The 144,179-nt window shown below is 40.5% G+C and overlaps 1 protein-coding gene across 1 annotated transcript; it reads right to left on the bottom strand.

The window, feature by feature from the left end:
- Window positions 1-33,691: 33,691 nt before the first annotated feature.
- On the bottom strand, window positions 33,692-132,385 carry PHEX (phosphate regulating endopeptidase X-linked). The gene is made up of 22 exons (XM_059466715.1): window positions 131,894-132,385; window positions 127,753-127,821; window positions 126,420-126,581; window positions 110,604-110,690; window positions 109,326-109,552; window positions 106,239-106,307; window positions 105,559-105,675; window positions 102,473-102,556; window positions 102,032-102,177; window positions 95,331-95,424; window positions 90,277-90,405; window positions 86,697-86,798; window positions 70,672-70,749; window positions 69,006-69,109; window positions 61,064-61,122; window positions 50,066-50,120; window positions 46,928-46,995; window positions 45,435-45,565; window positions 42,434-42,499; window positions 42,215-42,319; window positions 40,424-40,500; window positions 33,692-37,287 (listed from the first exon to the last, which is right to left on the bottom strand). The coding sequence occupies exons 1-22, from the start codon at window positions 132,003-132,005 to the stop codon at window positions 37,185-37,187; spliced, it is 2,244 nt and encodes a 747-aa protein (XP_059322698.1). The 5' UTR covers window positions 132,006-132,385; the 3' UTR covers window positions 33,692-37,184.
- Between the last annotated feature and the right edge of the window lie 11,794 nt (window positions 132,386-144,179).

Genomic DNA, 144,179 nt, shown 5'->3' with positions numbered 1-144,179 from the left:
GCACTTAAGCAGGAATGAGTAATCACTGTTTTACTACCTATGTGTCTATTATACAAAAAAAAATTGTTTATACATTTGAGGGACCATTTGTAGACATTACACTGAGAATACACTCAACAGTGATTAAAGAAAAGCAGGTCTGCCAAGAGACCTGGTATGTAAAAGCAATAAAACCTTGTGCTCTGCCCCATTCACTCCTGTTCTCCCCCCACCTCAGGCTCTGCTCTCATGAGGAGTTGAAGCTTGTTCTTTTTCCTCTTGCTGTTGTAGCTCCATTAATCTGCAAGCCAAAGCTAAAACCCAGAGTCCAGAGACTTGCAGGGTCTGAGTGCTACGTCTGCCATCTGGGGACACCAGTGTAGCATTGTGTGTTCTATACGGGTTTTATTGTAAAGTTGGTTATTCTTTATAAGTGAAGATTTTGGTTTGACCCTCGGTTCCCCTCATGTTCTCCCTCATAATGGTTTGTTCCTCCTGCCAGTTACCTGTCCATCATTGTAACCACCCCCCCCCTTTATTTCGAGAATTTTCTATGTCAATCATCCTTTACTTAAGATATAATTTGTCCCCTGACCCTTTTCCCTCCCCTGTGCCATTCTTATTGGTTTAGTTGTGTCCCTCGCTCCTCCCTTGTGCATCGTTCATTGGTCCCTCGTGTCTCCTCCCATCACACCCATCCCCTTTATCAGTGCCTCCCCTATGGTTATTTTTGATGCCATTACTGGCCCTGCCTGTGTGAATAAAGCGCCTTGGCACCCATACTTGTGTCTGCTCCTTCCTCCCTTCACCTCAGTGCTTCACAGTCCTGCTCTCGCCTGCGTCACCACGTCACAGACAGAGCCACTACTTGGGGTTCTGGCAGAGAACCTGGGAGTGGTGGGATTTGTGGTCTCCACCGGTCACTCCGGGAGCGGCTAGCCGGCACCCGTCAGCTCCAGTGGCCACGGGATGAGACTGCACACCGGGAGCAAAAGTCCTTCAGTCTGAGAGGGAAGTCACCAAGGGCTTGCCAGTGACAAACACACCCAGACCCTGACTGTAACAATGGGAGGCCAGGTTCCAGTTCAGCTCCCCAGCCTCACATCCTGGTGCCACTTTCTCGGGATTTCTGCTGGTGTCAGAGTGACTCCCAGATGCATTAGAAAGTCTCTTTTCGTAGCCCAGCCATCAAAGAAGGAGTTAGGATTCTTCTGTTCTCGTTCTCAAGGTTGTTTATTATTTCTAACTCTAAAATTCTTTCTCCTGCCCTGCTGAGGTCTGTCTGGCAGGTTGGGTTGAGGCACACTGCCCGCCTCAGAGATGGTGTTGTCTTTTTATACTAAAAACTGCGTGTCCATTATTTACCATAACTTCCCAATACCTATCACCTATGTTAGACAGTGAGCTTCTACCTTAAACCAATCCAAAAGTGTCACATCACCCAGAGCATGGAGGCTAGGAAGAAGAAAGAAGAAGGACGGGGCACAGCCAAATTCCTCCATCTTGGGACCCTGAGCCCCCATTCTAAAAACCCCAAAAATCTATTTTTCACCCTGTGACAAACTAACTATTATTCTGCTTAAACTCTTTTGATTTGTAAATCTTCATATAAAGGTGATAATTTGCTCCATGGGTCAAAATCAAAGTCACAGGTGTCTTGGGCTCTGTGCCACAGTCTCTGAGCCCCCTGGCAGGGTCTTGAGCCATCCAGGGCAGCCAGAGGGATGTCCTGAGTTCCGACACCACTTGAGACACCAAGGGCAGCCAAGACACCCACACAGGGCTGGCTGAGGGGATGTGGAGCTTAGGAAGACCTCAGCCTCCTGATGGGAGACAGGACAGACCACCAGAATCATTTAATAATGGTTTGCTGCACTTAAGTACCTGAATCTTGACTCTACTCATTCGAGTCAGCAAGAGGGTTCACCTGTAACAGACACCAACATTTGTCTGATCAAGAGCTCTCCTGGGACAATTGCCTATATCAACAGCATGGCTGTATTGAAATTATTAGGAGAAATTTCTACACTGATACAGTAGACCAGCATTGGAACAGGCTACCCTGGACAGTGGAGGAAAAATATCAAAAATGTGTAGATGTAGTGTTAGAGACATGGCTTAAGGGTGGACTTGGCAGAGCTGGGTTAATGGTTGGACTCAATGTCAATGATCTTAAAGGTGTTTTCCAACCTAAATGATTGGGTGAATTGCACTCTAAATGTGGTTGCACACCCAAATTGCTACCCACCTCAGTGTACCTGCCTCCATTCACATGGGAATAGAGCTGTTCACTTGGCAATTTGTTGTAGGTTGTAAAAATGCATCACTGGAACAGTGAGCAACTTCTGAATATTCTTCTCCTTGAGTGACTGACTGAGTAAATCACAGGGCTAGAGAGCTCAGTTCCCCCTTACCTGCCCTTACCCTGTGCCTTACCCTCATTTCATTATGTTGCAGCAGAAAAAGAAGTTTTGGATGTTACTCCTTACCTGGCCTCTCTGAAGCTTGGTCTCAGGTGTCTCACATTGACAATACACAGTGAGGAGGAAAAACTGAGAACTTTTTCTGCATAAGCATCCCTGTTGGAAGAGACTGCCTGGACAGAGAAGGCACATGTTTGCTGGTGGAGGAGTTCCCTGACCAAGAAGCACGAGCAGTGCCCTACAGCACAAGAGGACACAACTGTTGAGATACAGCATGACACACAAACTGGGTCCACAGGGCAATGTTACACCAAAATAATAACCCTGTGGGGGTATTATAGTTTTTAATCATTGTATTCTGAGAACCTCTCTGTAGGATCTGGAAAAGCTTCTTCTCTAAACAGAGAGACATTCTGGACCTGAAGTGTGCATCAAGTGTTGACAAATGGCACCACCCCCTCTGCAGTGGCTCAACAGCTTGGGCTTGTACCACCTCCAGACAGGACAGGTTGGTCTGAATTCCTTCCAGGACACCAAAAAGCTCTTACATTTCAGCAACAGTTCTTGTCTTCCACAACAGTTTGACCCATTGTCTTAGTGGGAATATTTTGATTACTATTCAATACCCATCACAATAAATCAGATTCTATATATTAACAGGAAACTCAGAGTAAGTTAAATATCAATGGATTAATTAAATGTGATGGATAATGATTGCCAGCTAACACAGGCATTTGCAGTGTTATTGCATGTTTTAATAAACAGTCCTCAAATTAATTTGTGAGGATGGTGCCTATTCTGAATCCATGCTTTGTGCCTTGCATGCCCTGCCCCACTTCAAAGAACATTATCTGCTGCTGTTGTGTGGTGGCAAGCTCCTCTGCATATGGAAGCAGGAGCTCCCCAGTTATCACAGACTGACATTCAGCACCTTCACTGATGTGTAGATAATGTCAGCCTGGAAAGGTGGCAGGCAGCATCTTGTCCAGCCTTCCCTGTGGTATGGGAAGATAAGCATCTCCAGCTGTCAAAATCCTTCTCCTTTCTTCTGTATGCGAAACTTACATCCCATTTGTGGCAGCTGAGGATGAGAGATATGCCCTTGGTTTAACATGCTTTGCAGTTAATCCTCTCCAAAGGGTATTTAAAGCCAACAGCAGTAACTCAGTATATTAAGGGATTTGGTCAGTGACCATATTTTAATGGCCATCACATTGACGGTGCCCCCTTTATATTTTAATTCTCTTGTGGTACTTATGCATGCATTGCATGTACAGGCTAAAGGGGATGAGGGAATTTTATAAATCCTGTGGCCTGAGAGAAATGCAACCCTGGCCAGGAACAAAATGTGTGGCATTTCATCAGGTTTTTGTATCATTACCTATCTCAATTTGCAGCAACAAGCTGCTTGTAATTGCAGTAAAGAGGCTGATGCCTTATGTTAGTCTTCTAAGCACTTCAAATAGCACATGATGATGAAATAAGCTGGAACTATTGTGCTTGCTCTAAACAGTGGCCTGTGATGACACATTGTGATGACACATTGTGATGACATGGACTGTTGCAAATCTAGCACAAACCACCTCTAGCCATACGTACTGGGCAATAGCAATATAGTATAGGTAACTAGTACTATAGCAGCATAAATAAACTATTTTGATACTACAAGGAAATAGTTTTAATCCTGTTTTCCTGATGTTTATGTGACTGCACTGTGACTGTATCTGTCTGAAAACTGTTGAGTCAGTAGCAGATTTCAATCAGCTGTGACAGAGCTTCAAAGGGTATTGTACTTTAGCCAGCTCTGTGAGCACTGGGTATCTGAATAGAGTTAAAAGAGACACATTTAACACCCTGATGAGAGAAGAGGGGGAGAAAACCAAAGAAAGATCAAAAAGAGAAAAGGAGAGAGAGAAAAGTTCTTGTCTTATTAGACATCTGCACATTTGCTGCCAGATGCAGACCTTGGTGTGTTCCCTGCTTGCCTTGTCCCTGCTCCTGGCATCAGGTGACCCAGCCTGCACACAGCAGCTCAAAAGCAGCACCTGGACTTTACACCCTGCCAAGCACAGTTACAATCAACAGCAAAGACAGCACAAAGACACCTGGACTTACTGCTCTGGGATTCCCTGTGCTTCACTCTGGTGCATGGACCTCCATGGGCTGGGGAGAAACAAATGCATGGAAAATCAGGAAGCTGGAGGAAAATGCATTTGACTTGTTCAGGTAGGAGCTGATTACTTTTAGCCAGCACAACAGCTTGTCACTGGTGTCTCCTGACTATTTGTGTGCAATTGGGCTTCAACCAGCAGGACTCTGAGCAGCCCTCAGTCATGCCCCATGGCTTTAAATGCCTGGGAGCAGAGGAAGGGACAGATCCAAATATGCCACAGCCTGGTGGAGAGCTTTAACTGGTGATTTATTGCACAGGAGGGCAAGCATCTGGCTGCTTTACTGATAGGAAGCTGCACAACTCCAGAGCATGTGTTGTGTCCCTCTTGGAGGCAGGCATCTGACAGCATGAAAACCAGAGAACCTCTGGTAACTCTGCTCTTGGCACCTCAGGTCCCACAGATCCATTCTGACATACCTTACCCTGTCTGTCACTGCATAGAGGATCCACTCCAATGGCTCCCATGGATTCCTCCAGCAAGCTGTGCCTGGAACCCACTGTCCTGTGCTGACACTGTTCTGTCCAGCAGCCGTAGAGCACAGAAAGGTTTGTGTTGGAAGGGACCTTAAAGGTGAAGGAAGTGACTCTGCAGCTGAGGAACAGCCCTCCCAGGCCTGCAGACAAGCTGAGGTGGGAGAACACCTCTAGAGATGGTCAAGTTCAACCCCATCAGTCCAGCTGTGTCTCACCAGGGCTGAGTCACTTTCTTGGATCTGCTGGTGACACTTTTCCTAGTGCAGCCCAGGGTGCTGTTGGCCTTTTTTACAAGGAGGGACATTGCTGGCACCTGTCAAAGCTGGTGTCCCCCAGGACCCCCTCATCCTTCTCTGCAAAGATGCCTGTGAGCCAGATGGTCCCTGGCCTGTTCTGGTGCCTGGGGTTTTCCTCCCCAGAACAGGACTTTACACTTTCCCTGGTTAAACTCCACCAGGTTCCTGGAAAGCCCCTTTTTTGTGCCTGGTAGTGTCCCTCTGCATGTCAGCACGACTTTCTGGTGCACCTGACACTCCTCCCTGGTTTGTACCAGCTCCAAGCCTGATGCTTTCCCACAACCAGAGCCTGCTGTGGAATGACACTGTGCCTTGGTGTGAGCTAACTGCAGCAGTGAGATTATTGCTTCAGCAGCTCCAGCCAGGGCTGAGCCTCCTGCTTGTGGTGCTGTGGGCACCAAGAGGCCAGGGCAGGAATCTGCTCTATTTACTATTCTACAGGTAAAATTACAGCTCAAGAAAATTTACAAATGTGTAAATTTTGTGATGTGCAAATAGAGGGACTGTGCCCTGAGCCTTCTAACTCACCTTAAATTGCCTTTAATATCTGCTTTGTAACTATTTGTCTGAAAATGTATTTCATCTGAACTAACTGCTGTGCAGGACTGAACCAGTGCTTTGTTGTGAGACATGCTAGATACAGCAAAAAACACATTTCTACCTCCAAAACAAATGCTTGACTCCCCCATCCTTATGTTTGCTCAGGCCCAACAAAAAGTCATGTTTCTCATTGCTTTTTCTAATCATAGCCACTAGAAATCAGTATAAAAGAAAAAAGAAATTGCGGAAAAAACTCAGAATCTGAAAATTTTAGTGCAATGCTACTAGACATATGGGTGTGTTTTTAAGTCCTTTTGATGAGTTTCATGCAATTGAAAAGGAAGTTAAATGAAAATGTAGGGGATTTTTAGTTTTTGTTTTGTATTTTGTTTTACCTTTCCACAAGTAATCACAGGGTTTAAAATGTTGGTTTTTTGTTTTTTTTTTTGTTTTTTTTTTGTCTGAACAGAGGAATTTACATGTATTTTTAATGCAGGTGGAATAAAAAGAAATACTGTCAAGGTAAACAAAATTGCAACTGTGTCTGGAGGACAGGTAGGGAAGATGACGAATCTATAATCATACCTCTGTCAGGCTGGCTGCTCTCAGCTCAGATGGCAGGATGGTGCTCTCTAGGTATAATGGAGATCTATAAATAGCTGCATCATTATATAAGCCAGCAGCAGTCTCATTCCCTTTCTAAATATAGGCTGTGCAGCAAAGGACAGTCTGGTGATGTGCTGCTCCTGATAGCGATTAATAGCATGACTCACACTGCCCAGCTAATAAAAATGAAATGTGTGCCTTGGAGGCACCACACTGCATAGGGGGAATGTGCACGAGGAAAAAAAAATGTATATTAGATTTGGTTTTGTGACCAGTGAAGGAGAAACCAAAATCTAAGCAATTTCATAATGCATAAGTCTCTAATCATAATGACTTCAAAGAAATGTAAAGCTGTCATTAATGAAATGTTTAATGTCTTGTGTTCTGTTCATAAAAAATAGTTTATTGCCTTTGAGTAATTACTGAAAACTCATTTGGGGGGCTATAGTAATCTCACATTTCCTAGGTCAACATGGCTGGCATGCTTGGCATGGCTGGCATGTTCAGAGGTGGGCTGTGTTCACTCAGGATCCATGTGCAGAGCTCCCTCCACCAATCAGGCTGCACATGCCAAAGGCAGGGAAAGTTTTCTGTAAAGAATCAATATTCCTTTTGTAAAGAGTTTTGAGATCAATGCAGCAAATTGCATCTAAGGCACACTTTGACCTTCAAATATTAATTATCATAAATAGTGAGGCATGTACACCCTTGTTCAGTCATGCTGGTGGTTTGCTCTCTCACATCCAGTCTGCAATCAGTATTGCCATTTCACACACAAGGGTTTTGCATCCACCTTTTTGTCTTTAAAGTTAGGGTGCTGTCTCTGCTGAAGCCCTTGCTGATGTCTTTATTTAATTACATGGCCAAGGTGAATGTCTAGCTCTAAATTGTGACTTTATCTTTGATGGAAAGTGCTGTAGTGGATTCTCCCTGTAGCTCAGGACTTTGGTCTTTTCTCAGGAGGGAAGGAGCCTTCTGCAGTGAATTGCAGCATCATTTTGTACCATCTTCACCAATTTGTCCAGGCCTTCATGTCTTTCATTAGAAACACTTTGGTGTTCTTCCAGGAGCCTGCTTATGCACTAAAGCAGTTCTCAGCAGGGCTAAAGGGCCCTTGGACAAGTGAGGCAGTTCTTGCTCACCTCTGAAATGGGTGCTGCTGTGTGAGGCTGAGGTTTCCTGCCTGGGAGGGCACACACAGCCATTAGATACCACAGTCTGAAACTTCAGCCTCCACTTCCTACCTAGATACATTCTGTCCACTGCTTCAGACTCCAGCCCTCTGGTTCAACAGTAAATTGACCATTTCCTCACCATAAAATAGCCTTGTGGTGTTTTGCTGAGGAAAATGTTAGGTTAACAACCTCCAGAGAAGAGGGAATATTATCCACAACTTCTTTTTGTACAATTTCTCTGACTTTTTCCAGACTCTTGTTTCAAGCAGTCAGATGTTCCATTTGCACCTCCAGCAGCCCCAGTGTCAGTAATTCTTAATTTAAACGATTTAGCTGAGTTTCCCATCAAAACAATATTTTTTCTTCTTTCCCCTCAGGATGTAGAGCTCTGCTCCAGCTGCTTGCCTTTGACAGATTTATGGTAATAAAAAATAAAGTAAGAAAACTGTTATTTTGCTTTCAAACACAAATCTTTTGTGACAGATTAGACATGGAGGGATAACCTACCTGGCTGGAGGAGTCAGGTATTTATCAGCAGGACTGCACAGCTATATTCAGCAAAGACATGGTACCAGCAGCTTGATCTTGGTCATGTGGATAACCTTAAAACCTTTTAAAACCCAGAGTAATGCTGAAGAGACACATAAAGGGAACTTGCACAGAAATGACAATCCTTATCAATCAGGAAAGTTCCTGCACTGAAAGCCTCAACTCTGCTACACAGCTGTAGTGGTCCCCATCATTTCCAAGGGTCTCCACTCATCTGAGGCTGAGGAACAAGGCACCAGCAGCCAGCCCACAGCTGCCTCATGCCACACAGGATATCTCAAATCCTAAAATGCAGCTCTTGGAGGCTTCCAAACCTGACAACTATCATGAATCGTAAACCTACTCTATTGTGGAGGGCCATACCTAAAGAGGAGAGCTACCATTTTGATGAAAAGTGACATACATAAAGATTTGTGTGTTCCTTGGTATTTCTGTTTGGCTTGAATAGACCTGAAGAGAGGCTGAAGATGGACAGTGAGGCAGAAGATGGCTCCCACCAGAGCCCCCTGTAAGTATTGACCTGTAAGGCATTTTTAGAGCAAATACAAACCTTATGGACACTTTTGTGTGTATGTTAAAGTGCTTCTTGCATTTAAAATTAAAAGAGGCAGAGGAACACATTTTAGATATGACAGTGAGCTTTCCAGGCAAAACCAGACTGCTTATTAAGAAGTGTGCAGACCCCATGGGAAGGCCCTGGGATAGGTATTCCCCAATGTATTGGCATATCAAACCCCATGCAGCAAGGAAATTCAGGGTAACGGGTCTGAAAGCACACACAAAATGTATTCTGATGGTAACACAGCAAAGTCCCCAGGCAAGTTCTGGAGGGCAGGGATGCTGTTCTCTGCTCTCTGCCAGAGCACTGGCAAGTTCTCTGGCACTGCACATGTGGTGAGGCCACAGCACTGCCCCAGGCAGGATTTAAAATTCACCTGGCTGGATTTCCCCAGGGTTCAGCTCTGCAGCACCCTGCCAGGGCTGCTCACTTGGTGCCCCTGAAGGCTCTTGGACTCACCTCCCCTGTCTGAACAGTTTCCAGCCATCAGCATCCAGACCTGCTCAGGGAATACGCTGAGATTAATTTACAGTTTCTTCCCTGATTGGTTAGTTTGGAATGAGAGGCAAATCATTAAACCCCAGGCCTTTTATTGATAATTTGCAAATGGGAAAAATGGTTCAATTCTTGGTATTGATCATTAGTTACATCCACTTTCCCACAATTACACAAAACATGGCTTTTGTTGCTTGAATTGAGCAGGTTAAAGGCACATCCAGGAAGAAAAAAAGCCTCCTTGTGGCTGACTGCAAAGCTTCTTGACTTCTACACAACAACTGCAAGAGTAGGAAAGAAAAAAAAGCAATGTGCTGTCTTAAAAAACGCTTATGGTCTTGTGGAGAACAGAAAGGTCTTCATTTATTTGCTGCAAGAAAAAAGGTAAAGGTCCAGAACAGCATGGTGATTCCAGCCTTACAAGCATAGACTGGAATTTGTTGAATCTTCCAAGTTAATGCGCAAAGAGCCAGGCCAAAGTAAAAAGATTTACAAAGCTAAAAGGCATTTCTTGCTTAATAAAAGTGAGTTAATAAAGTTAGGAAGTGAATATCCATCCTGCCCATCCCTCTGTCTGAAGGAACCACACAGGCCCTGTCTGTGCCCACGTGTGTCTCCAGGCCCCTCCAGATGGGAAAGCCTCTCCCATCTCCTCACTGCTCTTGGCATGATGTGCCATGACCCAAAACCCCAGCACCCTCCATGCTTTGCATATCCAAAATTAATGCAGCAGGGACCATATGCTAAAGCATCCTAACCAGGCAAGAAACCGTACAAAGGTAAAACTTGAAGATTTTACCCTTCATTAACAAAATGCTATCACAGTTCATTCAAAAGTTGGAAGTATTTAAAACCTGATGTATTTTAATCCAAAAGTAATTCTTAATGGATGGTTTGCTTAGCAGCTGTATTCTGGGATGAAGCCCTTGCTAAATCTAAAATAGCCTTTATTTTATTCTGGTAATAACAACCAAACCAGATGCTTTAGCCTACATTTCATATTTGAAGGTACTACTTATTTAAAAATAATACCCTGTAGGATCATCCTACATGGTGCAGTCCATGTCTTGAAGAGACAAGAAAAAAAGGAATAGCCTGGCAAAGAATTATCACCTTTATTATAGATATAGCTGAGGAACAGGAGCTCTGAGTGATTGGCTGTCTTGCTCATAATACCATTGGAAGGCCACAGCCAGACCTAATAGGGTCTGGTTGTGCCAGACAATATGTTCTCACTGCACTGCCATCTTTCTTCACTGATGGAAATGGCTTATTTTAAAAGTAGATTTTCATTGGCATCAGCTTGGTTAAAGACACCCAGTTTCTCATGGCTGAATCACACATTAAAGCTGAATAACACTTACTCTTCTGCTGCAGATGACTGCTGTGGACAGCTGTACTTATAGGCACTCAAATACTACCAAAAAAACCAGCATATTAATTGTAGTATTAAAAAAAGAATCACTGAAGTTTTAGAACCTGAAGAAAACATTAAGAAAAGGTCTTATTATCCTTACCTCTGTCTTATGCTGTCAGGTGACAGGTATGTGATTCTGTACAATATTGCCAGAAAAAGCCCAAGATTTAAAGCACCTGTAATATCTCTGACATACACTGGAGGTGTAATAACCTGGGGCACAATGTTCAAAGTCCATCTGATTCCAGGTGACAACAGCCAGAAGTGTGCACTGAGAGGCTGCTGTATGTTATATATATTGGTGCTTTCCCTTTGCTGAGGAATTTTTGTTCACTGATGTGGTCATTTCTCTCACTGCATGCTCAATTTAATGGAGCAAAATGCAAAACTACAACAGGGCAAATCTTCCTCTGGGCCAGCTGCTTTGTTTACATAACATGCTAACTTTCCTGGCACTGATGTGTTTTGTAAGAATGTGTAATTGGAAGTGTAACACTGGGTGCAGGGGTTGCAAATCAAGTAATGGTGTATTAATTACTTTCTTTTTGCACCAGGGCTTCTAAATTTTGATGTAACTAAATAGAGAGCAGGACAAGAAAATGTGAATCACTGGAGACTTCTGAGCAGCTGTTAAGGAAAAGAGTGATGGCTGGCTCTAAAAATAAAGCAGTGGAAGAGCAGACCTGATGCTCCAGGTGGTCTGTGCTCCGCAAAGCACCACAGAGGGTACAGCAGCCATGTGTCTGCAGCCCCCATTGGAGCTGATCTGGAAACACACAATCAGGCCTGATTGCCTGCTGCACACTGAGTTTCTCTGCCTGGAGAATGGCTCTCCAAGGGATTTCCAGCTCTCTAAAGCCCATCCACACAAGTCCATTAATTATTGTTGTTTTCCTGAGGGTTGAGACCCAAACCATTGGTGGCACCAAAGATAGTTTAAAGACACTGTTGCCTTTCCTTGGCACCCAGTTTTTCTCCTGTGTTTCTGCTTTTGTAATCAATGTGCTCATGAGCTGCAGGAACTGTATTTAGGGTTGATGTCTCCCTCCTTCTCCTGACTGGCAGCAGATGGGCACAGTAATGGTCTCCTCTCCTCTCCTCTCCTCTCCTCTCCTCTCCTCTCCTCTCCTCTCCTCTCCTCTCCTCTCCTCTCCTCTCCTCTCCTCTCCTCTCCTCTCCTCTCCTCTCCTCTCCTCTCCTCTCCTCTCCTCTCCTCTCCTCTCCTCTCCTCTCCTCTCCTCTCCTCTCCTCTCCTCTCCTCTCCTCTCCTCTCCTCTCCTCTCCTCTCCTCTCCTCTCCTCTCCTCTCCTCTCCTCTCCTCTCCTCTCCTCTCCTCTCCTCTCCTCTCCTCTCCTCTCCTCTCCTCTCCTCTCCTCTCCTCTCCTCTCCCTTTTACCCAACCTTTATTTTCTCACATTAGCAAGCCACTGTCTTCTTGAAATAAAATCAGTGGCCCAGGTGCAACCTCTTCCAAGCCTCTCCCAGAGAGTGAATTTTGGCAGCATTTAATCTGAATGTCAGGGGTTCTGCTGAGCAGTTTTCAGCTTCTAGTCCTCACCAGGAGGAGCTGAGCCACTGCTGTCACTGCTTCCATACTCACTGGAGAGCCCAGTCAAGCAAACAGGCACTTTATCCCAGAGAAGGCACACCTATGGATTCACCAGAAAGACACAAATGAGAGACAAAGCAAACGTGGAGAGGACAAAGACAAGGAAAGATGGCAGAGGAATTCATAATTTCTTCCATTTTCCAAGCAGCTCTGAGAGCCTCTTGGCAGCACTCATCCCACTGCAAACAGTGATGTGTTTTAAAATATTATTCAGGCAAGAAAGGGTGTTCTATTATTGCCCTAACTTTCCCAGCTCAATCTACCTTTTGCAGCAGACATCTATGCTTTCATAAAACTGCCTTGCTCTTCCTCTCTTACTAGTCATAATTGTGAATAAATCTTTATCACAGAAGTTTGCTACTCTAGTGAGACCACTTTCTGCAATTTAAAGAGCTGAGAAACACATTACATTGTTAGTCAAAAGGGCAGGAGATAAAAGCTTTGGGATTTCTAACTTAATTTGAGATATTCTGTGCTTGTGTTGTGTGATAATGTTAAAAGTAAAGTGTGGGTGGGCTCTGGTTTTATAGTGTCTGAACTTCTTAGGGCCTGTTCCCAACACCACTGCAATAATTCACTTACTACACAAACTGCCATGCAGAGAATGACATTATGTTCCAAACCTGTGGAAGAAAACCCTGACAGAACTAGTAAGGAAATAATTTCTTCTGAGTGTGTCAAGGACTGAAGGCCAGTTTATTTTTCAGAGAAGTCAAAATCAATATGTATCTCCTCAGCATCTTGAAATCCAGGTCCAATTATATTTTTTCTTTGTAACTGTGGCAAACAGGCTGCTTTCATGGTTTCCAGAACATTGTTCTCCTATTGCAAGTCAGGTTTCTTCATTATTTCCAGTGGAAAAAATATTTTGGGGAGTCAGGCATCTGGAGAAAGATCAGAGGGCAACATTTCTTTAAGTAGGTACAACACAAAAAACAACGTAAGTGTTCACATTTACAGCAGGCTGGATTTTTAGACTAATATCCACATTTGGAAAGGAACACAGTGATCTTGCAGTAGGAGGGTAGTGCAGCTTCTTGGAAGGTAATGAAGTAGAAACAAAAATTTCATCCTAAAGTTTCTCCTCTTCAGATTTAATTTGTGCTCTCCGTGGTACTCGAGTGGTTCCTTCTGTGATGCTCCACAGTGCTGGAGCCAAAGCCTTGGAGTCTGGATCTCTGCTGGGATAAAACTAGGCAGGTTTTCAAGGATAATCTAAGGCAGGTTTTCAAGCTGGAATTTCCTCCATGGGTGGTTTACCCTATGCCTTTGCTGCCTGGTGCCATTTTAGATCAGACTGAAAGGAGTGTATGTGAATTTCACTTGTAGCTAAACCAGGAAATCACCTTCTCACTCCTTCAGTGTCCAAGGGTGCTGGATGAGTGCACTCTGCATTTCAGTGCCTTGTCAAAGGGTGCAAGCTCAAGGTTATACTTTCTGTTATCCATTTCTTCTTTAAATATTCTCCTCTTTTCCAGCTAGGTGGCATGCCAGAGCCCAAAAACCTCTTAATATTCTGGCTTTACCACACAGCTTTTACAAACAAGGTCATAGAGAACAGAAGGAAAACATATAATTAATAATTATCAAGACTTACTGCTGTGTGGGCTGCAAGTCCCTGCTCAGAAATTAGAACCAAATTATTCCAGGCTTTTAAAAAGGTAGTTAAGATATCCAGCATACCTAAATTATCTCCTCTGAGAGACTACACCAGCTCCATTAGCTCCCTGCATGTCCTTTGCTCCATGCTAACATGTACCACGTGCTTTAAATCACAGCAGCCAGTTCCTTCCCACTGCACTTGCCTCACTCCCCACACTCCCTGAAATGCCTTTCCAGTTCCCTTGCCTTGTCTCCTTCATCCCAGCTCCCTGTTAATGCCAGCTGATCTGGAACAGCCACACAGATTATTTAGCAAAGGAGGGGAAAAGGAAAATATTTCAAATATTTTTGAAATAGCTGCAAGAATAAGTTGTACAACCCTAGTCCCTTTAGGAGGCCTCCAGGTTTGTTTCAGTCAGTGACATGAGAAGGAACTACCAAGCAAGGTAAACCCTTGTTCATGGTATTTCTAAGCAACCTGATTTAAACAGGAATTGGTGGCACTCCTTACCAAAATCTGAAAGTTATCCAGTGAATTATTAAGGATGTATAGGTTTTAAGACAAGGAGGCACAAGTATGTTGCCTAATCTGACTGCATAATCCTGGATATTGAATTTGCCTCATATTTCCCCAGGTTATCAAGCAGTTTATTATTATGTAAAGAATTATTTTCTAGGCAAAAGTATTTATGTAAAAATCTAGGACTTGTTCATTTACCAGTGAATTTCCAGAAGGAAATTTACTTTGGGTTTGGAAACTTGAGAAGTTGAGTATACATCCCCATAAAGGACATTTGTAAGGGGTGGGCCAATACTCTCCTGGAAAAGCTCTCCCTGAGAAGTCTGTCCTCTTCTTGGAAAGCAGCCCCTCTGTTTCATTTTTTATATATTCCCCCATCAAATGTTGTGCATGTCCTTTGCCCAGGCAGTGGGTCTGTGGTTAGTCAAACAGTACTTAAAAGGCATCTATTTTCTCCCAGTAAAATAATAAATTATTGACTCTTTGATTGTGATATAAACATATTCACCTAGAAAATAATTACTTATGTTCTTCTGGCACATAATAGAAGGAAATCAGATTAAGAGCATTTATTCAATAAATAAAAAGTAAGATTGTATCCAAACATCTGTCACCAAATGAAATGTTTCTGCAACCCAAATCCATTTCTTAATTGTCTTCTCTCTGCCTGGAATGCAGCTGTTTAGGTAATTTCTGGAGCAGCATCTATGTCACTGACAGACATCTGTGCAGAATTGGTGATGTGCAGAGAATGCTCTATTTATAGAGGGGCAATCATGCCTTTCTGCTCTCCCCTCCTCCCAGCCACAGCTCTGCAGTGATATCAGGGGAGCCCCAATCATGGCATTAATTTATTTCCAGCTGAAATGTACCCATAAAGTTTAGTCAAGAACAAATGAGTAAAGGAAAGTGAAGATCATTTCTCTTGTGCTGAAAAATACTTTTAGATACCAACCACAGTGATTTCTTAATATTAGAAAAGGGCAGGATTTGTTGAAACTGAAAGAACAGAAAAATAACATTTTACAAATAGTACAGCATCTATTATTTATCATGGCAGTCTTTGAGTAAAGGCCCACAGCAAAATTTTTGACTTTGAAGATGAAAGAAAAAGAGGTGGCAACTATTAAAAAACCTTTTTTATTTTTTTTATGAATAAATAAAAACTTTATGAAAACTTTTTGCTGTAATACAGTCTCTACCTAAAGCAAACTTGCTGGAGAAAAGGAATATAAAAGAGGTTTAGTTCTTTTCAAATGCTCATAGAAGAAAGGAGAAAGTTCTGTACAATGTTTCATAGACTAAAAACATTTTATGAAGAGATCAGTTCTATTTAATTTTCTGTGGCTTTCCATGGAGCAGGATGCTCCCATTCCACAGCAAGCACACTGCATCATAAACTTACCACAGTAGTTCTCATGTCCCAGCCCCAGAGTAACTTAATTTGATTGAATTCTCCTTAGGAAGAAGAATAGGAAGGTTCTTGAGACACTTTCTAATGAAACACATACTAATTATAGTATTATTTAAGAGTAAAACATTTCAAAATGTACTTTATTTTACAGTGTGAGGGGCTATTCAAATATTAAAGATCATATATTATTCACCTACAAAGAAAGTGAGTTATTACTCTAAAATGGAACATACACAGCAGGGCAGAAAACTCCAACATGACATTTTTCTGAATGTGAAGGCATTCTAGCTAGTAATTGTTATTTCCAGGAATCCTGTGCTTGAGAGCAGGCTTCAAATGGGCACAGTTTAAGTAAAAAAACAAACAAAACTTCTATGAAATGTCTTCAACATCAAAAAATTGCCTATACAGCTCCACTGTGAAGGGAATTTATAGATTTTGTGCTTACTTTTGTCTTCATAATTTTTTTTGCATAATTGTCTACATTACAGAAAATAAGAAGATTCCATATGTTGGCTTGTGCATCTCTGCTCTGAATAGCAAAGGATCTTATGATGACTTTGGGGAAGTCAGAGTAACTTGGGGTTCACATGGCTTTGCTGAGTCTCAGCAAAGGACATTGGAAAAAAATTAGCCAATTGTTTCAGTATTCAACAATTTAATTTATGTCAGTGTTGTTATTTATAAATTTTTCATAGTCACAATCTGTGCTAACAGCTCCAACTTTCATTAGCAATACTTCTAAATAAAATGAGGTGTTTGCAAAGACCAAGAGATGGAACAGTTATTTGTGAATACCTATTCTGCAAAATATCTTGGTTCAGTTCCTGTCAAGGTCAGAGTTGGCTGGAGGCATTGTAGAGCCTGCTAGATAGAAATGGGTTTTTGGAGAAGCTAATTGAGGATCCTCCACAATTAGCTGAAAGTTTTTCTGCAGCATGGGTGAGGTGATCTGTTGGGTTTTCCTGGCCTAAGAGAGATAACAAAACATTTTAAAATACTCTGCATTGCCATTCAAGCTCTGCTGAGAGGCACTACTGCAGCTGCCTGCTCTGTAGACTCACTTCATGTCATTCAGGTCAAACGTTTTGCATCTCATGCGGTCGGGCTGGGTTCTGCTTCTGCTTCTGAAGAGGGCTCTGGGCAGCCTGACCCAGTGCTGGCTCCCTGGGGAGGGGTGTGGAAATAAGGGATCTTTAAGGTCCCTTCCAACCCAAGCCAATCCATGATTCCATGATCGGCACAACTAAGCTCGCATTGCTGATCCCACCAAGGCCCTGCATAAACCCTCAAAAAGAGCAATCCATTTTTTCACACCTGATAAACCATCCAGCAGACTGATCTGTTTTCTCCCAAGCTGAACTATCCAAGAGCCCAATGTGACTTTGACAAGATGCAATCTATGTACTAAGACAAATTTAGGCACAAATTTTGAAGGTCTGAAGAGAAACCCTGGCAAGTGTTCACAACAACTGGTGCTCATGGGAGAGAAATCCAGAGTCTGACTAGACATCAGCTTATTTAAAAGCCCACATGGCACAGCACATCACAGACAGTCCTGAGTCTCAAAGCAGCACTGCCCCAGCAGAAAGAATGCCAGGAAAACATTTAGCAGAGAACAGCTTGAGGCTAAACTTTGTGTTAATTTGCTTGCCTACCTCAATATTATCCTTTTACTGAAGGCTTTTACAACCACTGCATTTGTCAATGTCAGACAGGGATAAAATGCACAGCAGTCAGGACAGAGATTAGTAGAAAACTGGCCAAGGGTTGCTCCCTCCCTTCAGTCAAGTCCTTGTGTCTTGAAGCATGACAGCTTAAATTTTTTAAAGCAGTTAGGTATAATTGAGACTGCATTTGTGTCCCCTGCAGCAGCAGGTCACTCTGCCCTCTGCCCTGGCCAGGGAGGCTCATCCTCCTGGCAGGGAGCAGAGAGAGCATCATTTAAATTAACTCCTTGGCTGCCCATGAGGAGCTGTTCCACAGCAGGCTGGGAAAGTGCCACACCACTCTGCAGCTGGCAAAGCCACCTGCTCCTGAGGAAGGACAAAAAGTCCAGTTTAATGCACTGTCCATGTGTGTGGTGCTCTCTGGGTTCCATGTCTTTCCTCCTAAATGATGAGGCCACAGGTATGCTTGAAAGCCAGGGGGCAGATAGATAAATTTGCTGTCATCCTTTTCTTTTTAGTTTGTGTCAATTTTACTTTATTTTGCCAACAACCCCAAGAAGGAGTTTACTTGCTGACCTTTCTTAGATGTGTTGTTACATGTCTGAAAATCAATTTCTAGAGTTATCTGTTGTCTTTTTTTTTTCTTCCCTTGCCTGTAGCACTTTGAAATGTGTAGGCTGGGGAGAGATAAGTGATATAGGTTGGCTGGAGTGACACAAGTGTAACAGGAACACAATTTATGACTCAGCTCATTCATGGTAGATTATATGCTCTTGAGATACCTGATGATTTATGGCCCATGTAAATTGTGATGCTTACTGTGCCATTAGCAAAGCCATTATCTCTGTCATGAAAACTCAGAATCAATATGTGTCAGCAGAGACAGAAACAGCATTGTGAGCTTGCTGCTAGAAGTGGGTTTGTGGAGAAGCATTCTAGGATTCCATTTGACACAGCCCTTTCAGAACTCTGAGAACACCAATTTTACTAATGAAAATCCTGAATTCAGGTAGTTATGTCCTTTGCAATTATTAGGTACGTGGTAATGGCCAGAGTGCATTAGCAGCCTCTCTCAAAAAAGAATTTTGCAAGTCACAACTAGAAAAAACTAGCCTGTAACATGAGGCTGCCAGCCATTCTCTAGATAATAACTAATAATATGTTGAAATATTACTTTTTATAATGAAAATTAATTCCCAGAATTAATTATTTTATTTTGTAGTTGAAGAAAATGCATTTTTTGAGAAATGCAATATTAATTAGAGCCTCTCACTGAAAAAGAGGATCAGCACTATGAATTTGGGACTCTGAGAACAGGCTGGGTGTCATGCTGCACATACAAGGCAAACATCTGAGCTAGAGCTAGAGTGAGCAAGCCACTGACTACAGTGAGTTCACAGTGAATAGTCACCCAGATTCTTTGTCCAAAGTCAGTTTAAAAATCATTGTTCTTCAAGTGACAGCTCTAAAGATTTATTTCCCTAAATAAGATATATTTTAAGATTTTTCACTTTGTGGTTTGTTTCAGAACAATTTGTACAGGAGAACAGCTGAAAGAGCCACCTGCCTTTTCTCAAAGGTATGGCTGGGGTCTCAGGTTGAACTGCTTTCAGAGCTCTGGAGCCTTGGATGTGGCACTCAGTCTAGCTCACTCTGGAAACAGTTTTCAGCCATGAAATGCTGATCTCTCTCACATTTCTCACTTGCAATTTGATATGAACAGCATTTACCATGCAACGAGTCAGGATTTTCCATCAGGCTCTTAATAGCTCCACAGTCATTATGTTTGGCCCCTACATCAGTTCCTTCCCCAGCTCTTGCAGGACTGTCTCACCACATCAGACAAATCCCAAAGTGCTCCTCTGTCTGCCCTGGCGTCTCAGATGTTCTCAACATCCCCATACCTAGACTGGGTAACCAAAATAGTTGCTTTTATCATGGTCTCTAATCCACCATCTTCTAGTTTCACACAGTGTTGCTGTTACAGGATTAACACTGCCAGAGAATTGCAGAGAATTCCAGGTTGGGGAGAACTCTGGCAGTCTCCAGTCCCCTTCCCACCAGAAGCAGGGCAGCCAGAGCAGGTTGCCTCGGGTGCCTCCTGTTGAGTTTGAGTGTTTCCTGGGATGGAGACTCCACAGTCTCCATTGCCATTTGTGTCACTGTTTGACCTTCCTCACACTGCAGATTTTTTCCTACTTCTTTCCATAATTTTTCTTATCCCTGTTTCTGTCTGTTTCCTCTTTTCACTACACCCCTATGAGCAGAGTTTGGATCTGTCTTCTCTACACCCTCCCGTTGAATAGTTGTGGACAACAATAAACTCTCCCCTTTGCCTTTCATTCTGCTGGAAAAACCAATCTCCATGGTCTTTCCTTTATATCATATACTCCATCCCCATGAACATCTTGGGGTTGTAGCTGAACTTGCCCCAGAAGATCTGTGTCTTTCTTGTAGTGGGGAGCCCAAAACTGGATGCAGAACATTCAGCACAACCTCATAAATGCCAAATACATGGGAATAGTCATTTCCTTGGACTCCCTGGGTATGGTTTTGCAAAAACTGTGCAGGATGGGATTGGCTGCCTTTGCCACAGAGATACACTGCTCGCTGATATTTAACTTGTAGCACCAAACTGATATCTCCCTTTCTGCAAGGTTGCCTGCTAATCGCTGAGTCCCTGGCCCAGATGGTCTCAGGACTCTCGCTGGTCAGAATGACCCTGAGATATTTTTAAAAGTCTCTTTTCCCAGCCTGGTGGTCGAAGATGGAGTCAGGGCTCTTCATTCCTTGGTCTCAAGGTTGTTTTTCTATCTTATCTATAAAATTCTTTCTCCTGTCCTGCCGAGGTCCCCTCAGCAGGGCAGTCGGAGGCACTCTGCCTGCCTCTGGGGCAGTGTTATCTATTTATACTAAAAACTACGTGTACAGTATTTACAGTTACTTTCCAATACCTATCACCTGTGTTAGACAGTGAGCTTCTACTCTAAACCAATCTAAAAGAACCAACATCACAGCAGAAGATGGAGGCATAGAAGAAGAAGGAGAAAGGCTGGACATGCCCAGATTCTTCCATCTTGCCTCCTGAACGAACCCCCATTCTAAAAGCCCAAAAATCTATTTTTTCACCCTATGATAAATTCACTATCATTCTACTTCAACTTTTGTGGCTTGTAATTCTTCGTATAAGGTTGGTAATTGTTTTTTTTCCAAGGGCTAATTTCAAGGCACAGGGGTACTGGGCTCTGTGCCAAGGTCTCTGAGCCCCCTGGGCAGGGGCTCGAACCCTCCAGGGCAGCCAGAGGAATTTCCTGTGTTCCCACAAGTTGATTGCAGGGATTCTCCTTTCCCAGATGCAGGATTTTGCTTCATGAAGGTCCAATCAATGCATTGCTCCAGTCTAGCAAGATCTCCCTCTGCACAACTTGGTATCAGCTGTGAATTTTCTGAGCAGTGCACACTGTGCTATCATCCAGGTAATTTAAAGACGTCAAACAGTCCTGTCCCAAATATGAGTCCCTGAAGACCATCACAGTGACCACCAAGTCGGTACACATTATACTATTGACTAAAATCCTTTAAGACACATAGTGCAGGCAATTATCCATTCACCTTATTGCTTATTGTCCACTGAGCCAAACATATCTCACCAATTTGGCTATCAAGATGCCATGGGAAACTACACCAAAGGCTTTGCTAAAGTCAGAATACACAGCATCCAGCACTCCCTCCTCACTGTGACTCATCTGTCTGGTCACAGAGGGCAGTCAGTCTCACCAGGCTCAAGGTGCTGCTGGTGACTCCATGCAGGCTGCTCCCAGTCACCTTCTGACATTCCAGCACCAGGACAGGACCTCCAAAAGCCTCGCTCCATAAACTTTGTCATGCCCATCAAAGCTGCCATGGAGCAGCCACATGGTGATGCTGGCCCACCTCTGTGGTGCTCCCAGAGACATCCCTTCTGGGCCATCTGGCTTCCATGTGCCCAGCTTGCCTGAGTGCTCCCTTACTGTGTCTTCCTGTCCCCTGGGCATTGCTGCAGAGGAGAATGCAGCCAGGCTCAGGAGCAGCAGAGCCTCAAGGCAATCTGGCACAGCAAAAGAGGCAAAAAGGCACTGACCTCCTCCACCTTTTCCATGTCCTTTGTCCCTCAATCTCTAGCTGTTCTTAGCAGCAGGCTCACAATTTCTTTAGTTCTCCTTTTCCAGTTCTGCTATAGAAGCCCTTCTTCTTGTCCTTCACCTCCCTTGCAAATTTAAGCTCCAGCTGCTTTTCTGGTATCTCTCTGTTTTCTTATATTAGAGTAAATTAGATAAATTCATCCCATTGGTAGTAAGAAAAACTCTGAGGAAGAACTCACTGGAGCCATTCACACAAGGGAAATAGCCAAATGCATCTAAATCTTTCAAGACTTGGGAACAGCAACCAGATGGAAAGGGACAATTTCCAGATGCCAACCCTCCATGGAAGATTTCAAATCCTCAAAGAAAACAGCTCATAGAAAATTCATCTTATAAGAAACATCAGAGAAAGAAAAACCATTGTTCTCTTCTGTTACTGTGCAGCTCAAATCCTTTCCCAAATTCTGACTCTTGCTCTATAATTTTAACTCTCAGTGCACGCTAATTACCAATTGTATTTTAACATTCTGTCAGCACATTATATCTATTTCCACTAAGACAACTTTTGGGTTTTTTTCCCATGGCACATTAAGATAAGCACTTAATTAATTAAGCTGCCCAGAATTGAATGCAGATGATTGGGTGCGCTACCACTTCTGTCAAGTATGAAACATTGTTTGGAAAAATGTCAGGCAGCTCCAAAAAAAAAAAAATTCCATGGTTCAGTACATACTCGAGGGACAAATCACTGTGTCCTTCACATCCTTGCTCTCTCAGGACTTCCTAGGAGAATCTTGGTGCAAATAAAATTTTGGAAAACAATAAGAGTGTCCTCTTAGTCTTCACAATGAAAGACTACAGTATTTTCAACATGCAAATATAAAAACTCTAGAAGACGAAATGTGTTTTCAATCTTTTCTTTGGAGATTTTAGTTTGCTGCCAGGTATTAATTTTCATATTTCTTGTGAACTACACTGTTACTCATAGAGGGTTCAACACATTCACTGTCTTTGCTATGAGAAATTTTTGACATTATCTCATTAAGCATATCAAGTATGAAAATAGCAGAAAGAGAAAACAGTAACTATCAAAGGAGGACTGGACTCTTGCCTTTTTTTCAAGTAACTTTCCAGACTGAGGCTGTCACTGTAGAGCTAAGAGTAGAGTTCATATCCGCTGCCCTGCCAAAATTATCTCCTCTTCCTTTTGATGGTAAATGTTTTATCTCTTTTTCGTTTGAACTTTTTGCCCCGATGCAGAAGGAAAGTGTTCCAGTTTCACTTCATTTTCCACAAAACAAAGCACCAGGACAGGATGCGACACCTAGTCACACATCTGCTGCTTGGTAATGCCCAGAGCCATCCTGGCTCCTCCTTTGGTCCCTGCCTTCAGGCACATTTCTATTTCTGTGGCACGGAACTGAGGCAACAGGTTTTCAACTCTGTTACAGCTTAAAATGGCAAATGGGGCATTGCTTTGAAGCTGTCCATTTATCCATCCCCTCTTGCACTGATGTACTTTGCTCCTCTGGGATAATGGGACTATGACCTCCTTGATTTCCTACATCATGCATGTTTTTCCAGCTCCTGAAGCCTCTTCCCACACCAGCTTGAGAATCAACTTTCTGTTTCTCATTTCATGTGGTATTTTGGCTTGTGCCCTCTTGCATTCAAATATTGAAGATCTCTATCACAGTTTCACATCTCTGTTTTATCACACTTGAATCTTACTTCATATATGTTGTCTGGACACAGGGAGCAGGGCTTTTCCAGATCCTGCACTACATAATTATGGTTAGTTAATTGCTGCAAGAATTATCTGGAACTTATTTCTATATTCACAAATACCAAAGCTAGCTCTTTGGGGAGTAAATGTTCCTTCTAAATAATTGTATTTGTTGGTGATATCCACCTCTGCACCAGCAGGACCAAGCAAATACTAGGCATTCTTCCTGTGTCCTTTGATATCCTGGGAAATTTAACTCTGATGAGGAGACATTCAGTGGTTTTGTTCTTTCTTTTCCCTCACTGTCCTCTTGACACCAAGGACATTTCACTCAATCACCCCAAGAGAAGGACCTGTCACCTTCAATTCTGCCTGATCTGTCTTTGTTTCCTGAGCTGTCACCTAATATAACATGAGCCCAACAAACTGATCTGGAAATGCCTTAAAATGAACGTTTTCCACAGCAAGCATCAACCCACATCAGCCATTATGGAAACCAATATCTTCACGTGTGAAATCATCTCTCTCCAGCTAAAGCATCCCTTGGCTCTCCTTTGTCCTGGAATTGGTCAGGACTTAGGTGCTGCCACATCAGCTGCTGGTGACCTGGACGTGGCACAGGGCTGAGGGAAGGGGAACAGTCTCAGGTTTCTGTGGTAGAGATGACCCTGAGGTATTAAAAAGTCTTTTGTTTCCCATCCCCGCCATCGAAGAAGAAGTTGAGATTTGTTGGTTCTGCTTTTCAAGGTTTTTTATTTTTTCTCATCTATCACATTCTTTCTCTGACCTGCTGAGATCTGTCCAGCAGGTCGGGTTGTGGTCCACTGACTGCCCTTGGGGTGGTGTTAACTTTTTATACTAAGAACTACGTGTACTTTATTTACAATAATCTTAGACAGTCTTTCTCTACTCTAAACCCATCCAGAAGTGTCACCATCCCAGCAGAAGATGGAGGACAAGAAGATGGAGAAGGATGACAGGACACGCCCAGATTCCTCCATCTTGCTTCTTGACCCCCCATTCTAAAACCCAAAAATTCTACTTTTTCACCCTGTTTCAAATTAACTATCATTCTACTCAAACTCTTGTGACTTGTAAATCTTCACACAAAGTTGGTAATTGTTTTACTGGACTAAAATTGAAGGCACAGGTGTTTTTGACTCTGTGCCAAGGTCTCTGAGCCCCTTGCTAGGGTCTGGAATCACCCAGGGCAGCCAAAGGAATATCCTGGGTCCCAACAGAACAGTGTGCCTGTGGTCTCTGCTGATGCAGGTCTCCCCCCACCTAAGCTAAGCATTCCTCTCTTGGAACTCCCTTGCTTTTGGCAACATAAACACTTGACTAACTTTGCAAACACCAGTCAACTAAAAGTAAGGCTCTGAAAAGTTTTGGCATTGGGGGAGGGTTGGAAAGACTAGTTAGGGAACCATTATTATTAACAGAAAAGACAAAGCTAAATTTTGACCTAAATTTCTCCATCTAACACGTAACAGAGCAAAAATGGTGTGTGCAGGAACAGCTGTGGGCTCTGGACAAAAGGCACCAAATATTCTTTCACCTATAAAAGGAGACAGAGAGCAAAGCTGCCCATGAAGTCCCACATCTTTCAAGGTTTCTGTGGTTGTTTGCTCACAGGGGTGCCTGAAGGCCCTTTGGTGACCATGGGGAAGCCACTCAGTGTCTGCTCCGTGGTGAGAGGCTGGCCTGGCCTGTGGGAAGTGCTGTGTGAGCTGGGTGAGGGTCAGAGAGCAGCCAAGCCTCAGCCCTCCAGCTGGGATATGCAGAATACCCTGCTGGGGCAGGGAAAATATCACCAGTGCTTTGCTTGAGGGTCCTTGTCACAGACACATTTTATGAAAAATCGTTTCCTTTGGATTTTTTCTCCTTAGAAGCTGAGGGGCCTCAGGAACAAAATGTAAACAATGATTATCTGCTGCTGTGAGATGCAACAGGTGGGTCTGTGATTGGTTTCATGTGGTTGTTTGTAATTAATGGCCAATCACAGTCAGCTGGCTTGGACCCTCTGTCCGAGACACACACTTTTGTTTTCATTCTTTCTTTTTCTATTCTTAGCTAGCCTTCTGATGACATCCTTTCTTCTATTCTTTAGCACGGTTTTAATATAATATATATAATAAAATAATAAATCAAGCCTTCTAAAACATGGAGTCAACATTCTTGTCTCTTCCCTCATCCTGAGACCCCTGTGAACACCACCACAGGTCCTGACATGCACAGCACTGGGGAGAGGCTGTAGGTAGGAGGAGGTTGTTGGAAAAATCTATCCAAAACCCTTCGGGAGTGACAAGTGGCAAATTCCCACTACACACCTACAGTTCTCTTTTGTGAGGAGTGCAACTCCACACTCCTTCCTCGGCTGTGCCTGTACAGCTCAACTCTCAAGATGGCACTGGAGGGGGTTGCTTTGCAGCCCTAAATACAGAAGGAGCAAGAAAAGAACATGAGACCCTCAAATTTAGGGGAAGACTGCAGCAGAGCAGCTAAGGATGGGCTTGAAAGGATGGGCTCATGTCCAATTACACATTTTTTTTTCCCAATCCACTGGGAAAGCCATTATACTGATGGCAGTCAGATTGGTGCAGCCACAGCAATCTTGAAAGCATTTAGGGTATCTTTGATTAAATGATCTAGTGGACAAAGACTGAAATTGCTTCTCTAGGAAAACCCTAGCATGGATAGGTTTTTTTTTAATTAAAATGAGCTAATACGTGATTTTTGCTTGTAAAATCACATGAAAGGGAGAAAACAAAAGTGAGTGATACAAGAAAGGGAAAATGCCCCTTTGTTTTCTCTTCTGACCATCACCATACTGTTTTTAAAATCCCTTTGCTTCCCTGTGTAATCAGGTTGATTAAAATCCTCTAAAGAAATAAAACAACTGCAGAGACCTCCAAAATCACATTCTTCTCTACTGCATTGTATTATTTTCAACAGCTTTGTTTCCAAATTATTCTTTTCCCTTCATTGCCTCTGAAAGTCTATTAGTGGATGTATTAAAAGAAAGCTGAATAAGCGTGCTGGATACAGCCACAGTGACTGTCTCAACACATGTTGTTCGTGCGAGCAGGTTTGAGCTGCCGGCTGTCACTGAACTGAGGCAGAACAAAGGAAAACCCAGCTGAAGGAATGAAACTGTTCACTAAAGAAAGGTTCCATAGTTTGCCCTTCTGTCATACACTGGAGAGCTAAAATAATTATTAAGCTGAAGTCATACCACGACATTTTACTTCAGCCCATGCTAGAAGGAGAAATGTTCCTGTCTTGTCTCTGAAATGACCTGACACCTTTCCACTGTCTGGGGTTGTGCTGCTGCTACAAGCTGTGCCTCCCAGGGAATCGGCTCATCTGGGGTGCCTTGGGAAGGGGACACCCTGCTTGCTTCCCACTCCTGCTTGGTGGGGATTTGCCGGGCTGGAGGAGGAGCAGGAATAAGGAGAAGATGGTGCACAGAGCACACCTCACACATTAACTCACTGTGTGTACAGCACACACGGGCATTTGCACCCATGCATGGGAGGGAGGGAGTGCATGAGCCTTGGCAGAAGCCCTGCATGAATGCATGAGCCCTGCACGAGTGCATGAGCCCTGCATGAATGCATGAGCCCTGCATGAGTGCATGAGCCCTGCATGAATGCATGAGCCCTGGCAGCTGGGGAGGTGGCACACTGTTGTGGTGTTGTGAGGGTCCCCAGGATGGGGTGAGAGATGAGAATTGACTTCAAATTCTCAGAAGGCTGATTATATTATAGTATAATATAGTATAGTATAGTATAGTATACACCATATCATATCATATCATAATCATATCATATCCTAAAACTATACTAAAGAAGGAGAAAGGAGACATCAGAAGGCTAGGCAAGAATGAATCATAAAAACCCATGACTGACCAGAGAGTCAGACACAGCTGGACTGGGATTGGTCATTAATTAAAAACAATTCTCATGGAACCAATTAAAGATGCACCTGTTGGTAAGCAACCTCCAGACCACATTTCAAGCTACCAGATAATTATTGTTCACATTTCTTTTCTGAGGATTTTCAGCTTCTCAGGAGAAAAATCCTGGCGAAGGGATTTTTCATGAAATATCATGGTGACAACACAGCAGTCCTGCCACCCCATCAGTGCTGCTGCAAACCAAGGTGTGCCCAGTGCTTAGACAGACCTCTCTGGGCCAAGTCCCTTCCTCCTGCCCATTCCATCAGGTTTTCCACAGGTGGGCTTCCCTAAGGAGGCAGGAGGTTTGTCTGGGTGGGGTGTACTGTAAGAAGGTGTGTTTTATAGGGGTGGCACTGTAAGAAGGTGTGTTTTACAGGGGTGACACTGTAAGAAGGTGTGTTTTACAGGGGGGACACTGTAAGAAGGTGTGTTTTATAGGGGTGGCACTGTAAGAAGGTGTGTTTTGCAGGGGGGACACTGTAAAAAGGGGCATTGTACCCACTGCTATGGTGGGAACTGGTGGTGGAACTACTGGTGGCTCCCCAGGGAAGGGGTTGAGTCACTGTTGGAGAATTTTGCTCAGACATGGCTTGAAGGAAAAAAAGCCATGAACATATACAGCTGGTTAAAAAGTAAAAGGCAGCTGTAAGCAGCAAGTTCTCAGGCTTTTTCTTAACAACAGTAAACACCACGTCCTTGAGGAAGTGGTGAGAAAGAAAGGCATGGTTGAAAACATGGAGGCCTTGAGAATGATAAATAAGTCAGGATGAGAAAAACAAGTGTTATTCTCAACAAGAAAACCACAGGTTTCGGCAACAAAGTAGGGCTTGGTGTGTAATCTGTGGCCAATGATGAGCTTGGGTTTTGTAATATGTATGAGCTTGATTAACACCACTATAAAAGTGTGTAAGTTGAATCAATAAATCAGAGTTCGATGCTGATCAATTAGGATGGGTCGAATCCCTTTGCTTCCTCAAGTCACCATCACTGGAGGCATTTAAAGGACCTCTGGATGTACCATTTAAGAACATGGCTTAGTGGTGGACTTGGCAGTGTAGTTTAACCATCTTTTGCAGCCTGAAGGATTCTGTGATTCCTCTCTGGGCAGCAGGGAGTGCCCTGTTCCCACAAGCCCTCCTTCCATGCTGCACTCCCATAGCAGTGAGTTTTGTTCCTTGCTCAGCCCACCCAGCAATCTGAGTCATCTCCAAGCAAGGGGAAGGACACAGCTGCAAGCAGAGGCAGCTCTGCAGGGCTGTAACATTGCTGGAGTTTGCACAAGCAAGATGCAAGTGCTTTTATTGCCTCAGTCAGCGTGAGGGCTCAAGTCTTCCCACCTTTTTGAAAGTACTTTAATTTCTTGCTCAGGACAACAGATTTGTTTGTTTTTTCAGACAGTACCATTTTAATGCAAGTTACACAGACAAGCACAGACTTTTTCTTGCTGAGCAGCTTTATGTGCCCATGGTGAATCACCCATCTCCTCCCCAGCCACCCTGCAGCCCAAGAGCACTGACCTTGCCATGGGCACCAACAGCTTCCCCTGCCACTCCAGTGACACTAAACTTTTCTGCCTCATCATGGAGACCAAGACACTTAGGAGAGACTAAAAAACATTTATGGAGACAAAAATATTTATGATCTCAGTGTCATAAATAAGCCTACACTTAGTTTGATAGAGCATAGCAAGTTTATTTCAATGATTAATACAACCATATCTGGAAAGGGCAAGTTGAAAAAGCTACTTTGCAATTCTGAAACAGTGACAAATTCACTCTTGAAATGTTTAAAAATATGAAAATGGAGTATCTGCTAAACAAGAGCAAATAGAGTAAGTCCTATGCAAATGACTGAGGACAGGGCAGATGCTGAAAATACCAGAGGCAGGAAATTTTGTTCTGCCTAGAAGAAAATGTGTGTCCCAAATAGTTTTAAATCAGTAAACTTTATGTGCTATTATCCAGATGGAATAAAATGCTGGCCCCACAGACATTAATCACTCAATGAACTCACTGAGGTCAGAGTTTTACCCCGAGACTCAATTTTTTAAAAAATAATTCATATTTCTGACACTTTTATATGCACTCACATAGCACAGACTTATAGACTTCCCACACTCTGCCCATATACATATATATATAATCATTTATAGCAGTAATTGTAGTAATGCTTTTGTACTAATGCAATCTTTTACTGCTTTACAACACTAAAGACTTCCTAATTTCTCTTTGTCATCCTATTCAGACATTACTCCCTGTTTTGCTCTCTTCTCTCCAGTGCAAGCCACCCAATGCCCTCTCTAGCAGAATGACATGGAAGCACGTGTGTTGTCTGGTGAAGAGCAGCCCCACTCCACAAAACACACAGATGTTTTTGAGATGCAGCAGCACTGCTTTGTTTTGCAGCACAGACCTACAAAAGCTCCTCTTTATTCATTTCAAATGCCATGATGTGGAGAGTGGCTGATTCATATGATGTGTTCCTTGGTGAAAAGAACAAAAAATACATATAAAACCGGAAACCAGTGGCAGAATTACAGCCTTTTTAGGTGCTGTAAACACACAAGGGAAAGCAAAGAGAAGCATCCCTCAAGCCCCAAGGCTGGTTGGGGTGAACTCTCAGGAGACAGCACTGTGACCCCCACCAAAGGACAGAGCTCCAACACACACGTGCCCCAGGATTTTACAAAGGCAGATAAATCTCCTGCACTCAGGTTTTTCTCCCAGCAAGAATAATCTGTCAAGTTATAAACCATTCCCCTGACCCAGTCTGGCAACTTCATATCCTACAATAGCTTTTTATTTCTCATTGCATATCATGGCGTAGACTCACATGTTTGTGTTTCTCTAATTGTTGTATTGGAGAATGCAATTTTTCTTTTTTCTTGGTTCTACCCAAATACTGTCTTAGTGTCAAGAGGATGTGACATCATATTTTTTTCAGATTTCTATACTTAAATATCTGCTGCTCACATTTTAGAAGAGGACTATGCATCATCCACATAAAACAACCTAAGTGGTCATTGCTCACAGCAGCACTGGTATGTTAAATAAACTCTGTGGTAGAAAAAGTTTAAGATCCCTTTTGAAGCCTTTCCCCTAGCTTTGTTTACCAGTTTGGACAGTAGATATGGATGTGATAAAATGTTTAGAGACATGTATAATAATGTGCATCTCAGTTCACAAGCACAGTTAATATATTCAGCTGTGTACGTGTCTAACCTCATACATAGAGTGTCCCAGCTTTGGTTGTTTATGGATTATTACAATTATATCATTATATCTCTTTCTTTGATCACAATTTAGTGTAACACATTATCTTGATTCTCAGTAACTTCCAACTTTGATGTTATATTTAATAAAATATAATGCTGTGCTGAAGAATCCCTGGGGTATCTTTAATTTCTTTTCCTTTTTATTAATATCTATTACACTGTAAATGGGATTAAATTGTCTGATTAGTGAAGCAGGCTCTTGCTGCAGCAGTTAAACTCTGAATTCCTCAGGGTGTTCTATAGACATTGTTAAAGCATCTTGCCAAGGTGCTGATGACCCATGAGAATTAAGCCTAACATTCCCCTAGTGCTGAGGCTGGTTTCACGCTCTGACCCCAACCTTTGCTTTGTTAATTCATCTTCTTGCACAAAAACCTTTGCTTTTGCCCTTAGAAATGTTGAAAGGCTGCACTGTAAAGCAGGAGAGAGAGCTGATGCAGGTTTTGGGAGACATCCTGCCACCCCAAACCCAAGAGCTGTGCGTAGAGTGGCCTGCAAGGGGCTGCATCACCACAGAGCATCATCCAAAATCTGCAGCAAGACCAACATCACCCATTGTCCCCACCAGCAGAAACTGCTCCTTGATGCTCACAGGCACGGTGCTGCCTTGAAGGGGGCCAGCACCGCTGCTGGTGTGTGGGGAACCTTGGCCAGGGCAGAGCCCAGGGAAGGGAGCACAAAGCCCAGAAAAGCCCAGCTGGGGATGGACGAGGCCCAGCACAGCCCCTGTGCCCAAACAGCCCTTGGCAGTGCTCAGCCATGCTCATGAGGGACATGGTCTGCTGAGCTGGAGCTCAAACCCAGGCACAGAACAAGGACTACTGTGGGATTCACGTTCTCTGAACCTGAGAGAAGCTGTGAGAGAAGCAGAGAAAAGAATGATCAAAACAATTCTTATCTCATTTGCTGTGCCTGTGTTGTGCCAAGGTGGAATGCAATATGGAGGTTGTTTACCCAGAATGATGGTGGTGTTTTTTTCCTTGGCCTATCAGGGCCAAGAGTGTGCGTTAGGACTGTTGGGTGACAATCAGGAGATTCTGTGCAGTTGAGTTGAGTGCTTTGTGCAGATTCAGTTTAGATGTAATGTAATATAGTGTAATATAGTATAGAAGAATATAGCATAATAAAGTAATTAATTAGCCTTCTGATATCAATGGAGTCAGATGCATTCTCCCCCATCATTGGGGTTGACCTGATTACAACAGACTGTCTTATCAAAAACTCCTCTGGAAAATGCTTTAAAGCAGCTGCAAAGCAGAGTGGGCTGAGAGAGGCAGGGACTTGGGGAAGAGGAGAAGAGGGAGGCTGATAGGCAGGCAGATCTTTTCTCACTCTTGTGCTCCACTGGCTTTTGGTTGAGACAGCTCTGCCCTTCTGCAGCTTTTACAGCATCCAGCCCTCATCCACAATAGCTCATCAGAAGTTCATTTTAATTACCTCCAGCAGGGTAATGAGGGTAAGTGGGCCCTAAACTCTGGCTGATGATGCCTACACAATTCTCTAACAGAGAGAGGAGGTCCTTCTTAGCCTGTCAAGCAGTAAAAGTAGTCTTGAGAACCTAAGGCCACATCATTATGCTCTTTATTACATCTCATTAAGACTATATATTATAGAAATAATATTATAGAGTTGGACAGTGCCAAACCAAGCAGGTTTTACCATACTGCAAGCATAGGAAAATTCTTCATCACTTCAGCTTTAGTTGCTAACACAATTTTAAAACAGTCAACCAATGTACTATGCAAGTAGAAAAATTCAAATGTACAATAGACTGACCAGTAAATAAAAATCAGATTAAAAAGACGTAAAGACAAAAGACATTTTAAATCACTATAGTTCTGTCTCCTGAGTTCTCAGGCTTTTAACATTTCACTGACAGATACATGTGTATATATATATATATATATACATATAACATATAACATTGTTATGAGATATACTTCCAAGTTTTTAATTGAATAATACTCAATGAAAAGTTATATGCAGACCCACCTGATTATTTTATACATTATTCAACCAATTAGTGACATGATAATGTTCCTGCCTAAAGAATAGTGAAGTCCAGCTGCACAGGGCATGAGGCAGAGTTTTATAATTCAGCTGAGTTTTTTTGGTCCTTTGGTGGCCAGACCCAGCTTGGACATCATTTATGCACCTGAGCAGTTTATACAGGTGAATAGCACAGCTGCCTTTTCAGAGAGCTTAGTCTTCCACAATATGATCAGCAGAAATATTCACAGTGTATAAACTGGTGTTCTAATATTTCAGGCTTACACAAAATAAAAACAAAACAAAAATCTAGACTAGATTAACTAGAAGAGAATAGGTTCCCATATTTTTATGACATGAAGAAGGAGACATGGGACAGGAGTAGAGGTTGTTTCTTTATGTCTACACAGTAGAAAAATATCTCTTCAGATTTACAAAGGTAAAAATGTTTCATTCATAGGTGACCCCTCCTGGTCACTGCAGAAGTAGATTACTGAGCCAACAGGAAGAAACATTTCCCAATATTACTGATATATTATTTGACAATTAAGCAAAATAACAATTTTAAAGCTCTGGGAAAAGGATATATGTGGTGAAGGATTTTTTGCATAGATGTAATAAGGGAACCTGAGAGCAATGCAGGAAGGCACTGCTGGCACAGACCCAGGAGGCACAATGCAAAAACAAAGCACAGCCAGGTGCTCTGATAAAACAGAGGCAATGGGCAGAGCCCTCACAAACCATCACACGTCTTGGCTGTCTTTGATGACAAAAGTTTTAAGAACTTGTTTAATTACCTTCTGCTTTGCTTTCCAAATGGTACCTAAGCAGCTTATCCAAAGTGAACTGTAAATTGTATGATGAACTCTTTGGTTTGAGGTAAAAAGCAGCAGGTGAGGCAGGCCAGGGTCCTTGTGTGGACACAGGCAAGACCTAAACCCCAACAATGAGAACCTGAGTCAACAGCAAGAATTTCCTGAATTAGGATACAACTGATGAACGTACCAGTCAGCAGCAAGGACTTCTGGCTTCCCCCAGCAGAGGGTGGGTACCCTCTCAGCTGCCAAAATCAGGATACAAAATCAGGTCATGCTCTCTCTTCCTTTATCCCAGTGCATTGCCCCCAAAACACCCAGCTCCCTACTGTCCCCCCCAGCCCAGACCTGTCCCCTGCCTGCTGCAGGAGATGGCCCAGCAAGGATGAAAGAGTTGGCAGTGGTTCCTGTGCCAGTGGGAATACACACACTACCGTGCAGAAATCCCTGGTATTAAACATGAAAGACCTGAGCCTAACAGGGAGCAGGAAGAGTGACATTTAAGGCAAGAAACATCAGACATTTTAGAAAAAAAAATCCAATCCAGTACAGAGAAACAACTTCATAAATCACAAAATTACAGAATCTGTCCCACTGGAAAATAACCATGAGAGAGGAATTCTTGCAAATACATCTCTGATTTGAGAGATGAAATTAGAAAACACAGAGTTGTCTGTTGTGAAACTGTCTTTGCACATTCCAGTAATTTATAAAATCCAGATAAGTGCCTGAGTTGATGTCCTGATTTTTCTGAGGACAACAACCATATTGGTAGTACCTTTAATTGGGCCAGGACATCAACCCTGAACTTTGTGCTGTTGATCCAAAGCAGCCAACATCAAGTCATGTCAGTGCTCATATGAGCACAAAAATGTAGTCAGTACATACTCATTTTGCTAAGGAACTTTCCTATTAGGCAGCAAACAGTTTGCTAAAGACCCATACCTGCTTGTTTGAGGAAAAGCTCCATGAAAATACTGCCACCATTATTTATGGGCAAAATACTTCCAGGAAAAATATTTAGTGGCAATTCAAATGATAAATTGTAATCCGTGGAACTCAGGAACTGAGCTGGAATGCAGGAAGAGAAAATGCTTTCCTCGTAAGAAATCTTTGAATTTTTCAGGGAAAAAAGAGAAAAGAATGTTCTGGTCCCAAATTACAATATTTTGTTTCTAAAAAGAGGCAACATAGCCTTAAGGACAGGAACGTCTGCTTCCTTCACTCTGGAAGATAGTTTGAGATCCTGTACTTTTCCATAAATTATGCTTCCATTATGACTCCCTTCTTTCTAGAGACACACAGGAAAATAACCCAACTTTTTTCAGTTAGCTTCAGTAAACCTTCCTCCACCATGACTGTTGGACAATCACAGATTCATAGAATGATTTGGGTTGTAAGGGGCCTTAAAGACCATCTAATTCCAGCCCCCTGCCATGGGCAAGGTCACCTCCTTGCACTTCCACCAGGTTGCTCAGAGCCCCATCCAACATGGCCTCGAACATTTCCAGGGATGAGGCACCCACAACTTCTCTGAGCCATCTGCTCCAGTGCCTCAGCACCCTCACAGTAAAGAACTTCCTCCTGGCATCTAATCCAAAGCTACTCTCAGTTTACAGCCATTGCCCCTCGTCCTGTCACTACATGCGCCTGTGAAAATCCCTCTCCACCTTTCTTTGAACTTCCCTTCAGGTACTGAAGGCTGAAATTTAGGTTACACCGAAGCCTTCCCTTCTCCAGGCTGACCAATCCCAGTTCTCACAACCTTTCCTCATAGGAGGAGTGCTCCATCCCTCTAATCATCTTGGTGGCCTCCTCTCCCTTCCCTTGACCTGCTGCCCTCAGTGCTTTGGATGCAGCCCAGGACAGTGTTGGTTTTCTGGGCTGCACCTGCCTGTTGCTGGGTCATGTCCAGCCTCTCACCCACCAGCACCCCAGGTCCTGCTGGGCAGGGCTGCTCTTGATCTGTTCATCCCCAGACTTTGTTGGTACCAGGAGTTGCCCAGACCTGGGTGCAGCCCCTTGCACTTGGTCTTGTTAAACCTCATGAGATTCCCACGAGCCACTTCTCATTGTCCAAGTCCCATTGGATGCCATCCCATCCTTCAGGTGTGACAACCACTCCACTCTGCTTGGCACCGTCTGCAAACTTGCTGTGGGTGCACTTGATCCCGTTATCTGTCATTAATGAAGATATTAAATGGCACTGGTGCCAGTATGAACCTCTGAGGAGTACCACTTGTCACTGGTGTCCCTTGGAATTCTGAGCCATCACCCTCTGGACCATCCAACCAAGTCCTTATCCAACAGTATTTGACCAATCCTTGTAAGAAAAAGTTTCTCTTACTAACATTTCTATACTGATAAAATAAAATAAAAGCATATAATACTTATATTTTGCATATATGTATATACACATGTATATTACTCCAGATATATTTGCAGTAATTAAATCAGTCTAAAGAAACTGCTTTTGAAATAATTCCACCATGTAAAAATTAAATAATGCGCAAAGTATAAACATATACCACTCATATAGGTACCTCTCTGATAGGAAAAAAGAGCTGTGTGTACATCCTCCCTCACCCTGCATCTCATCCCCCCAGCAATAGTTATGGGTTAAATATAATAATAAAATATCTTTTCATGAATATTCTTAAAAATCAAATTGAAAACTCAGCTGGTCTATATTTTTACTGTATTTTAAGTCCTCTACTCCTCAATTGCTTTTTTTATCTAGACAAGTCAAATAATGCTGGTGGTCTGTTTTTCTGTCACAAACTCTTACCTTAAAATCACAAGTCATCCTGCCCCATCCAGAATATGAGGACAAACACACACACTACTTAAAATGCCATGTAAGACTCAGAAACAATAAAATCCATCATTTAAAACTGGTATAGTATTTCTGGCTTAGAAAAAATAAATATAGATGAAGCTATCTTCAGCACAAGGTGCTGGGAAAAAAACTGCCTACACTGTAAACCAGAATAAATGCTGCAATATTTATGAGTATCATGGTGCTGGGAATCCCCTCTGAGATTTTCACCATACATTGATTTTTATCATAAGCTGTTCTAAAATTAGAAGAGGCCATGATCTGACAAGCATCCTTTATGTTTTAGTCCTACTGATGAATACCATGAGGTGCTTTCTCAGCTTGAAACTGTTCCAAAACCAGAGGCACTAATCTGACATATTAAACTGAACTAATATAAAGTCTTGTGTCTTTACATCATGCAACATCATTTATGGCATGCTGGGCAGTGACAGCTTAAGTTATGAAAATGCAGTATCACGCAGCAGATCAGAGCTGGCTTTATAGCAGGTCTCATGAATTTCTTCATCCAGAAAGAATAAATTTTACTGTGGGAGCATTCTGCATAGAACCCCTGCAGAGCAATAGATTAAAACTGGATTTTAGCATTTACATCTTGCTCAACTATAAATCAGGAATTAGAACTGATAATGGCAGTTATCCATCAACGGCAGTGATACTGCAGATGAGCCGGAGTAGTTTTATGGTTAAAAGGAGTTACTTTTTATTATTATACTTAAAGAAAAGCTCTTCTATTTGGAATGTTTCTAGGCTCTAAGTAAGGAATGATCGGATCCATGCAGATCGTCAACACGGGTGAGGAAGACGCATCTGAAGTAACGCCTCTCCATATTTCAGAGCATCATTCTGAAGCTCTGGCAATGGGTTTGAGCAGTTCAGTTGCAGGTTCCTGAGAGAAGGGCTGGCAGGAACAGCTACCAGGGCTGGCAGGGACAGCTACCAGGGCTGGCAGGGACAGCTACCAGAGCCGGCAGGACTGCGCCCCGCGGTTCATCGTCGTGTTCGCCGCGCAGTTGAATGCCTTGCGGAACTCCTCAAAGTTGCTCATGGATCCGATCACTCTGCAAAGAGAAAGGTGATTGACATGCAGGCTGCCTTTTGTCAAACACTACAGGTCTGAAAGTGTTTCAGTGTTTTCACTTCAGGCTGAATTTTCAGGCTTTCATATAATTTTCCCCGCAAATAAAAGCAAAAGGTTCAGGAGAAAGGCTCCCAGTTAAAGTTAATATGAAGCAAATATAGTTTCATGCTTTGAGAAACATCTTGCTTTGCTAGAAACTTTAGGAAAACCAAATTCATTTTGTGATACTGTATCCTTTAGAACAATTTTCTAGTGTAACCCTTGCAGCACAGGTGGGAGATCAGCAGTAGCTGTGCAGGGTGGAATTGTTCTTCCAGCCCTGCCAGGCAGCTGCAGTGCAGCAGGCAGGAGGATGTCAGCACACACTGGGCTTGTGCTGGCAGTGGTTTCATGAGGCTCCAGATTCTCCTAGCAGCATGCTCTGCCCGCCCACACACACTGGCTCCCTGGGACTTTACAGCTCTTTTTGGGCTGCTCAGCCTTGCACCTGTGAGCATCCTGACTCCTCTGATATTTTGGAAATATATTTTCTGAGCCTGCTGCCCTGAACAGCTCCCATGCTCTCTTGCTTCTACCACAGGTGGTGTGATATTGAAAGAGCAGCACCTCCCTGCCTGACACAAGCTGGACAATGTGCCTGCGTTCCAGACTGGCACCTTTGGGCATAGGGGAAGAGCTGGTCCTTGCATGCAATCATCCTTTGGCTCCTGCTTTCATGTCCGCATTATTTGGTGCAGTCAGAAACTATTATTTTACCTTTGCTAGATTGCAGTTGTGTTGTTTGCTGTTTTTTTCCTATACTTTCAACCATCTTGGGATTTACTAACCTGAAACTTGTAATGGTTGTAAAGAGTTTTCTGAGTTAAAAGCAGAAAAAACATCTCCTGTGATAGCAGTTGTATACCTTGCCTCTGTTATGCAGTGAGGAGGCATTTTTCTATATTGCAGAAAATTTGCTTCTCAGTGTAGCTCAGCATGGTAGAAAATATTCTTATTACATTGATTAGACTTTCTGTGAGTAAAAAAATTTGCAGTCATCTGGCACAAAAATACCTAAAGGTCAGTTTTGTAGCAAAGATTACCAAATTATGTTAGGCTTCAAATAAGATATGCAGCTTTACTGTAAAAAAAAAAAAAATTGCAGATACATATTCAGGGGCAGAAACAGCAAGAGTTGGTCATGCAGAGCTGCTGCTGATGTTAGTGGGAGTTCTGCCTGCCATGCCAGGGATTTCAATCTGAAATTGGCATTCAAAAATAGCAAAGACACATACTAATACTGAAAATCTGCCAATTAAAAACAAGTAAACCTGGAATTTATCCAGTGAAAAAATCTTTATGTGTGCATGCACACCACTTTTCTACCCATGGTTTGATTTTGCCACTCATTAACTGAAGTCAGAGTGGAGTGTCTGGATTTCATCCCATTGAATTATAGCAGAGACACCTTTCCTTGAGCAGGTCACACTGGCCTCCCTTGGTAATCAATAGAAAGATGTACTTGCAGAGTCTAAGTAATTTAAACTTATTACCTGCTGAAAGATTATTTATATATATATTAACTTCTAAAATGACATTTCCTTTTTGACTTTGAAGAGAAACTGGTGTGAGTAGTTCAGATGTATACATCTGTGCTCAAGACATGTGTTGTTCATTTCTATAATTTTTATTGTTACCTTTTATGATTACTTTTAAAAGGGCTGTTTGAGCTTTTTGGACAGAAAGGGTTGTCAGTGTTGGAGGTAGCTGTATTGCAGTTATGCTTATAATGGGCTTGGGACATAAATGAAACCAAGCTGAGGGAAATAGATATTTTTTTTAGCCCAGTTGATATGATTTGCAAGGAGACAAGCACCACTGCTTTTTTTCAGTTGTGAAACAGAAGCCAGTTCTCAGTATCTTGCACAAAAACTAAGTTTTGTCTATATTTTCTAGATCTCAAATTAACCTAAGCTCTGATGTTTTCTTTCATAGCCTGATGCCTTCAGGAGTTTTCCCAATAAATACTCTATCCCTAGAGTTCCATGTGTATCACCATCTCATGGGAATGTAGCTATGAAACTATTCAGAATATAAATATATGTATAGATAAATAAACCTGAGGATTTTAAAAGACAACAGATGGTTATTTTACCAAAATATCAACATGGGTAGGAATTATGAAAATAATATCTCTGTAGGCTGAAGGTCAGCCTGATGCTCCTCATTGTCATGATGTATTTTCAATGTCAAAAGGCATACAGATTTGCATACTGCACCACTCACTAGCTGGTATAACACTCTTTCAGTCAACAGAAAGTGGTGAGATTCTCTAGAAGGCAAATAATCCACTGTATTGTGTGAATTTTGTTGTGGATATAACATCCTTTGTCCAAATAAAGAGGTAATGTAGTACTTGACCAAGGGCAAACACAGAATTCTTAGTTAAGTAAATGTAACCAACATAAATCCCAACAAATCCAACATGTTCTTGATGAAGAAGCAGAAAAATAAACTCAGGCTTCCTAATTCCTATGTGGTCTCTAAAATTTCCCCCTTCCCATGGCAGGGAGTTCATGAGTGTCTGTGGCCAGAGGAGCCTTTTGGCCAGGACAGGCTCCCTCTGTTATGCTGGACCACCACAGCTCCTTCAAACAGTGTCACTGGAAGGCCAATGGAAGAGTCAGGGCTTGAACTGAACTCACAGGGCACCTTTTGCTTTGCATTATCAATGTAATTCAAGGTCGAGACGAAAGAGCTTTTAATGAACTCAGATGGATTAAATCGAGGCCCCTCCTTATATTCACTGTTTTCTAAGCTGGAATTGCTTAGGGAAAGAAAGTGATAGATGAGGCATTTCAGGTACTCAGGCCATGATTACAGGACATCACATGGATCAGAGTGTGTTCTGGTTCAAATGCTTTTGAAGGTAGATGCAAGCTCCTCAGTTTTACAGAAGAGCATTTATAATAGTGAGAGATAAGCTAATAAAAGCAGTTCAATGTCCATCTAAACCAAGAGCACAATCCAATTTTGTGCTTGCTCTTAAACCCCTCTTAAAATGCTATATTTCTGCACTTCTGTTCTGCAGTGATTGATTCTGTGTGTACACTGAGGAAATACCATATTTGCACTACCTGAACTGAGGAGGGCTGTGAGCTCCAGTATATATTTGCTCCCTCGCAGATTCCGGTCTAAAGGCATTGCATCTTACCTAATAAAATAAAAATTTAAAAAAAAAAAGAAAAAAAAAGAAAGAGAAACAGGCACATTATCTGGGATCACTTTTTATGCACAGCAAAATGTAATGTCACTGTTCTTAAGATGTCCATTACTTATAAAATACATGAAATGGAAAGGCACCATAAACTCCTACTTTGTTTCACCTTTGCCAATCTGAAGTTTTCTCTTGTTTTTCAAATCCCCTAATGGATCCAGTGTCCACCCACTGTTTTTCTCTACACACTCTTTCACATCATCTAATCACAGTCACTTTACTAGTTTTTTTTTTTTTTTTGCAGTTCTCTATAATGGCAGCTTGTCTTTCAGCTTGTTTTGCAGCATCTCACACCTTAATAATTACCAAATATACTTCTTGGTCTCAAAACTATATAATGTGTATAAAAGGTACACATAATAATGCTTATCATCTCTAGAACTGCTGCTATAGTACCTGATATATTTATGCCATGTTGGAATGTCAGTTTCTTTTGAAATTACACATATTCCACATTTCCATCAGTGGTCTCCAGTTCCCTGCTCCTGATAAGATGCTTAATTCAATCATAACTGACCAAAAAAGAGGGTAGATAGAATATTTGCACAACTGAATAACTACTCTTATGCTGCATCCATTGCATGAGAAATCTCCTTTAAACTGCCCCTACCTTACCTAAGCCTCTACATTAAATGTTCCTATCAACAAAATCCTTTAAGCCAGATTGCCCATAGGATTTCAGTGGACTTCAGTGCAATTTTTTCTGGCTGAACACAGTCCAGACATTTTATAAAAGTCCGTTGAGTCTCTTGAGCTTTGTGAAAATAGACTGAGCTCGAGGGCACCTTGCACACACTGCTCTCACTGTGAGTGTGCCCTCCCTGTGAGGGACCATTGGAAATATGATTTCTGCAGTGGTCCTGTAAGAGCCCCAGATGTTCCCTACAGTGTGAAAATTTTCTTGGAGAAAAACTGACATAAGGTGAAAGTTTATTCAGCATAAACAATGAAAATTAAATATTTTCTTTGTCCAATATGGTCAAACTGAAACAGCCACAGGCCCACAGACTGCTACACTGACTCTCAGCAGAGAAATTATTTTTAGCCAGGACTGGTTGCGTTGGGTCCTGTTTTTTCAGTTTGGGATGATTCATTCCTTCTACTGGAGACAAAGTTTTATAGCCTTTTACTTCTCATGTAGGGAGTTTGCCCCAATTTGTTTACCCAAATAAATAATTTCTGATCCTCCCTCACTCTGTGTTTTTTTTCTAAAAATCTCACAGCCTTATCAAAGTTTTGTCACAGCATATTTAGTGTACAGATGGGAAAAAATAAACTAAGACTTTCTTCACTGCTGCTCAGTTCCCTTGAACAATGTACACAGTAACAAATGGTGTGAGTTAAAATTGAAGAAGGCTGAGGAGTCAACACATGCAGGAAGACCCTTTTAGTGCAGAGAAGTAGAAAAAAGAAAGAAAGTTGCTGTGACAACACTGCAAAACCAAGAATCATTTCAGTAGTTCTGGCACCATGGGTAGTTGAGGACAAAGAGGGAAAGAGAAAGAAATAATAATTGTGGGAGAAGTCTCTCCTTATACTCTCAAAATCTGTGTTTGGGTGGTGCAGATTGCTGAAAACAACCAAGCTCATCTCTGCACTGCACATTGTTCAAGTTAATAGATGGGGTTTGGGACACATTTGTTCTACTCACATGGGCATAACTCAGAAAGAAAAGCTGGTTGTGTGTGAACTCAAGGCCTGGCAGTAAAGGCTCTTCTTCTCCTCCCCTCTTTTCTGTAATCCATTTCCTGTATGCCTGATAAGAAAGAGATACTAAGTGCCTTTCAGCAGCATGACGATAACCACAGGTTTTTTTTTTTATTATTATTTTTAAGTAACATGATGTTTCAGATATTTTCCATCTACTTACCCTGAAAGCTTCTCGCAGACCTCCATTATCTGCAATGTTCTCTGCCAAAGTTCTCTTCCCTTTCACCTTGGCAGAATGAAAGAACATCAATGATTTGACCCATTTCTGAACTTCCTACTTGATCAACTTCAAAAAGAGGGGGAAAAGTAAAACAAGGCAAGAACAACTCAGTCAATTTGAACAAACTTTGGTTAGGAAAACTGGGTTTCCATGTGAAAACTGCCAGTAAACTGTTTTCTGTGATGAGTTATCCTGGCTCTGGTCATGGATCTCTGTAGCACAAAATGTAGTAGATAGAATGCACTTAAGAGTCCAGTTCCTGATCTTTGAGCTCAGTGTCAGTAATTTGCCCCTAAGGACTGTTTATATCTGGTGACATGTGACATCCAGTAGCCTCTTAAACTTTTATCTAAAAGGCTATATTTATTTCTCTACAAAACTCTTAATATGCTACTGGGATGCAAAAATAACTCCTAAGTCATAACATAAATAAGCTTAATTAAAAATAGCTGTCAGAATCAAAATTGGTAGTATATTCAGTGCTCTAAAAATATCTGCAAAGGAGATTCTTATTGCTTGTCCTGGGTATTGATTCCAAGAGCAGGAGCAATAGCAACAAGAATGTGTTGTGGGAAACTGCACAATATAAACTTTGTGAGGAAACTGGTCTCCTGGCATTACCAAGTTCAATATCATTACAAAGAAATCCTAATTTCTGCTGAAGTGGCATTATCTCTACTCACCCAGCCTACTAAGGTCCTTGTGTTACCAACTGTATTTGTAATTAAGCAGTTTTACTCTCTCCTGTGTCTCAAATAAACAAGATAATTGAGCACAGTTTTGAGCAGGGCTCTGAAGGTCAATGCTGGCTGCAGCCATCAGCCCTCCCCTGCCACAGGGATCAGTGCAGTGGGGTTGGCATCAGGACTCAATTCAGGATGGAAAATGAGGGGAAAACTCAAGGGAATGGCCAGGAACTTGTGCACAGCCCCACACTCAGCACAGATGAGCACTCAGATTGGACTGGAACACTTGGATGCCTTGGGTACAACATACAGGAAAAATGGGAGCCACAGAGGAAAGTGCAGCCCTTTCCTGTCAGCTCTCCCCTGCTCTCGGGAGGGTGGAGATGGGGTGGGAGAGAAGCTTTTAGGAGAAAAGGTGCTGGGACACCAGGGACAGACAGCACACAGCTGCCTTTTCCTCTGGCCTTCCTGCTCACACATTTCACTGGCACTGGGCTTGTGAGGAGACTGACTTGGAGCACAAGATCAGAGTAACCTAACAGGGCCACAGGCCAGCTAAAAAGCGGAAGAATTCTTTCTGCTGATCTCAGGCAGCTGGGGATCAAGTATTTGAGACTACTCTGCACAGGGAGGTTGTGGCAGGGATCATGGACCATGATAAGCCCTTTATTTGATGAGATGACTTTATGTGATTATTGCGCTCTGAAGCTATTTCTATATCACTTTTTCTTTCATTAGGTTTCTTTTCTGGACACATTTTATTGCATACCAGATGAGAAGGAAGAAGAATAAATAGGTTTCTTAATCCATTAAAAATATTGATACAAGGGTAAAAAGCCTGCAGAGTACTGATGCAAATGACAGGCCAAAATTATAATAATAAAAGGTCTTTGCTGGCATAGCTCTTCCTACAAAAGCTATAAAATATGTCAGAAAATTGGAAAAATCTTCTATCATCTAAAAAGTGCTTTTGGTTATCCTGTGGATAAAGAAGGAATGGGATGACAAGGCTGTGGGTAACTGTGGTCTCTCTAGTAAGCCCATGGACTTCAAAGGCAGTTTCTACACAGGGAGCAAATTCAGACCTACCTCATCTCAAGAGACAGTGCAAAAGTTAAAGGGGATGGCCAAGCCAATGGCAGAGCAGGAGAAGAGGTCAGCCACATCTTTGGGGAAGGTTTTAAGGATCTTTTTTGAGTAGCATTTTTGTAATGACAGTTTTTACCCTACAAATATTCAGGAATGAGCCTGAGAATTTTTATTTGCAAATTAGATTGCTATGAATTATTTCAAGTCTGAGTTGCTGGACTTCAGACTGGACCACAATATGGCTTTGTTATCTCTGAGATCAGCACAAACAAGCCTCGGAAAAGTTCTAGAATTGTTGATAAGAATTTAATGGGTCCTCACTATTGTTAAAAGGCAAAGATGTACTAGTATCTGTAAAATATAGGTAGAGGTGATAGAGTTGAGTGGGGACTGGAGTATTTGTTTTATCCTGAAAACTAAGATTAAAATCACGTCCCAGACAACATCACTGGAATTTCAGCTATTTATTTCTGAAGGTCTGGGACATATCCTGCTTATCCTCATTTTGGACACATATATGAATGCACACATCTTCAGGGAAGCCCATTCCTTTGATAGACAACAAAACAGAAACAATTCCCTTGCACTTTCTCAATCCTTTTCTAGGAGCTACTGCTGTCATATTCCCTTGATTAAACATACAAATGGAGTCTCTGTGCACACATGGAAGAAATAGCAAGAGTTGAATGTGAAATAAAGTAGGGCTCATGCATCCATTTTATAGCTGCAATAAATAACAGGCAGAATTGTTAGAGGAATCTATAAAACATGCTATTATATTCTTTCTAAAAGAGTGACTGCTCAGTTTTCATTACAGACTTCATCTTCAGAAGACATTTAACATGCTGACAATAATTAGACCAGCCCTGCTGAGTGACTTCATCCTCTTCCTCTGATTCCAAAATGATGTGATGGAGAGAAATGGTTTAACCCTGTCACCAGGGTGTGGGTAGTGGTATTTGACTGGACTAATCAAACGTGACAGACAATTTTTAACAGAATTATTCACCTCAAAAAATCATTTGTTGTGAGAAATGAAGTTGGTAGTTTAATATTCTAATGTGTTGGGATTTATAAAAAGAGAACTTCAAAAAACAAAAAGAAAAAAAGCACAATGACCCAAACTCCTTATGTACACTGTTTTCAGTCACTGGTGATTTACATACATGTAAGCCAGCTTGTTTCCAGTAGTAATTGTTGTATTGATTAATCATGCATTTTGTTTTCTCTTTAAATTTTTCTTCAGAGTCAGTCGTCCACCAAGGGTCTAAATTTCCATTTTTGTCATATTTCCGACCTCAAAAAGGAAAGAAAGAAAACAAATGTTTTTGCAGGAAAAAGCTTTTAAAGTTTAGGAATCTATCACCTTGACAGAAATGAGAGGTGAATGTTCTCATGTGAGTGTGTGTACAGAATGGACAGGATCAGTGAGCAAAATCTTGGCCCCACTCAAATCAGCAGTGAAAAGCTGGCATTCTATTTATTGTCGTAATTTCCATTTGCAGAAAAATATAGTAATAACTAATGAATTCTACAGTACATTTTATAATTACATAGTGTAAGAGGCACTTAGCTTTTTTGCAAGTATAATTGCATTTTTCATCTCATACCATATGTCTTTCATTCTGACAATGTGATGATAACTAATTTATTATTAATTCTTCACCTGAGCAGGAAACAAATCCATTCCATGAAAACTTCTAAAATTTCCACAAGGTGAAAAATTCCCTAGAGATGTATTTATTTCTGTATTTGGAAGGTAAGACCCTGGCAAGGAGGAAATCAAACTTTAGGTTCCTTTCTAACTGGCAGGAAACAAGGTGCAGATTAGGTGCTCACCTACACAAAGTGGGAGTTTATGAAGAAAAATGCCTCCATTTTGGAGTGCTTGCTGACACAAAGTGTTGTAGAGCAGTGCAAACAGGATATGTGGGGGTTTTTGGGTTTGTTGTTGGTTTTTTTTTTTTAAGGTATTCTATATTGCACATCATAAGCAAACTCAAAATTACTTCCTAGAGGAGGAGATTTGAGTTTCTTTCTGCCTGCATCTCCCTCCTCTCCCCTAACTTTCTCTCAGGAGCCCAATTTTTAAAAGCACTTTGCTGAGACAGCGAAACCTAGGTAGTGTCAATGCCCCACTCCATCCAGTTTGCCAGGACAATTGCATTGACATTTTATGACTATTTTTTTTCCATCTCTCTTTTTTTTAAATTTAATTTTAATATTTTGCACACCATTTCTGTTCTACTTTTGTTCCAGTATTGTATTTTAAAACTTTTGCAATTATCTTTTTTAAAATGTCAAACCTGAAATGAAAGGTTTCCTTAGTAATTTTTATCAATCAGAAATTATCCCTTTGTCCTTCCCACTCTCCCCTCCCCCTGTTAGGACTTTCAGAATCTGTTGCTGCTTTAGTTTTCATTTAAGACAAATATAAAGAATCAAACTTGTGGCATTTCTTTTACCAAATAAAATCCAATTCAGAAAAGCAAGATTCCATGTAAATAAATCCAATAAATACAATTTTATCATTTTTTCACACAACTCTGCACCATTAAAAAAACCAAAACAATAAAAATGCTACAGCATGTACAAGTCAGCTTTCTAATCTGTCAACTCTGTAAATAAAAAAGTTATCAAAGTGCAGTCAAATACTCACCATTGCTATCAAATCCATGAGTAAACTCATGGCCAACAATCACTCCTATGGCACCATAACTTAATGACCTGGAACACAAAGAAGCAGTTTCCTCAGAAAGTGTTCACAGTCATGAACATTAAAGGACAAAAGACATCAGGAAAGATCATTATTGATTTAAAAAGAAGGCACAGGATATGTGTCTAAAATTCAGACCTACACAATTTTGACTTAAAGATGTTGAAAGTCTTAATGTTAAACTCTTGTTTAAAAGTAATATTTAATCTAAAACTTTGAAAGCGTTGTGATGGTTCACTCTTCCAACCAAATCCCTTATCAGCATCATATGGGCTCCACTCTCCTTCAGCTGACTGAATTCTGATTGTTCTGACTGGGAACAGGACAAAGTTACAGCTGTACCTACTCTGAAACAAAAACTATCTTTTGTAAAGCATTAACAGATCTCCATTCAGTTCTAAAAAGAAAGGTCATATAATTCCCTTGCACCTGCCCTGGAAGAGGATGTGATACACAGTCAGATCTAAGGCACCTGGGAAACAGAGTAAAAAGAAATACTTTGTATTTCTGAGTGACAATTAATTATATCTTCTTTATTATATCCCAATAAGCATGCTTTTAGGAGAAATAGGGATGAAAGAGGGAAAAGCTTAGGGCTTTATTACACCAAAAGCAGTGGGTATCATGGGGTAGGTGATTTACTCAATGTATCTTTCATTTGTGGAGCCACTTTTTGTGATTTTAATTATTTCAGTTATTGAGATGCTATACTTCAAAGTAGCTTATAGTATTTCTAAGACATTTTATTGAAATAGAAGAAAGGCAGAGGGTATTGAAATAACATTATTGGACCTAATGATCCATAGTGAACTAATTGCTCATCTCAGTCATGCCCAAAAACTATTACATCGTTTAATTCCCTCTGCTCCCATGAAAATCCTTCACTTTGTTTTTTTCTTTCCTGAATGGTACTTTGCATGTGTTAAAATCTCCCCTACTGCTTTTTAGCCCAAGTACTGTTACAAACCATCTCCAAAACATGCAGGTTAAAATTATATGTTTAAGCAATGGAAATATCATCCTTTTGTGTGACAAGTTTGTAATCTTGTGTAGCACACAGTGATAATTACCCCTAATAAATGCATGATGTAAGACTTGTTTTCCATATCTGAACTAAAGGGGTTATACAGGATCTTTTGCAGCTGGAGAAGTATAAAAATAATGGCACAAAACATGTAAAGAGATCTAGAAGAAACAAGCCCTATTACTAAATACATCTTATTTTTCCTCTAAGGTTCTTTGTCACCATGAGGGGTAGGGACAAAGAACAGGCTGGTGTTCTGCCAGTCTGGCTCCTTGGAGCTTTCCTTGGCTCCAAAAGATGGGGTTAAGGTTGCAGTGAATTTTGGCCTTTGAATCTGTGAACACCAATGCAGCATTTTGTCCAGCTCAACAACATTTCTTCCAGGAATTTTGCCATTTCTGTTCATGCTTTTCATTTTTGGGCACAGTAGGGCAGAGATGGAAGGGTAAGGTGCAGCCCAGCAGACACCAAATTAAAGGGGACCCTTCTAGGACTGGGGAGGCTCAGAACTGAAAGGAAGCTTCAGGTAGTTTGAAGTCTGTATTTCAATATATATGGCACTGGAGACTCACAATTGTGCATGGTGGCATTTGAGTGTTATGTTATTTAATGCACTGAGATGTAAAAGTGATAACCAAGTTTTGCTTTCTGCAAATAGATGTAACTGGGTTTTGGTGGTTGTGCTGGAACTTGACACTAAAATGCCAATAAACGTTAAATATTTGCTAAATTAGTTTTTCAGCAGGCACTGGTGACTTTTTGGTAGTTTATCTGCTCCACTGCCATGTACTGTTTCTTCTAAGCAGACAGAAAACATCCAGAATATTTTCAAGGACAAAAGCAATCTGTTGTCTGATATAAACCAGCTACATTTGTTTACTAAATTACATTTTGATACGTACTCAAGCAAAACCAATTTAAGCTAAGGTAACCTTTAAGGAAGAGAAATGAGCAAAATACAATACTTTGAAAGAACCACAGTTTTATCACTATGGCAGAAGGTCAGAATACAGAGAAATCAGAAAGCAAAGCCGGTCTGCAATAACTACAACAGAAAATAAGTTCACCTTAACAAGAAAGGACTTTCTTCTATCCCCAATTACCACTTACAAAGTCACCTGGCCCACAAGAATTCTCTTTGAATACAAATTAATTAGTCCATAAATTGAATGTGTCTTTCTGCATATATTGCCAAATTTCCTGTTTACAAGGACACAATCCAGAGTAGATGATGGCAAACACAAAATGTTCGAAAAGTTTGATTTTTTTAAACAATGATTTATTAAGGATATGTTTCACCAGAAACTGGCTTTATATAACTGCAAAATAACTTTCAGAAACTGCCACCAGAAATTTTTCATGGTCTTATCCTACCCTAAAATAGAAAGCTATTGAACTGCACAAAAGCAGTGATTTTTCAAAATTTAATGTATGTGACCTATAATTACCCTTCCTCAGGCTCACTGGCACATGGGCCTGCTCAGGCAATCCCTTATGCACATGAAGATATTCTCATGCACCTCAACAGGCAAGGGCTCACTGCTAATCTTAGATATTATCAGAAAGTGAACAATACACTGATAATAATTGGCTTCTCAGGGTATTCACTTCTGTTCAGGAAGTGTTAGTTATCTGATTTACAATTCCTTTTAATACCTGCCATGTGCACACTGCTGCATCTGCATGCTGTAGCATTGAAACACTTGCACTTGGGTGCACTTAATTAGCAATTCCTGTGAGAAATCAGTCATCAGTTTAAGACAACAGCAACACATACAGCTCCCAAAGGTAAGAAAATATCACACAAAGCAGCACTTCTCAAAATCAGCCCTTCCAGAGGCAATAGCAGGATCCAGCAGGAGAGAACACCCAACACCCCAAGGACCAAGTTTGCCCAACAGCAGGACAACACAGGTTTCCTAGGGGCTGCCTTTCAGTTGTCTTCAGCACCACAGCCTTTTTCTCCTCACCCTCTTCTTTGTCTCTTTGTGTTTGCAATACCTTTCGCTGTTATTCCTCAGTTCTAGGTAGATGAGGTTCCCTTGTGCACTACTTACCTAGGATACTCTGTTCCCCAAAAGAAAGGCTTTTGAAGTTCTCCTGCTGGGAATCCTGCAATGACAAAAAGGAAAAAAAAAAAAAAAAAAAAAAAAGAAAAGAAAAATCTGGTGAGGTCAATTGAATCCAGCTGAATAGCTGTCACAATGCCCAAGGATTTAGATTTTATGACCTCATTTGTTTGGCTTCAGAAGGTTTTTCAAGGGGAGCTTTCCCCTGGGTGGTAGAATGCAAGAGAGGATCTCAGAGAGGCAGCAGAGATCCTGCCACAAGCAGGTCTGAGTAAATGCATGTGTTCCTGTGAAAAACACACCTCAGTCTTCCTCTGAAGGGTCCTGGATTATCCTCAGATGTGCTGACTGATCAATAGACAATACATAGATAAAGTGCAGTAAGAATTAAAATACTGTTACCTTAGTGAGGCTTCAGTGAAGCAAGAAATGTGATAAAATGTAAGCCTGATTCTATTTAGTCTATGAAAAACAGAGGTATATGAACATACTTGGGCACTTTTGTAAGGGAAATCTGTAGATTATTAAGGCTGTAGGGTCAGTCTAGTGATAGATATTACCTGGCTGCTTCTGGTTCTGGCAACTAACCAGCTGCCAAAAAAAGAGCAATGGAGACACTCTGATGAGTTGTGAGCTACTGATATTTCACATAGGAAACAAAATTGTTCCTCAAATTCAAAGTCACAGATTTATTTTTAATTCCAGGGGGATGTTTTAGTGCCAGGATACTAAAGACAGTGGAACTGCACATGGTAAAAGTTTAACAGCCCAAATAATTGCTAAATAAAACATACACCCATGGTCAAAATTCTTATGTGATGGTGAAAGGTGCCATCCTTCCAGGCCCAAATGTGGAATTTACTGTCTTGGGTCACAAACTCTCATCTATAGAGAACCTGCTTAGAGGGTTTACCCACATGGTCATCACCTTGTTAAGGAATAACATTTCCTCAAGTGATTCACTTGTTTTCCCAGGAATTCTTCATTTCCCTATGGGTCCCTCTTCAAGAAATCACCTGAACACCCAGAACAATACAGAAACCATATTCATTTGATTCTAACCCTATTCAGTTTTTTGTTGATAGTTTGGTTATGGATTTCTTTATATCTGAGATAAGTTGTCAGGCAAGATCTTTGTCTTTTCCTTAGAAGGTCTTTAAAAACTTACTTTCAAATGAAAAAAATCCCCAAAACAAACCCAGGATGCTGAGTGTAATTCATGCCAAGTGATGTGGCACAAGGCATGTCCTCCTGGCCTGCCCACTGCTTTTTTCTGCTGCTCCTCCATGGCTGCCATCATTCCCTATCTGCAATTAGCTTATAAAAAGTGTGGGCTACAAAATTTTCTAAATGTTGCCTGGGGTTTTTTTTCTTACTTCTCCAGATGTTGCTTTATTGTTTCAAGCATATAATTTTCTTTTCCAGCACTGAAAACCACAATTTTACCAATGTCAAGGACAAAGTTTTACTGATCTAACTGTCCTTGCCTCCCAGTGCACTGAGAGGATTACTTATCGTGCATGTTTTGAACATTTTAAGCAGCAATGGTACACACATACAACCTGATGAAAATTGCTTGTTAGGCTTTAAGAGCTGTGTTCAGAGCTGAAAATCTAGTTTGAACTGGTTCCCTCCAAACTCTGAAATTCAGAAAAGGTTTTGGAAAGCTTAGGTTCTGCTAACTCTAAATGATCCTATCCCCACAACAGCAGAGGAGAGGAACTGTGGCCAAAATGAACAAATGAGCCCACACTGAAGGCAGTGTGAGCCAAGGCAGCACAGTCACCCACAAATCATATTTAATGATCACACAGTCCTGGGAGCCTGTCACTGCACCAAGAGGCTATCCAGATCTTTTAAGGAGCTGCAATCAATTTTTCCAGGTATAAACTTGAAGTGAGTTTGCACTTGTCTGCAGTAGAGGTAATATGCATTATTTACAGCAAATTAGGTGCAAATTTCACTCAGGCTTATCCAGCTGCACTAAATGTGTCTTCAAAGAGCACTGTTGAAACACAGTCAGCTGTGAGTTAAGCCATGAGATACTTTCACTGAACAAGTCAATGTGCACAAATGGTAGGAAGCTCCAGTGCTGCTCTGTACAACAGGTTGGTAATTATTTTACTCAGTCAGGATCCATTTTAGGTTAGACATCACTGAGCAAAGTGCTGGTTGAAGGAGTGGTTTCTGCTTCTGGACATGTGTGAAAACACCTCTATATTTTGCACTAAAGGAAGCTCAGGAAGTATTTTCAGGCCAAAGCAGAGTGAGAGGCCAGTAGATTGTACTACACATTTCAGGAAACTGGAATACATTATCACCAGTAGGAATTGTTCTGTTTTGTTTAAAGGGTGCATGTTTTTGTGGTTTTGTTGGTTTTGTTTGTTTGTTGGTAATAAAGAAAAATCTAGGTTTGAAAGTGATTCTTGGTGAGCTAGAAAAGCAAGTGGGTCCCATGCTCCAGAGGTCAGCAGCACTGAGGGTGCTTGTCCACTATTGCAACATTAGAAGGAACACACTGAGAGCTGACAACACTTTTTATGCAGCATCTCCTTCAGGCAAGCAACAACTACATCATCCTTGGGAGGATCAAGGATAGCAATGTCTTATACCTAGAATGTCCTTGAAATTGTAACATGAGATTGATCACCAGACAGTTTCTTATTTTGTGCTGATTTGAATCCCTTGATTTAGGTAATTCCCCCGTGAAGCCTGTTTCTTTTTTTGCTTGGCATATTGCACCTAAAGGAATTAATGAAAAAACTCAGAGAGCTCATGGTAGGCTCCAGGTGCAATAAATTCTAATGGGATTACTTCTATGCCACTGGATTTCAAGCAGGCAAAGGACAGATCTGAAGGAGTAAGACAGACTTCAGGGAATTTCACATCTTAAGGAATAGATACAGGCAGTGGGAATGCATTTTGAGCTAACACTTGACCACAAATTTAGCCTGTGTTGTGCATCTTTTAAAGCTTTCTCCCTCTACACAGCCCCAGAAGAGAGATACAGGCTGACAGTCTCCCTCTTTATACACTGGATTACAAATGCAGGCCCAGAGTCTACACCAAGGCCATTACTCACCAGCAGCACACAGGAAGAAAACTGTGTTATCTTATTACAGACCCCACACAAACCCAATCTGCCATCAAGCTCTGGACTTGCAGAATGTGCTTTGACTACTTTCTTAAAACCTGCCTAAATTTGGAGCAATGCCACTGGGCTGCAGCACCATTCTGAGGTGGGCACTGGTGTCACATGTCACAAGAGCACTGCTCTGTGGACAGCTGAGCTCAGGCTGTGACAGAACAGCACTGGTACCCTACATCCATGCATCTTACTGGTGGCAAGGTGGGACAGCCAGGCTGCATCATCCTCAAGATGGACTTTGTGCCGCTGATCCCACCACGTTAGAAACCAGCTGCTCTGATCACAGCCCTTCAAGCTCAGCAGTTCAAGGAGCTTTCAGTGCACCTGACCATCCTCTCAAGTGGCTGATTCTTCAGCAGTTGGTATTTGACCATGTTAAGGAAGGCAGTGCTGAAGTTCTTTCTAAACAATAAATCATTTTCACATCTCTCTCCTCCTCCACTGAGCTAGTAATCTCAATGTAGAAAGCTGGTCAGAGAAACTGTTTCCAGGATTTACTTTATCATGTACACAGGGATCATTGTGAGCCTGGCCAGCTTGTAATTCCCTGGATCTTCCTTCTTGAAGATGAGTGACATTGGCTTTCTTCCAGTCCTCAGGAACCTCCCCAAGTCACCATAACCTTTCAAAGATTACCAAGAGTGGCCTCATAATGATGCTGTGAGCTTGTAGGTGCACCCTGTCAGAGCCCATGGGCTTGTGCTTGCCCAGTTTGTTCAAACACTCCCAAACCTACTCCTCCTCCCTGAAGGGTAAATCTCCTGTTACCAGGTCCCCTGCCCTCATTCACCACCACATTTTCCCTCCATTTGCTGCTGCAGCTACACCTGCAGAAAGGTTTCTTCACATCCCTTGCCAGATTCATCTCCAGGGAGGCTTTTGGCTTCCCAAACCCCTGTGTCTTGCACAGCAACAGTTCAACTTTCCCCTCAGTCACCTTACTGCTCTGGAATGCAGGGGCACCTCAAGCAGTGGAGCCAACACCTGGCTGACTTCAAATATTTCACTCTGAATTTACACTGATCTTGAAGCTTTGACAGAACTTTGCCTGCACAGGACTACTTTTAATGTAATTAAAGGTTTCTATCTTCATTTCATCTGTGATGTCATTTTCAGCATCTTCCTCCAGCAAGGTGCTGTAAAGCTTCTCAGAATGTATTTAAAATTTGAAGGTGTTTCTTTTTCTTCAATTTTGCAGGGGCTTTACTGCCATTAATAAATCCTAGCTAAAACCTTCTGGTGTTATTATACACACTTTGCAGATGAATACCCTTACCTCAGTATAATATTACTAGTTTACCAAGAAGACACAAATAACTACATTTGATCTGATAATTTCCTGAAAAATGCAGAGCAATAATAGATAAACCAAACCAAAAACACATGAAAAGACTCACCAAATCCTGAGGAGATTTAGAGTTCAAGTCTAAATATGAATTCAAATTGTATAGTTCACTTACATTAATCAGTTTTACAGCATGCTGTTTTTAACTGAGCAAGGAAAAATCTTATTCCAAGTTAGTGCATTTACAACTTCCAATAATGAGGTTGGTGCATTTTACAACTTCCAATAATGAGGTTGGTTTGTTTTAAGCAACTTCTGACAGGCTAGTGAATCCTATAGATAAGTAACAGATATGGGAGACAGCTGTGTGATATACAGGGCACTCTGCCAATTGGTGTGCACGTGTTCAAAAGCTTTAACTTGTTCTTTTTCAAGTCACATTAATTCACTGAATGAGTTCAGATGTAGAGTTTTAAAGGGATAAGATATGAGCAGAAGACTAACTTCTGATCAGTAATCAAAGAATATTGAATTCACATAAGGAATTAAATGTGAAGACACCTGGGGTGTTGGTTAGTTGTCTAAAAACAGCCCAAAGGGCAGGATACATTTGTTTAAAATGGTTCCACAGACTTCTGTTGGGACTACTGAATCTCATCCCAGTGATAGTTTTGATGTTTGGGGTCTGGCTGTCAGTCTCATTGGCTTCTGCAAGTTTTATCTCAGATAAAACACAAGAGAAAAAACACATTGCTTTCAGATACTTTGAGACACCCAAACAGCTCTGAGCACCCATATGTAGGTGACAGAGAGAAAATTGTCTGTCATTACAGGGACCTGAATCATACACCTTATTTCAGGTTTTATCCTGTGGACAAAGGTGACAGAAAATATCAATTGTTTAAAGCAGAGTAACTGTTCCATGCAATGCATGAACACAAAGCTTAATTTTATTAAGAACTCAGTGAATAAATTCATTAAAGAGATACAGGGAAGTAATGGTCTTTGAAAGCAGAGGACTCTGTAGCCTCTGCTTCAATTCTTGGCTCAGTTTCTCCCTCACCTGACAAGAGGCTTTTTTCTACTCATGAAAAAGAGAGAACCTGGTGTTCACCAACCTCAGTGGGGCAACATGAGGAGAAACATGACGTGGTTTGTGAGGTGCCAAGGAATACTGTCTGCTAAGGGAATAAGAAATGTGAAAACATCTGTTTTACAAGAAACTTAAATATTTATTTTATGAGGAAAAATCCTCAGTGGATTCCCCAGGGTGAGGGAATGGGGGCTAGGGGGAGAAGAACAAAGAACAAGTTCTTCTATTTTATACATTCATAGATAGGAATTTTAGGAAGAAAAAATAAAGAATGGAGGTAAGGATCATGCACCATGGTTAAATTAAAGAGAACAGTGGTCCTTAGTAATTCAGGAAAATTGAACATGAGGGCTCACTTAAGACACTTAAAGCTTACTTAATAACAGGGCTCAGAAAGTGTTCAGTCCAAATCTCTTAAGTTCATTAACCTCCAGGAAACTAATGGCACACTTGAAACTACTTCATCAATAACCTTCCAAATAGTCCAGTTCTTAAGGGAAGAGAAAATGCCCCATGCACATTCCCCTCATCCTGCCCTGGCCATGGCACCAGGTGCTGCTTGCCAGCACTTCCCTGGCTCCTGGCAAGATGAGAGTTCTCCCTTGCAATTCCCAGCATCAGCGTCAATATCTGCATGATGCTTCCTGCAAAGATGAGACTTACTGGCTAATATGAGCCCTCATCTGTGGTTTTCTCTGTGGATGCTAATTTGAATGCAATTTTTAAATTCTGTTGTAGATCATATCTGCCTCCTGTAACATGTATTGAGGCCTCTCTCTAAAGAGGCCTCTTGACTTTCACTAGAGAGCTGCAGTAACAGCACAAATGACTTAGAAGGAGCATGGATATAAACTTACAGAGATAATATCAACATTAATTATCCAGTACATCTATTCAATCTTACACCTCATGAGTGCATTGCTTATATTTGCCTCAGTTCACTGTAAATCTCCCTTTCATTACTGTTCACATCCCACAAGTGTGACTATTTTTATATATTCTAGAGGCATACATATTTACACTTAAAAAAAAATCCAAAACACACCAAATGTCTGATGAATAGTTCCTTTTATCCTTAACATATTCAAAGGCTAATATTTTAGTGCTGTAATGAAATAAAACCTTTTCTTGAACAGAAGTATGCTAGATCCTTTTGATCATCACTTGTGTCTATTTTCAGCACATATTTGTTGATTGCTCTAGAGTGCATTAAAATAAACTAATCCTTTAGAAATTGTTTTTGGTGTTCCAATTATGATAATTAAAAAGATAGTATTCATGCTGCTTAGATGATATGAAGTGTACTTAGATACATTTTGAGACTCTAAAGGCAATGACACATACCTGTTGTCCTTGTTAAGTACCCATAATTAAAGGGGAAATTGATGAGCAAATGCACAGAAAATTGAAAAATTATCCAAACTAGGATTAAAAAATAATTATCAACCATTATAAACATGCATAGTGGTTCTTCTAAGACACATTGAATTATGGAAAAAGAGGAAATAAATAAATAAAACTCACATACAGAGAACATCAGGAGTAAAGTTGTATAATATTAAGGTAAATTATATGTAACATACTTTTAAACTCTGCTCTTTTTGGCACATCTCATCTTGATGCAGCTACTTATTTCTCCTTTGGAAATATTAATAGAATCATTGGTCATTCAAACTATCAATAGTTTAGTAATAAAAATGAAACAAAGCAACACCAAACACAAAAGTGTTTGCACTAAAAGACAGCAAAATTTGGTACATCTACTGATATGCAAGATTTGCTAAATTCTCCCAAATCTAGTAATTCTTTAAATCACCCAGTTTCTATTCTCTGTTCATTTTCTCTTTTAGTGAAATAAGACCTTTTTTCCAAGCAACTGAGTAGTCAAGTTAAAAACACTAACAGCCTGCCTGTATATGAAAATCACATGGACATGCATGGATATTCCAATATTTATGTCAGTGATACAGATTGCAGAGGAAGAAGAATTTGTGATCCTTCCATCAGGAGTGTCAGTGACATCCCTGTGCTCTGAACACAGAAGGCAAAAGCAGCTGCCTAAAGCTCAGAAGTGCTCAGGACATGCACATTCCCCTTCCCTTGTGCAGGCATCTGATGGTTGCTCCTTTTCAGAATCAATGGGTCAAGGAACTGAAGTTTCTTTTTCTCTAAACTTTTTCAAGAAGCCTCCAGTGACTAATCAAGTTTGGAGTTGCTGTAGTTTTGTTGATATCATCACAGAGTACATTTCCATTTCCAAACGAATGGTCCTAATTTTCAGAATCAAATTTTGGAAGTGGGGATTTTCCAGTTCACATAGAAACTACTTTCCATAATCAAATTCTATTACACATTTTAAAATTCTTATTTCTCAAATTCTTCTTAGTAAACTCACTTATAAAGAACAAAAATGGATGGGTCTTGAAGACAATAAAGTCCAGTTTTCTCACTGAAGAGCAGGGGCACTCAAGCAGATAGTGAAGAGGATATCTGATCCATTCACTCATTTACAGGAGTGATCAGTTGTAGATGTGAAGGGAAAGAGTTTCAGGCAACTACCTGTGAGGTAATTCTTCTGGTAGCACACATTCCTACCTTCCAGCAGCCAGCAGCAGAGGGAACCGTCCTCCTGGGCTGGGTTTAAATCCCTCTGTTCTTTTGCACAGAACAGAACACAGCACCCTCTTTTCAGTTCATCTGCTGATGCAGTGAGTAGCACAGACCCTCACAACAAGTTAGCAATTTGCCAACAAGTAATTGGTTCCTACCTCCTTTTCTTATTTTAATCATTCATTAATTTATGAATGACAACCTTCAGTTATTAGTATTGGGAAAGAACCTCATCAACAGTGCTCTATGGAAAAAAAGCATATGATCATATCAAGCGTACTTACTTGCTTTCTGAATTTAAAAAAAACCTCTAGTAGATTAAGAAAGCATGATTTTTTTCTAAAAGAAAAAGCAAAAAACATCTCACATTCTCAGGTTCACTCTTCACTGTTATATCATATGCTTATTCATTCTCTATTCAATCACGTTGTGGTCACTACCAGATTCCTTCATATAAAGGCTAAAATAACTTGTTATGCAGATCCCTCTGACTGTCTTTTGAAAAATAGGATTTGATACTTATCACACCTATTCTTTCTGTACTGTATACCTGTGAGAATATTATCTAGTCCTTATATTTGTCATAGTTCCTTGTATGAATTTCTTCTAAAGTCCCTTCTATTGACACTAAATTTTAAATTATTTCTAGGACAAACCTCTCACAAGTAAAGTTCCAGAAATAGAACTTCCCAAACTCTTTCAATGCAAAGAATTATCTTATTTTTATGCCTTAGAGACTCTCCTCTCTCAGTGAATTTGACAAATAGGTTTTAGTATTATTTCTTATGCTCCTAGAAATTTGGCCCACGAAATATTTCTGGGCTTGCTGTATCACAATTTTACATCTAACTTGCTAGAGTTGAAGCTTAATTCTTATTCTCAAATTATTCTGGTTTCTGGAACTTTTTTTTCTGTTATTTAACTAAGCCTTTTAAAATGCCACAGTTCTTGTGGCATGTGAGCAGCCCCAGAACTTTATACAGATTACTACTGAAAACACAGCTGCAAAGCAGTAAGGTAGCAGTTCTTCCCCACCAGCATCAATGGGAAATCAGTAGTGATGTGTCAAATGTTTATCAGCAACTTCTACCAGAGAATGTTCCTCCCACATCACCCAGGGCCTCTTGCCCCATAAAAACACAGCAGCCAGCAGTGGCACACAGTACTGTGCCTTTCTCTGAATCCTCCCTCCTGTTGCACATCATTTTTGGGGCATTAGTACATTTTTTACCTCTCTCTCAGGTACGAGACGATTTTGTTCAGAAAGAGCCACTTAAACCCTTTTCCTCTTTGAAACAGTCCTAAAAGGACTGAGAGGGAGTGGCACTGTCCAAACTTCCAGGACATTTGCCAGCAGAATGAGAAGTTCAGCAGTTATGATACAGAAAATACAATCAACTCTACACCCATGACTGATGGGTTATGTTTGACAACTGCCTCTTTTTTGCCTCCTGACTCTGTCAGACACAGCAAGTGTGAAATGTTCAGTGGCTCCAGCCTCTCGTCACAGTTTTCTCTAATGTGCCATGGCAGAGAGGCTGGGACAGCTGAGCACTGCTCAAATTTGAAAGGACCCAATATTAAAGAAGGTATAACAGAAATGGCTCTCGTTTTTCTCTGAGCAGGCTTCCTCTCCACTCACACAAAACCTTCTTAGCAGCAGTGGTGGCTGGAGGAAGAGCAGCTGTAATGCTTCAGGGATACCTCAGAGCTGTGACCACCTCAGCCAATGCTCCTTCAGATGATCAACAAAAATGTGACTGCCTAATGATGGCAGCCCTCTAATTAAGGCAGAACTATCTAAATCTAGCACTAATTTTAATCAAAAGAACTTCCTAATTATAATACATGCTTTACAAATGAGATCATTTAGACACAAAAAAAATTATGTGAGTGGTTTGAAGGCAAAACTGTTTACAGAAATTGGTAGAAGCAAATACCAGCAGACTCAAATTGCCTGTACCTTCTTCAGTGTGATACATTAACTTTGTGCCTTTCTCTCTGCGACCAAAAGAGATTCAGGAGAAAAAAGGGGAATCACTCAGCAATTTTTGATGTCCTGACTCTGGGGACTGAGACCACAGAAGTGGGGGCAGCCACTTTCCAGACCCTAACAGCTCAGAAAAAAAGGCTGATTTAACATGCAAAGCTAATAAAAGCAAAGAGAATTGCCAGGGTAAAGGTAAAAATGTTGCACAAAGACTGGTATAGAATTTTAAAGCCTGCTATAGAATTTTAAAGCCTGTTAGAAAATTTCAATTCAAACCCCATTAAAGCAAACAGGAATGAACATCCAAACTCATTACATATCATTGAAAAACTCAACTCTTTCACCTTATTTGTTTCCACACTAGAATATATGCTGTCTAAAACCAACCAGTAAAAAAAATTAGAATCAGACAGGTAGTACTGCACATACAGGTAAGAATTTTCAGTTAACTACAGATACCATTCCTTGTCCTTGAATTAATTGAAAAAATCCACTGGATACACCTCCTTATGTTTTCTGGTCTATATCACAGTCTTCTCTAGTCACATTTATTGTTACATTTCTGTCAATATTAAAGGACAGAACTGCTATTACTGTGTGTTTATGGAGATGTGTGTATACATTTTTGCTACAGAAGATAGAGACATTAGGCTTTAATAAAAGTGATTTAAGTTATTATTCACATTGGACAGAGTACAAACACACACACACACATACTTAAGTCTCACAGCTGAATTACCAGGTCTGAACTTTTAATTTTCAGTCATAAACAACACAACAGGTACAGCTGTTATCTGAAGCTTGATAAATACATTCCCAAACAAGCACTTTGTAAGGAGGCTCAGAAGGAAGATACTCACGGATCTGGTTGGTAGATGCACTATAAAAAGCATTTACAGTAGTTGGGCTTGTAAACCATCTGTAGTAAGAACAAGAGAAATTGCCTTTCAGTACATTGGCATTCACCTTTATGAATCAAAGGAGCAAAGATTAAAATTAAACTCAGTACAAGAAAGTAAAAACATTAAGGACTTAAGATACTTTAAAGTTTAAATATTTCTCCATTTCAGTACATGCTACCTGCACTTTCTAGACCATTGAAATCTATTGTTTAATTACTTTTTCTGAGTACAGTCAATAAATGCCCAACAGGAGCAATTCTTAGTGTTCCCATCATGTGATCTGTTTAATTTTTAAGTGGCCACTGTGCTTGTGAGGCTGATGAAACAAAATTCACCCAGAAGAGGCTGCAACACGGACAGCAGCTGTGAAAACTCTCCTGGGTGTTTCAAACACGTGTGGAGGAACTCCATGTTGGAATCAGAGGACAGCATTTTGAAACAAGTGAAGTGGCTTTAGAGGCTTTGCTGAACAACTACTTGAAAAATTAGGATTATGCCAGCAACATAAACAGATAATTTCTGCAAATGTGAATTCAAAATAAACAGCTTCATGTTCTGTACCCTATGCAGTGAACACAACCATCCTAAACAGACTTCTTGCCAGGCATTTCTTCTCATAGTTTGGTTTCTCATATAAACTGGAAGAAACCCTAGATTTTAATAGGAGTTGGACTTTGATGATCCTTGTGAGTCCCTTCCCACTCGGGATATTCTCTGATTCTATGAATAGCAAATGAATCTCCTTAGCCTAAGCTCTTCTATATTGACGGTGGCTTCAATCATATGAATGGAAAATCTTGACTGACTTCAGCTAGATCCAAATCCCCTCAGATGAAACCCTGAGTTCACTGAGCCCAAAATTTCACTTTGTGGTTTTATAAGGGAGAAATTCAGTTAAAGAAATAAAGATTATGATAATTAGTGGTTAGTTCATAACAACTGAGAAGCAACTCCAGTAAACGTTCAAACAGGAACATCCTGATGTAATTAGCAAAATATTACTCAAAAGTTTTATAAAGCCATGTGAATGTAATGTGATTGCTTTGGAAAATTTCTTTTAAAGAGAAGAGAAAGGAGCTGCAAAACAATGAGTAAGATCTTTCCAAAGGAAGATCTATCAGAATATGAAAAATGTGTGATATCAATGACAACGTATACACAATTCATGCTTTTAAATAGCCCCATTAATAAAAGAATCATCTGCAGATCTTGTTTTTCTGACAACTGATGTCCTCATTTAAACCATGTAACAAAGGGGAGAGTTCAAAAATGGCAGCATTTTGTCTTTTATCAATAAATTTAACTGCTTGTTTATTCTCCAAGCTAAGCAGCGTATTTTGCAGTACATCAAATAGAAGAACTAATAAATGAAGGCAAAAAGAGTGATGTCATGTACATACTTTAACTATCCATTACATTACAGGCTCTAATTGTCAGAGATAACTTTCCCTGTCTTGTTTATTAGGAGATTTTGAAGGGGTGGAGCAGGGGGAGGCTGTTTTCTGGTCTATTTTCTGCTTTCTTCATAATAAGGAGATTAAATGTTAGAGGTAATGTAGTGAGATAATGGAAAATTGAAGGAAGAATATATATGGTGAGGGGATCAAGAAAAAAAAATTAGGGGCTTAATTAACTACATTTGAATTTCTTGTTTGTTCACAGCAGTAATCAGCTGAACTGTTTTGAAGGATGCAAAACTGCCATTTATGCCTTGGGACTGGTACTCCAGGCTTAGCTGTAAATCTGGAGGACTGTCCCTTTTTTGACAAGGAGAAAATCCATCTGAAAGAGTCAAGACTTCAATTTATATTTTACTGTAAGTTTGAGCAAAGACACATAGTGTTGTGACTAGCACCTCACCCTCTTGGCTTGTTCTGCTTACAATGGCCTTTCTGTTCTCAAACAGCAATTTTTAAGCATGAAAAAGGCTTCTGGGACAGAAAATGCTCCCTTTTTGCAAATTCCTTTTAGCCTTCTATTTCCAGTCAGAGGATCAAGGGCCTGAGACATATAACAGATACTTCAAAACAGATTAATGTGCTGTGGCTCTTCTCTCCATCCTCTGGGGGGGCTTACACAGCTAGCTGCAGAGAGGAACCAGCACAAGCAGCAGCACAGAGCTCTGCACTGACTAGAGACAGCTCTCCAACAGCACAGGTTTGCTCTTGCTCTTCCTGGGTGAGGAGTGGTGATGCAGGAACTTGTCCCCACAGCAGCACCTCAGCCTGCCCAAGAGCAGCAGTGAATGCTGGTGACACTTGGTCCACTTTTACTGAGGGAGGACTTCACACCACCCTCTGGCCATACTTTCATACCTATGGACTCATAGATTTGTATCTTGCAGATGAAGACAAATCACAGCATCCCTGTCCTGAGGCTGCTGCTTTTCTCATGATCTACCACCAGAACTGCAGAGCCCATCCTGTTTGCTGAGCTTAGCATCAGCCCAAGGCTGAGAGCAGCCTTGATTTTCTCACTGCAAAACTGAACTCAGCTCTTTCCAAGCTGCTCCTTTATAAAAAGGCCTTAAGAATGATCCTGTATGGAATTCATTTTGCTTTTAAGCAGTTAGGAAGAGGACAGAGCAGCCATACAAGGGAGTCAGGATGAGAGTTCTCTAGTAACAAGCAGAGTATTTAATATTTGACATATTTCTATTCCATCATTTTGTTGTACCGTTCTGAGCCCTCAAAAAGATTTAGGAAGTATTTTCCACAAAAGAGTAGCCATAACCAAGACTGCTTCCATCCAGACTAGCAGAAAAACCTCACTTCTCCTCTGCCATGCTCTTTCAGTGAGCTCCTTGAAATGACTGAACCTTCAGGGACAGTCCTTAACTAATAATACACCAAGGTACAACATGAAGGTGTGTAATAAGTAGCTGCTGTTGCTGTTAAACTTTAAGGTGAAGCAAATTTAGAAATAACTCTCCCATTCCTGCTTGAAGTCAGATTCCCCGAGCATTTGCTCTAGGTCTGCAATTTCAATGTGCTTTATCTACTCACAGAAGGATAGAAAAAAAAGAAAGGCATTACACATTCCAAGCTCTTATTAACTACAAAGTAAATAAATTAAAATTCTAGAACTGTTTACACTGTTTCCATTTGCTATAAGTTTTTGAAAAGGGGACAGCTTTGAATGATGTCCTGTAGCATTACCTATCTCCTTCTGCAGTAGTCAAAACCTAATTCTGCAGAGTTGTCACTTGTAAGGTTGAGATTTCTCTTGTAGAAATAAAATGTGAAACAGACACTGAGATAGCAATTGGGGCAGAAGCTCTCTTAGTCTGTGTTCTTGAGGCTGAAATTTCCTCTGATATTTTCTTTCTGTGTTAAGAGTATAGTGTGCTATATTGCCATTCATGAACAGGGATGGTTGGGAACATTTACAGCACAGAAAAAAGCTTATTCGTTTATTTAATTCTCTGTAAAGCACAAACTGAATTTGCAAATTGATCCTCAGTTTTTTGAGTTGAAAGAAATAATTCAGTTCAACATTCAAAGTAAGAAATAAAAAATAAATAATCATGTAAACAAAGAAAATGAACTTGTGAATGTACAAAGAATTAAGCTGGTTAGAAGTGAAAAGCTGTACAAAGTTTCTGGAAGCTGGAAAATGTCATCCAAAGAATACACTATGAAGAAAAACTTCTGTATGGGAGGCAACCTTCAAGGTGACTTTCAAAATTGCATTTCCTCTTCTCATTGTTAGTCTCTTGTATATTTTCCCATCTAGAAACAGATTATTATCCCAGGCCAGGCTGCCATCTGTCTCCCTTAGGAATGGGCAAGCAGCTAGGATGGTAAGGCTGGGCCCAGCCTGCAGTGCCACATCACTGCTTAAAATGAGGTTCAAAGACCAGAAAAAGGCTCCAGGAGGTTCCTTTCCAGCCTCTCCTCTCCAGTCACACTATTTCCAGCATCATCTCTCCAACAGACAGCAGCCTGCTCAGTGTTTTTGATGGCTGCTTTTCCCTTTTTCAGAAGGAGCTTTTACACCATCCTTAGAGGTATCCAATCCAGAACCTCTCAGAGCTGCCCTCCCTTGTAGCAAACCAAGAGCCAGGGCTTACACACAATAGTGTATGGTTAAGAAAAATAAGGATAAGTCCTGGAGGAGACCCCAGAATCCTCTCATAGCATCCTTGCTTTGTATCCTCTTATTGGGATACCAGACATCTACATCCCCAGCTCTGAAAGTCTAGTGAAAAGTGGAGAAAGATTTGGCCAAGTCTAAAAATCTTAGATTATGTGCTGACTTCAAAGGAGAAAGATGGATAATAATGAAGTGGTGTGGCCAAGAAGTCTTCTGATGCTTTGTTATTTGCAAGTATGATATCTGTGTTAAGAAGGACAGAGTCTGTCTCTGATTAAAAGGTGCAGGCATGTGTTTGTACGAACACACACACATGGATATTTGTATGCATGAATGTGTGTGACTCCATGGAAGGATAGGCAAATGCAACTAAACCCTGACTCTCCTTAATTTTTCCCTTCCCATGCCATCACTTCCCCCTGTACTGCCTTTCACTTTCTTCTGCTCCAGCTGTACCTCACCTGGCTTATGAAGATTGTCCTCACAACTGGTGCCCACCTTCCCACACTGCCCCTTCCAGACTCTCCACTGAGCCCTCTCAGCCTAACCTGGGCTGGTTTGTGCACCACATTCCTCAGGTCCTGCACAAATCCCTTTCGTTTTACTCTCTGCTGATACCGGAGCACCTTTTTCTTGTTGGAGAGAGCCAGCTGTGCAGGTGACAGTTGCCTCCCCAGCCAGCTGTGAGGATGGCAGCTGGCACCAGGGCTGGTGTTGAGCACAAGGGACACCTCCCAGAGCTGTGGTGTGTCCAGGGGAGCCTGGCCCCAGGACTGGCAGGAGAGGCAGCTCCAGCACCCCAGTGCCCTGTCACAGCTTTCTGGTGCCAATAGGGCTGCGTGTGGCACATCACCCATGCCCTGAGCAATGAGAGCTCATCTGAGTTCCCCTCTCCTGTCAGGCAGATAAATGCCAGGGATGGAGGGAGCAGAAAAGAGAACAAAGATTTTTATAATTACTCCTCATTTAGGTTTTTTTTTCCCTCTTGTTTTTTAAATTAAAAACTGTTGAGTTTCCAAAACAATTCTTTTCCACTTTGTTATCTCATGGGATCTTTTGGTCATTGTGACCCCTAGAATGTAAAAAGTTTCTTTTCCCAGCCCAAGCGCTTGAAGAATGAGTCAGGGCACTTCATTTCTCGGTCTCAAGGTTGTTTATTGTATCTTATCTATAAAAAATTTCTCCTGCCCAGCCAAGGTCCGTCCAGCAGGACAGTTCCAGGCACTCTGCCTGCCCCCGGGGTGCTGTTATGTCTTGATACTAAAAAACACGTGGACAATGTTTACAATTACTTTCCAATACCTATCACCTGTGTTAGACAGTGAGCTTCTACTCTAAACCAATCTAAAAGTGCCAACATCACAGCAGAAGATGGAGGCCAAGGAGAAGAAGGAGAAAGGCTGGACATGCCCAGGTCCCTCCATCTTCCCCCCTGAACCCCCGTTCCAGAAACCCCAAAATCTACTTTTCCACCCTGTGATAACTTCACTATTATTCTACCTAAAATTTTGTGGCTTGCTAATCTTCATCTAAGGTTGGTAATTTGCTCCACAGATCATAATCAAACCCACAGGTGTTTTGGGCTCCATGCCAGGGTCTCCGAGCCCCCTGGCAGTGGTCTTGGCTGCTCAGGACAGCCAGAGGGATGTTCTGGGTTCCCACAGTTATCCATATTCCCCCTTGTTTTATCCAACTGCTTTGTCTTGTATCTCTTATCTCTGTCCATCCCCTGATGGTCTTTCCCTGGTGCTTTGATTGAACTACCATTTTAATTTCACATTTAGCTGAGGAAAGTGATTCCAGTTTGAAATAATTATTGAGAAACATGGACTATCTGCTAAAAGAATATAGTGTTTTACCTTTTGGGTATAATATTATTTTAGCAACTTTTATTTTATTTCCTTAAACACTAATTTTCTTATTTATCTTTTTTGGTCCACAACTTTGATGATCTTATAATATCTATCTTGAAATATAAATGTTATTCTAAAAGCTACTAAACTAGGGAAAAGAAGAAATGAAGCAAATAGAAACAAAAACCCAAGGGTAATTAGCTATTAACATAGCACCAAGCCTCATCAAAAATTCTGTGGAGTTATATGAAATGTAAAAGTTTAAAAAATGAAAACAGAAAAATGGGAGGAAACAAAAGAAGGTAAAAGCATCAGAAAGCAGTGAAGTATGATGATTTAAAAGTGGGAAGTAGCTAAAAAGTGGCTGATATTTTTGAGGGCAGGTTTGACATGACTTAGACTGGTAAGTGGGAGTTATTGGTTTATTTAAATAAATTTTTAAAAAATTTCTGGAGGCAGCAATGACTCTGTGCCTTGGTGTCCCTCAGCAGGCAGAGTGACACCACTTTCAGAGCCCTTTTCTACCACTGAACAGTTGCAGAGACAGAATAATATCCCAGCAGGAGCCCTAATTATCCCTCCCTGCCAGGGCTCAGGTGAGATTACCTCCAGCCCTGCAGAAGGCAGAGCAAATCGCTGTGCTAACAAAGGGAAGGGACCAGAAATCAAACTGGCACCCCCCAGGCCTGAATGTGCTCTGAGGGCTGACAAGAAAAGAGCTACAAAGGTGATGAGGGGCTGGCTATTGTGTAGTCCTGGGAATAAGAGGGTAAGACAGTCATGAGAAGGGTTCAATCTTGTAGAGGGCAATTGGATAACACTTTCATTTTTTAAGCATACCCATGTGACAGCTCTCAGACTACAGTCCTGGACTCAGGGGCTGCCTGCCACTTGATTTCCCCTCAGGAGAGCTTTCCCATTGTGCCAAGAGTCTGCAGGTGCTGCACCAGTGCTGGCTGCCCCAAGGCTGGCCAGTGCTGTTCCACTGCTCTCTTGGAACTGCTGCCCTGAAGAGATCACACCATCATGGTCATACCCCTAAAATCATACCCCAGGGCTGACCAGTGCCATGTCAGACAAAGCTGTGATGAGAAGGTAAAATTCACAGTTAAAGCTAAGCTATAAATGACACCTTGAACACACAGGGCCAAATTAAAGCAGTTTAACCATGAGCAACCTTAGTTTGTCCTCCTGCCTCATGGACAGCACAGAGCCACCCTCAGAACAAGGCATGGTTCAGTTTGAGCAGGGTTTCTGGAGTCCTAAGGAAATAAAACCACTGGAGCTAAGCACTGGCAGTGATTTCAAAGTCTGTGTGTAGAAGAAGTCATTTTTAAGTAGCATGATTAGACTAATTAAGTTCTGCTTAGGTTTTAATTTGCATTTAAAGGATTTGATTACCCACCAGTAAGAAAAGAGAATGATTCTCTTATGTATTTTATGAAAGTTTGTGACACAATCTGCTCTCTCATGTTTACAAATAAATAAAAATAACCTACGTAGAGTAAATTATGTTTCATTCTGTATCATTGCTATCAACAGCAGGTAAGTAACAATGCTGATTTGTATTTCTAATAATAGCATTATCTCTTACTATGATTTCATTCCTACAGAATTCAGTTCATAAATCCCCACTGTACCATTTCAAATTCTGTGACCAAGAGACATAATCCATTTTTAATTGAAATTCAATTACCCCTTTTTTCATTAAATTAAGTTTGAGCTTCAAGCACATGACTACTCTGCATATGAACAGGGATACCTTCAAAAAGAAAATTCACAGGAGTTTCTGAATAATGAGAGTTTGCCCATAGGCTTTTTGTGGCATAATACATTGCTGTTAACATAATTCTATTAAAACTTAATATATAACAGTATTTAATATATAAATTAAATAATAAAAATTAAAATATTGTCAGAAGATTATGTAAATTTGCCTTTTGTCTACTCACTCTGTTTTTGGAACTTCTTTTCTAAGCCAGTAGAAATCAGATTGGGCTGCATATTTGCGAGTTTGCAATACATTGCCAAAATAATCACTTTCTGTAAACTTCAGCTGTACCAAGAAAGCACAGACATTTTTAAAGCATGTCCAAAGAAACAAAAGCTGACATAAAACCAGCAGAACTTTTATTTTATATGAGATAATTACCTAATTTTTTTGCGATTATCAAAGCAAGTAAAATTTTCACACTTGGTAGGAAGAATAAATATTTTATGAGCTTAGTTAAAAAAAAAACAGTGGCTGAACAGATCTGCACAAGGGTCTGGAACACTGGGAAAACTCTTCATTGTGCAGAGTGCTGCTGAAGGAATCATAAGCACCCAACAGTGCATTGCAGACTGCACATTTCCATGGCTATTATTAAGAGAGCCTCTTTCCCAGGAGGAAGTAGGGTTACTTTTATTTTTAAAAGTGCATTTTAAAACCACTTCCAACAATGTAATGAAGTCTCTTTTTCAGTTTGCTTTACATTTTATAAAAAATACTTCATATTCTGTGCCTTCTGAGAGTTCTACCCCATTAAATATTTACAGCCATAGGGCTCCATGCTTCCATAAGTTTCCAAATCTAATAGCATTCACACACACAAAACTAAGCAGGCAAGGAAAAGGGATGTTAATATGTTATAAATCCCTTTCATCAGTTTAAAACAATTCTAGGATTTGCAAGGAAGTTGCTCTTCAGATGTAAACTTTGGTTTTCCAAGCATGATTAACAAGTATTTTTCACCAGCCATTGCCACTTATCTGAGCAAATAATGCCATACTCTGAGTGATAGAGTTGGTTACATGCTCTGTCTCATTGCACTGTTTTCACTGCATCATCTCTCCCTACAGCTTCCCTGGACAAGGACTAGGCTGGTGGACATGGTGGCTCTTGTATTTTACTGCTTCAGGATTGAACTTGTATTTCTGGTTTGCCTGTGACTTTCAGTAATACAATTCATCAAATGCACGCCACAGTTGGAAAGTAGTAAAATATATTATTATTATTACTATTATTATTATTATTGTTGTTGTTGTTGTTGTTGTTGTTGTTGTTATTAATCATTTGCCTTCCTGCCTGAGTTAGGCTGAACAGGTACTGGGGCAGGAAGGAGTCCCCCCACAGTATCTTTGTCCAGCAGGCAGCACAATAGGCCTATACATTGGTTAGGACATCCTGGCATGATTACAAGCATCAATTGTAAATTAAATTCATAGCCTGTAGATATGAGGAGAACTTATATAAGGTATCCTAAATTTTGATATACTGAGGTAAATTGCATTAGGCTTTTTGAAAATCATTATTTTGAGAAAAAATTCTTTTGTTTTGTTCCATTTTTACAACTACATGCAAAATCGTTACAGTGCATGCTTAACCTTTAAAATGCTTAATAGCAGGAAGGTTCTTGGCACCCAGGCAGACTTTAATCCCAGCAGGCCTTATGATATCACTTAGATACAACAGCATTGACTATTTAGATAAAATTTAGAGGTAGCACACTTCAAAACTAAAATAAAAATAACCAAGCAAGCATGCCAAACAAAAGACTAGCTTTGACTTTAGACAGCAGCAAAACAGAGCAAAGAATGGCTGCAATAAATGAATAAAGCTGCAAGCCTGACACTTACTGTTTTGATGTCTTCATTAATATATGTGTCATTCATTATAAACTGAGGGTACCCAACTTTCGCCATAACTGCTTTTGCCTTTGAAAAAGAAAAAGAAGAAAAAAGGTTTTGACAGATAAAACCACTTCTCAGCATACAGCTTTTTTTCTTTCTTGCTCAGTTTCCACTTGGTATTATTATGCTTTCCTGGAGCCATCCTAATGTAACTTCAAAGCAACCTGCCTACAAGGTAAACTTGGTGCCACAAATGAGCTCGGCATCACAAGGCAGAGGGTCCAGATTCTGCTGTCAGATTATCACAGTGGGTCTGTCACTGCCTGCAGAGCTCTTGCGTACTTACAGCGACGTGTCTGAGTGCAAAACCTTAACAGCTGATTTTCCCTACAGGGTTTTGTGCTAATCAGATGGTCAAATGCCTGTTTGTACACTGTTTTCCAAAGGACAACAGGAAATGGCCTGTTTTGCTATGGCACAGTAGCTGGTACACATCCAACTGCTAAAACAGATTTGATGCACAGATGTGAATCAAGCTTGATCCCAGCAAGTGCAGCCTGGCGTTTCCACTGAGGGCCACTCCCATTTGCACCTGAGGATGGGTCCTGTTCTCAAGGACACTGTACTTTCTGAAAACTACAGGACTGATCTGGGTGTAGTTATCCAGTTTCTCTCCCTTTCTTTGCAGTCTTTGCTCTTTCCCTAATGCCAGTAGAGGTGTTAAAATAAGACACTTCAATTTTCATTAATCCTCTTTCAGTTGTGATTTGGTCCCAGCATTTATGCACAACCTGTGCAAGTAGTCCAGTGAGAAGTAGCTGCAGAGGAGTATTCTCCCTTTGTAAATCATGGTGTGAGTTTATAAACAGCCTTGGTAATGTCCTCACAAAAACATCTGACATCCAGAATCTCTGTGAAAACAAGTTTCCAGAAGAAAAGCAGAGGTACACAAAAAAGGTGACATACCAAGAAGTGAAATGTCACAAGTCCATAGGATAAATTACAGCTATGATGGACTAGGTTAGCACAAAACTTTCATTTTTTGTATTTTCATGATGCTGAATATAATTTCTCCATAAGTCTTTGGAATTCTCTCCATTCAAAAAATGCTCCTCTGTGGTCATCAGACTCTGACATCAAAACTCAAATGAATATTGCAAGATATGAAAAACAATAAATGATTGGCCTTTAAACCAAGTACAACCGTACCAATCCTGCATTCTGCTCTCTATGAGCAGGGCCTGGTCTTTTTTAGGGTCCAACAACTTTTATTCCTTTTTTGTTTCAAGGACTGACTGCTTAAGGGAAGATTTCCCTTCCTCTACACAGCCTTTCCCCTTCTCCCACTTCACAGCATCTCAATACAGCAGGGCCTCCTATACAGCAAAACGTAAAACCAGCTGTTCCACAACTTTCAGAAAAAAGGTGACAGAGGATTGCTTCCATTTAACCAAAGTCATCCAGTCTCCTCTTTTATTTTTCAAGAAGAAAAGCCTCTTTTCTTCAAACTCCTTCAATTTCTCAATCTCACTTCCAACCCAAAGTCATAATCCTCCATTTGTGACATCACAATTAATTGTGGTTGAGATAATTAAGATGTCACAAACAGAAGATAACAGCTTCAGGTAGGAAATTAGCAGCAGGAGCAGACAATCTCTTAAGCAAGAAAGATCCCATTGTCATGCAAATTGCCCAAGTAATAAAAAAAGCAATGGAAGAAAAATGCTGAATGGAAAATATGAAATGAGCCAAATTAACTCTCAACAGAATGTTTCCTCACTTTGCCAGAAGGTTCAGCAGTCTTTCATGATATTTTAAAGGCTGTGATGGGGAGGGAGAACAAAAAGCCAGAAAGGGAACACAATTCATCTGCAAGTTTGTATGTAATCAAGAGTGTCTAAATTTTTCCTGGTGGTGTTGTTGGGTCCAACTGACTGAACTTTGCAAGGAAACAGAAAATTTTCTTTACCATTTCCCATGTTTCAATACTAGTTAAAACTAGCTTTGGAAAAGGAAAAAGCAAAACCCAACAGTTTTAATTTCTGCTAAGTCAGATATTTAAACAAATCAGGTGGATCTCAAATGTTCTGCATGAGTTCATCATTTGCTTTGTGACTTTCACATTTGATGTTGTGAGATTGAGATTTCTAAGCATGAGAATAAAATAGTCAGACACTATGGAGATTTTTTTATAAAGTCTATATAAAATCCTAGTAAATAACAGAGTGTGTCTTGAGATTTTGGAAAGCAACCTCAAAAGGTAATGCTGCTTTTAGTACTTTGATGCTTTGTATGTCTAAAGCTGACTGTATTCTGTGAGATAGATAGATAGATAGATAGATAGATAGATAGATAGATAGACAGACAGACAGACAAACAGACAGATAGATGATAGATAGCCAAATAGATATGTAGATAAGGGGGAAATGTTATATTATTGCATTTGTTAAATAAAAGGCATTACCACAATATGTGTGGTTTAGAGATCTGAGCAAGTAAGACAGACAAAGCTGATGCTGACAGTGAAGGATGTTTGGCTCTTGGCTAGAAAAACTTTCCTGTAGCCAAAGTAATACTCATGAGAGAACATAGGAAGCATTCTGAAGTCCTTGGGAATTCCTCTGACTGGGATTCCTCCTAGAAGCTTTGCATCAGGTGCAAACCTTTTCAGCAGAGCGCAGCACAATTTATTTACACAACTGAAAAGTTAGAAAGTATCACATTGAGAGCAGGTTTCTAAATTTGCATGTTGGAAGTTTTGTTTCTGTGCCTATTTTTCTGTTCACTTGTGTAATATTTAACAGCAGTTGGGAGAGTCCTTATTTATATAGCACAAGGAAGTAGAAAACTCTTCTACAGCTTGCTTACTCTTTGATAATGATGTCATTATTTTCCCCTTGATAGGATTAAAAGTAAGTATAAGAGACCAGCCTTCCAGGAGGCAAGCACAGGGAGTCAAATGAAATGTGACAAATGTACAGGAACCAGCCATGTGGTAGTTGCACATGAATCCCCCATAAATCCACCATGCACAACTTTTTATGGTTTAAAGGCTCATTTCACTCCTCTCTCTAATTTGCATATTAAACAGCCATGTGTGCAGGAAGAAAAGAGGCACTGGGGTGCTTCCCCCAGGCATCATTAAGCACTCAGCTGAGTTGGGCTGCTGGGTAAATTAAGGAAACTATTGCTGCAGGGTGCTTCAGGGTAAGTCATGACAACTCCTTCCTATCCCAGCAGCCAGGGAGAGCAGGCTGTGAGGCAGAGGAGCCAGAGTGGGACTATTCCACCACTCCTTGTGCATGGGAGTTTCCCCACTGACTTCAACACAGCCAGGATTTTACCATCAGTGTCTTTCTGTCACAGGCAGAGCATTGCGAGTCATTTTACTACACAGACAAGATAATAAAGGAGCTTTCACTCTGCTTAACAACCTGCCAAAGTGGGAATGCACACGTGTTTCAGTGCTCCAAAGCAGCCCAGTTCCCAGCCTATTCAAATTCTCACTTGACAACTAAGCAAGTGAGCATCCTGAGAGCCTTTTTGCCTCTCAGAGTATGACTTGGATATTTTATACAACACTAAGTACTGACATATTTTACTTACTGTAAAGAGAAAACAAAACAAAACATATATCTCACAACAAAGTTTTATGAGTCTGACAGAGATCTTCTGTATATTAACTTACTCAATAACTTTGTGAAGATCATTTTTAAGCTTCTAAATATATAAAAAATAATACAATTACAGTTCACTGAAAAATTAGCATGAAATACATTGTGAAAGCTAAAATCATTCATGGCAAAGTAATGTTCCATTTAATTACAAAGATTAATTCAGCCTTTATATATGTGCCCAGTCTTTTCATTTTTCATTGAGAACAGATGATTCAAGAGCCATCTGGTAATACTGCTGCATAAATATCACTGCATCTATCTAGGGTTTACATATGGAAAAAATAGGAAAATAGAGTGGTGGATCTTGGCAAAACACAGGAAAGTTCCATCACAGGGCTAAAGCCAATCCTACAGAGGTCAGTAGGAAATCACTACTGACTTGAGTGAGAGATGGATTGAGCTCACCTTAATGATGCACAGTATTTCCTTTGTGGGAAAGTGAAATATCAGGGATTTTCACATTGACAGCTACAATGGAAAGTGAAGTGGCAACTCAAACATGAACACTTGGCCTGAAATGACAATTTTTAACAGTACTTGATCTGCAGTGAACTGTCTAATGCATACTCAAGAAGACAGATTATCATTATTTATTTTTAAAACTTAACGGTCCTCTTTTTGTTGCATAACTGTCCTCATTTTGTTTTGCCACAATAACAGAAGCTGTGTAGACTTTTCAAGAACTAGTGTTTCATTTAATAACAATTCACATATCACCACTTCACACTGCACCATAACTATCCCCTCTGCATTACAATAATTGTTTTGAATGCTCTAAAATATTTGCTAAAATAATGAAGACAAAACACAGCTATCATTCTATCTTTGTAATAGCTTGAGGCCAAGGTCAAAGAAAAAGTAAAATAAATAATCAAGTGACTTGTGTGAATAATGACACCCATGTACGCATACAATTGCTTTCCGTTAAATACACATTATGGTTCCAAAAGTAGCTGAGTCCATTTAACAAATTTGTGATGCCAAAAAAAAGTCCTAGTCCTTGTCCTTCTTCCCCACTCCTCTCAGCTCTGTCCATAGCTCTTCTCATGCTGCCTGCGCCCACAGCCTCCAAAGGCTGCCTCAGCTCCTCGACACCCCTCTCTGTGGGACCACCTAACACACCCATAACACAGCAGAAATGTAACCAAGCTTTTCCCCAGCCTGTGATCAGAATAAATCAGAAATTTAACCAAGTTTTTCCCCAGCCACATCACTGAGCTGAATCACTCACTCACCATATGGAGACCCAACAAGTTCTGGAACTTTTACAAGCCAAGTGCTGGGGACACATGATGTGACAAAGTGGAGATGGGTTATGTGATACAGTAGTTACCTCCTTCTCTGAAAGAGCTTTTGAAACCAAAGCCTCACTCAAAAAACTTACTGACAAGACAATACTATTTAGTACACTTAAAAATACCATAACATACCTTATAATCCTAGGAAACAGAGAGGAAAAGGGATACAGCAATTCCTAAGACAAGTGTTCATTGAGATTATATGTTCAGTATTAACATCTACTATTCAGCAAGACAATATTATTATTAGATACCATAAAGTTTAAAGCATTTAAAAGTTTAGTAGGACTACCATGGACAAAAGAGTCAGAAAAAGCAACAATGTACAACAGTGCTACTCTTTCCTGTTCTAAATCCATTCTGGCTCTCTGGAATACAAAGATTCAGTCATTGGTTCAAGCACTGTGACGAAAGTTTCACTGGAATTAACTTTTCAGTTTAAACTAATCCCACATTAATTTTAGTTTTTTTAAGCAATAGAACTGGACAAAGTCAGAGAAGGTGTGAAATTAGATCTTTATTTCAGTCTTACTTCTATAAACATTCTAATTGACTGTGATATTTTCATAAGCACAACTCCTCAGTTCAATGCAACACTACAATTAATAGACTCAGTCATTTTTTCTCCTTCCACCAGAAACTCATACTGCTGCCAACTTTGCTTTAATTTAGCTGAGGAAAAAAATTCTTTGTCCATTTTATTTTAATTCCATTGTCCACTTGCAACCTCTGTGTGACAATTAGCATGATTCCATTATCTTATACACAGAAGAGACATATATTCTGTCCTTCACAAACAGAATATCATATCTGCAATACCTTTCTTTGTGGCACACAGAAAATAATTTCATCTTTGAAGATATAAGTGCACTTATACTGCAGACCAGCACAATTGAGTTCCTGACACAAGATATGTTTAACTGATAACTATTCCTGTCCAAAGTACCTGGGTGAGTTTTAAGGGTCTTTGGATTCTCAGTGGAGCTGGAATTGTGCCCATGGGCCAGAAGAAAGGATGATGCCCAGATATGCAGAATGACTCAGCTGAGGCACCACCAGCAGTGACAGCTCAGCTCCAGTGTGGGGGTTCTGCACTGGATTCCTCCCTGCACACCTGGGGATCACTTGGGGCATGACTGCACCAGGGTGTGTGCAGAGCTGGGAGCTCTTTCAGTGCACTTAAAACAGGCCAGAAACGAATGTGCTGTGCTCTGAAGGCACAGACTATCATTATTATCATGCTGATATAGATGTAGACACAGATATAGATACATGCCCCACTGTATGTGCTGCTAAGCTGCCTTTGGTAGGACTCATGCAAAGCTAGGCTTGGACTCTTACTTAGCATTGTAAAAAACCATACTCCTCCTGCCTTTATTTTCAGGCAACATTCCATGTTTTCCAATATAGTTACCTCTGAAAATCCAACAACCAAACACACTCCCCATCTCCAAATTTAAATAAAAATTTTAAAAAAATTAAAAAGCCACCTTTGGTTGGTCTTTGTCACATTGATGAGCTGCAAAAAATTATTATATTCAGTTTTCTATACAAATTCCTTTCTGGAAGTGAAGGAACTCCTTCACTGCTCACCCGCAGAGCACCTCATGAGTTGATTCATACTCCCATTTTCATGTCACCTTTTGCTAGAAACACACTCGCTTTAATCAAAAAGCTTTTCTGCTGTTTTGTTTTAGCTCAGGGCAAGCAGCAGGCTTAAGAAAACCCACTGTGCTAGCAAAATGAAAGTTCACAGGGACCCAAGAAACCACTGTGTGCTGAGATCTCTGGCACTGGACATTGAGAGGGGCAGGCTCAGAGATCAGGAAAGTGTGAGGAAGCTCTCTCCCATCATAACTGCATCGGATATGATTCACCACAGCATTTCTTCTCCAGTTTTATGCAAAACTCTGAATAACCTGTTCCAGAAAGGGACAACTTCTGACCCTAGTCTCTGCCTGCATCAGTTTACATTCGTTTAACATTTTCAAGGTTAAGCAAAGGTTGCTGAGCACTTTTTTTAAAAATAAAGAATAGGATGTGAAAAATTCCCTTTTCATTTCTCATTTCACAAGTGAGCTTCAGCCGCAGTCTTGATGCAACTGAGACCAGACATGGTAGAGACCATTTCTAACTTCTCCAACTGAAATAATGACTGAGAACTTAAACACCAGGAGTACTCATGACTTGCATGTTTTATCTCTGAGGAGGAATTCCTTTTGCTTGAACAGGGACCTGACCAGCACTGTACCAGTAAGTGTGTCACTCACTCTCAGTTGTCCATGCCTTGTAATATATGGGGGGAAAGCAGATGTGTACATAATCAAATACATAGGCTGCAGAACTTAGAGAAAAAAAATATTCAGAAAATGCTCTACTCTCTACTCAAGATCAAATTCCTCTCTATTCCAAACCTTTACATATTTTTAGTTTTAAATAAGTTATATCTAGATATTTTCACATTGATGATCCCATATGCAGAAAACTGAGCACAAGACACTCCACAGCTCCCTCACAAATGAGGGTAGCTGAGGAAGCCTTTATTCTTAGTCACAGCATCCTGGCCTCTAAAAGGCCACTAAAGGAAAAAATTCCTGAGTCTGATGAGCTGCTTGTGGCATAGTTCCTTTACAGGTAAACTCCAGCAATGCCAGTACCTGAAGCCATTTAAAATCTCACAACTTTGCTTCAGACTCCAGTGGCTGGTACAAAATCTGAGCAAGCTGAAGTGCTGCTGGCTCACACACCTGGTTCTGTACAGCTCAGTGCCCAGAGTGAGGGTCCATGGTGGGGTCCCAGCCCACAGCCCTGCTCTGAGCTCCTCACCCACTCCCAGCCAGCAGCAGCTCTCCTCAGTGGGCATTTACAGCAGGGGGAGATCACCCCAGCCAGGAAATGCACCTTCATTGCAGAGAGCAAGGCAATGCCAAGCCGATCCCTGAGCACGCCCTTGTAGACTCCTCACACTGAGAACTGCTCTCCTGCACCTCCACATCTGCGACTGCTGAGCTGGGGATGGACTACACTGTCTTTGTAACTGTACCTCTGCAGGAAACAGGTTCACTTGTCCAAACAACAAAGATAGTGAAAGCTAAAGCTGAAACAGCCCGAGACTTCCAGGGGTGGTGGAAGATCTCTTGCTCTTTGGAAGAATCACTCTGTCATTTAGCATAACAATGTTTTCATGTTGTGTTTCTGCCATAAAATCTTCAGATTCACCCTGGTCCCTGAGCATCTGCAGGCGTCTGTCCATCTGTCTTCCTCCTATTTCAAGCATAAGATTTGTCGCAAGTGTTTTGATGTCACACACCCATTCTGGCCTTATGTAGTCATGGCTGAGTCTGAAAAATGACAGCTGTGAGATCAGGGTTAAATACAATTTCCTCTCCCTTCACCTGTTTTCCACTATCTGTTTGCACGGTGCTCAGGTTATTAATGGAACTGACATCCCTGCACAACTGAGTGAGCAGTAGCAGCAGCCAGATAACAAGGGAGAGCTGACAGCAGCAATCTAACCCCAGAGATAAGAGATAAGTAAACATGCCATGGCTATTAGTTTCAGCTCTGGCCAATGGAGAAGAACATCTCCTGTGGTTACTGACCAGGAAGGCCAGGTCTTCCTGTGAAGGTTAAATTAAATTCAGGATGTGATAGATTATTCTTAGAGTTCAAAAATTAAAATTTGTGATGAGAAATAAATATTTGATGTAAAATGGATAAGAAAGAAAAGGGGATGTTAATCTGATAGAAAGTGAAGACCTATTTTTATTCAGAGAAAAGCATGGAACACTTCTACTCTAGAAGAAAGGTACCATTCTCTGTTTCTTCCAGGTGAAAAAATGTTACTCTAAAAATTGGCATTTTCCAAACAGATATCTAAGGAATGGTGTAGAAGTGGCAGCCTCAAAATCCTGACCAAATTCTAAACTAGGTAAACAGCACAAATTTTCAAATCCCTTACATCATGTCTGAGAAGCATCTACTTTCCTTACATTTTCCTACTGAGTTGTCTCCTTCTTTTCATATGTCCATGCACATGGTAGAAGGAGGAATGGGCTGTTCAGCCTCAAAAAGGGATAACTGAGAAGGAGCCTCATCAATGCCTCTGAGTATCTGAATGGAGAGTGTCAGAAGATGGAGCCTTTTGGATGTTCTTCTCAGTGGTGCTAAGCAGCAGGACAAGAGACAGAAACTGATGCACGGGAAGTTCCACCTGAACATGAGGAAGAATTTCTTCAATGTGAAAGTGACCAAATACTGGAACAGATTGCCTGGAGAGGCTGTGGAGTCTCCCTCACTGAAGATGTTCAAGAACCATCTGGGCACAGTCTTGTGCCATGTGCTCTGGGATGGCCCTGCTTGAGCAGGGAGGTTGGACCAGATGACCCCACTGTGGTCCCTTCTAACCTGAGCCATGCTGTGATTCTGTGAAAGATGAGTTAAATCAGGAAGATAAACCCCTAGTGATGCACAAAGGAATTGCAGACATATTAGAAAATAATTAAAATGTGACTCTGCCTTTTCCAAACTTCAACACATTCCAACCTTGTGAGGAGATTTGCTCATTGCTCCCTGCAATGCAACTACTACAGGCAACCAGGTCCTCGAATTTTTTGCACCCAGACAGAGACCTCCCTAATTTCAGAATGCTCACTTCCACAAAGGAGAAGAGTAGCTAAGGTTTAATTGGCACTCAACAAAATACACTCTCCAATTGAGAAATAGCAAGGTTGTTTCAAGAATATCTGAATCAAACTTTCCAGTAGAACCAGTAAATTAGAAAGTCAGCAGTTTCCCCTATAGGCTTTTGAACAGGAATGAAGTGTCTAATTGCAATTAGAGTATTTGGAAATTTCCCCTGCTTTTCTTAGTTCTTCTGAAGTATGTGTAGCAGTTTCTATGACTGCTCTGAAATAGTCTTATACTTTGTGAAGTTCTCTGACACCCTTGAAGCAAAGGTATAAAGTCATCTTAAAGGAACATGTAAAAGGTGTTCAAACCAAAACCAAAGGTGTGTCCAACACCTTTGGTTTTGAAACTCCATCCCTCTCTTTTACCAAGTATTGTTCTATCAGTTTTGTGTAGGCTTTCATTCTAGAAATAGCCATTGGAATCAGAAGTCCTGAGTCTCAGGGCTGGTTCCACTATCATATTTTTGCATTTGTCTTAGGATGGATCCACAGACCCCACAAGACTCAAAAGGCATTTCTAATTTTTGCAGAGCACCCAGTAACCACTTTCAAGACTGGATGATTCGTCATCTTTGTGCAAAGTAGCTTGGCATTAAGTAAGATTAATTTCAGCTCCTGAAGCTGTGATGCCTGGCCCTTTTTGTCTGGGCTTGCCTCAGATCTCAGCAAAATGTTATATTTCAGAACTGTATCTAGTGCATGCCTTGGACAGGGTATGTGAAGAAAAGCAGGAGGCTCCTTTCTCCCAGTATGTATTGCTGTGCCAAGACTTTAGCACAAGAGTGAGCACAAAAAGAGAACAGGTGATGATGATTCTCTGGTTTCTGCACTACCATAACACAGGAGAAGGTGACATTTTACAGTCAAGCAAAAAGACATTCTTTTTACCCACAGAGCACAGTGATGCCGTGGCACTCATTGCTTTGGGAAGTTGTGGATGATGAAAATTGTTGTGGGTTCAAAAAGTCAGTAGACAAACTCAGAGGAGGAAAATATGAGTAAATACAGAGACACCACTTCTGGCTCAGGAAGCAAGTGAGCTGCAGTTTGTCAGAGGCCAGGAAAGGACAGTGGGAATGTGTCCCTTTATGCTTGCCCTGTCCTTGAGTTCATCTCTAAACATCTGCTACTGTTTGGCCACTGTCCGAAGCAGAGCCTGGACTCTGCTCTGAGCAGTAAAACTGTCATGGTCATGGTGAAATCACCCAACTGTGAGGAGACAGAGACCAAGGAGAACAGAGAAAGGGGGTTGTGGCTCAGATAAGTGACTGCAGGGCTGGACAGGGCCAGCAAGTTCTGTCTGGAAAAAAAATGGCTTCAGTGGGATAAACCACGGACACCCACCTCCTTTAAAGTACCTATACTTTGTAAAATCAGGGCTTGTACAGATGGCTCTTGATTTCCTAGGGCCCAAATTACACTGTGTTTTCTAGGGAGCTTTGTAGTTCTCTGAAGAAGGAGAACAAGCCCTGTAGGGTAAACAAAGGTACCTAACACTGCCCAAGAGAGCCACCTATAGCTAGGCACGGTCCTGATGTTTTTCTGTGCTCCTCTTGACTCAGTTTTCAGACTCAGAGATGTGGAGAAAACAAATGTTGCATATACAATTTAGAAATAAAGCAAAGCAGCAGGCAAGTTCAGGAGCCAAATGATTGCACAGTGACCTTGAGATTTGTGCTCCATGACTTAAGGAGGTTAATAATGCTACAGAAAAATCTTACTAGAGGAAAAACAAGCTCTTTTTTTGGCTTATAATCCATGCTTTAAAAATAGTACTGCAAAGCAAAAGAACTAACTTCCAAATGGAAAGTTATTCCTGTGCCATAGCCTAAGAGGATCTTTTACAAGAGACTTGGAGAATTTAAGAAAAACGTCTTTTTTCAAGCCTCCAGTTAAACCCAAGAACAAAGGACATTTTAGGAAGGAAAAATAGTGATTAATAAAATAATGGTTCCTGCCCAGGAGTGGGAATAATTTAATATGTCAGTGATGATCTTCCATTGAATTATCCTTTGAAGAGCAGAAGCAATAAATTACCATTTTAAAGAAGTGAGCCCTCGTCACACAAGTTATGTCAATGGAGTTTCAGTTGAGGGTTCCCTCTTTCCCCTGTGGCCCACCATGCCAAAACACAGATGTCAGTAGCATTCAGCCACCATGGCTGGCTGCATTCTGCACCTTCACTGTAAGGGAAACCAAAGGGTGTCCCTTCTCTCCTCCATCCCTACAGAGGCTTTGACGTGGCCATGGGTAATTCACAGAACATGCCTTTGAAGAGCTTGCCAGAGACACCCTTGGAGCTGCACCCAGCTGAATAATTTCTCTGTTCTGCAAATGAGGGCGAAATGATGAGGGAGACTAAAAGGGCAAGAACAGAAACCTGTTTGGGGTGTTTGTTTGTTTATCAGAGCATTCCACTGAAAATTCAGGGGGTTAACAGACATACTTGAAGCAAATTTGAGATTATAGTCAAATACGGTACAATAAAAAAGGGTTTGAATAGAGCAGAGGAGTAGGGACAGGAGAGAAAACAGCAGCACAGCACAGAGCTGAGCGCTTCTCTCAGAATCCGAGCTCCTTTGGAAGCAGCGTGAGCTCCATCCAGAGAGCCAGGTGAGAACTGCACGTGAAGGCAGAGCCACCTCGACCTCTTAGAAACCTTTTCTGTGAGATTGCCTTTTAGATGGTCTGGTTTAAATTCATCTTTCGATCACAGAAAGAAAGGAATGGAAGGAGGAGAGAGGTAAATTATTAGATGTTATCTCATGATATTGTTTTGTTACAAAAGGAATGTCAAACCTTAACTCCAAACTATACAACAGCTGAAGAGATTATTCTCAGATATCAAGGCTGCAAGACAATTGTTCCCTGTGTCACATGGAGTAGTAGATTTGATCCTTTTAACATCAAATTAGTAGCGTCCCCTCTGAGTAACATAAAACAACAGGACAGACACAAAGAGTCACAGATGGAGTGAATAGATAGAGCTGACAAGCTGCCTAAAGCAAAATTTACCAATAGTCTCTACCAGAGGGTCCTTTGTAAGTCCTTTGGAGGTCGATGGTTCCTTTGATTGCAAAGCGTCAGGCTGACAGCAAGGTTTACAAATTTGGCCTCAGCCAAGCACAAAAGAAAGGAGGGCATCAGTCAGAAAACAGGAAGCAGTGAGTATCTGAATCACAGAGAGGATTTGCAATTAATTCTCTTTCAAACCTGCCATGTCCTTTACATTACAATGTTGTCATCTAAAGATACAATCACCACAAGACTCTCTATGCTCATTGTCCAGACACCAAGATCCCATACTGACCCTCTTCTTCTTTCAGGAAATGAGTAAAAAAATTGTTAATAACCCAAATATGCCTGGAATTAAAGAAAAACTAAAGGAAATGAAACAGATCACATGGAGCGGGCACAGTAAACAAAACCACCATCAGGTTTCTGCAGTTAATTTCTTTTCAGAGCATTTGAACATTTCAAAAATGAAATGTGATTAAAAATACAGAGGATGAGCAAAATAACTGAATCAGTCATTTCCATGTAAGATACAGTTCTGCCATGGAACTTAGGGCAGAACCTGCAATCTGCACTGCTACAAGGGACAATGTGACATTTACTGATGAAAACATAAATGACCAAAGTATCCTTTACCTAACTAATAGCATCCTTTCTTTACTTAATTGATAGAATACAATTAGAACATTTTGGTTGGAAGGAAGAACATCTTGTCCAACAGCCAGACCACCTCAGGGTGACCAGAAGTTAAAGCTCAAGGTTAAGGGCATTGTCCAAATTCTTCTTAAACACAGGTTTGGGCCAACAACCACCTCTCCAGGAAGTCTATTCCAGTGGTTGACCACCCACTTGGTAAAAATAAGATTCCTAATGTCCAGTACAACCACTCCTGATAAAGTAGCTTTGAAATGTCCAAACTGGGTGCAGCACTTGCTGTCACTGGACCCCAGGGAGATGAGATCTGCACCTCCCTCTCCACTTCCCCACTTCAGGAAGATGTAGAGGTGGCCCCTCAGCCTCCTTTTCTTCAAACCAGACAGCCCCCAAGCCCCCAGCTCTTTCCCTGCACCCTCTCTCTCCCAATTTATACTTGGTTCCTGGTGTTTCTCCATCCTGGGTGCAGAGTCCAGCATGTGGATGACATTTATTGACAAAGAAATGCAACTTTTACAGATCTCTACATTAGAGTAATAGTGGGGTTTTTTTAACCAACCAATCTCCCTCATAAAATTCATGCTTGTCTGTGCTGCTTTATTAAAGCCTAAGTATTGAAAAAGTAACAGCAGAAAGTGCTAGGCTCATGAGATTTAATTAGAACAGTGTAACAGATTTTGAAGGTTCTGCTGTATTATGAAACTTAGATTTCCCCTGTGAATTATCTGACCCTACATGTAATGAATCTATTTCTTGAATTAAAAACATGCTCATCCAAGAGTTCCAGGACAAACAGAAGATCTATCATTAACAATAAGTAATATTTAATAAACATACACTCCATGCCTGGAAATCTACCAAATGTCTCTCTAGGCTCTTTCCTTCCAGCAAGCAGCTATTTCTGAACTTAAACTTGTAGACGTAAGTCGTATCACGTAATTGTTGCTGCAGTATCTAAGGCATTACATAACACTCGTGTCTTACAAGTTTGACTTTGTTCCTATGTCAGCAAGCTATGAAATGGTTTTTCAGTTCAGTGAGAATGATTTTGAACCATTGGCTATACATTTCATAGTACTATGGCTTGTAGTATTATTTTTGTTGTACTTATGGAATTTAGTTTGTTATGCATTTTTCAGCCCAGACTCACCCTCCTAAATTCAGAACCTCCAATGACATGTCTAAATTGGGAGCAAAGTGCCATGTGCTTCCAAAATCTGTCAACAGAGGGAAACAGCCATCTCTACCTACCAGAGATCTAGCCTACCTTCTGATGAATATCCTCCTTAAAATGGGAAAGGGAGAGCTTTTTTTAGGAGTTCATTGGGTTTTGGCAATGTTTGTATTATTTCCCTGCTGAAAGGTAGGTAGCAAATTTTGAACACAGTACCTAAGCATGTTGTTATATAGAAATATCTTTATTAAGGAAATCATTACAAAATAATCCTGCTCTTATTTTGCATCAATTTTAACAAATATCTAAATTACAGATTATTATATTTCTAATGGTACTTCTAGCAAAAAAAAAAGTGTAACAGACAGGAAGAAGTCATAACTGCAGCCCATTTACCACCAGGTTAGCAGGAAAAAATGTCATTTCACTATTGTTCTCTTGTTATTGAGTTTATTGGTGCATTTATGCAGCTCTATTTCATTTGCACATATATGAATAGCACTGCTTTATAAAATGTAAATGGACTGCACATGGAATTTAAATCTTTCCAATGATAAAATTCCTCAACAGCCTTTTCATTAGAATTACTAAAAATTTTGAAGTCCGTGTTTGCTTTTAAATTAAAACACTGCTATTTTTATTCAAGTACAGAGAGCAGGAACAGTTCAGCTGCACTTGCCTGTCAGTTTATTCAAAGAGGGTGCTTACTAATTCACTGATATCCCATTGCCTCGGTAAATAAGGACACAGACCTACACAACACCCTCCACTTGTCTTTTTATACACCCCCTCCAATTGCTGCTCTAGGGGCAGGGCTCTGCATCTGGACAATCTTCTTTTCCACTCGTCACATGCTGCAAATGTGGAAACAAGGTGAAAAGGAGGTTTTGAGTACATCCTCCAGCCTTCACCTTTGCCTCCTGCATTTTATTGTGACTTTATCTGAAAGCAATCAGGACCACTAATGCCATCCTTGATTATAACACTTCATAACTGGCATTATTCTGCCAGGAAATGGATGTTCAGCTGGGATCACCATTATGCTCTCAAAAGACAGCTCTCAAGTTAGACCTCCCTCCACAGCATAGGAAAAACTGTGAAACCTGAATTATTCTCATATCCCCTTCTAGGCTAGATCCTCCCTCTTCACAGCAAATACTCTTGGCTGTCACAGGTGTTTCAGGCACTGTTTTCTGTCTGTAGATTGCTGTGTCCCTGGGATTCCAGTCAAGGTGAAGACTTTGTCAAGAAAAGCCAATTCTGAAATAAGCTCATAGTCTACATCAGCCAGAGCCAGATAGGGAAAGGTGGATGCAAGGAAAGAAGAACAAGGTAACAAAAATAACTTCAGCAGAGAAGCAGGAGCTCAGATGGCTCCACATCCAGAAAAACAAAGGTGTCCCTTCACAAAGAAAATGATCAGTAACTGGAACTGCAAATACAGTGCATGGCATACTGTTATCACTCAAGTCAAATCTTTATCATAGCAGGATTTTATTTATACAACATTTATATTTATTACCTTCTCATGAGCTTTTCTTTTTGTTTCAGAGTCCATCCAGTCGTTCTCCTTTTCTAACATGTCAATAAAAGCCCAGCGAATTCCTTCAGTCAATTCCTCCATCTGCAAAATATTTAGTAAATCCCTCCCCAGTAAAATATATCAAGGCAGAATAATTGTAACGAAAGTTTTGGTGTGTATAGGAGTGATAGATTTGTTCAGACTACAAATAATTGCAAATCAGATGGTATCTGCTCTCCTTTCTTGAAGGCTAATTTCTGATTTCTCCAGTAGTAACACGCTTCTTCTGAAGGCAAGTTTTTTCCATCTTCTTTCCCTTCTGGCATCACACACCCTGTTCATTGCTGATCATTTCATGTCATATTTGTGAGAATACGCATCTTGAGATGATAAAAAACACTGAGAGATTTGCAGTCCTTTGGGGAGATTTCTGTGCCTTAGGTTCTAGATCACTGGCCCATGCAGAAGGAGTCAGCTGAAAGGCATTTGCACAAAAAAAGCCTTTTCTGCAGAATGCCTGTGGCCTGGTTTGGTTTATGTGAGACTGAGACACGCCTTATTAATACTGGCAAAGAACTGAATTTGGGCTGACAGCATCATGATCCAAATACAAAGCAGTATCCAAATATTTAGCCTGTATTTAGCTGCATTTGTGAAGCATTGCTACCCTTTACTTACAGCAGGGAGGGAGACCCTGGCTCACACCACTGAGCAGCCTTAGCTGCTTCTGTGGTCCTGGACCATAAATGACAGCTTGGATCTGGGCAAAACTGGGAAAGCCCACAACCACTTCACCTCAGCTGCTTCTTCAGACACCCCTGCAAAGCCAAGACCGCATCTCAAGCAAGTAAATAATAATAATAATAATAGGACTGATCAGTGAGCATGCACACTAAGAAAACCCTGAAATGACAAAACCCAAGAAATATAATGGCTAAGATATGCATTATATGAGTCTAAAGAGCTCTCATTCCTATGGATCTGTCTGGTAGCCCGGAAGTGTATGCAACCTGCTGTCTATTTATGTCAGCAGATGAACCCCACAACAAATAGCCCTGGGAATGCTGTGAGAGTGAGGCAATGAGAGGGATCCAGCCACTGCCTGAGTCCTTTAGCACAAACCAGAGTTGAGACAGCACAAGACATGACAGATACCCATTAGATGAAGACTTATCGGAACTTTGTGTTATCAGTTATGTTACATTTGAAAATAATTAAAATGTCAAGCAGCAGAGATATGTATAATCTTATTCTATAAATCTAATAGATCTGAAATGTCATTAAAAGCAGGGACTAAACCCTCAAAAGTAACATTTCTTTTAGCTAAATTGTCATTAATGTATCAGACAAACATTTTAATGTGGAACTGTCCTTTATTTGTGGTGAAGTGAGAAAAAATGTAGCAAAGTTCCTTGGATTATTCATTTTTTCCCTACCCTTTTCAAAAAACATTTTCTCATTTTTAGAGGCAATATATGGGTCAATGAGAGCAGGTCTAGCATTAACTATGACTAGAGAGTAAACATTCACAGTAAACTGCATCCCAGGAAATAGGGTAACTTAAAGATATTGATGACAGAGCACTGACTCAATTAACTTTGTTCACTAATGAGGTGAACTCCCTGTATTTGGAGGTTACAAGTTCAAACTCAAGCTCTGCAGCTGGGCCCTGGTGTATACTTAAGCTTTCTGCAGCAGCTGTAGCTGCAGGGGGCAGGGGCAGAAACCTATTCCTGCTATCAAAGTTATTACTGAAACTGCTCAGGCGTAACTGTAAAAAACACTGCAGGCACTCTGAGTTAGAAGCAGTGCTATATTTAGACACAAATAATGTCTTTCTTGATAAAAGAAGTATCTAAGGTATGAAACATCAATCACAAAACACGGGGGGGGGGGGGGGGGGGGGAAGAATCCATATTATCCGTAAGTCAGGATTTGCTTATCATAGACAGATATATGCCATAAGCCAGAAAAAAAAAAAAAAAAGAAAAAAACCTGTACAAATAAGAGTGCTTTACTCACATGCATGCTTACTGCTTAAGAAAGAGAAATAGAACTAAAAACCACTGAAATGAAAATGATAACACCACAAATTATTAACTTGAAAAGTACACTTCGAAATGAAATGCAACGAATTTCATCCGTATGTAATTTTATCTCCATGGGTTTTTCATTTTAAGACTGAATGTTGTGACCTACACTATGAATTTTATATGCATTTCTCACTATTGGTGCTACTGCAAATTCAGACTTCATAATTTTCCAAAGCTTTGGTCTAAAAGGAATGTGCATACTAAGAAACATTCTAATTAACTTGCATTTCAAGAGAAACTCTGCTCTATCTGCTTCTCATAATTTTTCCTCACACATGCAAATATGAAAAGTGTCCATCCCCTCCATATAGTGTACATTTCTTATACTCCTACTCTTCCCACTTATCTGTGCAGGAGTACATACTGCATATGCCTGGCATATTTTTGCCACAAAATGGCCAAATAGCACATTACAAACTGGATGTTTTTCCAAGGAGATGGAAAAACTGGATCTCAGAGAGGAAAGTCCAGCTGAAGGCAAATATGAAAAGAAATGCAGAACCTGAGAGGGAAACAGATGACAAAGATGTGGACAAGTCAAATAAGCATGTGCTTTCTAAAATGGGATCCTTCCCTGTGAAAGCAGTCCAAGGGGATAAAGTCAAAGGGGAAAACTCAGGCTACTGAGCCAGGGCAGTGCAGGGCTTCCACAGAGCTGCTGCTCCCAGCACAGGGTCCCATCTCATGTCTCCTCAATGGCTGTGCCTCTCCTGCATGGAGAGCTAAGTTCATGACTAAATCAGTCAATTTAAAACTGATTACTGGTGGAAAATCAATGGCTGTAAAAGCAGATATTGGAAAACTTTATAAGAAAAGCATGGACTGAAAATAAGTCATAAATTATTGTGAAGGGTAATTAATTATTTGAATATTGAAAATTTCAGAATGAGGATGAACATTTCTCTAGACTCAAAGGTATGGAAGAATATTTCCTTCCACTGTACAGCAGGAAAAATTTGAATCCCAGATATAAACTCTCACTATGTGACTCAGCTTCCCTTAATTTGGGCCAGATACCAGTCACATGCTTTTTGCTCAGATTACACAGACTGCTACTGTGTAGCAGTCACAGTTTTCAAAAAGCAATCCTAAAGCAGAGAAATCTCGACCAATTTTTTGATTAGTCAGTGAAAACTTTACCATAATAAATTATATTAGCAATACCAAACTATTTCTCATCAATACCACTCACTCTGGTCCTGCACAGCTGGGCTGTCATTATTTACATAAACTAACAGTGTTCAAACTGTTTTTGAACTGACTGCTTATTTGTCTGTAAGACTGCAGATGGAAAGAAGGGGCAGTGCCCAGGTGGGCAGAAAGTTAACACTTCAAATTAATTCCATTTTCTCATAGTGTTTTTAAATTAAATAAAAACATTTTCAAAAATCTTATATCTTTTAAAACTTTGTTCTAACATCAGAGGCAATTTGTAAGGATGAAACCACTAACTGAAAATTTGCAGACAGAGACTGCAGAGGACTCACCATCTCTTTCTTGTCTTCTTTAAAATGGGCTTTCACAAACATCTTACCCACAACGTAGGGGAGGGCATTTTCTACAAGGTCCACACATTTATCCCACTGGGGCAGCAAAGTTGTAGTCCCATGGATCACCTGTTGACAGAGGCAAGTATTAGGCCATAATATCATGCTGTTTAAGAAGAATCTACACGGGGTACACACCAAAGCATATTTGTCAAAAAGCCACCAAAAGGAAAAACAATGATACTCTACAGTCATTCCTATTTTCATCCAATGCTATGACAAATATTTTGAACACCACAAAATACCTGTAAGATTTTAAACTTCAGAACAGTACAATGGTAGCAGTGATTTAGAGGGACTAGGCTTTGAGAATTAGTGCTTACTTTGGACTAATCTTGGTATTCTTTCTGTGTGAGAGACAATTTCCTCTAGAAAAACCCTGCTGTGAGATATCTTCTGAAAACGTTTCCCTCTCCTCTGACAAGGTGAGAAGCCTAGGAAGATTGTCCTCATCAAAATTGGGTTAGTCCTTATGAAACAGCTCCTGCAGAGCCCTCCATCGCCAAGAACTAATGACATCTAACACAGATGGGTACAGGTTCACATCTTCTTGTCATTTACCTGTCCAACTACTTTTAAGGCAGTTTGTGTAAAATAGTAAAATTACTTTCAGTTCCTTTCCCAAATGGAGCATTTTCAGGAGAAAAGAGGTTTAAATCTTCAAGAACACTTAATATGTTTGTCTCCCCCCAAAAAAATTTAAAAATCACTCTATGTTGCAGCAGAAAGAGATTGGTAGAACAACTTGCATGCTTTACTAAAGGAATGGTATTAAATCCATACTTTCAGGCTCTGATGATGTCACCATAAATGAGCTTCAAAAGAAACAGTCAAGAATGGTCAACACAACAAAGAACAAAGTAAAACAGAACTCAAGAACATTTGCTGCCTTGTTTTCTGTTTCTCCCAGGAGCAATCTTATTACTGTGGCTGCTTACCTAGCTAACATTACATTGCTCATCAAGATGTAGTTTGAGTAAATAAATCCTGCACACAAGATAGAAGATGAGCTCATATGCACAATAAACAGTGCTGATTTAAGAAACTTCTGTTATTTTCATTGTTCAAAGTGTTCCCTTCCCACTTAAGCAACTTCTTAAGCTTTTCCACTGAGAAGAAGCACAATTCCAGTCTGGCAGCCAACACCTGACAGCAGTGTAAGGGCAGACTATAGTCAGCATCAGACCAGAGCAAGTGGGATAGAGATTCTGGCCTCTCACAGATTATAAAAGACTTTTAAGCACCAATTTTGCAGTTTCTGAGCCCTTTCTTTTTTCCCATTATTCTCCTCCTTTGAACACAAGATTAAATGTCCAGCAAAATTAAGGGTTTGGATTTGTCTTTTTCCAATAGGAAAATATTTCATTGGAAAATTCCAGAGCAGCTTAACCCTCAGCTATTGAAGGTGAGATATTTTGGTAGTTCAAAGATTGATTTTCCCTATCATATTGTCTGTAATTAGGCATCATCAATGACTCACACTTAAATACAGCAGTGAATTGCATTTCCAAGTGCTTTTTATTAATACTCTGTATGCAGTAATAGATTTTCGATGGCAAAGAGTACATTGCTTCTAAAAAGAACCCCTATTAGTCAAACCAATAAAAAATAAGGTGTTTTTTTCTAAACAAAGCCAAATTTGACAATTAACTCCTTTTCCAAATTCTTCAACCTTTATACATAACACAACGAAACACTCAAAAAAAGATAAGAACAAAAGAGGAGAAAAATTTCTCTCTAGGGTCAGAGTAAACCTGCAATGGAGCTTTTTCCTGGTACAGGGGAAAGAAGGGAACTATGGTATTAGTCATCAGAGCTTGAAATTCCTTCCAAAAGCTGTGAGTATGCATCAGCCATAGAAATAGTCAGGAGACAGAGCTGACTTTTAGACTGTGGCATACTATTATTACAACATAATAATTATCATTATTTTGAGGGAGGCTTGACTGTAAGGAGGATGTAAAGGCAGCACAGGCTGTGAGACCAATAAAAATAGAGCTGAGAAGAATAGATTATATCCCACAGCTGGTTTATTGATATTTATGTCACAACAGCCAACAGGAACTCCCTCAAATGGTCCTCCTAATATTAATGTACCACTCTAAAACACAGTACTTCAGGTAGTAACAGTGGCTATAAATAGCAGGTTTCAAGCCCTCCCAGCCAATTCAGAGCTTCATGACACAATTAACCAACCTCTTCCCCAGGTGCCATTGCACATTTACAAGGCCTCAAAGTGCCACTGCAGAGGAGCTGCTGATAGTTGCTGGTGTGGGTACTCAAAGCACTTTCTCTAGAGTCAGCAGGTTTGTTCTATTTCTAAACCTGAAGTTTTTTTAAAGTCTCATCATGCATTTTTCTTTCTCCTTGCAAAGATTTTAAGGTCCTGGTGCCAAGATCTCTACACATAAGGTATAAAAGCCACCAACAGAAAGTGAGAAACTGGAGAAAAAAAAAGTCTGCTTATGATGGTTGAGGCTAACTGAATTAATGAAACAATGAATGTATAAAATACATCCTTTTCTTAATGGCCACTGATTTATCTCATGGTCATATCTTTTTAGTAGTAATTCAATGTTTTATTCTCTTACCTGACAGAGGGGTTGGTCGTTCTTTTTTATGATCCTAAAGTGCCACTAGTTCTCCATCCTCTGACTAGACAAATCTTACTCAACAATAGACTAGTGCAATGCCTTGGACTCCATTCCTCATGTCCTTTCTATTGACCTGTGAAATCTACACCCATTTACATGGCCAGAATTGTTTAACTTATTCATCAGTGACTTGCAGGAAGGGGCAGAGGCCTCCTCAGTGAGCTCCCTGCAGACCCAGAGCTGGCAGGAGTGGCCAATACCCCCAGAGCTGGGCAGCCCTTCAGAAGGGCCTGACAGGCTGGAGAGAGGGGCAGAGGAATGGTCTGGGATTCAGACAAGGCAAATGCAGGGCCCTGCACTGGGGAAGGACCAGCCCAGGCAGCAGCACAGGCTGGGGGTGCCCTGCTGGAAAGCAGCTCTGCAGAGAAGGGCCTGGGGTCCCATGGACAATGAGCTGTCCATGAGCCAGCAGCGCCCTGGGGCCGAGAGGGCCGATGGATCCTGGGGTGCATTAGGGACAGCAGGGCAGGGAGGTGATCCTGCCCCTCCACCCAGCCCAGTGAGGCCTGTCTGCAGGGCTGGGTCCAGCTCTGGGCTCCTCAGCACAAGACAGAGATTTCTGGAGCAGGTCCAGTGAAGGGAAACAAGGATGAAGAGACTGGAACATCTCTTTTATGAGGAAAGTCTGAGGGAGCTGGGCCTGCTCAGCCTTGAGAAGAGACAACTGAGGGAAGCTCATCACTGTTTAAAAGTATCTGCAGGGGAGCTGCCAAGAGGATGGAGCCTTTTGGAGGCTCTTTTCTGTGATGCTGAGCAATAGGACCAGAGGCAGAAATTGATGCACAGGAAGTTCCACCTGAACATGAGGAAGAATTTCCTCCTTCTGCAGGGAACAAGCACTGGCACAGATTGCCCAGAGAGAGTTTGGAATCTCCTTCACTGGAGATGTTCAAGAACCACCTGGGTACAATCCTGTGTCTTGTGCTCTGGGATGGCCCTGCTTGAGCAGGGAGGGAGGTTGGACCAGATGACCCCACTCTGGTCCCTTCCAATCTGACCCATTCTGTAATTCTATGACAGCCTTGATGAGATTATTAATAAGCACTGAATCACTTTGAATTTGATTTCTCTCTAAGCTTCTATGTCCCAGAGATGTGATAGCAGCCAGTTACCATATTAAAATGCACAGTACCCAAAGCTTAATGTTTTCTTTCAGGATTTTTTCTGCCATTATATAACTCAATGTAACTCAGTATTATGCTACAGACTGGCTGATAGCCAGCATCAATGTATTTTTCCTGACTAGCAAGAAATGTCCCAGGAGGGAACACCTACAAACTTGTCACTGTGGTTCTGACAGCCAATTTCTCATATTTTACATTAAGAAAATAGCATCTTTAACAAGACTATTTTGAATATGATCTCAGAAGTACAAGAGGCTGCCTTTCCTATGTAGTTTCCATCAAGATATTGGAGATTATTGCTAGGTATGTGATCAACTCAGAACTATTCCAGTATTCCTCAAAGCAAAACAGTATAGATTATTTAGTCACCTGCACGGCTCACCAGGGAGGACAGAACCCCCACACCTCCTGCACCATGCCAGCCACCTGTTGTCCGCCAATTTTCATAATGGCAAACAATGTTCAGCATCCAAAGAAGCTGAGACACAAGACCAAGCACCATTCAGTTTCAGTTTCATCCTTGGTTTACTTAAGGAGCCCTCACACTGCCCACACAATTACCAAGGTGGATTTCTATTCAGGGTTCACTGAATCAAATGTATGTGTTTTACTTAGATGCCCATATTACTGAACAGATAATTGGTTCTGCTCTCACAGCTTCTGGCACTTTTCTGGTTCTTCTGCAACCCCAAGCTGGAAGGCACCTGATCATTTTCTCTGTGGAAATGACTGGGTATCCTTGTGCTTGAGCTCCTGTAATGGCATTAGAGCATGGGAGAGTGCTGAGAAAGCTTTAAAAAAGTAAAATCCTAGACTTCTGGTTTAGTACAGCTGTATTCACAAATGGGCAAACAGTAGTTTTCAAAAAGTATAGATTTTGGTCAAAAGGGTTTGGCCTGAATGTCACAGCCCACATAACCTAATTCAAGTTTCTGCCAAGGAAGACTAAGTTTTTTAAAGGGGAGGTTTCAAAACCTCTCTAACATCATCTAAAAGACTTTTTTTGTTTTAGTGTCATGTAAGTGTCTTAGTGTCAAACACAAAAAATATGTTTATCAATTGCTTTAGAGGGTGTCTTCAAAAATAAAAAAGTTTATTCAAGAAATATATCCAGCATGGAAAACATTTTTTGTTTTGCAAAGGTATAGGCAACTATAAGGGAAACCAACAGTGTCAGCACTAGGACCCTGGTAAATGCTATGAAAGCATAACTTACCCGAGAAAATTCCAGCCACCGATACTGAAAGCGTCTACTGAGGTTAAATAACCTTGAATAAACCATCCTCCATACCAGGTAATTGGCAAGAGTCCTGTTAAATCAGGAATATTTTTTATCAGACATGTAAACACATATGATGTACCACAAAGCACTTACAGATATATTTCCCCAAACATTTTACCCCAATGGTGGAAACTTCACCTTAAAAATTAATGAGTGATGGCCAAATTGATAAATCCCAATTACATGGAAGAATCTGTATGATTGCAGCCATTTAATATATAATTGCCCCATAATAACCATCTGCTAGGGATAATTTATAACAGGTCCATCACATAGTATGTAATTTTTAGGTAATGTTTTATTTCAAAAGGCAGCTTTGATTTTCCTTAGAAGTGGCAAGAACTGTATTATAATAACAGTTGCATCAGAGTTCTATCCAGAGATTAACTGTTTTTTCTTTTGTAGATCAAAGTGAATGTTATCTCCCCTCATTATTAGGGCACATAAATGGTAACAGAACAGATAACAGTCCATCCCATATACACTCTCATTATCTCATATTTGTATCTTTCATTAGAAGTTATCAATATGCTTTGAAAACTTCTACTATTCACAAAGTTATTAAAGTATTACCATTCCTGTTTTGTCAGATGGATAATTGAAATACCAAAAAAGAGAAGTATCAGTAACAAAAATCTTCTGAGAATTGAGGCTGAGAGATCAAGGAAGAGCTTGTTTAAAATTCCCAGGAGATCTGGCATCCATGCCCCTTTTCTAAAACTTTGGGCACCTGACTGGAGGATTTATGCATCCTAGATTGATATCTCTCCATGTTCAGCAGTGGCTGTATGAGCTAAAGGTGCATTCTGAAATACACAATTCAACCTCAAACAGTCTCAAAACAAGTCCAATAATGGCCTACACTTACTATTCTCACCTTCTTTTATACATGACATATTTTTCAAGGACAGTCATTGCTTCAAAGGCAGTCAAATTCAAATTGCTTCATATTCAAATGTTATTTGTTCCCCACTGGGATATACATAACATTTTTGACAGGCCATAGACTTCTCTGTGAATAGAAAAATGGCTCCTATGCGACCAAGGGTGCTATTATGGGCTGTCTGAACAACTCCCCCATCTCTAAAATCCCATTTCTGCAATCTCCCATTGCCATAGGTGTGGGGCAATGCAGCTGTTGCTGCAGTGTCACTCCATTAGAGACACATGACTCAGAGACACTTCCCAAGCAGCTCCCTTCTCTGAATCAGAACAGCTTGGGAACACACTTTGTGGGCATGCTGTCTTGACAGCAGCGTTTGCTTGAGACATAACTTTGGTTTTGCCTCTACCCAGGCTCCAGTCCACCCATACAAAGCCTTCAGCTCAAGATGTGTTGCTGCATCTCTCACACTGGGTATATTCCCTCTTTTAGTACACAGATATATTCTATAGTGCACCTAAATGCCCATAATAATTGTAAAACATATCTGAAAAAGATTTTTTAGCATGTGACATGTACATTTATAAGATGGCACAAGTCACAAAAGCCAAAATAGTGAGCTCTGTTTAGATAATCACACCATTTTAGGATCATTAAAAATTCATTTCAACCTAAGAAATGCCACAAAGTTCAGACTTTTCCCTTAAAAAGTTTCTGACAATGTGGAATTTTCTCACTCAATGACAAGTGAAGCACCCTAGGCTCTCATTGTTTTGGTAAATTACTCAAACTCCAGAAACCTCACAACAATCTGCCTCAGATATTTCAGCAGAGCTGAAGAATACCCAGCTGTATCAACTTCTGCAGCATTTATACAAATCTCACAGATTAAAAGGTTAAAGATCTGCTTCCAGTCAAAAGCCTTGGGTAAAATCCTTAGCTAAATAAATCAATATCATGCACCAATTATGTATTACAATTTGATACTAACTCACAAAACCAAAATCAATTCTGTCTTCTGTGTACTTGTTTTCACACAGCAATGTTTGTCCTTACATTTGAGTTGGGGAACTTCTCTCAAAATGGCAATGAATGAAAGACTGAAATTCATAAAAGGGGTCTCAAAAGGTGACTTATTGAAAGGCAGTAATATCAACAAGGATTCAGAAATGTTTGTGTCAGGTATAAGTAATGAAGGTGAATGACAGTTGCAGGAAATGTAATTAATTGGTGATTGCTTTAATTTGGGAAGGAAAAGGCTGACACATGCTAAAACCAATTATTACTGTCTGATGAGACAGTAATAATTCCAGATTGTAACCACAACAGAATCCACAATGCATTAAACAACAGGGAGGTTCCACTTGAATGCTTATGGATCAGGGGTGGGAAACAGGTGGAAAGGTTGAGGGGGTTTGTTGTGATGTGTTTGAAGCCCAGTGTGATTTCGTTTGTTTTTTAAAACAAAATAAAATATTAATTTATCTGAATTTATTTACCTATTTGGGGAATGAATATTTTACATTTTGGGCTAACTATGCAAACTTCAAATAATTTCATTATCTTCAGTTGGCTTGAAAACTGACACTTTTTGCTGATAAAGTTGCTACAGTGCAGATCTTGGGGTGATTTTCATCCCAGTTTCACAAATAAGTTCACTGAGGCTCAGAGAAGTTAATCTCTACACATCAAGCAAAACTCAGTACCCAAATAAAACATAAAAATTCTCTCTGTTCTTTCAATGAGACCAGACTATTTGTTGTTGTAACCCTTCAGAAGAGTACACTCTATTTTAACTTCCTGCTAAATGCCTGTTGCAGAAAGTGTAGGCTCAGTTTTAACCAGTATGACCCTTATTATGACACACACTCCCAAAGGAAGTGGTAGAGAGATTATTTGCTGGGACAGTTAAAATTATACCAGTATTTACAAATATTTACTAAACCACTTTCTGTCCTGTCTGAGAATAAAGTAGGTTGCTCATGTAAAATTCTGTCAGTTTGCAATATTTTAATCAACAGACATGGTAGCAATTAAAGAGGACAGATTTAATATGAGATAGGTGGAAAAATTAATTGACATTTTAAGAAAAAGATCTCTCACAAATTTTGGATCTGTTTGAAAATTCTATTCAGAATTGAGTCACTAATCAAATTAAAAGTACTGAAAAACTTTTGCCTCTATTGCTAGAGGCACTAATTCAAGGCAAATTATTGTAACTGCTCTGATTTTCCAGACACAGACTAAGATCAGAAAAGAGATTCAGTGCCTCTCTCCAACTCTGAAGAAAATTGCTCATATGCTATATGAATTAGAGCTCTTCTCAATTAACAGTCCCATATTGCAAAGGTATGGGAAGGTAAGACAAGGGAAAAGGGGCCTGCAAGAAAGCTGGAGAGGGACATTTTACAAGGACATACAGTGATAGACAAGGGGGACTGGCTTTAGACTGAAAAAGGACAGATTTATTATCTGTTGGGAGGAAATTCTTTACTGTGAGGGAGATGAGGCACTGAACAAGTTGTCCAGTGAAGCTGTGGATGCCCCATCCCTGGAAGTTCTCAAGGCCAGGCTGCCCTTGCCTTAAGAGTGGGTCAGCACAATGGGGCTCTGAGCAACCCAGCTTAGAGCAAGGGCTCCTGCCTGTGGCAGGGCTGCTGCAACAAGGGTAAACTTGACTTAGCCACAGCAAGTCTAGGGTTGGCAAACCCTGTGCCAGCCACCGCGGTCCCACAGGAGACCCAAATTAACCTCATAACGGCGTGCAGAGTGGTCACATGTTATCCAAGCAGCTAAGATTAAAAAGCAACTGAGCTCTCACAAGCCCAAGATACCAATAAGGCCTCCAAAGTAAAGAAGATCTTAGAACAATGATTAATTGAACTCCATGAAAGCCAGGGCCCAAAATGGGATTAGATACTCCACTATGCCTGGCCCTAAATCTTGATGCTTACCCCGATCCACCTGAGAACTATGAGCACCAACACTTAAAACTCTAAGGACTTGGTAGTGCCCCAAACCCACCTAGAAGAGCCTGTTCTGTAATTGATGATATATAAGGTCCCTTCCAATCCAAACCATTCTATGATTCTATTAAACTAATTATGCATTCTGAGATCTATGAGAATGAAAAAGCTGCTTCTTTCAACAGCTGCAAAGATCTCCAGAAAGGATGGATTTCGAGTATCCTATTTATGGCTCCCATAAAGCACGAGCACACCGGTAACAGGGAAGGGATATAAGCTCCCAGTTAGTGCCAGCACAGTTCTGTCTCCCCCTTCACATGGCACAGCTGTACTGGAGCTCTGCCATGGCTCATTTACATTACAGCTACATACACACTTCTCTTCTTCCTCTAATAGAGATAAACCCCATGAAAATGAATTAGTACACCAAAAAGCTGAAGGAAACCTTGGAGATCTCTTATAAAGGCGTGACTTCAGCGCCTGACATGACTAAGGCTAGCTATCCCCAAGCTGGTAGAAACTCTTGCCGGCTGGTTGTTGAGCTTCTTGGGGAGCTGGCTGTGGAGAGCCCAGCTCCTGGGCTGGAGTCACAGCAGTGCCCTGGCCTGGAGACTCCAGGCTGACCTCTGGACACTGCTGCACCTCTTTCAAGCTCCACTCAATAACTTGATTATATGCAGTTAAGGAAAATTCTGCTAAACTCATGCTACACCATGTCAATGTGCTCTCTTCTAATAATATTGCCCCGTGAATGATTTCACAATTCAAGATTGCTCAGCAGGTTCTCTGAGGGAGAAATTTTTAATACAGAGATTGTGAGTTTGTACAACTTGCCACCTCCACCACAAATTGCTTCTGTATCCAGACTTAATTTTCACTCCATTCTTTCCTCCACCTGAAACAAACTTCATTAAATACTTTACCAGATCACTGGGTAAAATACTGGGGCATGAGCCATCTTTTTGTGACATTTTAAATAGTACCCAGGCTAGCAGGGTGCTCATTCAGGAAGAGGACACACAAAGCACTGGAATAAAAGTATAATTTAGGGATAGCCTTGTAACTGAAAAGAATATGAACTTGATGAAAGTACCTGCTTTTCCTAATGACACTCCATCTCCTGAAATTATGAGAATATAATTACCATGATGAATACTGAAGCAAATCTAAAATTTTGAAATGCTTTTCTAGGAACTTTAGGTCCAGATATTTACAGTAACAAATCAAATTCATGTTGTTTACATTAAATAAATCTTTAAAATGTCATATGGAGAATGACAAATGAGATTACCTAAAAGAAAATATCCTTGTTAGGCTTTCACAGTTCACCCTACAGGGAAATGCTGAGACCTCATTGTTAGGAGTCCACATTGAGATGATTTCCTAATTTTCTCAGGCCAGATAGCAAGGTTACCTCTGGAGCAGACTCTGACATTTTAAGTAATGAACATTATCACCTAATAGATAAACATGGTCTTGGTTATCAGGCCTGGGCTGTTTTGATACATTTTACAAGAATTTGAAGCCTGCTTGGGTTCAGTTTAGCATTATTTGCCATTTCTAACATTTTATGATGCCAATTTCTTAGGATAAGACTGAGCAGAAAATGCCTAAGCCATTAACACCTATAAAATATGCAGTGTGAATAAACTGGAACTGATTTTGCTCACCCTCTCCCCCTGACCTGTGAGGTCAGAAACCTGGTCCTGAGCTTTGCTAAAGACAGGCAGTGCAATTATTTCTGGTCTTACTCCAGCGTCCTTCTGCCACGACACACAGGCTGGCTTAAATTCTCTTGAATACTCAGATTTTCCTTGAATAAGAAACTGATGGAAAAAGTGTCCACATATTTACTCTGTAGTTACAAAATATATTTGCATCTAAATCTATTTTTATGCAGGAAATAACTAATTCTCTGTTATCTTGCTAGATATGCATCCTCTAAATCACACATTTATACCCACTGATGTAACAAACTTTGAGTTAGAAAGCAGGGAGAGCCCAAATAATTTTAAAAACTTTCTTCAATAGATTAATATTGGCAGCAGTAATGCTACTTATCTGAATCTTTTTAAAGAAAGGATATTTGATGATCTGTAGGCAAATCAGTAATTTTTATTTTTCTAATTGTTTGATTTGTGTTCTATTTTTACAGGTACTATGAACTAATGTAAGCATCCCATCACTAGTGATAGAGAGAGACAATATAAGAATAATCTTTGTCCTTTTTTTTCTGAAATACATTTGGCTGTGGCCATACTGTACAATCAGCACAGATTGATATTTGGAGACAACATCTTAACAAAACTTATTTTCAAGTTCAGTAACATGCCTCAGAGACCAAATTATCACAGAAATCCCTTAGATGTCATCAGTAAGGATGTTTCAAGTGGGATGTCACTTTTTCATTACTGCCCAAAGCCATCTTGCTTCCCTGTGCAAAGCACATCTACCATGTTTAATCTGAGCTACCTGCATTTTACAACTGTTCTACAGGTGTAAAGGATTTCACAAGATACAAGACCCTATAAAAGTAAGAGATGCTGAATGCTTCTGGAAAGAGCAGCTTTACTGCAACCTGTGTTAACTATAGAAGAAATGTGTTGAAACTGAAAATTCTCTTGCTGAGCACAGGGTAATATCTAAATCCTCATTCAGACAAATCCAAACAGACTGTTTGCCTAGAGACTTGATTCCAAGAATAGCTGAAACTCATGGGAAAAAAAATAGAAAAAGCATTTGATGTCCCCTTAAAAGTGTGAGTGAAACCATCATAAGATCCTTACTTTTTCCTTTCATTTTCTAGTATCCTGAATAAATCTTTGAAGTATTGGGGAACACGGACAATCACATTTTCTGAAGGACCTATATCTTTAAGCTCAGGATAGAGTTTGGTGTCAATCACCTTCTTGATGTATCCCAGCCAGTCAAACTGCAATGACAAAGAGAAGGCTGGTTAAAGCGGATTATGGAAGAGAGATGATTTATTAACTAAGTTACACCTTTAAAACTAATCATTTCAATGCTTTACTTATTAAAAACTTAGGAACTATTACACTTTGTCATTACATATGTTTTCAATCCTCATTAAAGTTGGAACTATATTTAAGAGAACATACTCTGCAAATGAGCACACACATTGCTAATGATACTTCTTTAACATGCTCTGAACACTAACAACAGTTTTAATTATACAGGTCAGATTAAAAAAAATCTCCCCAACCAACCTGTGGAATCATGGCACTAAGCTCTGATATGTTCATTTTATTGTACATCACCTCACTTGTCCGGTTTTCATATGGAATCATGATCTGGTGAAGAGAAAAAAATGCACAAAACCATCAAACCATAATCTTGCAGGGGCTCTTACATCATTACCATCCTTCATAATCCTGGTGCAGAAATATCTCACCACCTGTTTTCCAAGCATTTATGGCATTAACCTCTGTTTCTGAGGATTGCATTTAAGTGGAAGAAATGGAACATCGTTCCTTTTATGTTTAACTTATTACTGGGAAATTTAATGAGCTGCATGTTGTCTTTGGACTTTAGACTGGTTTAGCTCTGATTATACTAAGGAAAGACATGCTAATACATAAGAGATAAAAGTGCACCTAGAGCATTAATATTTATTCATTCCTTCCTATCGAGTAGAAGCCAAACAGGTCAAATCTGAGATGGGTGCATCTTCATAGCTAGAAGTGCATCTCATGTCTTTGAATGTTTTCTTCCTAGGGATTTACCCCACCTGGGGGAAGAGCCAGATACACACAAGTTTCTCCCCATTTCACCCCATCATCCTGATTTCCATAGCAGGAAACCTGAGTATATAGCCCAGACATGAATAAAGTGTTCCCCAGCCAGGCCTCTCATCTGTGTGACTAGAGGAGATGGATCTCAAGTTCCTCTGCAGCCTCCAAGGATACAGCAAAAGAAATCCTAAATATGAAGCAAGTCCTTTTATAACTGACAAGAAGGACACGCAGACTCCGAGACACCCCTGTGGCTCATAAATGTAAAACAAAGAAAGCACAAGATATAGCTCAAAATTTTCTCAGTGTTCAAGAGAAACAAAAATTCCCAATGGCAATTCCAGCCCTGCTGTAAGGTAAATCCTATACAACAGGCTGCAATGCTGGGCACTCTGAAGGGCAGAGATTGACACCAGACCAACCAGACAGCTGGCACTTCTCCAAACAAAAATCTCCAGTAAGTGTTTATGGTTTTAGAATTGCTCAGCCATAAGGGAAAAAATTACTTTCTTTTCCCTTTCTGCAGATTTCATTTATCTGAAAAATCTTTAAACACTTCTTGAACCAATTTACTCCCTTCCCCTCAAAACCTTCCCTCTAGCTCCAGTGATTCAAACTTAATAAAAAATTCTTCCTTGTACACAACAAGATCTCTGAAAGCATGCCACTCCTTCCTATATCTAAAGTATTCCTGCTGCCTCTTCCTGAGCACAGGAATTCTCCATTGCACATGTTTACTTAGAAAAATGCAGAGGAACCCTGGATACAGTGAAACCTCCAGTGACAAACAGGACTACCTCCATCACAGTAAGATGTTTATATAATCATTCTGTTTATTAAGGTTAATGCAACAATCCATGTTCATTGACTCATGCCTTATATCTGGACAGATGTTAGGAGGATTATTCTTACTAAAAAAACCTGTAAGCAAGCATGGCTTGTTGCATAATGATGTGCATTACTGATGCTGAGGGTTGTTACATGATCCATGTCATCTTACATGGCAGCTTCCCTTACATACTTTGTGGATTAATGCTCTGTAAGACACTTGTTAAGAAAAGCATTAGAGCTACCAGAGCTAAGGATACATCTTCTTATGCCATCAGTGATAAACAGAACAAATATGTACTGCTTTTCAAGTGTGCTGGGTCACAAGGAAGTATTTGTGCATTAGTCCATCTGAGTAACTGAAAATTAATATTTGGCTTGGCTTAGATGTTTAACAAAATTTCATCCCTTTCAGCAGAGATGGAAACACTGATTGGCTACTATTGTGTGGCCCTAACTTCTTTACAAACACCATTAAGAAGCATCCTGTAGACTGCAACAGCAGGGTCCAGATAAAAGACATCTGCTGCATCACCTGTCCTGTGCAACAGGCTTCTCTGCTAACAGGAGACCAGCATTTAACAGGGATAGCTCCTTTTCTTGCCAATATGAAGGAATACTCAACTCAGCTGGCAGTTCTACAGACCAGCATCAAGTCTGTGCCCCTACGTTTTGTGGTTTCCCAGCCACAAAGGGTTGTGACCACTGAGGCCAACCTTTCTCTCCAGTTTTAGTAGAGGCTGAAATGATAATGAACTTGCCATTCCCATGAGTGGGATTCCTGTAGAAGCCACACTGAAACAGAGATATAGAGAAGCAAAAACATTCCTTCAATCTGCAATAATTATGTGGCATAAATTAAACTCCTTGCAAAAATGATACCAAGTAAATGTCAGAACCAAGTACCAGTTTTAAATACACTTAGCTTTACTAAATTCAGTTGATCCCCTAAATTAAAACATCCTCTCTCCTAGACTACTTTATGAAAACACTTCAGGAGCTAAGGGTGGTACTGTTGTAAATACCACCTCTCACCACCAAGACCCAATATCCCACCTAGGTCTTACACTGCTTTTAGACTGTTACACAAAGAATCATCTCAATCTGCTTCTTAAGCAGAGGTGTTGTGCATTCTCAACACAGGTGTATGGCAGGAGCTCAGATTCTACACAGCTTCAAAATTATAGAATCACTTAGGTTGGAAAAGACATGTAAGGTCTTGAGTTATGTCATATTTTTCCAGCTGCCCAGTGGGTACCAGTGAATTGGTGTAGATGCACTTCAGCTGGGATATTGATCTCATCACCTTTTTGGAAGGAGAAGCCCTAACTCCTATGGGACCATCCTCAGGCACTTCCACAGTTTCTAACACATCAACAGCCCCTGTATCTCTGTTGCCATATGGATCTCCATCCCCCACCTCCACTGAGATGGCAGACCAAAGGACCTTGCTAATACACCATCCCTTAAACATTGCCATGCCACCCCCAGGCTTGCCTCTGGTCAGCCTGGCTGACATTGCAATTTAAAACACCAAGGGTATTTGGCTAAAGTTTTTCCCCTGACACAAAATAAAATAAAACTTACAGTTTAACAATTAACTAAGGGAGAAATATTATTCATCCTTTCTTCATCAGGATCTGTTCCTTTCCTTCTGCTTCTAAAATCCCTTTGCTAATGCTGTTAATACAATGACTTTTCATTTCAAGAAAGGATTATATTGGATTACAAACCTCTGCTATTTTAACTTCCAGTTTTAGAACTGATTTCATATCAGATTCAGCTCGGGAAGCATTTGCACCCAGCAGCACTGCTGTATCAACCATGAACTTCAAAAAGGCATCTCGGTACTGTAAAGAAAGACAAAGACTGAAATGTCAACAGGATTTGCTCTTGAGCAGAGTTGCAGCAGCAGACCAGAAATGCCCAGCTATAGGAAGGGTTATATTGCTTTCATGCCTTAGGAACCAAGGTTGTGCTTTCCTTAACTTGAATGCCAAGCAAGTTAAAAAGGAGAAATAACACTGTAAAAATACTGTGCATGACAGAGACAAGTGCTGTGGTTCAGAGAGTACAAGTCTCAGGAAACGCAAATGACAGTTCTGGATTAGACTGACAACTTTCAGCTCTTACAAATGGATAATACAATATGTCAAAGTGTACAGCAGTATTTTAGGCCAACTAATACAGTAACCATCATGAGACAGAAGTACTTGTATACAAGTGCAAGCTTCATTTAGGAAACTTTGCAAGAGTGTCTCATATAAGTGGAGTTTTCTGCTAGATACCCTGCAAAATCCAAATCCAAACAAAGCACAGCCCTTTCTCAGTTTGGAGCTCAACAAAACAAAACCAACAATTAAAAGAGATGAGGGGGAAATGGTGGCTCTATTATCTAGTTGACAATACTTACAGATTTGGCTTCTGTGGTATTTTCTAGGTAATCCTCTCGAGACGATAGAGAGAGGCTTGCTTGATCAAGCTGTTAAAAACAGCACAAAGTAACATTTAACAGGTAAATTCATCAGATTCAAAGACAAACTGACAAGCAGCTTTGGAAGGGTTCATGTTTTTCTGACAATTACAGTAGTTTTGTGCAAATATCTAACATATAAAACACTGCACCAGTCCAAGTTGGACAAGATTTCAAAACAGGAAAATGCTATGCTGTGCTGATGGGTAATTACTGTTATCACATTACTGTGATCTGAGGAGCCTCAGATGACCCCCTGCAATAGCTAAGCCACCTAAAGAAAAGAATCACAGGTGTGATTTAGGTGTTTAAAACAGCTACATCAGTGAGTAGGAAATGCAAAAGGACTGGGTCTACAGGATCAAATCCCTGTTTCTGATGACCATGCATCCATCTTATGTCTATTCCAGGGGTACAAGAGTCAGCTTGGGACCACACCAGTCCAGTGTATGCACCAAATGCCCCTGAGGTGCTGGAGCATGAGAGCTGCTCTCTGTCTGGGAGGCATCATCAGGTTTTTGTGACTGCAACTGAGGTTACACTTGAGCTTCACATAGACCAGCACTGGGGGCTGTATTCAGTCTTTTGAAAAGATGAACTGAAACTGAAGTGGCTACTAGCCAGGATTGCATGCACAGGATATTGTTTTGTCCTCTGTACTTTAGCTAAAGGTGTCTTGTAGTCCAGATGGATCTTTGGCCTTCACTTACCTTTTCCATCTAAACATGGATCAGATTTTCTGGTCTACATTCACCCTAATATTGGAATTAGGCCTGAAAGTTTGAGATTTGCATTTAGCGTCTTGAGTGAAACATCTACATGGGAATATTTGCATACTGCTTCATTTGAAACATAGGAATTTTCCTAACCAGGAAAAACTCACTATGCAGCACATATTTTGTAGTAATTACTAGGAACTGAGATTTCCCAGAACTTTTCAATGTGATCAAGTTAGGTTAGGGTTTGGAAGCCAAAGCTGAAAACTTCTACTAACCAGCTTCCAAACTCTGACTAAGATACTGATTGGAGCAGAGACAACTTATTAGATGTTCTAAACATTTTTTGTTTGATGCTGCAATTGTTTTTAAAAGATAAGTCTAGTGACAATAGATTCTACATGGGAATATTTGCATACTGCTTCATTTGAAACATAGGAATTTTCCTAACCAGGAAAAACTCACTATGCAGCACATATTTTGTAGTAATTACTAGGAACTGAGATTTCCCAGAACTTTTCAATGTGATCAAGTTAGGTTAGGGTTTGGAAGCCAAAGCTGAAAACTTCTACTAACCAGCTTCCAAACTCTGACTAAGATACTGATTGGAGCAGAGACAACTTATTAGATGTTCTAAACATTTTTTGTTTGATGCTGCAATTGTTTTTAAAAGATAAGTCTAGTGACAATAGATTGTATTTATTCATACAATTCATATAGGCCTTTTTTTATCCAAATACTTTAGGTTAAGTGAATTATGTAAAAAAATGTAAAAAATAAATAAAACTTAGAATTTTAAGTGAATGAATAAATGTAATCTTTTCCTCTACAAAGCAAACCATCCTCAGAAAGGAGTAATTGTGATGCTCAGTGCAATCCTCATTCTTTGAAAAACAGCATAACTTTCTTTTGTCAGCACAATGACGCAAAAAGAATATACTCTTATGCTTTTTGTACATGTGTCTGTGCAATAGTTAACTCCTGATTATTTGGGGAATTTCAATAATGTGACTGTTACATTAAATGCTCATTCAAATTCCCTGATCTTAAGAATTAGATTTGACAGCACATTAAACCAAGAGAGCACAAATATGAGAAATAAACCAAAAATGTTAACCACCAGCTTCAGTACTCATGAAAAAAAAAAAAGAAAAAATATCATATTGAATGCTGAACAAAGTTTTATTTGGAGTTTCCACTTCTTTTATGACCCATTGATGATTTTGCAATGGTGAACAAAAAGAATTTTGCAATAAAGCCATTTTTCAAGCAGATTGAAATACTGTGTGGTTCATCTACACTTGAGGGAATTTGTTAAAACATGGACAAAGTAGAGCACTGGCTGATGCATTCTGCAGATCAAGGTCCTAATCAAACTAATATCAGAACACCCTACAGAATAATATGTCACTTTTCACCTACAGCTAGCCAAGATGCCAGCAAAATAAGGATCTTAAATACTTTTCTTGCTGTGATGAATGCCATCATAACGTTCTTATTTGTTCCTTCTCTCTTGTTTCATGAACTATTTTCTTGTAGCCATGGAGGGAAAGTCGGCTCTGGCTTCTCATCTGAAGCTCTTAAACAACAATGCATTTGGCCCAGGCACTTGGTCTTGCCACAGTTATACAATTTTATCTGGAGCTCAGTCTTCCCACAGTTATACAATTTTATCTGGAGTTCTGTTAGACTATAGGGAGGCAACATTTCTTGAGTCTTTTTCTTACTAAACTGTTATTTAATGCCATGCACTGTTAAGAGTTCAGTAATGTTTTGGTCTAAAAGCAATTTCAGGTCTAAAAGCATTTCAGGAAAAATGTGAATTCTCTTATTTCACATTTAAAAGCACTTGGACTAAATCTGTGTTGTAAGGTGCTGTATAAGCACCAGATTAAGTGTTTCCATCTCAAGAAAAACAGCTCAAGTTCAAAATATCTGCTACTGATGGACCATTTTTCATCCTCACAGACAAAAAGCCTTCTTCATGCAGCCAATGAGTCATAAGCAGCACACAGAATTAGATATTGAGTTCTTATTCTCATGCACATAGACCCTGGCTATTGGTCTACTGGGACATTTTTATGGGTTTTTTTCCATTTGAAATAAGAAAACCTGCACAGAAATACTTTCCAATAGCAAGTGGTTGCTAGTGGCTTCTACACTCCCTTAAACTGGCACCTACATACATCTGTAAGCCAGTAGATAATAACAACAACAATCAAATGTAAACCTTTGGTATGTAAACGTGTTTTTAAATAAAGAGACCATAAAGCAGCATGCAAAGTAACCTATCAGAGATGCTGTGCTGTACCTTGAGGATGTAGCGGTGGGAGATTTTGTCATCAGCAGCCACATACAGACGTATGAAGACAGAGCTGCTGTATTGGCCACGCAGAGCTGCCAAGGCTTGGACCAGGCTGAACCTCCTCTCTGACCACAGCCCTTCAGGTCCAATGTTGGATTCCAGCACAGGCCAGCGGAAGGGTGAATGCTTCAGGATACTTAACAGGGGTTTCACATCGGCTTTTTCAATTTTATCTGAAATGTCAAAGTGCGACAACAATTACATTCCAGACAATTCAAGTCCAGCAGCAGCCACACAAGACAAAGATTTATTGGCACCAATTGATTTCCAGGCAAGGCAATCAAAATAGCTGAAACTCAAAGCCTCTGCTCTGCCTGTGAGCATGGCAGCATAGAAGCCCAATCCTGTTTATCTGTATTAAGAATAAGAGAAGCAAGTCAGTGCCTTTCTAAAAAGGTAAAGGCTGGAATTAGGTAAATTAAAGAAAAAAAACCACACCTTGCTTAGGAACTAGCATAGAAATTTCACTGGTTTTAGGGAAATTAGGGGGGTTATTGCTCATAGTCAAAGCTAGAGAGTCAATATCTGGGCACCAAAGCTGTAGAGCAAGCTATCTCACTTGCTGGCAGTCAGACAGGCCTTGCTGGAAGAAAACTCTGCAGAAAATAAATCCTGAAAGAGTCAGAAGGACAAAGGAGACTTCAAAGCCTTCTTTCACCTGTGCAGCTACCTTAGAGTAGTGATGTGTCCCAAATTAGTGAACATTATCTTACAGCAGCATTACAAGTTGAGGAAAAGCACTCTGCAAACATGGCTAACTTGCTTGACATGCAGATACCAAAGCTAAAGGGTCCAGGGCCGTCTATACCCAGCCCTGGGGTAATGTTTTGATTAAACAGATTTAGAGAAATGTAGAAGGTGATGAGCAACAGGCTCTTGAAAACATCACGATGAGAATTTCATCACAGGGTTCTTCTGATTTAATAACCCCAGGCACTAACCCCACAAGCCTGAGGCACAGTTTAACATCCTTTTGCAAAGAGATAAATATCTCTTCATACTTCTGACAAGTAGGGGTTTCTCTAAAACTGACTTGCGCCTGAGTGTACCTCAGTCTCAATTCACAGCTTTAAATGTGCAAAAGACCCTCAACCCCAGCTGAATCCATATCAGCAAAATCCATGCATCTGCACAGAGCTTCACAGAGCTCTGCAGAGAGACAAAAAGCCTGCCTTTATAAATGCAGGGAATGCATCTATGCCCTCCTCAAATCAATCTACTTACCCTCATTCATGCAGGATGCATAAAGGATCTTTGCCTTCTGTACAGCTTCACTGTCTCGTCTTTTGCTGATGGGTTTCTCTAACAATGCTGAAAAAAACAAGTCATTTTTTCAATACTTTGGAAGATGTAGACATTGTTTGCCTGTTTCAGCATTGGCTTTAATCATAGGATTTATTTGATTTAGTATGAGGCTCTATGTGTACTTTCTTAAGCAGTAGCATAGACATAATTGAACCTTTTTCTATCCCCAACAGAGAAGGGGTTTTTATTTATTTATTTTAAAGAGAACTGATATAAAGCCAAATGACAGATGCAGCTTTTTACTCATCCTCACAACCAGCTACCCTCAGCAACTGAGGTAACAGGCAATCGTGGGGTGGGAACCAACACACAGAGCAGGGAGTCAGAAATTTTTTCAAGCGGCTCAGCTTCTGGTACATTATGAAATCAGGACCTAATGGAGAAGATTACAGGATCCCAGGAATAAGCTGTAAATCCGCCACAATACAGCTGCAGATCCAAAGTACTGTGGATGAATGCAGAGGCAGAAGAGCTTCCAGAGATCTGTCAGCTCAGGTGCTGCACTGCACAAGCACTCCCATGGCCAGGAGAAGCAGGTAACTCTTGAGCACAGCACAGGAACAGGGCTGGCAAACTCTGTTGGACCTCGTCTGGTTTTGCAAGACCCAAGTAGGTCCTGCACAGCCTTACCTCAATGTTACTGGGTCCACTGGAAGGAGTGGCTTTACTGGCATCAAGTCCCTCCCATTATGTGCTTAGCCAGAGCTAAAAAGCCTTGAAAAATTCAAGACTCCCTTCCCGGCAGCAAAGCACCACCCCAGGCTCTGGGTTTCAATGAGCAGAGGAAGCACAGTGCAAGTGTGCAGAGAAGTGTGCCCCACACAAAAGGGGGAACAAAGAAAACAAGAGTCCCAGAGGCCTGTGAATGCAGAGAACGACTGAGGCTCCGTAACATCAGCCATGGTGAGACCAAACAGCTCCCACACAGAGCTGGATCAGGGTCAAGGCAATGTTATTCCTCTGCCAGGACTGGCTGGGGACATGCAGAGTACAGAAGGGGTGGTGGGGACATGCAGAGTACAGAAGGGGTGGTGGCACTGCCATCCACAGCAGCGCCCTCCTGCAAACAGAGGCAGGCACTCACTCTCCAGCCCTGCTCCTTCCACCCCACAATGCCTCTTCTCCAGGGAGGCAGAAGTTGGGTGTGACTGCTGGGTTCTTCAGCTGAGAACGGCCTGGGTTTGCACAGCTTCTCTCAGTATTAGGAACTCACTGCTTGAGGCAGGATCTTAAGGTATTTATTTCCCAAAATTTCCCTAGGCCCCTGAGGAACCAGCCATGCTGCACCCCTGAGCTCCCCACCTGAGCTTATGTGAGCACTCAGGGGACCATAAAGCTGACCTCACACTGTTTATTACTTTATTTTACTCAAGGAGTACCATAGTGATGAGCAATGCCACTTTTCTCTCCCTCCGACCCTTTTTCTCCTTAAACAAACAAACAAAAAACCCCACTGCCCAATTCGTTTGCTTAGACCCTTAAGAGATTATTAATGAGACCCTTAATGAGATTATTCTCTCTTAGTTATGAATAAGATTTTCCCATTAAAATACTTCTGGAGAGGATAGCTTTGGTTTCAAATCCTCAAATATTTCCCAAATAGTTAAATACAATATAATGCAAATCATCTATATATATGTTCAGTGTGTACAATTCGTAGCAGCATAATCAGACCTGCTCACATTTTCAAAATGGCATTTTGAAAGAAATGATAAATGAATCCTCCATAAAACTAAGGATGAAAATCTACCCTCCCATTAAAGCCATTACAATAATTTCTCTCTTTGCCTGTGAGCTGTACAACCATGAAATTTTGAAGCTAATAAAATCCAATGGCTAAAGCTCAAGAGAGAAACAGATTATAAGAGCCAATAAAATCAACTCTTCAGATAAAACTGCATCAAATTGTTTTAAAATCAGACCTGATGTTTACCCATCAAACCATCTCATTAATGTGACATCTACACTACCTCACTACTGCAAAGAGTGAGGTGGGGTAGATGCTGCCAGCTTGCAGCAAAATTCTTTTATGAAGACAATTCTCGGTTCTGATAACATAAAATCCAGTGATCAAATATGAAAGACTCAATAAGATGCTTGAATCCTGTGGACACTGAAATAGGGGGTGCGATCCATGGATGGTCTTTAGGCTACGGAGATTTCCCAGCCTTAACCTCAATTTTTCAGAAAGATTTAGAAGCACAAAACTGAAGCACTGCTCACATCCATGTATTAACTAGTGGATGTGAGCAGTGCACATCCACTAGTTATGTGGATATAATATAAAATTACATTAACTAGTATAAAATCCAAACACAAATTTAGAAATTTGCTTCTTATTTAGCTCACAATACATATGGATTTTACATGTCCTTTATTATTTAAATTCTTAAAGATGAACAGCAAGAAAAGGCAAGAACAGCAAGAAAAGGCAAGAAGCTCAGCACACTGAACAAAGATATATGTAATCAATTAGTCTGTCTAGAGGTTGCTTATTCATGGAAAGAAAGTCACTACTGTGATTGAAATCAATGTAGGCCCATCAAGCTCTCTTTAAATTAGCAATATTGGGTGCTGTGAGCAGCCTGGCCACAGCTGCAGGCTCTGACAAACCCACCAACAGAGCAAATCTGTTTGTGTGGGTCGATGCCTGCTGCTCTCTACAGGGCAGCAGCTCAGTCTGCTCTCGCAGGGCTCTGCAAGCTGAGCAAACCTGCTCCAGGGCCATCCCACACACCCTGAGCAGTGCTTCACCTCCTGACACGCGACATGGATTTCATCTGCAGCAAGGGAAATGCCAGCCAGTGACACACAGACAGCAAATTCAGCCCCACTGAAAAAATTCACCTGAACTACACTTGTCTAGGAGAATTGTCTTTCTACTTTGGGAAATTGAAATAGCTTCAGATATTTTCTGTTTTGACACCAAAATATAACCAAAACCTATGTTGTTTTTCAAGGGATAGGAAGAGAAAGACCACCAAAGATCAGTTAATGCTGTGCATCATAAGAGACCACAGATTTGCTGTTTGGTTTTTTACTTTGTCTTTCCAAGCTCCAGCTCTCATGCCTCACTAAGGAATTGTGTGTATTCATACAAATCCACTGAGCAATTCAGTCTGATAGGCTTTCTTTAAGCACAGTTTCCTTAAACTTTGACCTAGTTAGGGAGATCAGGGCTACCAACATTTTGACTAAAACAGCTCACTTAGCACTGAGAAAGACACTGAGCTTCTTCTTAGAGCTGTTTTGCTTGCTTGCTTGCTGTTTTCTTGTTTTAAACTAAAAATTATAATTTCTTAAAGTAATCTTCCATTTTAGGACACTATTCTTTTTACCTTTAAAGAAGAATTATTAGGAATAAATAGTTTTGATCAGATTAGGAAATACACATCACTCCAACAAAATCTGCAGAGGTTAAAAAGAAACTACAATCTAAGCTGATTTCCAGGCATCTGAAAAAGCACCGAATTGTTATTAACATCAACCAAAATTTAACAATTTTCTGCTGCTCCTGAGTTATACTGCTAGCCTGCCTGCAAAGCAGAATATCATAACCAGAAATCACAAAGTGAACTAGCATAGCTTAAACCAGCTGAATGTACACTTTGGATCCCATTTCCTTAGCCAAATATCAAGTATATGTTTGAATAGCTTTTTTAGCAAAACAGTTCTTTTTCAGTTACATCTTTCACTTTCTTCACTTCTAAATTATTTCCAAAGTCATTTTCTTTGGGATAAAAAGAAGTTCTTTGCCTCTATCACTGACCTCAGCACCTCATTGTTCATGTTTCCATATGCACAGGATGCCCAAATGCAAGATTTATGTTTTCCTTCACATAAAACTTAGTTATGGCAAGTGTCGACACCTATTAGCAATTGCACTCCACAGTGCTGTAATAACATAACTCATGGCATTAAGCAGCTACCACTTGCACAGTCAGAATCTGGCTAAAGGTGTTCACAATATCCTAAATTTCCTGAGATTGCAAATGGCTTCATCATTCACCTTCTTGTATATAGGAGATGAGCATGTAGAAGTTCCCATTTCAGTCAAGGTTCTTGAACTTCTGTCGCCCCAGGTCAGGCAGGTTTGCATCACTGCACTCCCTGACTCTCTTATGAAACACAAACTCTCAGCCTCACCAGCAAAAACCACTCCATAGCTGGGAGTGCTCTTCATTTGTCTGAACTGGAGATGCTCAGATACACAGCCAAGGGAAAAAAGGCACAGCTGAGGGTGGGGAGCTGGGAAGGAAGGAAGGGAGTTTATATTGAGTTGCCTTCACACAGTTCTTTTCCAGGGCAAGAGTGCTAAAAAAGGCCAGCTTCCTGTGGTTCACTACCCTTGAGTAAATAGCAATCATCTGCTGTTAAAAGTGAGAGCAAGGCACATTACAAAGTAAGCTTTGCATGTGTGTTTATTTAGCTGCATACTATTCTAAAGCTGCTAAGGATAGTCTTGTGGCTAAGTGTTACCTTTAATCTCACTTTCCATTTCCAGCCCTTGTTGATTTTCCAGCCCACTGTCTTGCACAGCTTCACTTTGGTTTTCTACCATCATATTTTATTTATGGCACCAAGAAATCCCATACCTTTCCTTCTTCTGACTTGGACTGCATGAAAAAGGATGGAAAAGCCAGATTTGCAGAGATAAGAAACATGCACACCATTCATTCAGATTAGAAATATTGATTCAATTTATCAGTGTCCTGATCAGATTGTATGCTGATACATACTTACCCTATCAGACCATTTCCTATATATATTGTTGAGTTGAAATCCTGAGAAATACTGTGTTATCCATGAGGTTTATTTCCTATTCTAGTGAGAAAAAATACAAGTTTTCTCTGCACTTTACAACCCTAAATATTGAGAAATATCCAATTGGTAAAGATAGCATTTTGCCATTAGTTTTTGTCCTTATCCTTTTACAAACATTTGCTCTGTGTGGAAAATGCAAGTTCAAGTGTTTGCATAGTGATATCTGGCAATGATCTGAAATATATTATAATGTTTTGTATCTTGAAGAAAAAGAACTCCATGTGCAAACATCCCCCAGGGAATATGCTTGGACTAAAAAAAACCCAAAAATTATACAAGAACCCCAAGGGACATCCCATTTCCTGGAAAGTTGTAACCCTGGAGGACTCAAAAGCTAGAAGCAGACAAATAATGCAGTGTGAACTCCCAGGGCAATTCTAGAACAGACAGGAGTCTTGGATTGCAAAACCAGAGAAGTATCAAAATGGGGAGATGATCTTAGTGTGTACACAGGCTGGTGAGACAGACTGGAACACAGCCTGCCCTTTGGCTGTCTGAATTTTAAAAACAATGTTGGACAGTTGGACAGAGGGCAGAAAAATATCAAAACAATTGGGTTTTTTCTTTGGAGGGTGTGGCTTGAGAAATAGAAGGGAGGGACAAAAAAGGCATGCAGTGAGGGAACGTGATTTTTCTCACAAGAGATGTGAAAGGGTGATGGGAACACAATATCAAAACACCTTTAGAAAATGCTTGGTGCTAGAGAGGTCTTTAGAAGTCTATGGCAAAAAGGCACAAAGAAAGGCAATGGTTGAACAATCAAGACAAATTCATCAGTGACACTGATTAACCACTGGAACTAGCAACCAGAGGAGATAGTGACTTCTCTGCCCCTTAATATCTTAAAGACTTCATGCTTTTTTGGGAGATAAACTTTACCCCAAAGTCAATTATGTTTTATCCCAGTGCAAGCTACTGAGCTGCATTACATGGGTAATGTAATTGTCTGTGACACAAAAAGGGTCACAGGAAATAATCTGGTGGTTACTGCTGCCATTGCACTCTATACATGTAGGATACAGATCTCAAAGCACTCTTAGGCATGGCAGAGCAAGGAGACACAGCCATTATCCATTGCTGCAGATAAAGAAAGTGAGCCACAGACTGCTCCTTATCTAACTAATGTCAGCCTCCTAGTGATTGGAACAGTGCTCCTTTATGAGCATAAGGCTTGCTGAACTTGATCCACACACTCAAAGAGCTTGATCCTTTGGAGACAGTGAATGCCCCTCAGCCCTTTTAATTTCAGAGACAGTGGGAGCTGCTTGGCATTGCCCAGATGATGCTCAGTACTAAACTGAAAGCAGCTTGTAAGGCATTCTTTTGGGATCAAGCAGCCCAAGGCCCTGCACATTTAGCAGGTTTATTTGTAAATACCCAATGACAGATAATTTCTCTTTCAACACTTGAGCAATTAAGACTCTGCTAGTCACCCTGCCCTCACGGTGCTCTACAGCTATAAGAGCTGAGTTTCTTAACTGATGAGAAGAATAATTAAAAGAGCTGTTCCCATCTCCAGCTATCAGTGATAACCTTTGTTTCCCCTCTAAATTAGCACTGCTATGTGCTCCCTCTGTGAAAAAACAAAACCCAAGTTATCTTTTGGAAAATTGCAGATGGCCCACTGATGACAACAACAGGTTATTTTAAGGATGTTCTGTGAGGAATTACCTCTGAAATGTAGAGAAAAAACTTCTTGAACACTGGTTGGAGTTTAGCAATCAAACTAAACACACAACACGTGTACAGAATGTCATTCCTTGAGGTCCCTGAACTATAAGATAATTATGATTAATCTAGCCCTCTATAAAAATGTCTAACTCTTAATTCCCATATTTTCTTCATGCTTAAGCGGTATGGCAAAAGAGTTCCTGCAAAGTAACCTCTAAAACCAAGTATCCACCTGCAAGTGTGCCACTGGGGATGTTTATCCCTCCAACTGCAGCATGAAGGCATCACCCCTCTTCGAACTCTCAGCACTCTGGATTTCAGAAGTCGAGATCAGGATGGTTCACAGAGCAGAGATTTGGCCAAGATGCCAAAGGGCACACAAAGAACTTTGATACCACACTGCTATTACAGACATCACAGCTAGACAAATGTACAGTCTGTAGCAACATGAGCTTGCACGTTTCAAGAGTGATCATTTCAGAATGGTTTGGGGCCAGCTGACATTCATTTAGAGTATCTGGTTTCCAGATCCTCCTTCTCAAAGTCCAAAGTGAAGGAGAGCTGGCAGTGGTAAGTATCATTGTTCCTACAAGGGGCACAATGTTCTACCCCAAAATAAAAGCACTGGCCACAGCACATAGAATTATACACAAGACTGCTGAGATCTTTTGACCAACAGTCACATTTCTGTCTTGATACATGAAAATAAGATTTAATTAGACTGCAACATTCCAGGCTACAAAATAGTCAAAGAAGAAAATCTGATACATATATTTTTATTCTCATTAGTTTGGAAAAGGGACTTATAGCTGGAATGGGGTCTTGAGGGGAGAGTGAAGAATATTATATTTATATATATGTATGTATGTATGTTCTAAATGGAAGTGATAGACTTAATTGATATTTCAAGCTGAACACATTTCTTGGGAACAAGAAAAGTATCATCAAGCCAAGACTATTCTTAGAGTTAAATCTGTTTCTTCAGAGCACTCTTCTGAAAAAGACATGGACATCTGCTGTAGGACACAACATTTAATGTTTCAGTACAACTTTATCCATCTTAGCTGGTTAATAGCACAGGTCAAACTCCCACTTGAATGCACCTACCCAGCTTCAATTTCAGAATTGCTGTGCATCTGAAAGCCTTGGAAGAAGAGCAAAGCAAGATCTTGCCTGCCTGGAAAATACCACAGAGACAAATCTCAGTGGAGGTGCAGATGACTGCTCACAGTTCTTGTCTGACACCAGTGCAACCCAACCTCAAATGCATCATTTCAAGGCCTCGTTAAAGTCCTCAATGCCTTAAAAACACAAGTTCTGCTGACAATGTCTCCTGATAAGTGACTTAAGTACTCAAAATCACTTCTTTCCTCTAGTAGCAATTGATGGCAATATTTGGTTTCTGAGGTTTCCCTAAAATATGAGCTAATATAAATTTATTTCCTTTTTTGTAAACTACTGATTCTGCTAATTGCTCTGCATTGCTTCTTTCTAGTTCACATATTTTGTGTACAGTCTGACATGTGAAGTCTGGAGTCCTTTCCCCCACCAGACACTTTATCAGAAGTGAACTGCAAATAATTGGTTTTCAATAAAAATTTGTTTCCAAAAGTCCAAAATATTAAAATACACAGTCTAAAGATAAAATTTTTACTCACTCACAAATAAACAAGCATGAAAAGTGATGAAAAAATTTCTCACCACCATAAATAAATTAAATAATTGCTAAATTGTTACTGACATTAAGCCTTTTCTTCCTTTTCTCTGTGCGTTGGTGGCTGTAAAGAATTCTCAGTTTCAGAGCACAGGAAGAGAAGTATCCAAGCCTAATGCAGTACAAAGTATATTTCCTTGCATTTTATAAATACCTGTTTTGAGTTTTTGATTAATTATAGTCCATATTTCTGTACTGTTTGCTAAATATATATATGGGAGAACAAACTAGCATCAAAGGCTTGCAAAAAAATCTTTCTCCATATGGTTACAACTACCCTTGCCTAATTAAAGCCTTTTGCTTTGAGTGTCTAAAATAAAATAAGATAGCAAATCAATACACCTTTCTGGTGCTTTTAAAAGAGTTTTTAAATTTTTCCAAAGCACACCTTATTTCCACTTTCATGTCTTTTGCATTCCCTTCTTAACCAGCCTTCCACTACTTTCTTACATTTCTACTCTCAGTTCCCCATTGTTAATAATCAGATCACCAGAACCAGAATCATCTTACTGGTGTGCATAAGTGATTGAAATAATCAGTCAATGCAAATTTAATAATGGCAAACCCCTTGTTCACAGAGAAATATGAAACAATGCAGAGCACTAGCCTCCTCTCAGATTGTCCACACCTGCTGTATTGTATATTCCCACTTTGGAAGGCAGAACCACCCAGGATGTCAATGGACGGGGCCATTAGTCACTTTTGAAAGGCCTTGTGTTGGCTCACAGGCCTCAGATATGCCTTAGATATTAAATATAAAAGTTTCCCTATTATTAAACCAGTAACTAGTTTGTTTTTGTTTTCTTCTTTAATAAATCTACCAGTGTTTTCTGCAGTTCCATAAGTTCATTCCTCAGAATGGCCCCTGTGGAGGTAATGCCTTAATCTCGGTCTGCCTTGCTCTGATAAACTGTGTCTCCCTCCTCCCCTTGGTTTTATTTTGTGAGCTGAGGGGAGAGGATGGCTTGGTGGTTGGTTGGTGGGGGGAATTTAGTTTCTTTGCTATTTTTTTCATTTTTTTGGTTTTTAGGGAGTTGGTTAGGGTTTTTTTTTCGGTTTGGGGTTTTATTTTGTTGGTTTTTCTTAAAGGTATTTAATCATGATCAAGACACCAGTTATCAATTCAGGAAACTATCTTTTTTATTTGATGCAATTACTGTCCATCAGCCAATTCTTGATGGCAGCATTCATCTCATCATGGATGGAGCAGTGACTCTTGAAAAATAACAGCCCCTCATAATTAATTTTTATGATATTCCAATGGAACATTTAAATCATTATGAATTAATTTTGCACTCATGAGGATGTAATTATTATGAATATGTATTTCCACAGGAATTCATGACAATCTCATAATTAATCGATTCATATAGGTTCTAGTTCCCAAGGAACATAAACCAAGTAGAACAAAAAAATATTTCCAAATACGAATTTCATTAAAGGATTCTCTATTTAGACAAATAAACCCAACTAATGTACTGACATTCTAGGGATCCCCCGCACCCCCTGAAAAGAAATTCCCCCACAAATTCTTTCCTTGAATATCCATTTTAGCAATATGGAAGTTCTCATGGAAATAGCATTCACACAGCTGTGCTTACATAAATGCTTCCTAATGCTGCTCAGTGCCCTAACACACAGCACATTTCCCAAACAGAAATGTTGTTTGTTTACAGTTTCAGTATTTGGTAAATTCTCTGAGTTTGTATATCAAAAGATAAGCCCATCATGTGAGTTCCTCCAAAAGTCAACATAAATGTACACAAACTGTGACCAAACAAAATATTGTTTTATAAGGAAGTGAGACCCTCTATTCATAAATTAAATTTCAAGAATAAATCTTACTCATTTGAGTAGAATTGCCCTCTTTCCTGCCCTGCCCTTCTGGCCTCCTAGTATTATGCTTTAGGGGATAACACATGTCACTGTAGTGTTAGGCAAAAGACTTTAAAACACATTTACACCAGAAGATTGCAAATTTCCCAATCATTACAATATAGGTGGAGCTCCGTACTAAATGGCAGCATTACATTTACTTCATTACAATAATACTTTCAACATGTACTTGTGGAAATTTTTTGGTCAAAAAGGAGAATCATATGTCATGGATTGCTGGGCCTTCCAAGGCATCAGTCCTGATTCTGTAAAATTGCCCACCCAAACATAGCCATTAAAAATTTTGAAATTCAGTATCTGCAAGTATGAGTGGCACATATCATACAAACCCCAGGTTCACTGTAAATTTAAGGGAAATATGTGCCATATGTGGAACAGCAGCGAGCAGGATGCCCTGCTCTGGTTCTAGCTGAGGGCTCAGAGGAGGATGCCATTCTTGTCTCCAAACCAGGCAGCTGCTGTGGGAATCCTGCGGCTCAGTCACTGTGCTGCCTTTAAACCTCATTTAGGAACCAAAATTGTCTCCTCTCTGTACTCATGGTTTCCCAAAAATCACCCATTACAAACAATTTTCATTCTGAGCAGCCACAAAGCCTGGAAAAAGTCCTGGCTTCTCCACTTTTGACTTAGGTACTTACCAAAAAGCTACTAACTTCTTGCCTGGAGAGATTAACCTGACTTGTGCCACTTATGTTTTCTCTTACATTTTCTTACAAATAAGCCACTATAGTAAAGATTTGGACCACCGAATAAGTGTCTGTACCATTGAAAAGAGATCCATTTATTGCAGAAAAGACCAAGCAAAACAGCATGAAGTGCTATTGATTTTTTCTGCCTTCTTGTTATTCAAGAGCAGTTAGCCAGCAATATATTGGAGGCAAAACCATAAATATCCTCTTTTATTTTAATTGCTACTGGTATTCTTTCTCATACTTGGGACAGCGCTCAAAAAGCTCAAATAACTTTGAAGGAAACAAATTAAAAGAGACAGGTCAGCTAATGGAAACCTGGGGAGGAGTGTCAGCAGCTGCATTACAGATTTCATGGGACACATCCAGACTATCCCAGTGGTCTCAGCTGAGCATCAATTGAATGGTGAGAGACCCAGCCCTAAAGGAGCCCCATGGCACAGGGCCTCTGTGCATGACAGCAACCACTCAACAGCAAAAACAACTGCTCAACACCAACTCCTGGGACCAGTCTGAAAGGATATCCTATAGTCAAACAGCATAAATTTCCAAAGATATATTTTTACTTACCAGTTTTACTTATAAACAATTTCTTTTCCAAAGGAAATCATTGCAGATTATCTTGGGAAAAGCTGCCTACGCTGCCAAGATATTTTGTTTGCTGTCTGTCTCATGTTCTTTAGAAACCCACACACCATATTCTCCTAAAAGGCCTCCATTTCTTTCTGTTTACCACACTGGAAATTCCTCATTTTAAACTGACTGACATTCAGAAAACAGCCACACTACAAAGCTTAGCACAGCAAATCAGCCTGAAGTAGGTGTCTCACTGGACCAGGAACAGTATGGAGTCTCAATTTGTAAACTGGTTTCCACAGTCATAAATTAAATTGAAAAGATCTGGAAGATATATTCACAAATTATTCACATAATTTAAATCAGCTCCTTTGCAGTGCTGAGATTTAGGAATGTTTGTGGAGTTTGTTTTGTTGTTTATATTTTAATTTATTGCTTCCTGCACGGTCACTCCCAGAAAGAAAAAAATAAGCCAGCTGTATACCATTGTACTTCAGAGAAAGGAAAAGAAGCTTCTGGGTTCACCACCAACATTCACCACAGGTAATAAGCACTGAATTATGTGCCTCAGACCTCCAGCTCTGAACTGTTCACAAAAAGCCACTTGCTTTTCAGTGACAAGACAAAAGCCCTCCTAAAACCTTAATGGAGGTCATCAAATCAAGATGGAAAAGTTCATCAGGAACACAAATAGCTTTGGAGGAAATATTATGGTATTTGGAAAACATTTAGTAACTCCTAGAGTTACTGCTATCTTGCCCTGACATGAGGCTGGAGCTGTTGCAGTTTGAGATTGCTTCTGTTCATACAACACAGGCCACAGCCAAATGATTCTTTCCATTTTGGAGAACTCCAAGAACTTCCTCATCAGAGGCGTCTTGGGCACCAGGAGTGTTAGCTCTTTAGTGAGGTACTTTTTAACAAGTGGTGTAGCTGAAAAGGAAAGGCTGGCTCCAGCCAGGAATGGTTATGGGGAAGTAGTCATATATCAGTCCTCTCCAGAAAAGTTCTATAAGGAATAGTTCTATAAGCAATTTTAACCTAAATATTACATGTCCCTTACCTAGGTTTGGATTATAACCCAAACCACAGGCCTCTGCTTTTGAGGTATTTTTGGCTCTACGATTATCTCCTTTACATTCCTCCATGACGCCTGAAATCCTGCTGAAGGTCACATCCAAGGAAAGACCTACCACTACTTTCTCCAGGCTGGAACTTTATTTATTTTGTATAGTCAGGAGATCAAAGCAAGTTACACATGTGGTTTGTGGATTCCTCTGAGCGCAGAAAAATAAACCCAAGTACCCTCAAACAACATATGGAAAAGAAATTAAAGAGGATATGATGATATGATTTTAGCTTGAATGCATCTTAAGACAGACAGAGAAACCCATGGGAGCATCATATACATATACATATTCCTACCCCACTATAAACCCAAATCTTAAAAAAACCCTACTTTTAACTATCACATTACGGTTTGGATATCTAGAAGAACCCCAAAATTAATATTTTTAATCCTGATCTTTTAATCAACCAGAGATATGCAGACAAAAAAATCTACCACCCAGTAGTCCTTAGCTATTTTGGATTGACCTACTACCATTTCCTCTTTAGAATTCCCTATTAAGGCACCAAAAACCTTCACTGATACAGAAAACGTTCTACCCTTTTTGAAGCTGACACCTGAAAAACTGTTTGCTCTTGTGAGTCTCAAAAAAGCGCCAAGAACACACCAAAAAAAAAAAAAAACACAAAAAGAGAAAACTAAACAAAACTGAAAATTGCAAACACACACTAAAAGAAACAAAAAACAAACAAAACAAAACCACCAAACAAAGAAACCACAAACAAACAAAAACACCCAAAAGAAATAGAAAAAAAACGCTTTGTTCTCAAGCCCACTAACACCTAATGCAGGGCTCAGTACATTACATTACACAGCCACAACTACCTTTCATTGGTAAGACAAAATTAATTTTTACACTTGCTACTCATTATCTACTGGAAGATCTTCTTCTGTAGCAATTGCTCCCGAACAAAAAAAAAAAGTTTCCAGAATACTGAAGATACACTTGTGCAATATGTGTTACAGGTCTTTGCCCAAAATCCCTTTTCTCTGGAACAGGAGTAGTCTCAGGAACATTCAGGGACCAAAAACAGATTAGATGTCTAAATAGTTTCTTTTAACTAACATAATTTTTTAATATATAGCCTGAATAAATGTCTCCATCTCTATCATACCATCAAAGAAAATCAAAAATTAAAAATGTGTCTTTCTGCCAAGCCATGTTTTCATTTTAAGATTAATAGTTTTCTTTAATATGACAAATATTTCAGAGCATAGAACTTGCATAATGACCAGGTCTTTAAATACTGAGGTTTTTTTAATCTACTGAATGTCAAACAGGTATATTTACCATGTGGTACAAAGTTCTGCTAAGAGTTCTTGAGAAAGGAGAGATTAAATTTGCTTCCAAGGTCTATTCAGCCCTATAACTGTTTCTCTGTGCAGAAGTTCTTCCTCTTGTTAAAACTGCTAGCAAGGTTGTGGTCATACACAAATTAATAACTCAGTGTTGAGCTAATATATTGAGATAATGCAAGAGAAAACACAAATATACCTAGAGGCTGAAGTTATGCATATTATTTCAGCTGCCAATGCCTTCTATTTTCCTTTTTATTAATTACAAATAATATATTTTGGAAAGTTTATGAAGTTAAAAGTTAAGGAAGAAATGGGAAGTTTTATTTTAAAAACACTCCTGTACACCAACCAGCATTTCACATATTTTTGTCCCTGTCTGTGCCAAGGGCCTCTTATTAAATAAATCTGTATAAACTCCCTTTATCTGATATAGAGTTTTCATTAAGCAAATGCTTAATGAAAACTTGGATGCTTCTTTCTTTGTCTTGCATTTTTTCTAGCTATGTACTAGCAACTTCTAAAGGAACTGCAGAAAGAAAACCAAATAAAAATCTGGCTTAGCATGATGTCCTTGATTAGGACATGCAAAAAGAGGAAATTAAGGATGACAGTGACAGCTTGCTACTCTATATTCAATTAAGACTGGCCTCTTTGTGGCTATGGTTCATGCAGGACGTGCACTTATCTAATATAGCCCAATTCTGGCAGCAGAACAATTAGAATGCAAAGAATAACTTAAAATAGGCTCTGGCAACATTATTTTTCCTTTCCTTGTGACATCTTCAGCAGACTTTAAACAAAAGTCTTGAGGTCATGTACTGTGCTGAAAACCAAAACTCATATTCTGAACCCAAATGCAGCTTTTAATATACTTAATGATGTGAAAATTGGATACAATAAGACTGCAGAAAGCAATTGGAGAAGAGCTTTGGTGCCTACACAAAACAAAGAAAAACAAATGCTGTATTTAATCATGAAATTCTAAAACTGGCCTCTGTTCTGTGGTGAGCTCAAGCAGGATTCTTATGTCAATTATGTACTCAAGGTGGGCAAAGCTCAAGCACACCACCAACAATATTAAATCTTGCATGTCTCCCTTTTTCTGAATGACTCACTTCTAGCCAAGACTGTAAGAATCTGGCAAGATTTTCCTACCTAACAATAATCATCACCCTTTCCCCCCAGCTGGCCTGCAGGGCTTCCTGCCGAGGTAGCCACACTGCAGAGTATAGCCTAAAGTCAAATCACATGCAGATTAAAATACCTTTCTTCCTACACATTTCCACCCTGGAGCTATTTTTTCCTCCAGAAACACATTCTTAAGCAACTTTCTGTTTCACTGATGATAGCTCAGGTACTTCAGCAGCAGCCTGAATGGCAGAGGGAAGGAAACCCAATACCCAAACAACCTCCATCTCCGGAAGCCTGAGAATTGCCTCTGCTGAGGGCTAGCTGTACTGGAAAATATCACCCTGGTTTGGCTTTATTGCATTCTTTCCTGCTGTTGGTCACTGTTAGAGACAGCCTGCTGCCCTGGACTGATGATTGATTTTGGGACATTCTTAATTGCATGTGCTAAGCTCCTACACTCCGGTCTAACCATCTACTTCAAGGGGGAAAGATTTAAATCCCCTTGTCTTTGCCTTTTGTTTTATAATCAATATAATTTCATCCATCCATTCTTAACTTGTAGAATTACCAGAATTCCCAGCAATTCTATTCTTCCTCCCAAATTCTGTTTATGTTAAATTCATTATCTCTCAATGTAATTTTCAATTTTAAAAAAAGAAAAATATACTTAAAAGAGAACATCAAGTCAGGCGGTTGGGTGTTTTCCAGTGATGAGAACTGTGGAGATTTTTGGTCCTCTCAAACTCAGCCAATTAGCAAGTTACAGTGACAAGCCAACCAAGTACTTTTAGAAATTATCTATTTACCCTTTAGTTTGAGGTCCACTTTGTGTCGCAGCCAGGGATAAACACCATAGTTGGACATATCTTCAGGAATGGGGTTATTATCTATCCAGCCATCACATGCAAATCGATAGAAGTTCTCACATGGATCTACAGATTGATTTATCTTGCTCAGGATGCTAGCAGCTGTAAAAAAAATACCACATAGATTTTGTGGAACACTTTTTTATAAATAGAGAATTAGGCAGGGCTACAGTCCAGAAATTATGATTAATGAGAAACAAACAAACAAAAAAGACAAAATATCTGCAATGAATCTTCTTGAGAGACATAGAGCAATGATGACTGAACTTAGCACTACATGAACATGAGCTGCTGGAGCCAGGCACTTGAAGACAGGCTCTCCATTGTTGTCATGATAGAATTAATTGCCTGAGGAATTTAGTAGTATACATATTAAGTAGATTGTGATTAGCATTTCAGTAACCATGCAGTGTTTACCTCTAGCTGAATACTGCACAAGAAAACAAATCAAATTCTGATCTACCATTCATTGAAAAAGATTGTCAGCATTTTCAGCTCCATTTTGTGACTGCTTCCTTACCAGTTACTATTGTCAGTGAAAGAGAGGTGGTAAGAGAGAGATCAGTCTGACAAGTCCAAGACTCAGTAGCTTTTCAATACACAATCATAAAACCATAGAATAGTTTGGCTCAGAAGGAACCCTTAAATGTCACCTACTCCAACCTTCTAAAAAAGTAGGGACATCATCAACTAAACCAAGTTGCTCAGTCCCATCCAATCTGACCTTGAACACCTCCAGAATGGGGCATTCACAACTTCTATGAGTGATTTGTGCCAGTGTTTCACCATCCTCACCATAAAAATTTTCTTCCAGATAACTAGTCTGAATCTACCCTCTTTTTATATAAAATCATATAAAATGTGTGCCAGATCTGGTACAAAAGCATCTCTCTGCTTAACAATACCCTTGCTAGTTTTCTGATAACTGGAGAGGAAGCAACAAAATCTCCTGAAGGTCTAGTCACTCAAAGTCACTCAACATTTTTTTTCCTATTAAAAAAAAGAAAATAACCCCTCTGGGAAACTTTGAGTCAACCTAGTTAGACTAGTAGAATTAGACCAAATTAAAATGTGAATTTTAATTGTACAAAATAAACAAAACAGAAGCAACTTGAGGACTGACTTTCTAAAAAGTTTGGGATTGTCGTTCTTTCTCCCTCATTAACTGAGCTTTCTGAGTAAAATGTATAATGGGAAAAAAACTAAATGGTACAAATATCTCATTAACATACTATAATCATGATATAATTGAGAAGATAAAATTGCTGCTTACCAGCTTCAATGCATTCTGCAGTCAAACAGTACTGTTGCTTCGGATGAAACTTTATAAGACCTTGGCTAACTGCAAAATAGAAAACCATAATGAGATCATTTGCAATGAATTTTGACAGCTGCAGCCAAATGTTGTGTACTCAATCATTCCAATATCAGTGCAGCCTCTGGTCCCAGTGCCTCTCTGACTGCACTGATTTAGAGCACTTAGAATGTATATTAAGTAAATATTTAGAATATATATTATGTAAATACTGCAGTTTGTACAAATAACTTCCCCCTCCTAGTGCTGCTTTCTGCTTGCCCCTCTTTGCTCACAGGCAGCACAGAGCAAGGGCTGTCTGTGCACAGTGCCTGGAGCAGCATCACTTCAGCCCTACTCCCTGACAGTGAGCACCACCACATACAAACAATTCACATTGTTATCATCCTCCAGAGCTTGGAAATACAGGAGAACAGGATGGCTAGGCTCAGAAGGGACCTTAAAGACCCTCTAATTCCAATGCTCTGCCATGGGCAGAGGCCTTGCACAGGACCAGGCTGCACCTTCCATGGTTGGAAATGCACCACGGGGCAGCCTCCCCACCCTCTGCAGCGCTTCCAGAGCTCCCCTGAGCTGTGCTGCCCACACTGCCCTGCAGCAGCACTGCCCTGCCCAGCACAACCCAGCACCTACAGGACCCTCCCAGGGTCTCCTCATTCCAGCCTGGAACAGAGCAGACTGCAATGGGCACAAGGATAGCTGTGCTTTATAGGGCACAACCCAGGTTCTGTCTGAATTGTCTTGTAAGTTTTGTAATTGCATTTGCTTCCCAAAGCCTTGCTGAGAAGAGCTATGAAATTGTCAGTTAATTTCGCTCATCTTTTAAATACATGTATTACAACTGCCACTGAAATTTAAGCACAGGAATTGCTAATTTCAGACACTGCTCTCAGGCAGCAAATATGCAGATAATTAATACTTGCGTTTAGGAAGGGAGAATCCCAAGGGATAGGTGAAATAGCTCTCACTAGATGTGCTCAGTAGGCATAAAGAAATGTCTCATTATACCCATTATCTTAATAACAGTCCATGACAAAAACAAAAAAAGCAAATAACACTGAACGAAAAAACACAACAATGGAATATATTATGGTACCATAGCTTTAACAGTGTTGATAGTTCTAAAGCAATTTCTGCTGTAATTATATGTTGTTTTAAAGTGATAGAAAAATTTGAAATTTCATTTCAGCCCAGGAAAATTTTTTTGCAAAATGTCCTAAAGCTAGAATTGAATAAAAAGCTCTTTCCTCTCTTCCAGTCTCACAGTTTTAATGGCAATTAATAGCAGAAATGGCTGGATTTCAATCCAAGTTTCTCAAAAAATGGAAATGTAAAACTATTTCTGGACAGCTTTTCCGCAGCTTTCATTGGTTTAGTGAAACACAACACCTCAAACACCTCTGTCAATTAGCCAAGAAATACACAAGATTTTGAGGCATGCAAAGGTTGTAATTGGAATATTGAAAACCAGGAGAAAATAGAGAAGTGGAGATCTCCAGAATATGATTTTGAGCCACTACAAAGATGAACTACAAATAATAGATACTGTCCCTTTTAATTAAGTGCTGCACTCCTCCCAACTCACCTTTTTCCCTGATTACAATTTAGTCCTTTAGAATCCATCCAGGTCTTGAATGCTTGCTAGACTTTTTTCTCAACAAAGCAGAGAAAGGAGGGAAAAGCCCAGACATAATTTCATGCTTAATCTGAGGCAGCCCTTGTGCTTTTGATACTTCTAAACAAATACAAAATACCATTTCAATGGGACACCTACAATTTTATAATTAGAATAAATTTTTGGTAGTAACATTTCCATTTTAAATAACAGCTAATTTTGACAGAAAAAACTTTGCACAGTTTTTTTCTCTTGCCTTTATTGTTAAGATAACTAATCACAACATTATTACTTAAGAGTCATGGTTATAACCCTCAGCATCCTAGCTTCCTCCTTGATAAGCCTGTTTCCAGATTGTTAAGCAAATGCACTCCACAACTGAGTTTAAAAAAATAAATCTATAAGGGAAAAGGAAAATAATATAAATGTACAGATGGAAATAATGTGAATGTTCCACCAAGTCTGTAGAAGAGGCTTTCAAATTGAGATTCAAAGCTGCCTGACTTCTCACCCAAGGACACTGGAGAGCAATCTGGTTCCTCCAAGGAGGGGGTGGCGCCTGTCCTGTCACAGGACTCCCACCAGAGTGCCACGGGCAGGACCCCAGCAATGCTCCCCACTGGAGTCACAGAGAGATCACAGCCAGCACGAGCAAGGAACAGTAAATAACAATATCTGATTCTCCCACATCTTCCTTAGACTTGTAGGAACTATGAGAAGAAGAGAGCAGGAGAAAGCTACATTTCACTCCTCAGGCTGGAAAATTAATTTCAGGTGTATCAGAAACAATAAGTTTTGCAGACTAAATGAAAATTGAAGAAAAAAGAACATCTTGAGGCGCCTGAAGTGTTTAATATGGACAGAAAGAATGATGTCCATTTCTACAGTTAAATAAAACATTAAAAAAAAAAATTAGCTCAAACTTACAAACAAAACCATGTCACAATGAAGTGTGGAAACATCTAATTGAAAAAATGTTAAACCACAACAATTTAACTTTTTTCCCTTGGTTCTTTAGGTTGAAAATTTCAGACCATTTCCAAAGAAATCCTAAAAGCATTTTGGCTGTCCCAAGGCCAGCATTTTTATTTTCTTAGCAGTTATGCCAATGAAAATTTTGATATTGAATTGCTGCCTACAGAACATGCCACAGGCACACTTGGAAAACTGTCTGCAAGAATCAATATATTTGCCTGAATTTTCACACCTGGCTATGGATAAAGCAGTTCTATCTCTGAGAAGCTGTGGTGGTTGCTCTAAGCAACAAACAAACAAATCTAGTGAAGGTAAAAAGAAATAAGGTCTCTCCATTATTACTCCCTGGTGTTTATACTGCATTTTTTAAGGGAAAAACTTTTTCTTTTATCTAGAAATTAGAAGATTCAAACTCACTCATGGTTATAAAAAGTTTACTCGAATGGGATCACTGACACAGGAGTTGTTTTCCTGCAAATGTGGCAGAAATTGCTCAAGAGCAAAAGAGCTCTAACCAAGAGTGAGCCTGTTGATTTAAATATTCTATGAAAAACCTGACATTGTTTTGTGACTGCAAACAAAGCAGACCTTTCAAACAAGATCATAAAGGATTGGATGAAAGAAAAAGATACACTTAGAGGCCAGATTTCCACCAATCTGGGGAAATCTGTGTTGGTCTAAAGAAACAAAAAGTTGGGCAGAATTACTCCAAAAGAGGATCCAACTCTGCAAAGTTCTTACAGGATAAAACACAGTTTCCTCTTTGCTTGGAGTTTCTGGGCATATTTATACTTCTACACATAATTTCAAAAGTGTACGCATATGCTTTCAAGTTATGCTAACAAAACCAATCTACAGTTAATTCCAAATCTGGGAGACGAAAAACTATTTCCTTCTTAGTTGCATCTAGTTACAGCTTATATATCTAACAAAAATATTTCAATTTCATCCTAGATGCACTTTTTATGACTTTTGTAAAGGCAACTTTGCAATTCATCATAGAAGAACAGAAAGATCTAAAATATGTGCACACATATGCACTACTGAAGATTTCTACAGGGGTTTTAGTCAAGCCCTAAATGAAAACCAAATGAAGGAAAACTCTAAAAGATTCCATAAAATGCACGCACTACACAGATTCATTTTCAGGAAACAGAGAATATTATTCCACATCAGTCACAACCACTGAATCCGTAACCAGCATAATCTCACCTGCTTCTCTCTGTCCTGTGGAAGAACCCAAGTCTGGTCAGAACACATTCAACTGAGTATCCAAATTTAAATTCGGCATTCAAAATGTTACATGAGTTCCCATTGCATCCCCCAGCTCTAGCATTCCCACAACAAGAACTCCTTTACTGACACATATCCCCTCCAGGATAAATATAAAAAGAGGGGAAAGAAAAATATATTTACATTTTCACCGAAAGACGTTGCGAGACACAAACAGGGGCACCCAGCAGGCAGGCTGGAGGTTGTGCTCAGGTTAGTGTCAAGGCTTTCACTTACCCAAGAAAAGAGCGGTGCCAAGCACGACAGTGCCGCTCACAAAGACACCGAGGGCGATCCGAGTGGCTTTGCTGCCTGCTCCCCTGGCCTCAGAGACTGTCTCTCCTTCCATCAGGACAGCTTGGGAGGTGCTTGCTCTCTCAGAAGTCTGGTTTTCCCCTGCTGCTGTGTCAGTGTTTAAAATGTTCACAAACTGTGCCCATGTGCTCTCCTCCTCCTCCTCTTCTCTCCTATTTAAAACTCCAGGTTTCTGTCATGAACCATTTCCTAGGCACTTCCTGCTCTCTGCCTCTCAAAGCAAAATCACATGGAAAATAGTGGCTGTGTCCTATGTTGTGCTCTGCCCAGGAGGAGGAAAGGCAAGCAGTGGCCACAGTTAGTGCAGCCCTTGCTGCCTGTAGGAGCCAAGTGCTCAGCAGTCCCCCTTATCAGGGGTTCCCAACACGAGCATTTCACAACGTCGCTGAACAGATGTTTTAACTATTCAAAGGGCTGCACACCCTCTCCAATCAAAGCAGGATTGCTGACAACTTCTACAAACACAAGTCTGATGGAAGGTTTTTTTTTTTTCCCCTTGCACTTATTTAAAAAGACTAATTATCTGCTGACTAAAGTTTTCTCCTTTCAAACCATTGCTGCTGCATCATTTGGCTTCAGAAGAGGTACCCACTCAGCAGACAAATCCCTTTTTAAAGCTTCCTAAGAACTCTTAGAATATCATGTAGCATTTTATTTCGGGAATTTGGTATGTGACACTGTGTGCCAAAAATCACAGTCAAGCAGCACAAAGCAATAATCAGCCAACCTACGGAAAAGTTCTGCTTTAAAAGCTAGATCTGTTTTTTTCTAGGCAAGATATTTCAGTGCTTGCTGGTACACAACACATTTTAAGAGATGATCCTATGCTTCCAAGTCAAGTACTACTATAAGCTTAGTGGAAAAGTATCTATTTGGCACTTGAAGATGGTAGGGGATTAAAAAAATATCTTTTTTATATAGATTTCTCAGTGGAGTAAACTTGGAGTCCCCTCAATTTAGCAAACATTCTCCATTCATCAAGTAAAAAAATAGCCATTTCAGGGCGAATTCTCTGAGCTGAGTGTGACATTCAGCCCTTTGAGGAGCTCTTGCTTTCTCACACTGGACTCTCACACTAAACGTAAGGATGCAGGGAGAGGCAGCACCATGCTCATGTTCTCAACAGTTTATGTTACTGAGTTACTTACTTTCATGAGGACTAAAAAGTCCTTATCTCAGCCCCCAACCATCCTGATAATAAGTTGCACAAGTAGAGAGAGAAGAAAGACATACACGTGTCACAAAATGTGTGTAATGGCAGTTATCAGCCTGGAGACTGAAACCTTTTTCCATGTGAGTACCTGCACACAAGTTGTCCTGTATGTCATATCAACCTAAAGGGAAAGCCCACTCTACCTAGAAGAAGACTTAGAGTTTGAAGGTCCTGAAATCCAAACTTCTCTTCCCCCTCTACTGCCTTGTTGGTGCCCTGCAAACAAAATGCCCTGTCCCTCTTCACCAGGAAGTTCCAAGAGGGCATTCCCTGCTTGATGCAGAACAGGAAAAAGACATTTGCTCCTTTTCACCTGCCTATTGTCCCACATATAACCCATATTTTAACATCCATCAGCTGAGGCAAGAGAGGGAAATGATGCTGCTGAACCAGGAGGACCACATGTCTCCCACCATAGAAATTCCCAGTCATGTGTGAATGACTCCATGGGTGTGAGCAGATATCTGGTTATAAAAAATACTCAGCACAAGACTGTTACCAGCACAGGTCTGGGAAGGTATTTGTGTGACATTGGTGCAATTTAGTCCCCATATCAGAAATCACTATGATCTCAAAGGGGCTGCCAAAAGGGCAGGGTTTTTACAGAAAATGCATGGACACCATGTGATCTCAACACCTAATCCACTGTATCCATGACCTGAACACTGAGTAAACCTCAGAAGGACCTTTTGACAACTATTTGCTGTTGGTTACCTGACCTGCTGTTGCTTTTTCTACTGAACCCCAACACTACAAATACTGAGATATTAGACCTATTCATATCGTCAGCTTTATGTCCCCCCAACCAACACTGAATTATCATATGCTTACTCAATTCCCCCAGAATTTTTAAATTTCATTTTCTTCCCCTTTGAGAAGTACTTGTATGTACTGACCATCATGCTCTTTCAGTGTTTCACTAGCAGGATTTCGCTTTCATCAATTGTTGCACATAGGTAACGCCTTATAAAATAAGGGCCTTGTAAAAATCATGGCTCAGGCCTGATACTTCAGCTAAATAGGAGGGAACTATGGGAGAGTGACTCATCTGGAATAGGGATGAAGAGATGTGAGAGATGTGCTGCGTGACGGCTGCATTGTCCACATCATGCTGTTTAGTGGTTGGCTGACTTGGGCTTGTTGTACCTTACCTTTACCAGGTAAACTGATAAATGGCTAACTGCTTTAAAAGGCCTGGTTTTGCAATAAAGCAGCTCTGCCTTTGCACTGCCTGGGGACTCTGCATCACTCTACATTGGCACAATTGAGCCCTTTCTAGGACAACATCAAGCCAGAAGCTAAGAACAGCTTTCAACAGACAAAGCAGCCTGTTATTTCTCTTTGGAAATCTGTGTCGGGGGAAAAGGAAAGATAGGGAAAGAGCAGGGAGAAGCTGGACAATTCATTCCCCTCTCCCAAACACAAGAAGGTGAGGACTATGGGAACATCGAGCTACCCCGAACAAAATCCAGCAAGCTCCAACTACACAAGTCCTCTGGTGAGTCAGCTCCAAGCAGCACCTAATCCTTTTGTGGCAAGAAAAATCACAAATCAGTTGTCAGCAACAGAATTACTTTTCCATGTTTGGGTTTGTGGGCTTATTTACACTGTGGCATAAAGTATAAAGTGTCCTTTCCTCTGGCTGTAGAGCCTGCCTGCAGTCAATAAACCATCTTGGTTTCTCCAGCATGTACAGAACTATGAAATTACAGCTAAACCATAAACAGCTGCAGGCAGCAGCTGCAGAGGTCCATTTCTGGCAGTGTTTGAAAAGGTGCACAGAGCACATGTGAGTAAGTTCCTGATGTTGATGATCTGTGACAGAAGCTTGTGGAATTTAATTCTTGTTTTTGATGAGCGTTCTAGGATTTGGTTGCCTTGCTCTTCCCAAGTCCAGCAGCTCTTTGGCAGGTACAGGATACATGGCCACACCTCCTGCTGGAACTGCTAACAGCACTCCTGGCCATTGCAGCCCAATAAGGCACTTAATGAGGCTGTGCAAAGACTCTGCTAAACATTCATAAAACATTGAACAGACATAAGTGGCAAAAAAGCAATAACTAAATGCTACATGCTCCAAACCACGCTTCATTCACTCAGAATTCCATCTGAATCAAGATCCCACTCAAACAATGGGATCACTCTAGCACTTGTAACAAAGCCAGGACAATGTATAAACAATTCTATCCATGGTCATATGTCAGAGCTGGCCAACCCTCTGGAATGTGCTGTGGGCTGAACCACAGCAAGTGTCCCAGCCTCTAGAAAAGGTCTGTCTGTAAATATGTGTGTGTGTGTATGCACATGAATGTACACTCACAACCACACACGAGTGTGTGTTATCCTGCTCTTCCACAAGCAGACACAATTCTCACTTCCAGCCATTATGTCAGAGTCAGACAAGAGCATTATCAAAGCTAAAACCAATAGCACCATGTCAGCTTCACCTCATATAGCTTGGCCCAAGAAAGTGAGGTTTGATTATTCAATTGATCAACAAAATCACACATATTACCCAGTTTTCACTGGAACAGTCCAAACCAGTTGCATAGGTGTTGGTGAATGTCTGGAACAGCAAAACAGCCTGAGGACAGCACATAGCCAGCCCAAGCTTGCTTAAAGAACCTGCGTGCAATGAGCCCGAGTGCTGTAAAATATTTCATCTTTCTGGCATTTAGATAACTTCAAAACATATTAAAACAGTCACTGATACTTTTTATAAAAAGAGAAAAAAATCCCAGTTCAATTCTAGATGTAAACCCCAATGTAATACAGGTAAAACATCTTAGGTTACACCAACACCAACAATGTCTGTGAGTTACAGACATTGCCTCAGAGGACACTGTCCTCATGTGCACATTAAACACTTATCCTACCTGAGAGGTTCCTAAAGTACATTAGTGCAAGTACAGCTTATCAGAAGCAGTCCACAATCACAGCATCACAGCTTTGGTGATGTACTATTGAGCATTTTTAGCCCATGGTAAAAGGAAAACACAGTCACCGTCACACTGATGGAAGCAGAGACACCAGATACAGCTTGAGTGGCTTCCTCACAGAACAGAGCTATATGCTAACTTCATTGAAAGAGATTAATTAGTGTGGGTCAGAGTAAAGGCTGTATTCCACCCCATTTCACCCTGGGCCTTGAACTGGTTTTTTGGACTATGCAGCTGTTGTAGCCAGAACTGGACTTTATGTACACAAAGCAAACTCGAGAAAAGCCCAACATGTTGCATTTGGAGACAGCTTGACCAGTTTTCATCAGATCTCTGAATTTTATAAATTACACTCCCTTGGCTACAAAAGCTGCCAAATTTCTGTACAGCAGCCAACATAAACCACACACTGGCACTAATTCATGTCCTTTATTCATGGGACAAATACAGCTGGAAATAAATGACTCTATTGTTTTCCACTGGTCCAGCCACATCACAGAAGGCCTCAGCGCATCTGTGAGAACGTGGATCATTAATTAGGAGTCAATACTGAGCCAACAGGATTTGCAGGGCTCCAAACACTGCTGGTGGCAAGCTTCTCCACTAACTATAACTGCAACTGTAAGGAGAACACCCTGCAAAGCAGAAAACTTTGTTCTCCAACATTTAATACCCAAATCAATTTTTTCTTTTTCTATTCCAAGTAGACTAAGCTATTCTCATTACTCCAAGAGCAATTTTTCCCTTCTGCAGGAAACATTGCATTCTCTGACCAAAAGGTGCTTATATCTAATGCAAACAGCAACTGACTATGAAACCAAACATCTGGGATGATTAAAGTTACGCCACTTAAGTTTGCAAGCTTTTTATTTGCTTCTTTTGAAAAAGCACTTTAATGAAGCAATGCATATGTTCTCAAGCAGAAGGAACTGCTTTAGGTCTTCCGGCAATTTTTCGTCAAGAAGCACATTAAATTCTGGCTAAACCAAACACTACTTCTCCTAAAGACCACATTCTCACTACAGCCAGAGAGTGTTTACACTCAGCCATCACATGGGCATCCTTCCCATCTGTCATCCTGCTGCAGAGATTAAACAAGGGTGCATGCTGACATGGGCTGTAGAATGGCATTTCAGTTGGGGATTAAGAAATATACAAAATATCCTGGCATAACTCAGAGCAAATTTTTGGTTTTTTTAATATAGTCTAACTATGTATATAGGCTGTAAAGACACTGAAAAAGACATTGCTGGGAAATATCATTTTTCCAGTGGCTACAGCTGTAGGTACAGGGAAATAGAACACAAATAAATATCTGTTGTTTCCTTGAAATATTGCATCATTCCACCAGGGCTTTACTCACTTATTTTGCTTTGTCCAGATGTTTGCTGGCAGCTGTCAAAGTCTCTTTTTATGAGTGGAAGCAAAAAGCTTGGTTACCAAGGAGTTTGTGTCCCATGGATGAATTTTCAGGTGTGCAATGAGACACACATTCACCAGCATTTTAAATTAAAAGAGGAGGAAAGCCACCAGCCCTGTATGTGGCTGCTTTCAGCATCTGCCAAAGAGATCCCTCCACTGTGAGCTCCTGTCTCTCAGAGAAGCACGACTGCCCCTGCAGAAGCAATGGTTTCTGCCTGCTCTCCCACTTGGATCTCCAGCAGCACAGATCTGTCTTTGGCAGCACCAGAGCTCAGAGCTGCAGCCAGGAGCAGAGCAATTGCTCCACAGAGGTGCCACTGAACAGGTAACAGGCACTCTGTCACCGCCATGTACTCAGAGCCTGCTTGTGATAACTTTTGTAGGAAACAAAAGAAAGTGAAGCAGAGGCTCCTCCAAGTGCTTTAAGGCCAAGGCAGTAGAGCTCAGCAGTCCCATCAGGCACAAGCTCTGGTGAAAGCTTTCTCACTCAGGGGCTGTTGGATCACATCCCTCTGTATAACAAATGCACCTGACCACGGGCTGGTAGCAGAAATAAGAGATCTTTTCATCCAAGCAAAGACTTGTCAGAATTAATGTCTTTGAACCCAAATCCCTTCTGTCAAATTTGACTGAAGCTGGCTGACAAGATCTAGCGTTACTTAGCAAGGCTGGGTGAGAGAGAGGGGATACAGAGACAGGAAAGCACAACTGCATAACCTCTGTTTTCAGAAGAAATCAGCCTGGAGGGAAAAAAAAACCACAAAAAACCCAAAAAAAAACCCCCAAAAAACCAACAACAAAAAAACCCCACCCACAAACCTGAAAAACCAAATCCTGCTCTTCCAGGGCATTGCTACAACCAGCTCAGGGTCTTACTGAATTTAGTTTTATTTCAAAGTATTTTATTCCACTGAGCTCTTTTCCTTCATTTCAAAATGAGATTAAAATTCACTTTGCACACAGCTGAAAGCCAGAAAAATCTCACATTAAATATGATGTCCTAAATAAAACGCCCCTTGACAATGTGAGATTTTGTGTGTATTAATTCAGTGGAGGTATCTCTAGACATTTCTCATCTTGTCCTCATCTTGGTGCAATTCCAGTAACTATGTATGTATCTAATAATGCTAAGCAGCAGCCCCTCAGCAGAGTTGAAATGTGTTTAGTCAGCGAGTTCTCTGGAAAGGGGAGACCAGAGTCGGATCAGGATGAAACCACAGCATGAGGCCCCACGGGACAGGATCATCGAGACCAAACATTTGCTTTCCTGAAGCTGCAGAAATCCTCAAAAATCAGTTAGGCACCAACTATAATTATCTTTACAAGTCAAATTGCTATGTCTCTGACAGGCCTTAAGTTTCCAACATCTCTATTTCAAATAAAGGTTTGTTGTCTTTACTATTAACACAAGGTTTTAGAACAGCATAAGGATTTCTGTACTATTAAAAATACCCAAACTACTTGTTAGATCTACAGATCAAAAGTTGATCATTACATGGTATTTCTCCCCATAAATTTTCACTAACCTAAGAACAAGTAGCTGGATTAGGGAAACTGATGAAAGGGCCTCAGTATGGCTCTAACTAGCTACTCTTAGACATTTAAATAACCATGCAAAGGAATTAGCAATACTGTTAGCAAAGTTAATGACAAAAATAGTCATGACCAAGCTTGCTTAAAGGGAAGGAAAATTAAGCTGATCAAAGCCAAATCCTTTTCCACAACTTGCAGAAAAAATCATGCTCTTCTGAAAAAGTTTCCTTAACTTCTTCAATATGCACTTCCCAAGAAAATGACAGAATGTTAGTCCACTAAAAGATGCTGATAAATTCATAGGTTTTTAATAATTTAATGCTGTTTCTGTTGAGAGTTCTTTGAAATTGCTGCAAACACAATCAACCTCTTCCTTAGTTGAACTGGTTGACTGAAATGGGACATTAATTACCCAACTTTAAAACAATCCTCAAGTAAAATTTCCACGATGATTGTGCTTTTAATAAAAAAGTGAAAGATGTGATGTGTTTTGCAATTTGGACTACCAACAGAATGTAGATTGGCCAGGGCATAATCACAGCATCTGCTTTACCTGAGCAAAAGTCTGCAGACTGACAGTAAGTTTCAAAAAACAACCTAGGAGTATCATGGCTTTTGAAGCAGCAATTAATGAGAGGAAATAAGAACCCTGAGAGGCATAGTCCATCTCCCCAAAGCAGAGCAAAAGCACTCACAGCCAGACTACATCTGGACTAAGACACACAAAAGAATTTCCTACTGGCTTCCCAAACCTTAGCTCCTCACCTGGGTACAGCCTCCAGCATGTTCAGGGCAGCTCGGGACAGAAGAACACTGGGAAGACCTTGATGAGAATTCCCATGTGCCAGGGGCATCAGAGAGATCAGGATCCCAGGCTGTGCTGCAGTCAGCCAGAATGTGGTCCCATAGCCCAGGATACCAACTGTGTTAAGTGAAAACCCTCCATCCATTTCCTCACAGGACTTTCTTACACTTCCTAGAGGCTCAGACCTGCTCCTCTCACACAGGCCTTTTCTAACCTTCTCTGGTTCCAAGTCTTTCCCTGCAAAAGCAGTCTGAAAATGCAGTGCCATGTTTCTGCTTTTTAGCAAGGTGCTGACTGTTGCTGAAATTAATTCATTCCCTTTGCTGTCACTACTCCCACTGTTCAGAGCACCAGAACACATTACCAGGAATGATGCAAATGCAGCTCACTTCACTCTGAGTCAATCAGATAAACTCACACTCTTGTCTAGGCTTTCACAGTGTGGTGCCATGACTACATTTTCTTGGGACATTGAAGCCTTTGCCTTTGGAAAACACACTCTCAAGAGGTATGGAATGCTTTCAACCTCATTTCATAAAAACATTTATGGCTTGCTGCTTTTATTTTAACTACATTTTTTTCTTCCCTCTATCTGGGCATAAAAGCAACGATAAAACATAATTTTAAGCTAAATAAAATACTGAATGAAACTCATCCATTGTTGCATGAATCTGGATGCACTATAAAATGTTTAAAGCTATTCAAATGCATTTTGATCAGCATGACATAAAATGCATTTTAGTGTGTTTGAAGTTCAGATATATTTGAGTATCATTTGTTCACAATTAAATGCTTAAAAATGGCCACATTTTTGTTCACTGGAAAACTATTTACTCACTGCCACCAGACAGCCAAGTAGGTGCTGGAAAGCCAGGTTACAAACATGATCCAGACTTAGACCATGTTGTTCTGCTCTCCCAAATAATGCATGCTCAGTACAGAAAAACACTTCTACTGGATGAAGGAACTCACCACGGCCGACAAGGTACCCTGCCACTGTAACTCACTGAGCAGGGTTTTGCCTTTGTGATAGCATGTAACAGCACTCCTTGTGCAAAGGTATCTAAAAACATATTGCTGATTTTGCTTGTAGTAAAAATGAAATTAAATAATGGGCCTTACATTTCTTTTTTTTTTAAAGAACAGGCCAAAGAAGGTCAAGAGCAAGGAAGCCCACACTGCACAAAATGGGTGCTGTTCCCATATTCTTTAAAAAAATTCCTTATGAGTAGTATTATCATATTTTTAATCTAATTCTCAGAACAGAAAAAAAAAAAAAAAAACAGTCATTGTAACCAAAATCAACTGGGACAGCCAAATTACTGACATAAAATTTTATTTAAAAGTTTAAAAGGTATGAATGGCAACAAGAAACCAAAAAAACAACACATCCCCCTACAAAGCCATACCAACACTAAAGTACTAACACAGATAAAGCTTTTAATTCCCACTAGATCAAAGTTACTAGCTTACCTTTTATGTGCTGTCTAAAGTTCAAATGATTTGAAACTTCTGGATGACTGAAATCAAAATACCATAGAATATCTTTAGTTGGAAGGGACCCATAAGTAATTCAGTAGATAGGATCAGAGAAAAGAAAAAAACAAGAGGTAGCCCCCTTAACAACTCCTCTCCCTACTTCTAAAGCAAGTATAAAGCATGGTGCTCTGCAGCCTTTACTTCAAGCATTTTTCCCTACACCTGGCGTGGCTTGCTTCTCAATCCCACCACCAGTTCCCAATCCTGCTCACCACTGAGGTCTGCCAGCATATGAGGAGCCAGACAGGTCTACATGAAGCACTGACAGCTTTTTTGTCCACTCATTTCAGGAGTGTAGCTCAGCAACATCAGTTTCCCATTTACCTTTAACATGTCTGCTTGTTTGTTTTTAACCCTCTTGGTTTGTCACATGGCCATGGGAGAGCTCCCTGAAACTCTCATGGCAGAGGGGACAACACAGGGTGAGGCCAAAGCAATGAGAGAGCAGAGAGAGCTGGGAGCATTCATATGGCACAGCTAGTGGAAAAAATGACTCTACAGCAACCCTCTCCCATAAGCTGTAGCATTGGGGGAACTGGGTTAAACAGACCTTAGAAAACACTCCAGTCAAGAAAGTCTGAAATATTTATCTTTGAGAAATTACAGCTAGTTAAATTTCCATACATCTCATAATCATTTGCAGCACTTCTAGAAACAGAAGTTTAGAGGGACAGGGGACAAGAGGGACTCTACCCTCCAGTTTCTGCAAACCTAAGGGTTAGGTCTGTATTGGGAACAAGCCCTTAAAATAGTTCTAGCACAGCCCCTAGGCTGAAAACACACTGCAATAGAAAGGTTTGGCAGTAGTTTGGCTCTTTAGATTTAGCTCAAGAGAACAACCTTTCATTGTTCCAGAAGTTCCAAAAGTTGTTCGTATTTTCATGCCTCCAGGCTAAGTAGTCAGCAACTTGAAAATGGTTTGGACTCCTCAGTTTTAATGAGGCTGTCTCTTGCCCTACTTACCCAGAAGAGCACTAAATTCCTCTCTTGTTTTCCCAGTCATACCTAATGTATCACCTGTTTTTTTAAAGGTTGAAGGCATTCCAGGGAGACCTAAGAAAAATGTCCGTCCTGCAGGCCTCCAAGAGAGGTAGTGAATGCCTCAAGCCTGTCAGCATTTAAGAGTCATTTGGGTAATGCCCTTCAACAGCATGCTCTAATTTTTGGTCACTCTGAAGTGGTCAGGAAGTTGGGCTAGATGCTTCTTTTTGCTCTACATGTTCCTTTCAGCTGTGCTTCTGTTCCACTCATCATTTTTACCAGTTACCAACTTAATCCAGTATGTTGCCACTTAAAAATGCAGGGAAGTGAGCAACAAAGATTAAACACCTCTCACACCTCATCTTTTTTCTTGGGCTCAAATTCACTCCTGCCCCTTCCTTGCCCCACTTCCCTGAGAGGTGCAAGGCAGCAAGGTGGGCTCAGTCACCACCAACTCGACCCTGCTGCTCCATCTTCCACACACTGTTCCCTTGCTCCAGAGTGGGGTCCCACCCAAGGGCCACAGTCCTTCAGGACAAACCTGAGGCCAGAGGGGTTGTAGTTTCTTCAGGAAATAGCCACATGCCCCAGTGCAAGTCCTGTGGAGAGCGTGCGGATCCCTGCTCCGGCCTAGCTCCCTCCAAGGGCTGCAGGGGAGTCCATGCTCCACTGGAGCCCTGCCCAGGGCAGCAGGGGAATCTCTCCTCTGATGCCTCTGCAGTACTTTCTCTCCTCCTCCTCTCACCTTGTTGCTCACAGGGCTGCTCCCAACTCCACTGTGCAACATTTTGTCACTCCTCAGCCCAGCCATTGCAGCCCCACTGCTCCCAGGCCCAGAGACCCGGGCCAAAGACACCCATTAATTTACCTGCACCATGAGCGACCCTTGCAGCTGCCCAGGAGACACAGGCAATGCTTCTACTTTGGAGCAGTGCAGAAACAAAAGCAAAAACCAGAAGTCTCTGTGCACAAGGCCATCTCTCAGAAGCCATCCAACTGCATCCAGAGGTGGGTGAGGCTCCAGCAGTCTGCCAGTCAAGAACAGAGAACTCAGGGGCCTATACAGGCCTTTGGGGGCTCACTTTAGAGCAAAAACCTTAGGAGGGGTGGCTGAGGCAAGATGGTTTCTCTAGCTTTGAAAAAACACTGGGGAGATGTTACTGCTCTCTGTAACCACCTGAAAGGAGATTGTAGAGAGCTGGGGGTCACTCTTCTCCCCCAAGTAATAAACAGCAGGATGAAGAGCCAGTGGCCTCACTCAGTGCCACGGGCAGTTTACACTGGCTATTAAGAACAATTTTCTTCACTGAAAGCATTGTGAAGCACAGGAACAGGCTGTCCAGGGAAGCAGATGAATCACCATCCATGGAGCAGATATGGCATTCAGGGATACGCTTTAGTGTTGGCAGTATTAGGTTAATTGTTGATTATCTTCGTGCTTCTATTAAGTGTATCTAGAATACAACTTAAGCCACGTGGCTGTCTGCAAATCAGCTCCAGAAAATGCCAGCACATAACTTTCCTTTCCTTAGTATTGAAGTGTTATATATACTGCAAGAATTTTACAATCCTAGTATAAACATTTTAATTCAAGACACAAGTGAAAACTTCTAACAGTATTTGGTCCTTTCTAAAAAGAAAAGTCATGGCATGTTCCTATAAGTGTTCTGTCAGTCTTCACTGTGATTTTAAACAATGAGCTGTCAAAAATTTGTTTCCTGAAAAAAACCTGTCATCCTTCCACCCCAATTAACTAACCAGTGGTTATAAAACATC

This window comes from Ammospiza nelsoni, chromosome 2 (genome assembly GCF_027579445.1).
Source record: "Ammospiza nelsoni isolate bAmmNel1 chromosome 2, bAmmNel1.pri, whole genome shotgun sequence".
NCBI classification, from domain to species: Eukaryota; Metazoa; Chordata; class Aves; order Passeriformes; family Passerellidae; genus Ammospiza; species Ammospiza nelsoni.
The sequence above is the reverse complement of the archived record's forward strand: the minus strand, read 5'-3'. Positions and strand labels throughout refer to the sequence as shown.

Excerpts from the sequence above, each read along its gene's own strand:
- PHEX (XM_059466715.1), bottom strand. The coding sequence starts at position 132,005 with ATGGAAGGAGAGACAGTCTCTGAGGCCAGGGGAGCAGGCAGCAAAGCC. Across the intron at positions 102,178-102,472 it reads TTAGTGCCATGATTCCACAG|TTTGACTGGCTGGGATACAT; the intron begins GTTGGTTGGGGA and ends TTGTCATTGCAG. Across the intron at positions 95,425-102,031 it reads CTAGAAAATGAAAGGAAAAA|GACTCTTGCCAATTACCTGG; the intron begins GTAAGGATCTTA and ends CTGATTTAACAG.